This window comes from Narcine bancroftii, chromosome 8, assembly GCF_036971445.1.
Source record: "Narcine bancroftii isolate sNarBan1 chromosome 8, sNarBan1.hap1, whole genome shotgun sequence".
NCBI lineage: Eukaryota > Metazoa > Chordata > Chondrichthyes > Torpediniformes > Narcinidae > Narcine > Narcine bancroftii.
The window spans coordinates 64,581,718-64,706,953 of NC_091476.1; the positions used below are offsets into that span (position 1 = coordinate 64,581,718).

General features: G+C 47.5%; 3 protein-coding genes across 5 annotated transcripts in view; 2 read left to right on the plus strand and 1 right to left on the minus strand.

Moving 5' to 3' along the window:
• syvn1 (synovial apoptosis inhibitor 1, synoviolin) overlaps positions 1 to 11,666 on the plus strand; it is a 110,383-nt gene extending 98,717 nt beyond the window's left edge. For both annotated transcript variants that reach the window (XM_069893861.1, XM_069893862.1), the window contains 4 exons: positions 6,367 to 6,504; positions 7,109 to 7,295; positions 7,851 to 8,011; positions 8,396 to 11,666. In XM_069893861.1, coding sequence (XP_069749962.1) covers positions 6,367 to 6,504; positions 7,109 to 7,295; positions 7,851 to 8,011; positions 8,396 to 8,547 — 638 coding nt within the window. In that variant the 3' untranslated portion in view covers positions 8,548 to 11,666. The remainder of the gene's footprint in view (positions 1 to 6,366; positions 6,505 to 7,108; positions 7,296 to 7,850; positions 8,012 to 8,395) is intronic.
• A 19,423-nt stretch (positions 11,667 to 31,089) lies between these two features.
• Positions 31,090 to 97,159, plus strand: LOC138740782 (pre-mRNA-processing factor 39-like). 2 transcript variants are annotated; one of them, XM_069893863.1, is made up of 14 exons: positions 31,090 to 31,445; positions 54,367 to 55,130; positions 64,186 to 64,311; positions 71,023 to 71,141; positions 73,285 to 73,452; positions 75,965 to 76,136; positions 76,877 to 76,984; positions 78,357 to 78,521; positions 78,923 to 79,049; positions 83,114 to 83,382; positions 83,521 to 83,705; positions 93,601 to 93,675; positions 94,361 to 94,508; positions 96,383 to 97,159. In XM_069893863.1, the coding sequence occupies exons 1-14, from the start codon at positions 31,397 to 31,399 to the stop codon at positions 96,443 to 96,445; spliced, it is 2,538 nt and encodes an 845-aa protein (XP_069749964.1). In that variant the 5' UTR covers positions 31,090 to 31,396; the 3' UTR covers positions 96,446 to 97,159. The 2 variants fall into 2 exon arrangements, with proteins under 2 accessions (XP_069749964.1, XP_069749965.1); XM_069893864.1 differs by lacking the exon at positions 31,090 to 31,445 and adding an exon at positions 32,021 to 32,342.
• An 816-nt stretch (positions 97,160 to 97,975) lies between these two features.
• Positions 97,976 to 114,550, minus strand: LOC138740783 (transmembrane protein 179B-like). Its single transcript, XM_069893865.1, has 5 exons — positions 114,136 to 114,550; positions 109,047 to 109,240; positions 102,072 to 102,206; positions 101,286 to 101,364; positions 97,976 to 99,222 (listed from the first exon to the last, which is right to left on the minus strand). Exons 1-5 carry the CDS (start codon positions 114,229 to 114,231, stop codon positions 99,034 to 99,036), a joined length of 693 nt encoding a protein of 230 aa, XP_069749966.1. The 5' UTR covers positions 114,232 to 114,550; the 3' UTR covers positions 97,976 to 99,033.
• Between the last annotated feature and the right edge of the window lie 10,686 nt (positions 114,551 to 125,236).

Sequence of the window (125,236 nt, forward strand, 5' to 3'; positions counted from 1 at the left end):
GCCGGTGAGCCTGACGACAGTAGTAGGTAAATTATTGGAAGATGCTCTTAAGAGATCAGACATACAATTATTTGGATAGCCAGAAACTGATTGGGATAGTCAACATGGCTTTGTGCATGGTAGATTGTGTTTAACCAGTTTTATAGAGTTTTCCGAGGAGGTTACCAGGAAAGTTGATGAAGGAAAAGCTGTAGATGTTGCCATAATGGACCTTTGACAAGGTCCCACATGGGAGGTTAGTCATTCATGGTGAATGGCTGGTCGGAGATCACCAAATAGTGGTTGCTTCTCAGACTGGAGGCCTGTGTCTAGTGGTGTACCTCATGGATCGGTGCTGGAACCACCAATGATCTGGGTGATAATGTGGTCAATTGGATCAGCAAGTTTGCAGGTGACACTAAGATTGGTGGTGCTGTGGACAGCGACAAAGGTTTTCAAAGCTTGCGGAGGAATTTGGACCAGCTGGAAAAATGGGATGAAAAATGGGAGATGGAATTTAATGCAGACAAATGTTAGGTGTTGCATTTTGGAAGGACAAACCAAGAAAGGACGTACACAGTGAATGGTAGGGGACTGAGCAGTGGAGTAGAACAGAGGGACCTGGGAATATAGATGCATAATTCCTCAAAAGTGACATCGCAGATGGATAGGGTTGTGAAAGAGTTTTTGGCATATTGGCCTTCAGAAATCAAAGTATTGAATATAGAAGTTGTGATGTTATGGTAAAATTATACAAAACATTGGTGAGGCCAAATTATGAGTATTGTGTGCAATTTTATCACTGAACTACAGGAAACATATCAATAAGACGGAAAGAGTGCAAGAAGATTTACTAGGATGTTGCCTGGATGTTAACTTCAGGAACTGAGTTACAGGGAAAGGTTAAACAGGTTAGGGCTTTATTCCCTGGAGCGTAGAAGAATGAGGGGAGATTTGATAGAGGTATTTAAAATATGAGGGGGACAGAGAATAAATGTAGGTAGGTTTTTCCCACTGAGGGTAGGTGAATACAAATCAGAGGACATGGGTTAAGGGTGAAAGGGGAAAAGTTTAGGGGGAACATGAGGGGGAACTTCTTCACACAGAGAGTGGTGGGAGTGTGGAACGAGCTGCCAGCTGAGTTGGTGAATGTGGACTCCATTTTCACACTCAAGAAGAATTTGGACAGGCACGTGGATGGGAGAGGTACGGAGGGCTACGGACTGGGTGCAGGTCAGTGGGACCAGGCTTAAAAAAAAATGGTTTGGCACAGACTAGAAAGGCCCTGTTTCTGTGCTGTAGTGTTCTATGGTTCCGTACATAACCAACATTTCGGTCTTGAGCCCCTCATCAAGGTATGAGCAAAAAGGCAGGTCAAACAGTGTACTTTATAAATTTCCATACATTGGAGGAGTAGTGCCTAAATTTTCATCTGGGTGCCCTCCAACCAGATGGCATTAATGTTGACTTCACTGGTACCTGCTACCCACTCCCCATTTTTTTTTCTCCCCCCTTCCCCACCCCTCTGTCTCCTCTCCTCCAGCTCTCCAGAGCTATTTCCCCCTCCCACTGTTTGCTGCTGTGCCGTCCCTCCCTTATCCACCTTTTATCTCCTGCCATTGGGACTATGCTCCTCGCCTCCTCCATTTTGTTTGGGCACCTGTCCTCATTTTGCTCATGAAAGGCTCAGGCCCAAACCGTTGGTTCTGTATCTTTTTGCTACATAAAGGATGCTGTTTGACCTGCTGAGTTTTCCCCAGCGTTGGGCTTTTTACTTCAACCATGGGGTCTGCAAACATTCATGTTTCACTCCTGTCTACCACAAAACTCTGCCAAATCTATTCATGGGATGCCTACCCTGAAGAAGTTCTCCTTTGGCCTCCGAAGGGAATTCTGTGGGATTCTCTCTTGAATGTTCCCCAACTGTCATTCCTGCCAAGTCGAACCTTGATGAAGGGCTCAAGGCCGAAACATTGGTTATGTACCTTTGCTACATAAAGTACACTGACCTGCTGAGTGTTTCCAGCATTGTGTTTTTACTCCCTGGCTCATTAACACGATGCTCACATAAGCATGGGGCTGTCTTGGCTGAGAGGGGAGGTTCTCTCCTCGCTGCCACTGTCAGGAGGGTCCCAGCAGCCCTGTGATCTCACAGAGGGGCTCTCATGAGCGAGCCGGTTCACAGCCCAGGTGCGGTGTGGAACAGCACTGGCCTTGCTGCAGCCTCCTCCCTCAGTGCCCCGATGGCATCGCGAGGTGCCCGGCATTGCTGCAAATTGGGAAAGACGGTGGCAAGACAAAAGTGTGGTTCCGAATCACACACCTGTGGTGAGACAAAGCAACAGCCCAACGCAGGTCAAACAGTGGGCTTAATGTAGCAAAAGTAAAGATACATCACCAATGTTTTGGGCCTTAGCCCTTCATTGAGGCATGAGCAAGCAGGGGATAGGGCAGAGGGAGGAGCATAGGCCCACAGGAAAAAGGTAATAAGTGGATAAGGGAGGGAGGGCACACCAGAAAATGAGGAGTGGGGATGGCTCTGTGAATGGAGAGGGGTGGGGGGAGAGGAGGAATGGAGAGAGAAGGGGGTGGAGAGCTGGAGGCTGTTTGAATGGAGAGGGAAGGGGATGGAGAGAGAAGGGGGTGGAGAGCTGGAGGCTATTTGAATGGAGAGGGAAGGGGATGGAGAGCTGGAGGAAAGGAAAGAGGAATGGAGAGAGGAGCAGAGGAATCTTGGAATAACTGTTCATCATTCCTTGAAGGTGGATTCCCATGTAGATGGGGTGGAGAAGACTTTAGGTATGCTGGCCTTTATAAATCAAAGCATAGAATATAGGAGCTGGGAGGTGATGTTGAGACTGTTCAAGGCATTGGTGAGGCCAAGTTTGGAATATTGTGTGCAATTCTGGTCTCCAAATTATAGGAAGGATATCAATAAGGTAGAGAGGGTGCAGAGAAGATTTACTAAAATATTGCCTGGATTGCAGTATCTAGAATATGGAGAAAGATTGATTGGACTGAGTCTTTATTCATTGGAACATAGAAGGTTGATGGGGGATTTGATGGAGGTATTTAGGGGAATAGATGTGAATAGGCTCTTCTCCTTGAGGGTAGGTGAGATTGGAACAAGGTCATATGTTAAGGGGCAAAACTTTAGAGGTAACATGAGAGGAAGCTTCTTCACTCAGATAGTGGTTGCTGAGTGGAATGACCTTCCGGAAGAGGTGGTTTAAGCAGGGTCAATTCTGTCATTTAAGAGGAGGTTAGATGAGTGCATGGATGTGAGGGGGTTAGAGGGTTATGGGCAGGGAGCGGGTAGATGGAACTAGTGGAGTTTCACTTAAATTGGTACGGACTAGATGGGTGGAGATGGCCTGTTTCCATACTGTAATTGTTACATGGGATGGAGAGCTGGAGGCGGTGGGGAGAAAGGAGACTGAGGGATAGTGTTAATGCCATCTGGTTGTAGTGTCCAGATGAAATATTTGATGTACAGGTGGCCTTGGTTTGACTATTCATGAGGCCAAGGATAGATGCGTCGGCACAGAATTGAAATTGTTGACCGCTGGGAGATCCCTATCACTGATGCAGGCAGAGCAAAGGCACCCAGCCAAGCGATTTCGTTGTCTGCGCCCAGGCCCTCCAGTGTGGAGAAGCTGAAGCAACCAACTTCGCTTTACAGTCAGCCTGGGGTGAATGATCAGAATTGAAAAGGATCAGCAGATTATGTCAAGCAGCTGTTCTCAGCAGGGGCACTCGCCTATCCCACCCCCATGCCCAGGGTTTAGAACAGCTGGTCTGGAGGGCAGCAGCATAGTGGAGGGTGCCTGGGTCCTGTATCCAAAATTGACCAGTTCCCAGTTTATGCTCATGGAATAATACAGGAAATGTAATATTACAAAATCTGATTTTGCCTTCCATAAGGCAGACGAAGAGTTGCCATTAGTATGGCTAGGTGCCCCCTTGCAGTAAGAGAAGCAGAGATGCTGAGTGCCTGTGGATTCGCCTCCAGTGCTCTGTAGCCACGGAGACTTCAGTTTGATCCATTGGCAACCCAAGCTCCAGATCCACCTGGTCTGCTGTACAAAGAGGGCCCTCTATTGCAAATGCAACATTCTCTGCCCAAGGAAGCAGTAGAGGCCGTCTCATTATTCTGGAAGACTATTACAAGCTCAGAGGACCCATAAACCCAGTAGCAATAGATATTCACCAAGAAAAAGGGTTACTTAATCAAAAGTTGCTTTTAATTACCTTTAAACATGAAAACAGGATCAAACTTTTAACTTGTCTATTGACTTACTTAACCTAACTTAATCCCCTTCTAACTCTAAGCTCAAGTGTGTGTAAGTTCAGAAAAGTTCTTTGCTTCACAATCCAATCTCACTTCTCCTTCCTCCAAATTCATTGGTTGCAGGCAATTCTTATACTGTGCACAGCATTTAATATTTATAAAGTTTACCAGGCTTTGGTGCTTGAAAGGTAAATGGTTACCGCTCAGGAAGGTTCTTGTCGGTTTTCAGAGAGACATTTGCTGTTCCACGACATCCACAACTGATTCCTTTTTAATCAGCCACTCCAGTGTCTTGCTGATGAAACTTGCCCCCTTGGGGTTCTCAAGATGATCACCTCTTTCTTTCAGGTCATCACAGAGTGCCTTTTCTGTTTCTCTTATTCCAAGTGAAACATTAGACAGCCAGTCCTCTCCTCTTGCTTGAACCACAGGGGCTTTGACCAGGCTGTCTTCCAAAATGGAGCTTTCCAGCTTGTCCTGTTCCAGACCCAGCTACTTCTGCTGGCTGTAATACTGTACAAGTGATATGTGTGTGTGTGTGTCTCTCTCTCTCTGACACAGAGAGAGAAAAGCCTGTTTGACTCTGCCTGCAAAACCACATGACCCTCTTAAAACAGCAAGCTTTATTCCAGCTCTGACAAGATCTTTCATCTGTTGTCTTTTATAAACAACAATCCATTAGTGGTCTCTTGAGCACTCTTCAAAGCTCTTGCAAATGCTCCGAGGCCTCGATATGTCCAGCATTGGGCAGAGCTCCAGTACTTCAAATAAGATCTGTTTTAAAGTGTTTGTATGTGGCCTACATTAACAAACCTTTCCCAATTTATCTATATACTCTGTCACAAGTCTGTCATCTCGCCCTTTGATCTGCCTGAGGCCAGTTGGTCTTTCGGCCCGCAGAGATGTCGTGAGGGAATACTGCCAACTGGCACAGTCCAGGCTGCAGGAGCAAGTCCTGAGGAGCACGCACGCTGAGGCTTGGTGCGGCCAGCATGAGGGCACTGTGGGGAAGGACCACAGTTTGGAGTCCTTCTGTCACCGTGCACTGAGGGGCTGAGACTGACAGGAAGTCTGTCAAACAGAGAGGGGAGTAACAACAAGGTGCCACAGTGCAGGCAAGGCTGATAAATAGAAGAGAGTGTAACAATGTACACTGATGGAAATGTATAGATAGGGAAGCGAAAGAGGCTTTGAATGGTTTTCTCTCTGTAGATAGTTGTGAATGAAGTCTATTTTCTGTTATTAAGGGTTACTAATCCTAACCCTAACCCTAATGTGCGGGGGGCATAGCGGTTAGCCTCTTTACAAATACCACACTGTCTGTAAGGAGTTTGTACGTTCTCCCCGTGTCTCCCCCACAAAGGCTATGGTTTTCTCCCACCATTCGAAACATAGGTTAATGGGGTGTAAATTGGGTGGCACGGACCTGTGGGCCGAAATGACCTGTTATCATGCTTTATGTCTAAATTTAATTTGAAGCTTAAAACAGGAAATCACACTGTGGGGGCACAGTTAGCGTAAAACCTTCACAGCCCCTGCGATCAGGACCGGGGTTCGTGTCCCGCACTATCAGGAGTATGTAGTAACGGCAGCGGATTCAAATGCACCAGACCTGTGGGAGTTGCTGGATCACAGAACGGCTGGATAAGTGAGGCGCAGCTTGTATAAGGAAAGGAAATGGGACAGGCAAGAATTTTCTTCCCGAGAGAGAGGGGGTCTCTTCTTAGACTCATAAAAATCATGAGTGGTATAGTTTTTAACCAGAGTAAGGAAATTTAGCGGCATGGATTTAAGATGGGACAGGAGGAGGGATTTCTGAGGGGCACCTTTTTTGCACAGTGGGCAGTGGAGTGAGCTGGCAGTAATGTTTAAAAGACCTTTAGAGAGGTGCATGGGATAGGAAATATTTAGAGGGATGTGGGCCAAATGTCGGCAAATGGGATGAGTTAGGTTAGCAGAGACCAGATGGGCTGAAGAGCCTTTTAGGTTGTAGAACCACAATTGGGTCTTCTGATTGCAACACACCTGTCCTTCCTCCTCCCCCGGGCTACGTTCTCACTAACCACTGCCTCTTCTGTGTCCTTTTCGAATTCCAGTTGCCAACGGTGATGCTTTGCAGAATGACAGCTCCGGTCTGGAGCCTTCGCCGGCCAGCTCGATCCCGGGTTTTCCCTTCTCATTCCCTCCGTTCTCGTCGGCACCTTGGGTGGGATTGCCGCCACCCCCGCCTCTCGGTAAGAGCGAGTGCAACGCTCCTGCTCTGACCCAGCCGTTGGGTGGGGGGGCAAGCGTGAGGACCAGTGGCGGGAGGACCGGTGGCAACTGGGTTGGAGTGGGAGTGGGGTGGGGCAGCAGACACGGGGACCAGTGGTGAGGGGAGACAGGGGCTGTGGGGTAGGGGGGGGGGGAAGACATTGTGGTAGGAGGGGGAGGCAAGAGGACCTGAGACGAGGTGAGGGGATTCGTGGACCGGGGAGGGAGTGGTATAGGTTTAAAGGGGAACTTAGGAGCACCTTCTCTATTTTGGAGGGCAGTGGGTGGATGGAAGGGGGGGTTGCGTTGCCGGAGTGGGGACGGTTGTGAGGGGAGTGCATTGCTGGAGGGGGTACGGTTGTTGGAGGTGGGTGCGTTACCGGAGTGGGGGTCAGATGTGTTGGGGGGGACGGATTTGTGGGGGGCTATAAGCTGGACAGCGGGGACGGCACAGTTTTTTTGGGGGGGGTGGGGGTGCACTGCCAGACAAGGAGCTCTGGATGAGTTCAGGGCTAGGAAACAGGATCTGTTTCTGCGCCCTGCCGCTCCACCACACACACCAACAGTTTCCTGCTTCCCTCGCAGCAATGCCTCCAATGCCGATGCCTCCCACTGGCTTTGCCGGCCTGACAGAAGAGGAACTGCGAGCAATGGAGGGGCAGGAGCGGCAGAACCTGGAGGCGCGACTGCAGTGTCTCCAGAACATCCATACCCTCCTGGACGCGGCCATGGTCCAGATTCACCAGTACCTCTCAGTGGTAGCTACCCTCAGGTGGGCTGCTTCAACCCCTCGTATTCTGTCTGGGCATCCTCCAACCATCAGTAGGGACCCCTCCAGTTTCCGTCAGATCTCCCTTTGCCTATACCCACGTCTCCTTTCCTCCAGCTCTGGTTTCCTAGAGCTCCGTGCCCCCCTCCCAGTTGTTTCTCAGAGCTCTGTGCTCTTCCCACTCTCCCCCCCCCCCCCCCCCGGTTGTTTCCTAGTGCTCCGTCCCCACCTCCCGGTCGTTTCTCAGAGCTCTGTGCCCCTCTCCCCTCCAGTTGTTTCTCAGAGCTCTGTGCCCCTCTCCCCTCCAGTTGTTTCTCAGAGCTCTGTGCCTGTCTCACCCAGGTCGTTTCTCAGAGCTCTGTGCCCCCCTTCCCCCCACCGTTGTTTCTCAGAGCTCCGTGCTCCCCCTCCCTCCCGGCTGTTTTTCTATTTCCCGCTCCTCCTCCCCATGTGTGTGAACACCTGGCCAGTGCCCGCACAACCAGCTTCAAGAGCCTGGGTGGGACTGACCCCTGCTTCTCATTCGGGGAGAGGGTAAATCCAGCTGCCTTTCTCCAGCCCCCCCAGAACGATGACAAGTGAAGGGACGGCGCCCAGTGCAGAGACGATGGAGCCCACAACCGGAATGCAGGTGGATTCGCTAGGGGAATCGGCCCGTCCTCCCATACCAGCGGCCAGTACTACCTCGACAGAACCAACCATCACCCCCGAGGAAATAGGTAAAAGCTTATCTGGGGATAATGAATCAGAGGTTCCCCGTCCAAAGCATTTCCAGGAGTTTATCCCTCCACTTAGTAGCTGCGTTCCATATTGTATATGGGTGCCCATGGAAGGGCTTTGTCCATTTCTTTGGTGAATTCCTTTAAGGGTTTTAAATGCATGTCCATCTTGCCTGTTTTCCCACTCCATGAGATTTGCCTCAGCAATATACAGACTTCACTAGCCTTGCTATCTGGACCAGATCTGGAATTTGGTTGGGATGGAGAACTTGGGAGTGTATTAATGGTTTGGGAGAGGGGAGGGATTCATTGCCTGACCCCTGTTCCCGTGCTGTGTGGCAGCAGGAGGGTCTTCGCGCCTAACTGACCGTCTGGTGCTTGCAGGGCAGAGCGAACTGGAAGGTGCAGTGGGGTACACCATGCTGGACTCAGATAACCCCCCGGAAGACGGGGATGACCCCCTTGGAGAGCCGGACACGGCTGAGCTGCGCCGACGGAGACTACAGAAGCTCGAGAGGCCTGGCGCCCAGCACTGACTGCTCAGATCAGACTGCAGCGCCTCAAGGCTGGTCAGGGCGGGAGCAGAAGGGGAGTTGGGGTGGGGGGGTACTCGGGTATTGTGGATGCTTTGCTCCTAAGCTTTCCTCCACCCCACCCTTCTGTCACAAACACCCCACCCCCCCCCAGCCTTCGCTTCACGACTGGACGCAAGATGATCTCCGATGCGGGTGGGGAGCATCGGAAATCTCCAGTAAAAGCAGACGTGCATCAGCTTCCCACCCTCTCCTGTTGTGTTAAGTACACTCAACCCTGCGGTTCGTGCTGAGTCACCCCCGAGGCTTCGTTCTGATGCACCCAGATTAGATTGCAAGACGAGATCCTTGTGGCCATCTTCCCCATCCCACCGTATTACCAGCTGCTCCTTCCCCAGGCACAGGTCCTGTGAAAATCCAGTGGTGTTGGAAGACCTGGAACTGACTTTGTGGATTTTGATGGCAAGCACTTTTTATTCTCTTCCTCTCCTCGCACTCTGAACTACTCGAGGCGCACTGTAAAAGATGGCTGGAACCTCTTTGGCATGCTATGAGACAAGACCGCGACAAATGCCCTACTCTCTCTCGATTATTATTTCGGCCTCGCTTTACTAATGAGGTCTTTGCTGAAGTTTTGTAGTATCCTTAGAAACTGAATTTTCCAGACGGGTCCTTGCAATGAATGTCCCTGAGGGATAATGTGTCACAGACAATCCTTTTTTTATTTGAATTTGGTGGGGGTTGGGGAGGGAGGACATTATATTTTTCCCTTCCTTCCCACGCTTTCCGTCAAGGGCAGCGCAGTTCGTGCATCGCTGTTGCAGTGCCAGCCTCTGGGGTTTCAAATCCAGCACTGTTCTCTCTGTGTCTGCGTGGGTTTCCCCCGGGGGAGCTCCGGTTTCCTCCCGCCATTCGAAACGTACTGGGAGTGGAGGTTAATGGGGTGTAATTGGGCAGCACAGACTCATGGGCCGGAAGGGCGGTATGTCTACATTTTTTTTTCAGGGTTCCACAAGACTAAATTTGGAGGGTGGGGTGTTGGAGGAGATTGAGGCTGCAAACAGTTTGGAGCCCCAGGCGGTGAAGTAATCAAGGGGTAGGTAAGAAACGGGAAGTTGAGCAAGCATGACTCGACGGACCAAGGAACATTTATGGAGAGAGCCGGGGGTGTCCTCTTTTGAAAGAAGAGGGTGCCAACCCAAAATACTGACTTCCCCCTTCTACCCAGGGATGCTCTCACCCAAAGTGCCTGCAGCATCTCTCTATCCACTCGAACTGCCGCCTTGGAAGGTGAAACCAGCTCCCGGCTTTGCACCTTGCCACGCCAGTTGATTTTTTTTTTTAAAAGTTTCTTTCCTGTTTATTTTTGCTTTGACCCCTTGTTGGAAAACTTTGACATTGAAGATGGATTATTTGTGCACCTCTACATATCTTGTGTTGCTGGGGTTGGGGAGGGGGGGGGGTGGTTTGCAGGCTGACACAGCTCCTGAAGGTCCAACTCCTGCCAAGCCTGGCCCTGGCCACGAACTTGTTCATGATCTAGACTCATGCTGTGGGTCGGTGAGCGAATAGGTCCCGTGCCTGGTCACCGTGTGATCGAGCGTGTGGGTGGGGGGGGGGTGTGTTGGGGGAGGGAGGGCTTCATTATTCCTGGAAATCCGTGCCCTGGACCCGCTATGCGGCGAGATCCTGGGGGCTTGGGGAAAAGTGGGTACCTTCCCCCCTCTGCTCGGGTGCTAATTAAGCACAGTTGAATTCTTGGAATCAAAGGGCTTCCTCACTAGCTATTGAAAAGGTAATTTAATAAAAAGCATGATCTATCTTATTCAGGTCTCCCCTGGACATAGGTGCCATCTCAATCGGTGTGTTTTAAGGCTTGATTTCTCTCCCATAGTCTCAAAAGGAAGTAAAGACCCCCTGCCCTCCACCGTGGCATTGCTCAATGTTTATCCAAAGTAGAGGGACCTGAGGTGGCTCTGCACTCATCCAGGGATGGGTTCTCCCAACAAATCCTTCACCCCATTCTCCCTGACCCCCACCCCTTCTCAAATGTACACGAGGGCTGCTGTTGAGAAAGATCTTTCTAGTTTTTTTCTTAAATAGATGAACAATAGTCACGGGGGGGGGTAGGGAAATGGGTAAAAATGGCGCCAGTAATCTGTGAGGTGTTTGTGTCTGGGGGTTTTTACTCAGTTTCCTTCCACCCTTCCAAAACATGGGGGGGTGGGGTTGTAGGTTGATTGGTTGTGTTTGTGTGGTGCGTGCCCGAAAGGCCTATTACCTTGCTGTGCGTCTTAAACTTAAAAGTACACCACTAATAGCAGCGACAGGTTGCTGCAGTGCTCAAGGTCTGCGGCAACACTGGGGCTCTGAAATGTAGTCCTGCACCAATCCCGGGTCGTGCCTCCACTCCTGTAGACCTGCCACCCACAGGCCACACCTGGCCCGGCGGCTACAGAAGGGGGTTTGTTTGGTGATGCGAGGGGGTGTTTTACCTCCTCCCGTCTCCACTGCACAAAGGCACTAACCTCTTCAGCAATCCTTCCTAGTGTGTTGTTGTCCCTGAGTGCACTTGACAACCATCTACAGTTGTGATCGATTTGGCGTCAGGAGCCTATCATTCTGCCGGTGACTCCCCTCTACAAACCCCGCCCCCCCATGCTGGGGAGCTCATTGACTGGATTAGTGAGTAATGCCCGGTCATCTCCCATGGTGAACATGGTCACTTGGATCACTGTGGTATTTGCTTTATCCCACCCTGTTGTTTCATACAGAACACCAATTCCAAAGGAAAAGGCTATCCCCTTCACCTCCCACCCACACTGCCAATGACATTGAATGAAGGATGATAATTTTTGCACTAGCTGCTGTCATTAAGAGGGGGAGTTCATCACCTTGAGACCACCAGGGCTGCCGACCTCTGGGTGAGAGAAGGCAAAAATGGTTGGGTACGGGGGAAGAAATCACCTCCTCTCTGTCGCTTTCAGGGTTGGGGTTAATGTATAGATTCTGCTCATTTAAGTCAGAGGGATGAGGGTTTGTGATTATTTAATTTGTATATATTGTATAAAATTTTAATAGCTGCAATTGTACAGAGTGCACAATAAAATCTGCTGGTTCTATCTTGCCTTGATTTTTCAATCAAGACCCATCAGGTGATAAATGTTAGGAAGATTTGAATCTGTAGGGAAAGTGAATTTTTTTTCTGGTCTCGTACAAATATGATGGGTCGAATGGGGCATAAAAGTCAAAAATACCAACAGATTTCCTTAATTACACTGGTTCGAGGAGGCAGAGAGCCTCTGCCCCGTGCACTCAGTGTGCATGTGCGTGTTGACGATCCCTGCTTGTCCAGTGACAGACTGGCTCCTTTTGTCTGCCCCATCACCTTTTTGGTTGCTCTAGCTTCTTATGGCGTCCCAAAGATGTGAAGGTCAAGGGTAGCCAAGAAAATAGGCGTAGAGGTGGCCCCTGACTTGCAACCGTAATTGAGACTGACAAACTGATCATAAGCTGGGTTTACCCACCATGCACGACTAAACGAAACCATAAAAAAAAGTTTAACAAATCTATCTTTAATGAAAAATGTAAATATATGTACAGTACCTTCAAGAAAGATACTCCACAATCCACAGATTGATGTACAGTATCTTTAATAAAGATACTCCCAATCCTCATATGTATGTACAGAACCTGCAATAAAGACACTCCCCAATCACCATATGTATATACAGTACCTTCAATAAAGATACATCCAAATCCCCAGATATATGTACAGTACCTTCAATAAAGATAATCCCAATATCCAAATGTATGTACAGTACATTTAATAAAGATCTCCCCAATCCACAAATGTCTGTACAGTATCTTCGATAAAGATACTCCCCAATCCCCAAATGTATGTACAGAACCTAGAATAGATACACCCCTATCCCTATATGTATATACCAAACCAGCAATAAAGATACACGCTAATCCACATATGAATGTACAGTACTTTTAATAAAGATAGTCCCCATTCCCCAGAATTATGTACAGTACTTTCAATAAAGATACTCCCAACCACCAGATCTATGTACAGTACTTTCAATATAGTTAATCCCAAATCCACAGATATATGTACAGTACCTTCAATACTCCTCAATCCCCAGATGTATGTACAGTACATTCAATAAAGGTATTACCCAATCCCCATATGTATGTACAGAACCTTCAATAATGATATGCCCGAAACGCATATGTCAGTACAGATACTTCGATAAAGATACTGCACAATCCGCAGATGTATGTATAGTACCTTCAATAAAGATAGTCCCCAATCCCCAGATGTACATTCAGTATCTTCAATAAATATCTTCCCAATTCCCAGATAGATGTAGTGTACTTTCAAAAAAGATAATCCCAATCCCCTGATGTATGTATGTACAGTACATTTTATAAAGATCTCCCCAATCCACAGATGTCTGTAGAGTACCTTCGATAAAGATACACCCCAATCCCCATATGTATGTACCAAACCTGCAATAAAGATACTCGCTAATCCACATATGAATGTACAGTACTTTCAATAAAAATGCTCCCCATTACCCAGAATTAAGTACAGTGCCTTCAATAAAGATTCTCACCAATCCACATATGTTTGTACAGAACCTACAATAATGATAATCCCGATCCGCAGACGTATGGATAGCACCTTCAATAAAGATAGTCCCCAAACCTAATAAGAATGTACAGTAGCTGGAATAAAGAGACTCCTCATTCCCTGATGTATGTACAGTAACTTCAATAAAGATACTCCCCATTCCCCAGATTTATTCCGCAACTCTCAGATGCAGGTACAGTACTTTCAATATAGATACTCCCCAATTCCCAGATGTACGTACAGAACCTTCAATACTCCCCAATCCCAAGATGTATATACAGTACCTTCAATAAAGATACTCCCCTATCCCTAAATGTATGTACAGTTCATTCAATAATGATATTCCCCAAACCCCATATGTATGTACAGAACCTTCAAGAAAGATACTGCCCAATCCACAGATGTATGTACAGTACCTTGGTAAAGATACTCCCCAATCCCCATATGTATGTACAGAACCTACAATAAAGATACACACTGATCCCCATATGTATGTCCCAAACCTGCAATAAAGATACTCGCTAATCCACATATGAATGTACAGTACTTTCAATAAAAATGCTCCCCATTACCCAGAATTAAGTAGTGCCTTCAATAAAGATTCTCACCAATCCACATATGTTTGTACAGAACCTACAATAATGATAATCCCGATCCGCAGACGTATGGATAGCACCTTCAATAAAGATAGTCCCCAAACCTAATAAGAATGTACAGTAGCTGGAATAAAGAGACTCCTCATTCCCTGATGTATGTACAGTAACTTCAATAAAGATACTCCCCATTCCCCAGATTTATTCCGCAACTCTCAGATGCAGGTACAGTACTTTCAATATAGATACTCCCCAATTTCCAGATGTACGTACAGAACCTTCAATACTCCCCAATCCCAAGATGTATATACAGTACCTTCAATAAAGATACTCCCCTATCCCTAAATGTATGTACAGTTCATTCAATAATGATATTCCCCAAACCCCATATGTATGTACAGAACCTTCAAGAAAGATACTGCCCAATCCACAGATGTATGTACAGTACCTTGGTAAAGATACTCCCCAATCCCCATATGTATGTACAGAACCTACAATAAAGATACACACTGATCCCCATATGTATGTCCCAAACCTGCAATAAAGATACTCGCTAATCCACATATGAATATACAGTACTTTCAATAAAGATGCTCCCCATTCCCCAGAATTAAGTACAGTACCTTCAATAAAGATTCTCCCCAATCCACATATGTATGTACAGAACCTACAATAATGATATGCCCAATCCGCATACGTATGCATAGTACCTTCATTAAAGATAGTCCCCAATCCTAATAAGAATGTACAGTAGCTTGAATAAAGATACTCCCTATTCCCTGATGTATGTACAGTAACTTCAATAAAGATACACCCATTCCCCAGATTTATTCCCCAACCCCCAGATGCAGGTACAGTACTTTCAATATAGATACTCCCCAATTCCCAGATGTAAGTACAGTACCTTAAATACTCGCCAATCCCAACATGTATGTACAGTACCTTCCATAAAGATACTCCCCAATCTCCATATGTAGAGTACCTTCAATAAAGATTCTCCCCAATCCCCAAAGTATGTACAGAACCTTCTATAATGATACGCTCGATCTGCATTTGTAAGTACAGATACTTCGATAAAAATACTGCCCAATCCACAGATGTACATACAGTATATTCAATAAAGATCTTCCCAATCCCCAGATGTATGTACAGTACTTTGATTAAAGATAATCCCAATCCCCTTATGTACGTGCAGTACATTTAATAAAGATCTCCTCAATGCACTGATGTCTGTACAGTACCTTTGATAAAGATACTCCCCAATCCCCATATGTATGTACAGTACCTTCAATGAATATACTCCCCAATCACCATATGTATATAGTACCTTCAATAAAGATACATCCCAATCCCCAGATGTATGTACAGTACCTTCAATAAAGATACTCCCCAATCCCCAGATGTATATACAGTACCTTCAATAAAGATACATCACAATCTATAGATGTATGTAAAGTACCTTAGATAAAGATTCTCTGTAATCCCCATATGTATGTACAGTACCTTCAATAAAGATAGTCCCCAATCCCCAGATGTACGTACTGTATATTCAATAAAGATCTTCCCAATCCCCAGATATATCTACACTACTTTCAATAAAGATAATCCCAATTCCCTGATGTATGTACAGTACCTTTAATAATAATATCTCCCCAATCCTCAGATGTCTGTAGAGTACCTTCAATAAAGATACTCCCCAATACCCATATGTATGTACAGAACCTACAATAAAGATGAACCCCGATCCCCATATGTCTGTAGAGTACCTTCAATAAAGATACTCCCCAATACCCATATGTATGTACAGAACCTACAATTAAGATACACCCTGATCCCCATATGTATGTCCCGAACCTGCAATAAAGATACTCGCTAATCCACATATGAATATACAGTACTTTCAATAAAGATGCTCCCCATTCCCCAGAATTAAGTACAGTACCTTCAATAAAGATTCTCCCCAATCCCCAAATGTATGTACAGAACCTACAATAATGATACACCCAATCCGCAGACGCATGTATAGTATCTTCAATAAAGATAGTTCCCAATCCTAATATGAATGTACAGTAGCTTGAATTAAGATACTCCTCATTCCCTGATGTATGTTCAGTAACTTCAATAAAGATACTCCCCATTCCCCAGATTTATTCCCCAACTCCCAGATGCAGGTACAGTACTTTCAATATAGATACTCCCCAATTCCCAGATGTACGTACAGTACCTTCAATACTCCCCAATCCCAAGATGTATGTATAGTACCTTCAATAAAGATACTCCCCTATCCCTATATGTATGTACAGTTCATTCAATAATTATATTCCCCAATCCCCATATGTATGTACAGAAGCTTCAAGAAAGTTACTGCCAAATCCACAGATGTATGTACAGTACCTTGGTAAAGATACTCCCCAATCCCCATATGTATGTACAGAACCTACAATAAAGATACACCCTGATCCCCATATGTATGTCCCGAACCTGCAATAAAGATACTCGCTAATCCACATATGAATATACAGTACTTTCAATAAAGATGCTCCCCATTCCCCAGAATTAAGTACAGTACCTTCAATAAAGATTCTCCCCAATCCCCATATGTATGTACAGAACCTACAATAATGATAAGCCCGATCCACAGACATATGCATAGTATCTTCATTAAAGATAGTCCCCAATCCTAATAAGAATGTATAGTAGCTTGAATAAAGAGACTCCCCATTCCCTGATGTATATACAGTAACTTCAATAAAGATACACCCATTCCCCAGATTTATTCCCCAACCCCCAGATGCAGGTCCGGGCAGAGAGTTGGAGGCGGCGGCCCCGGTCCGGGCAGGAGCAAGGGGGAGGCGGCGGCCCCGGCCTCGGCCGAGTGAGGCAGGCGGAGGCCCCGGTCCGGGCAGAGAGTTGGAGATGGCGGCACCGGTCTGGGCACAGGGAGAGAAGCGGTGGCCCCGGACCCGTTCCGGGCAGAGGGTAGGCGGCGGCGGCCCCAATCCAGGCAATATGGACCGACCTAAGAGGGGAGGCAGACTCCTCCAGCCCGGGTAAGAAAACTGCATAGGAGAAGGCCACTCCGATATAAAACCTACGACCCAAGGACCTCGCTGCCACATCCCAGCTTGCTTGGCCACGGCACACGAACCATGGGTGTAAAGGGTGGGGCCAGTACTGCGCGCACTGCACTCCACCTAAAAGCTCCTTTGCGCAGTCCCGAGGACAGGTCTACGTCCTCCCCCTCCACATCCTCCCCCTCCACGTCCTCCCCCTCAAAAGATGCTCACAAACACAAGCTAGCATGCTGGAACATCAGAACCATGCTAGACAAGGCTGACAGCCACCGACCTGAACGTCGGTCTGCCCTCATTTCACATGAACTCCTCAGACTTGACATCGACATAGCCGCTCTCAGTGAAGTCCGCCTGGCAGATGTAGGCAGCCTACAAGAACGCGGCGCAGGCTACACACTCTACTGGTCTGGCAAGCCTTTGGATGAACGACGCCTATCTGGTGTAGGCTTCATGGTCAAGAACTCCATTGCCTCCAAACTCAAAAACCTCCCGACAGGCCACTCAGACCGGATCATGTCCATGCAACTCCCCCTTCAAAACAAGCGTCGCATCACCCTCATCAGTGTCTATGCTCCAACCCTCCAGGCAGAACCAGCAGAAAAGGACATGTTCTACACTGACCTGCGCAACCTCATTCAACGCACCCCTACAGCCGACAAGGTTGTCATCCTTGGCGACTTCAACGCTCGCGTCGGCAAAGAATCAGAAGCCTGGCCAGGAATCCTGGGCAAACATGGTGTCAGCAAGTGCAACGACAATGGGCGCCTCCTGTTGGAGCTCTGCACAGAACAGCGGCTTAACATTACAAACACCCTTTTTCAGCAGAGGGATAGCCTGAAGACTACCTGGATGCATCCCCGATCCAAACACTAGCACCTCCTGGACTACATCCTTATGCGAGAAAGAGACAAACGAGATGTGCTCCACACCAGGGTCATGCCCAGCGCGGAATGTCACACTGACCACCGGCTGGTTCGCTGCAAGCTCAACCTTCACTTCAAGCCAAAGCCCAGGAACAGTAAAGCTCCCAGAAAGAGGTTCAATGTTGGAAACCTGCAGTCAGACAAAGCGAGAGGAAACTTCCAGGCAAACCTCAAAGCAAAGCTCGACGATGCAATCCGCCTCACGGACTCATCCCCTGAAACCCTCTGGGATCAGCTGAAGACTACCATACTGCAATCCACTGAAGAGGTACTGGGCTTCTCCTCCAGGAAAAACAAGGACTGGTTCGACGATAACAGCCAGGAAGTCCAGGAGCTGCTGGCAAAGAAGCGAGCTGCCCACCAGGCTCACCTTACAAAGCCGTCCTGTCCAGAGAAGAAACAAGCCTTCCATCACGCATGCAGCCATCTTCAGCGCAAACTCCGGGAGATCCAAAATGAGTGGTGGACTAGCCTCGCCAAGCGAACCCAGCTCAGCGCGGACATTGGCAACTTCAGGGGTTTCTACGAGGCCCTAAAGGCTGTGTACGGCCCCTCACCCCAAGTCCAAAGCCCGCTGCGCAGCTCAGACGGCAAAGTCCTCCTCAGCGACAAGATCTCCATCCTCAACCGATGGTCAGAACACTTCCAATCTCTTTTCAGTGCCAACCGCTCAGTCCAAGATTCCGCCCTGCTCCAGCTCCCTCAACAGCCCCTAAGGCTAGAGCTGGATGAGGTCCTCACCCAGGATGAGACATATAAGGCAATTGAACAACTGAAAAGTGGCAAAGCAGCAGGTATGGATGGAATCCCCCCAGAGGTCTGGAAGGCTGGCGCCAAAACTCTGCATGTCAAACTGCATGAGTTTTTCAAGCTTTGTTGGGACCAAGGAAAACTGCCTCAGGTCCTTCGTGATGCCATCATCATCACCCTGTACAAAAACAAAGGCGAGAAATCAGACTGCTCAAACTACAGGGGAATCACGCTGCTCTCCATTGCAGGCAAAATCTTCGCTAGGATTCTCCTAAATAGAATAATACCTAGTGTCGCCGAGAATATTCTCCCAGAATCACGGTGCGGCTACTGACATGGTCTTTGCCCTCAGACAGCTCCGAGAAAAGTGCAGAGAACAAAACAAAGGACTCTACATCACCTTTGTTGACCTCACCAAAGCCTTCGACACCGTGAGCAGGAAAGGGCTTTGGCAAATACTAGAGTGCACTGGATGCCCCCCAAAGTTCTTCAACATGGTTATCCAACTGCACGAAAACAAACAAGGTCGGGCCAAATACAGCAATGAGCTCTCAGAACCCTTCTCCATTAACAATGGCGTGAAGCAAGGCTGTGTTCTCGCACCAACCCTCTTTTCAATCTTCTTCAGCATGATGCTGAACCAAGCCATGAAAGACCTCAACAATGAAGACGCTGTTTACATCCGGTACCGCACGGATGGCAGTCTCTTCAATCTGAGGCGCCTGCAAGCTCACACCAAGACACAAGAGAAACATGTCCGTGAACTACTCTTTGCAGACGATGCCGCTTTAGTTGCCCATTCAGAGCCAGCTCTTCAGCGCTTGATGTCCTGTTTTGCAGAAACTGCCAAAATGTTTGGCCTGGATGTCAGCCTGAAGAAAACGGAGGTCCTCCATCAGCCAGCTCCCCACCATGACTACCAGCCCCCCCCCCCCCACATCTCCATCAGGCACACAAAACTCAAAACGGTCAACCAGTTTACCTATCTCGGCTGCACCATTTCATCAGATGCAAGGAACCACAACGAGATAGACAACAGACTCGCCAGGCAAATAGCGCCTTTGGAAGACTACACAAAAGAGTCTGGAAAAACAACCAACTGAAAAACCTCACAAAGATAAGCATATACAGAGCTGTTATCATACCCACACTCCTGTTCGGCTCCGAATCATAGGTCCTCTACCGGCACCACCTACGGCTCCTAGAACGCTTCCACCAGCGTTGTCTCTGCTCCATCCTCAACATTCATTGGAGCGACTTCATCTCTAACATCGAAGTACTCAAGATGGCAGAGTCCGACAGCATCGATCCACGCTGCTGAAGATCCAACTGCGCTGGGTAGGTCACGTCTCTAGAATGGAGGACCGTGGCCTTCCCAAGATCGTGTTATATGGCGAGCTCTCCACTGGCCACCGTGACAGAGGTGCACCAAAGAAGAGGTACAAGGACTGCTTAAAGAAATCTCTTGGTGCCTGCCACATTGACCACCGCCAGTGGGCTGATATCGCCTCAAACCGTGCATCTTGGTGCCTCACAGTACTATACTTTGTAAGTACAGTACCATCAATAAATATACTCACTAAACCCCATATTAATGTATGGTACATTGAATATACTCCCCAATACCCAGATGTATGTCCAGTACCATCAATAAAGATACTCACTAATCCCCAGATGAATGTAGACTACATTCAATAAAGATACTCACCAGTTCCCAAATGTATGTACAGTACATTCTCCACGTACTCCTCAATCCTCAGATGTGTACAGTCCCTTCAATAAAAATACTTCCTAATCCCCAGATGTATGTACAGTATCTTCAATAAAGATATTCCTCAATCCCCAGATGTAAGTACAGTAACTTCAATAAAGATACTCACTAAACCTTAGATGAATGTATAGTACACTGAATAAAGATACTCCCAAATCCCGGGGTGTATGTACAGTACCTTCAATAAAGATACTCCCCAATCCCCAGATGTAAGTACAGTACCTTCAATGAAGATACTCACTAAATCCCAGATGAATGTATGGTACATTAAATAAAGATACTCCCCATTCCCCAGATGTATGTACAGTACCTTCAATGTACTAGCTCATCCCCAGATGAATGTAGAGTACATTCAATAAAGATACTCACCATTTCGCAGATGTATGTATAGTACATTCAATAGTTTCTCCACAATCCCCAAATGTATATACAGTACCTAGAATAAAGATACTCACCAATCCCCATATATATGTACAGTACTTCAATAAAGATACACCCCAATCCCCAGATGTACGTACAGTATCTTCAATAAAGATCTTCCCAATCCCCCGATGTCAGTACAAGTCCTTAAGTAAAGATACTCCTAATTCCCAGATGTATGTACAGTAACATCAATAAAGATACTCCCCAATCCCCATATGTACGTACAGAACCTTCAATAAAGATAATCCCAATATTTATGTACAGTACCTTCAAAAAAGGTATCCCCAATCCCCAACTGTATGTACAGTACCATCAATAAAGATACTCACCAATACAAATATGTATGTACAGTACCTTCATTAAGGATACTCCCCAGTCCCCAGATGTGTATATAGAACCTCCAATAAAGATACTGCTCAATTCCAGATGTACGTTAAGTACATTCAATAAAGGTTCTCCACAATCCCCCATGTATGTACAGTACCTTCAATAAAGATACTCCCCAATCCCCATATGTACGTACAGAACCTTCAATAAAGATAATCCCAATATGTATGTACAGTACCTTCAAAAAAGGTATCCCCAAATGTATGTACAGTACCATCAATAAAGATAATCACCAATACAAATATGTATGCACAGTACCTTCATTAAGGATACACCCCAGTCCCCAGATTTATTTATAGAACCTCCAATAAAGATACTCCCCAATCCCCAGATGTATGTGTAGTACATTCAAGAAAGGTTCTCCGCAATCCCATATGTATGTACAGTACCTTCAATAAAGATTCTCCCCAATCCCCAGATGTATGTGCAGAACCTTCAATAAAGATACTCGTCAATCTTAATATCTTCAATAAAGATACACTCAAACCTCAGATGTATGTACAGTACCTTCAATAAAGATACACCCCAATCCCCATATGTATATATAGTACCTTCAATAAAAATACTCCTCAATCCCCAGATGTATGTGCACAACCTTCAGGAAAGATACTCCCAATCCACTGATGTATGTACAGTACCTTCAATAAAGATACACCCCAATCCTCATATGTATGTACACAACCTTCAATAAGGATACTTCCTATCCCCATATGTATGTACAGTTCCTTCAATAAAGATATTCCCCAATCCCTAATGTATGTACAGAACCTTCAATAAACATACTACCAATCCCCAGATGTATGTACAGTACCTTCAATAAAGATCCTCCCTAATCCCCACATGTATGTACAGAACCCTCAGTAAATATAAAATCAATCCACAGATGTATGCAGAGTACCTTCAATAAAGATACATCCAATCCCCATATGCATATAATACAGTACATTTAATAAAGATACTCCCTATCTCCATATGTACATACAGAACCTTCAATAATGATAATTCCAATATGTATGTACAGAGCACATTCAATAAAGATACTCACCAATTCCCAGATGTATGTATAGTACATTCAATGAAGATTCTCCACAATCCCCAGATGTATTTAGAGTACCGTCAAAAAAGATACTCACCAATCCCAAGATGTATGTACAGTACCTTCAATAAAGATACAGCCCAATCCCCATATGTACGTAGAGTATCTTCAACAAAGATCTTCCCAATCCCCAAATGTAAGTATAAAACCTTAAGGAAAGATATCCCAATCCCCAGATGTATGTACAGTACCTTCAATTAAGATAATCCCTAATCCACAGATGTATGTATAGTACATTCAATAAAGATACTCCACAATCCCCAGATGTATGTATAGTAAATTCAATAAAGATACTCCCCAATCCCCAGATGTCTGTTCAGAACCTTCAATAACCATACTACCAATCACCAGATGTATGTACAGTACCTTCAATAAAGATATTCCCCAATCCCCATATGTATGTACAAGACCATCAATTAAGATACTCTCTATTCTCCATGTGTATGTACAGTACATTCAATAAAGATACTCCCCAATCCCCATAAGTACGTACAGAACCTTCAATAAAGATAATTCCAATATATATGTACAGTACCTTCAAAAAAGGTATCCCCAATCCCCAAACGAAAGTACAGTACCATCAATAAAGATTATCACCAATACAAATATGTATGCACAGTACCTTCATTAAGGATACTCCCCAGTCCCCAGATATATTTATAGAACCTCCAATAAAGATACTCACTAATCCCCAGATGAATGTAGACTACATTCAATAAAGATACTCACCAATTCCCAAATGTATGTATAGTAAATTCTCCACATACTCCTCAATCCTCAGATGTGTACAGTCCCTTCAATAAAAATACTTCCTAATCCCCAGATGTTTGTACAGTATCTTCAATAAAGATAATCCTCAATCCCCAGATGTAAGTACAGTAACTTCAATAAAGATACTCACTAAACCCCAGATGAATTAATGGTACATTAAATAAAGATACTCCCCATTCCCCAGATGTAGGTACAGTACCTTCAATGTACTAGCTCATCCCCAGATGAATGTAGAGTACATTCAATAAAGATACTCAGCAATTCGCAGATGTATGTATAGTACATTCAATAAAGTTTCTCCACAATCCCCAGATGTATGTACAGTACCTTCAATAAAGATACTCAACAATCCTCAGATATATGTACAGTACTTCAATAAAGATACACCCCAATCCCCAGATGTACATACAGTATCTTCAATAAAGATCTTCCCAATCCCCCGATGTCAGTACAAATCCTTAAGTAAAGATACTCCTAATCCCCAGATGTATGTACAGTAACATCAATAAAGATACTCCCCAATCCCCATATGTACGTACAGAACCTTCAATAAAGATAATCCCAATATTTATGTACAGTACCTTCAAAAAAGGTATCCCCAATCCCCAATTGTATGTACAGTTCCATCAATAAAGATACTCACCAATACAAATATGTATGTACAGTACCTTCATTAAGGATACTCCACAGTCCCCAGATGTGTATATAGAACCTCCAATAAAGATACTGCTCAATCCCAGATGTACGTTAAGTACATTCAATAAAGGTTCTCCACAATCCCCAGATGTATGTGCAGAACCTTCAATAAAGATACACCACAATCTCCATATGTAGGTACACAACCTTCAATAAAGATACTCACCAATCCCCAAATGTATGTACAGTACCTTCAATAACAATATTCCCCAATCCCCAGATGTACGTATAGTACCTTCAATAATCCCCAATCCACAGATGTATGTACAGTACGTTCAATAAAAATACTACCCAATCCCCAGATGTATGTACAGTACCTTCAAAAAAGATACTCACTAATCCCCAGATGAATGTAGACTACATTCAATAAAGATACTCACCAATTCCCAAATGTATGTACAGTACATTCTCCACAATCCCCAGATGTGTACAGTCCCTTCAATAAAGATACTTCCTAATCCCCAGATGTATGTACAGTACCTTCAATAAAGATATTCCTCAATCCCCAGATGTAAGTACAGTAACTTCAATAAAGATACTCACTAAACCCCAGATGAATGTATAGTACACTGAATAAAGATACTCCCAAATCCAGGGGTGTATGTACAGTACCTTCAATAAAGATACTCCCCAATCCCCAAATGGAAGTACAGTACCTTCAATGAAGATACTCACTAAACCCCAGATGAATGTATGGTACATTAAATAAAGATACTCCCCATTCCCCAGATGTATGTACAGTACCTTCAATGTACTAGCTCATCCCCAGATGAATGTAGAGTACATTCAATAAAGATACTCAGCAATTCGCAGATGTATGTATAGTACATTCAATAAAGTTTCTCCACAATCCCCAGATGTATATACAGTACCTTGAATAAAGATACTCACCAATCCCCATATATATGTACAGTACTTCAATAAAGATACATCCCAATCCCCAGATGTACGTACAGAACCTTCAATAAAGATAATCCCAATATTTATGTACAGTACCTTCAAAAAAGGTATCCCCAAATGTATGTACAGTACCATCATTAAAGATAATCACCAATACAAATATGTATGCACAGTACCTTCATTAAGGATACTCCCCAGTCCCCAGATTTATTTATAGAACCTCCAATAAAGATACTCTCCAATCCCCAGATGTACGTGTAGTACATTCAATAAAGATACACCACAATCCCCATATGTAGGTACACAACCTTCAATAAAGATACTCACCAATCCCCATATGTATGTACAGTACCTTCAATAACAATATTCCCCAATCCCCAGATGTACGTACAGTACCTTCAATACTCCCCAATCCCCAGATGTATGTACACTACGTTCAATAAAAATACTATCCAATCCCCAGGTGTATGTACAGTACCTTCAATAAAGATACTCACTAATCCCCAGATGAATGTAGACTACATTCAATAAAGATACTCACCAATTCCCAAATGTATGTATAGTACATTCTCCACATACTCCTCAATCCTCAGATGTGTACAGTCCCTTCAATAAAAATACTTCCTAATCCCCAGATGTTTGTACAGTATCTTCAATAAAGATATTCCTCAATCCCCAGATGTAAGTACAGTAACTTCAATAAAGATACTCATTAAACCCTAGATGAATGTATAGTACACTGAATAAAGATACTCCCAAATCCCGGGGTGTATGTACAGTACCTTCAATAAAGATACTCACCAATCCCCAGATATATGTACAGTACTTCAATAAAGATACACCCCAATCCCCAGATGTATGTACAGTATCTTCAGTAAAGATCTTCCCAATCCCCCGATGTCAGTACAAATCCTTAAGTAAAGATACTCCTAATCCCCAGATGTATGTACAGTAACATCAATAAAGATACTCCCCAATCCCCATATGTACGTACAGAACCTTCAATAAAGATAATCCCAGTATTTATGTACAGTACCTTCAAAAAAGGTATCCCCAATCCCCAATTGTATGTACAGTACCATCAATAAAGATACTCACCAATACAAATATGTATGTACAGTACCTTCATTAAGGATACTCCGCAGTCCCCAGATGTGTATATAGAACCTCCAATAAAGATACTGCTCAATCCCAGATGTACGTTAAGTACATTCAATAAAGGTTCTCCACAATCCCCCATGTATGTACAGTACCTTCAATAAAGATACTCCCCAATCCCCATATGTACGTACGGAACCTTCAATAAAGATAATCCCAATATGTACCTTCAAAAAAGGTATCCCCAAATGTATGTACAGTACCATCATTAAAGATAATCACCAATACAAATTTGCATGCACAGTACCTTCATTAAGGATACTCCCCAGTCCCCAGATTTATTTATAGAACCTCCAATAAAGATACTCCCCAATCCCCAGATGTATGTGTAGTACATTAAATAAAGGTTCTCCACAATCCCATATGTATGTACAGTACCTTCAATAAAGATTCTCCCCAATCCCCAGATGTATGTGCAGAACCTTCAATAAAGATACACCACAATCCCCATATGTAGGTACACAACCTTCAATAAAGATACTCACCAATCCCCATATGTATGTACGGTACCTTCAATAATGATATTCCCCAATCCCCAGATGTATGTACAGTACCTTCAATACTCCCCAATCCCCAGATGTATGTACAGTACATTCAATAAAAATACTACCCAATCCCCAGATGAATGTATAGTACCTTCAATAAAGATACACCACAATTCCCAGAGATATGTATAGTACATTTAATAGATACTCCCCAATCCCCAGTTATATATGCAGTACCTTCAATAAAGATACTCGCTAATCCCCAGATGAATGTATAGTACATTCAATAGAGACTGCAAATCTCCAGATGTATGTACAGTACCTTCAATAAAGATACATCCAATCACAATATGTATACAAAGTACCTTAAATAAAGATACACCCCAATCCCCATATGTATGTACACAATCTTCAATAAAGATACTTCATATCTCCATATGTATGTACAGTTCCTTCAATAAAGATACTCGTCTATCTTAATATGTATGTACAATATCTTCAATAAAGATACACTCAAACCTCAGATGTATGTACAGTACTTTCAATAAAGATACACCCCAATCCCCATATGTATATATAGTACCTTCAATAAAAATACTCCTCAATCCCCAGAAGTATGTGTACAACCTTCTGGAAAGATACTCCCAATCCTCAGATGTATGTACAGTACCTGCAATAAAGATACATCCCAATCCCCATATGTATGTACACAAGCATTTATAAAGATTCTCCCCATTCATGTATAGAACCTCCAATAAAGATACTCCGAAATGTCTATATGTATGTAGGGAACCTTCAATAAATATACTCCCCAATCCCCATATGTATATATAGTACCTTCAATAAAAAATACTCCTCAATCCCCAGAAGTATGTGTACAACCTTCTGGAAAGATACTCCCAATCCTCAGATGTATGTACAGTACCTGCAATAAAGATACATCCCAATCCCCATATGTATGTACACAAGCATTTATAAAGATTCTCCCCATTCATGTATAGAACCTCCAATAAAGATACTCCGAAATGTCTATATGTATGTAGGGAACCTTCAATAAATATACTCCCCAATCCCCATATGTATGTACACAACCTTCAATAAAGATATTCCCCAATCCCTAGATGTATCTACAGAACCTTCAATAAACATACTACCAATCCCCAAATGTATGTACAGTACCTTCAATGAAGATACATCCATTCCCAATATGTATATACAGTACCTTCAATAAAGATACTCCCTAATCTCCATGTATATGTACAGTACATTCAATAAAGATACTCCCCAATCCCCATATGTATGTACAGAACCTTTAATAAAGATAATCCCAATATGTATGTCCAGTACCTTCAAAAAAGGTATACCCAATCCCCAAATATATGTACAGTACCATCAATAAAGGTACTCACCAATACAAATATGTATGTACAGTACCTTCAGTAAGGATACTCCCCTGTCGCCAGATGTATTTATAGAACCTCCAATAGATACTCCCCAATCCCCAGATGTATGTTTAGTACATTCAATAAAGATTCTCCACAATCCCCATATGTATGTACAGTACCTTCAATAAAGGTACTTCCCAATCCCCAGATGTATGTACAGTACCTTCAACATACTCCTCAATCCCCAGATGTTTGTACAGTACCTTCAATAGATACTCCCCAATTCCCATATGTATGTACAGTACCTTAAATAAAGATACTCCCCATATGAACTTTTTCTATATAATAAACTCATTGGACTTTAGGGCTGTAGCTAGGTGTGGTTACAGTGGGATACTACACAAGGCCATGGACATTCAGTGTGGGACAGTACACAGGATAACCCGCAGATTGGAGGAACACTTTATTGTCATCTGGGCACCCTCCAGCCAGATGGCATTAATGTTGACTTTACTGCCTGCCACTAAACCAGCTTGCCTTCTCGTCCCCCTGCCTCTTTCTGGTTCTTTCATTCACCCACCCAGCCATCCCTCCTCCCCCTCATTGCTGCTGTCCCCTTCCTCTTTCCTCCACCTATCACCTGCCTTTGCCACCCCCCTTCTCTTTAGTTCGGATGCCTGCCAGCATCATCTCGTACTTTTAAGGTTCTGTATCTTTACCTTTGCTACGGAAAGGACGCTTTGACCTGCTGAGTTTCTCTAGCACAGAGTGTTTTTACTTCAACCAAGGGGTCTACAGAATTTTGATATACTTGAGATAGAACAGCAGAGTGGAGACCCTTCAGTCCTCAATGTTGTGCTAACCCATGTATTATTTTTTTAAAAACTCAACCTTTCCTACTGCATAACCTTTTATTTTTCTTCCTTCTGTGTGTCTGTCTTATAGTGTCTTAAATGCTCCTAATGTTTCAGCCTCCACCACCCCTTGCAAGACATTCCAGGCCCCAACAACTCTGTGTATAGAAAAAAAAATCTTATCAATGTCTCCCCTCCATTCATTTTGTACACCTGCTCTGGGAAACAGGTGTTGACTGTCCACCCTATCTATGCCTCTCAGAATCTTGTCAACTTCTAGCAAGTCTCCTCTTGTCCTTCTGCACTCCAAAGAGAAAAGTCCCAGCTCTGCTCACCTTGCCTCATAATTTTTTCCAATATGGACAACATCCTGGTAAATATCCTCGGCACCCTCTCCATAGCTTCCACATCTTTCCTATAATGTGATTAGTAAGGGGTTGCTTAAGGTGGGATGTGAATGGAAAGAAAAAGGTTGAAAGCCACTGTTTGAATCGTCCCTCATGGACTCATTATGTGCAGGGTTTCAGAGCTCCCAAAGGAAATCGGTCAATGACCATTTTTCTCAAGCCAAATATTTCAGTGACAATTTGGTCTAGAGCAGTGATTCTTAACCTTCCCATTCACGTCCCACCTTAAGCAACCCCTTACCAATCACAGAACACAACGGCAGAGGGATTACTTAAGGTGGGATGTGAGTGGAAAGAAAAAGGTTGAGAACCAATGGTCCAGGCCAAAATCTATAAAATTACCTCAAAGTTCAGTCTTTTAAATTTGGTGTTGAATTTGAAATTTGAAATTTGATGCCCAGAATTAATGTGGAACTGATGGGAAGTCGGGAGTTGTGGCTGGTACACACGAGCTGACGTCGCAACACTCCTGGTCCTTCTGTGAGACTCGAATCGGATGGCCACCGTAACCTTGGCACCGGTCTCTCCAAGTAACCTCATGGCTAAGCACACTTAAAATGAAGCCATCTCTCCAAGTGGCCTACACTAGTAGTCACAAAAAGGCCTTCCCGGCATAGGTCAATTCATCAAAAAGGCCCAGTCATTCACAGAGCTGGTTTTGCTCTGAATTCCACAAAAAATGGCCGAGCACAAGAGTGGTTTCCTCTCCACAAGCCAGAATGGTTCTTCCTCGCAATTGTGGGTTTTTTTTTTGTCACAAACAAGCTACAAACACTTCATAAAACAGATTGCATTTAAAATGCTCAAACCAGACACTCCGGGCCCGGGGCCTTTGTAGGGACAATAAAACCTGTTCTGCGAGATGTTTTCACAAGGAGGTGCCAATAGAAGAACCTGAGATCAAGAGACTTCCCAAGTAGGTGTTAATTGGATGTGCTGTGGAGTAAATGGACTATTGTTTTGAAAGCAACAGGTGAATGGGCTAAGAAGTTTGGGTCCAGTGCCGTAATGTGTCTGGTTGCAGTTTGCTGGTCTAAGAAGGTCAGGCAGAGAGAGAGACCAAATGGGCTTTCTCTAAGAGAGAGAACTGGTTGCTGCAGGCATGGTGAGCTGGTGGCTTGTTGATACTCCATTTTAAAGACGGTTGTGACCTGCAGAAGAGGTGGTCATTTGGAAAACCCCTCATGGGGCAAGTTTCTTCAGCAACACACTGAAGTGGCTGATCGGAAGGAAACAGTTTGTGTCCAATGAGCAATGAATCTCTCTCTGAAATCGACAAGAACCTTCCTGAGCGGTAACTATTTGAGCACCAAAGCCTGGTGAAAATTCATAAATGTTAAATTCTGTGCACAGTATAAAAATTGCCTTATACCGGTGAACTTGGAGGAGTGAGATTGGACTGTAAATCATTCTGAACTTGTACACATTACATGCATGTATGTTTAGAATTAGAAGGGGGTTAATAGGAATAAGTTAAATTTTGATTCTGTTTTTGTTTAACGAAATTAAAAATAACTTTTGTTTAAGTAACCATTTGTCTTGGTGAATTTCTATTGCTGCTGGGTTTTGGGGTCTTCTGGGCCAGTAAAGGTGTGAAATGTTCATTGTGACCATTCAGTCCCTCCTGGCTATGCTATCCCTTACAGTGATAATCCTATTTTACTAAAATGGAAGCTTGTATTAAAAAACCCTTCTGCCTCGACTCTAGCTGTGAAATCACCAACCACAGTGAAAACTAACCCATTTACTTTGTTTATTTCCTAACCATACCTTGCCTTTTTTTCAATTAGTGTATGCAGGTCCCTCAAAATTGAACACATTTTAAAATAATTTTTGAAATTCCACTTCTGCGAATCTGCTGTCGTTTCTAAAAATAAAGGCAATGGCCCAGGTTGTCCATCCAAACAAAGTCTCGGGCCCATAAAGGTGTCTCCCTTTTCTGGGTGTTTGGAATTAGCATCAGGAAGAGGCTCCCTTGCTTACAATGGGTCCGTGCTTTCAATTTCGAATTCCAATCTGTTCTCTCCCCTCCCCTTCCTCTCCCCTCCCCTTCCCCTCCCCTCCCCTTCCCCTCCCCTCCCCTTCCCCTCCCCTCCCCTTCCCCTCCCCTCCCCTTCCCCTCCCCTCCCCTTCCTCTCCCCTCCCCACCTGCTCCTTTCCCCCTCTCTAGTTCCACCCCCTCCCCCTGCTTCTCCTCTTCCTCTCCCCTGCTCCTCCTCTTACCCTGCTCCTTCCCTCCCTCCTTCTCCCTCTGCCCGGCTCTTTATTCAGGCGCCAAACTCCCTTCGGTCCAATCCTGTCGAGGGGCTCAGGCCCGAAATCCTTTGCCTCCTCTGTGACCTGCTGACTATTCGCCTACTTCTACGACGACTTGATCTGCCTGGATAGCACACAAAAAAGGCCTTTCTTCCAGCGTCGTGACGAGCGGCCCGATCCAAGTGTACAAACACTCTCCCGAAGCACTTCAACCACCACTTCCGGCTTCCGTCCGCGCGGTCACTTCCGCTTCCGGCGAGGTTGGATATGGTGACGGAGTGATGGAGGTGGCGGACGATCCGAATCTGCCGGCATCGGCCAGTCCCAGAGGTGAGTGGCGGCGGCGAGGGAGCGGGGATGGGGAGCGGCTGGGCTGCTGAGTCGCTGCGGACGGCGGTGACGGACCGAGGAGAACGGGCCACGTTTGACCCGAGGCCGAGCGGCGGAGGCACCCGCTGCGTGACGTCACCCGGGGTCTCACCGTGAGGTCTCTGAACCTGGCACAGGCAGATTTGGGTTTGCGTGTGTGTACGAGGGTGTCCGTGCGTGTGTGTACATGTGTGTGAGTGCGTACGTGTGTGAACATGTGGGTGCATGTTTGTGTGTGTGTATGGCTGTGCGCTAGCGTGCACATGCCGGCGCGTTCGGAGAGAGTGCATGAGTGTGTACGAGGGCCAGCCCCTCTGATCTTATCTCGCTGTTTATCTCACATCAGGGGGTCTCCCTGCTGGAGCTTCCGCCCCCACCATGCTGTCGGGGGCTCCTTCCCAACTGCGGCTGTTCAGGATCGTCGCTCACCACCGCCCGGGCCTGTTTATGTGGATTTCTGGGTTTTTTTAAAATGATTTCCGCACTTTTTCACCCCCAAGAGCGGGGGACCAACTTGGCAGTGATGGTGAGACCGGGGCTGGGTGGAAGGTGTCGCTGTGTCCACAGACAAACCTCAGGCACCGCGCACAAAGCAACGTGATGAGGGCTGGCGCCCTGCATTGTTATCTGTCACGGGGCTCCTGGTTTTATTCCTTGAGCGCAGAGTCTCAGGTATAAATCTCCCTACCCTGAGGCAAGGACATTCCCCCCCACCCCAGGAGCGGCCAGCTTTGGAATTGACGGCGACCCCACGGTGCTGGGTGGCGCAGGTTGTCTTGTCAAGCAGCTCGACGACGTGGCTAGTCCCGCAGAGCTCGCTCGGCCGGACTTCGGCCCATCTGGATGGGGGTGGAGAAAGTAAGCGAAAAGTTCTGATTCCGACCGAAAGGCAAATTGCGATCCTGTTATCGTAACCAATGACCGAATAATTTCACCAGAACCTATCCCATTGGAGACAATGATTGTAATTCGCCTAAATAAATACCCGATGAACATTCACACACAATCTCGCTGTTACCCTTCCCCACCACCACTCTTCCGTAAAATTCCATGTTTAACGTGCGGCTGCTGCTTTATTCCCACTGGTTATAGATTCCCCACTGTTCATTTTGTCCCGGGGGTGGGGGTGCCAGAGCGGTTCTCTGGCAGCACTGCACTCTTTGGGCAATGGGGGCAAGGTCGCTGTTTGGCTCGCTGGGTGCTAGTTGTGGGCAGGTGCTGCTTGGAGTCAGGAGATGCAGATGCTCTGGTTCGAGCATAGGTCGAGCAGGTACCGACCGCCGGGTGAGTCTGGGTTCGGCCAGTGGTGTCTGGGTATGGGCCTTGGTGTCTGTCTGGGTGAGGGTGGTGGTGTCTGTCTGGGTGAGGGTGGTGGTGTCTATCTGGATTCTGGTTGCGGGCCGTGGTGTCTTTCTGGAGACTGGGTGCGGCCGTGGTGTCTGTCTAGAGTCTGGGTGAGGGTGGTGGTATCTGTCTGGAGTCTGGGTGCGGGCGGTGGTGTCTGGAGTCTGGTTGCGGGCAGTGGTGTCTGTCTGGAGTCTGGGTGAGGTTGGTGGTGTCTGTCTGGATTCTAGTTTTGGGCGGTGGTGTCTCTCTGGAGTCTGGTTGCGGGCGGTGGTGTCTCTCTGGAGTCTGGTTGCGGGCGGTGGTGTCTCTGGAGTCTTGATTGCGGGCGGTGGTGTCTGGAGTCTGATTGCGGGCGGTGGTGTCTTTCTGGAGACTGGGTGCGGGCCGTGGTGTCAGTCTGGAGTCTGGGTGCGGGCCGTGGTGTCTGTCTGGAGTCTGGGTGAGGGCGGTGGTGTCTGTCTGGAGTCTGGTTGTGGGCGGTGGTGTCTGTCTGGAGTCTGGGTGTGTTTGGTGGTGTCTGTCTGGAGTCTGGTTGCGGGCGGTGGTGTCTGTCTGGAGTCTGGTTGCGGGCGGTGGTGTCTGTCTGGAGTCTGGTTGCGGGCGGTGGTGTCTGTCTGGAGTCTGGTTGCGGGCGGTGGTGTCTGTCTGGAGTCTGGTTGCGGGCGGTGGTGTCTGTCTGGAGTCTGGTTGTGGGCGGTGGTGTCTGTCTGGGTGAGGGCAGTGGTGTCTGTCTGGAGTCTGGGTGAGGTTGGTGTTTGTCTGGAGTCTGGTTGCGGGCAGTGATGTCTGAAGTCTGGGTGAGGACGGTGGTGTCTTTTTTTTTAAATTTTTTATTTTTCACACCATAAATCACAATAGCCATGATATACACTTTTTCTTTTCCACACATTTACAGTGACTTTTTCTCCCCCCCCCCTCCCTCCTCCCAAGCCACCCCCCCACCCCCCCCCCCTCATCCATTTTAGGTATACAATCTAGGTTGCATTAATTCAGTCAGACAATGTTGTCATTCAACAAAAATACACCAGAAATTCTACTGAGTCCATTCTTTTCTTTTCTTCTCCTTCCATCAACTTAGGTAATGTTTGTTCCCGGTAGGTTTTCGCTATTGTATTTAATGTAAGGCTCCCATACTTGTTCGAATATTTCAATATTATTTCTTAAACTATATGTTATTTTTTCTAATGGAATACATTTATTCATTTCTATATACCATTGTTGTATTTTCAAATTATCTTCCAATTTCCAGGTTGACATAATACATTTTTTTGCTACGGCTAGGGCTATCTTGACAAATCTTTTTTGTGCATCTTCCAAGTCAATTCCAAATTCTTTATTTTTTATGTTACTTAGGAGAAAGATCTCTGGATTCTTTGGAATATAGTTTTCTGTTATTTTATTTAATATCTGATTGAGATCATCCCAAAATTTTTCTACTCTCTCACATGTCCAGATTGCATGAATTGTTGTTCCCCTTTCTTTTTTACATCGAAAACATCTATCAGATACTGTTGGGTCCCATTTATTTAACTTTTGCGGTGTAATGTATAGTCTGTGTAACCAATTATATTGTATCATACGCATCCTCGTATTTATTGTATTTCTCATCGTTCCAGAACATAATTTCTCCCATGTTTCCTTTTTTATCTTTATATTTAAATCTTGTTCCCATTTTTGTTTAGTTTTACCATTTGTTTCCTCATTCTCCTTTTCTTGCAGTTTGATATACATATTTGTTCTAAATCTTTTGATTAACATTGTATCTGTAATCACATATTCAAGGTTACTTCCCTCTGGTAAACTCAGATTGCTTCCTAATTTATCTTTCAAGTAGGATCTCAGTTGGTAATATGCCAGCGCTGTATCTCCAGTTATGCTGAAGAAGATTGAAAAGAGGGTTGGTGCGAGAACACAGCCTTGCTTCACGCCATTGTTAATGGAGAAGGGTTCAGAGAGCTCATTGCTGTATCTGACCCGACCTTGTTGGTTTTCGTGCAGTTGGATAATCATGTTGAGGAACTTTGGGGGACATCCGATGCGCTCTAGTATTTGCCAAAGCCCTTTCCTGCTCACGGTGTCGAAGGCTTTGGTGAGGTCAACAAAGGTGATGTAGAGTCCTTTGTTTTGTTCTCTGCACTTTTCTTGGAGCTGTCTGAGGGCAAAGACCATGTCAGTGGTTCCTCTGTTTGCGCGAAAGCCGCACTGTGATTCTGGGAGAATATTCTCAGCGACACTAGGTATTATTCTATTTAGTAGAATCCTAGCGAAGATTTTGCCTGCAATGGAGAGCAACGTGATTCCCCTGTAGTTTGAGCAGTCTGATTTCTCGCCTTTGTTTTTGTACAGGGTGATGATGGTGGCATCACGAAGATCCTGAGGCAGTTTACCTTGGTCCCAACAAAGCTTGAAAAACTCATGCAGTTTGGCATGCAGAGTTTTGCCGCCAGCCTTCCAGACTTCTGGGGGAATTCCATCCATACCTGCTGCTTTGCCACTTTTCAGTTGTTCGATTGCCTTATATGTCTCATCCAGGGTGGGTACCTCATCCAGCTCTAGCCTTAGGGGCTGTTGAGGGAGCTGGAGCAGGGCGGAATCTTGGACTGAGCGGTTGGTACTGAAAAGAGATTGTCGCTGAGGAGGACTTTGCCGTCTGAGCTGCGCAGCGGGCTTTGGACTTGGGGTGAGGGGCCGTACACAGCCTTTAGAGCCTCGTAGAAACCCCTGAAGTCGCCAATGTCCGCGCTGAGCTGTGTTCGTTTGGCGAGGCTAGTCCACCACTCATTGGTGAACCAAGCCATGAAAGACCCCAACAATGAAGACGCTGTTTACATCCGGTACCGCACGGATGGCAGTCTCTTCAATCTGAGGCGCCTGCAAGCTCACACCAAGACACAAGAAAAACTTGTCCGTGAACTACTCTTTGCAGATGATGCCGCTTTAGTTGCCCATTCAGAGCCAGCTCTTCAGCGCTTGACGTCCTGCTTTGCGGAAACTGCCAAAATGTTTGGCCTAGAAGTCAGCCTGAAGAAAACTGAGGTCCTCCATCAGCCAGCTCCCCACCATGACTACCAGCCCCCCCAAATCTCCATCGGGCACACAAAACTCAAAACGGTCAACCAGTTTACCTATCTCGGCTGCACCATTTCATCAGATGCAAGGATCGACAATGAGATAGACAACAGACTCGCCAAGGCAAATAGCGCCTTTGAAAGACTACACAAAAGAGTCTGGAAAAACAACCAACTGAAAAACATCACAAAGATAAGCGTATACAGAGCCGTTGTCATACCCACACTCCTGTTCGGCTCCGAATCATGGGTCCTCTACCGGCACCACCTACGGCTCCTAGAACGCTTCCACCAGCGTTGTCTCCGCTCCATCCTCAACATCCATTGGAGCGCTCACACCCCTAACGTCGAGGTACTCGAGATGGCAGAGGTCGACAGCATCGAGTCCACGTTGCTGAAGATCCAGCTGCGCTGGATGGGTCACGTCTCCAGAATGGAGGACCATCGCCTTCCCAAGATCGTATTATATGGCGAGCTCTCCACTGGCCACCGTGACAGAGGTGCACCAAAGAAAAGGTACAAGGACTGCCTAAAGAAATCTCTTGGTGCCTGCCACATTGACCACCGCCAGTGGGCTGATAACGCCTCAAACCGTGCATCTTGGCGCCTCACAGTTTGGCGGGCAGCAGCCTCCTTTGAAGAAGACCGCAGCGCCCACCTCACTGACAAAAGGCAAAGGAGGAAAAACCCAACACCCAACCCCAACCAACCAATTTTCCCTTGCAACCGCTGCAATCGTGTCTGCCTGTCCCGCATCGGACTGGTCAGCCACAAACGAGCCTGCAGCTGACGTGGACTTTTTACCCCCTCCATAAATCTTCGTCCGCGAAGCCAAGCCAAAGAAAAAAAAAATCTCCAGTTATATTGTACTTCTCTCTCATTTGTTCAAAGGATAAGAATCTACTTCCTGAAAAACAATTTTCTATTCTTTTAATCCCTTTTTTTTCCCTTTTTCTAAAGGAAAGGTTGTCTATTGTAAAAGGGAGTAGCTTATTTTGCGTCAATATTAGTTTTGGTATTTTTTTTTATTTTTTTTTAAATTTTTTTATTTTTCACACCATAAATCACATTAGCCATGATATACACTATTTCTTTTTCACACATATACAGTGAGTTTTTCTCCCCCCCCCCCCTTTCCTCCCAAACCACCCCCCCACCCCCCCTCTCATCCATTTTAGGTATACAATCTAGGTTGCATTAAGCCAGTCAGACAATGTTGTCATTCAACAAAATTACACCAGAAATTCTACTGAGTCCATTCTTTTCTTTCCTTCTCCTTCCATCAACTTAGGTAATGTTTGTCCCCGGTAGGTTTTTGCTATTGTATTTAATGTAAGGCTCCTATACTTGTTCGAATATTTCAATATTATTTCTTAACCAATATGTTATTTTTTCTAATGGAATACATTTATTCATTTAAATTTGGTAGTTTCTTCCTTTTAATTTGGTTATGTATTCCATTAATATTTAAAGTCATATAGTTCAGCGTAGCCCTTTTACATTTTGTTTATCTTCTCTTTCCGTTTTTCCATCATTACCTTTCCTCCTTTTCCATTTCTGTTTTCTTATTTTCAACTCTTTATAAGACAACATTCCTACAACATCCAACATTTTCCTTATTCTCCTATTTCTATCTTATTTATCCCCAATCTCCCCTTCACCTCCTGAGTTGTCCTTTAACCCTTGTCGGACAACCACATCTCCCCTCTCCATTTGGATTTGCGAATCCACTCGCAAGCATCAACTGATTTTGCAGTGACCGCTATTTCCCCCCACCCCGCCTCCCCCAGAAAAGATTTCACTTTTCATATGTCACAAAGGTCACTCTTTTAATTCCGTCCTTATTCTCTCTATTCTATTACCTTCCCTTATTAATTCTTGTCTATACTATCTATATTTTCCTCTAAGTACAGATACATTCATGTATGCTCATTGTCTCTTTTCACTCTTATACCTCTTTACCCGCATACGTATCAATCGTGATCATTTTTACTCTCATTACCCGTCTTCATCCCTCAGTCTATTTTTGTCTTTACCCACATACATATCAATCGTGATCATTTTAACTCTCATTACCCGTCTTCCTCCCTCAGTCTATTTTTGTAATTGTTCTGCAAATTTTCGTGCTTCTTCTGGATCCGAGAATAGACTGTTTTGTTGTCCTGGAATAAATATTTTCAATACCGCTGGATGCTTTAGTATAAATTTATACCCTTTCTTCCATAAAATCGCCTTTGCTGTATTGAACTCTTTTCTCTTCTTTAGGAGTTCAAAACTTATATCTGGATAAATGAAGATTTTTTGCCCTTTATACTCCAGTGGTTTGTTGCCCTCTCTTACTTTTTCCATTGTCTTCTCCAGTACCTTTTCTCTTGTAGTATATCTTAGGAATTTTACTACAATAGATCTTGGTTTTTGTTGTGGTTGTGGTTTAGAGGCCAATACTCTATGTGCCCTTTCTATTTCCAATTCTTGCTGTAGTTCTGGACATCCTAGGGTCTTAGGGATCCACTCTTTTATAAACTCCCTCATATTCTTGCCTTCTTCATCTTCCTTAAGGCCCACTATCTTTATGTTATTTCTTCTGTTATGGTTTTCCATTGTATCTATTTTTTGAGCTAGTAGTTCTTGTGTCTCTTTAGTTTTTTTATTAGATTTCTCCAATTTCTTTTTTAAGTCTTCTACCTCCATTTCTGCTGCTACTGCCCGCTCTTCCATCTTGTCCATTTTCTTTCCCATTTCTGTTAAGGTCATCTCCATTTTATTTATTTTCTCTTCTGTGTTGTTTATTCTTTTTCTTAAATCCTTAAATTCCTGTGTTTGCCATTCTTTAAATGACTCCATGTATCCTTTAATAAGAGCAAGTATATCCTTTACCTTGCCTTTCTTTTCTTCTTCTATTTCACCATACTCTTCCTCTTCTTCTTCCTCTGGGTTGGCCATCTGTTGTTTCTTTGTTGCCCTTTCCTCCTCTTCTTTCTTGTTTCTATTGTCTTCTGTGGTCTCTTCTTGCTGCAGGTGTTCAGCAGCTGTCGTTGCCGGCTGTGGAGATCGACTCCCCAGCTGGTCCCCCCTCCCGTCGGTGTGTTTTTTTTCATTCGCATCGCGCACGCGCGAAGTATCGCGCATGCGCGGTTGCGCACTTTTACTCGGCTCTGCGAGCCATTTTTGTAGTCCATTATTTACCGACCTGAGGGAGCGGGTTTCTCTCTCCGCAGCGGGCCTCTTCGGACAGGTAAGGCCTTCACCTTTTTCCTCCTTTGTCTTCTCTTCCTCTCTTCTTACCGTTGCTTTCGACTTTTCTTTTTTTGTTGCCATCTTCTTTCCACCTTTATACTCACTTTTCTGTAACTTTTATTTCTGTGCCTTTGTGTTTTCTCTTGTTTTTCCCGACTTTTCTGGAGAGGGCTGGAGTTCACCGTCCAGCCACTACTCCATCACGTGACTCCTCTTTTAGTTTTGGTATTTGATAATTTATTTTATTTCTTTCTACATGAATCTTCTTCCATATATTGAGGAGATGGTGTAATACTGGAGAAGTTCTATGTTGTACCAATTTTTCGTCCCATTTATATAATATATGTTCAGGTATCTTTTCCCCTATTTTATCTAATTCTAGTCTCGTCCAGTCTGGTTTTTCCCTTGTTTGATAAAAATCTGATAGGTACCTTAATTGTGCGGCTCTATAATAATTTTTGAAGTTTGGCAATTGTAAGCCTCCTTGTTTATACCATTCTGTTAATTTATATAGTGCTATTCTCGGTTTCCCCCCTCTCCATAAAAATCTCATTATTTTCTTTAACTCTTTGAAGAATTTTTCTGTCAGTTGTATTGGCAATGCCTGAAATAAGTATAGTATCCTTGGAAAAATGTTCATTTTAATACAGTTTATCCTTCCTATCAGTGTTAGTGGTAGCTCTTTCCAATGCTCTAAATCGTCCTGTAATTTTTTCATTAGTGGATTGTAATTGAGTTTATATAATTGGCCTAGATTTTTGTTTATTTGCACACCTAGGTATCTTATTGCCTGCATTTGCCATCTGAATGGGGATTCCTCCTTAAATTTTGAGAAATCCGCGTTATTCATAGGCATTGTTTCACTTTTATTTACGTTTATCTTGTATCCCGACACTTCTCCATATTCCTTCAATTTCTTATATAGTTCTTTTATTGATAGTTCTGGTTCTGTTAAGTACACTATCACATCATCCGCAAATAGACTGATTTTATTTTTATTCCTTTTATATTATTATCTATTCTTATCGATTCTGCTAGTGGTTCTATAGCTAGCGCAAACAATAATGGTGATAGTGGGCATCCCTGCCGCGTTGACCTGCTTAAGTTAAATTGCTTTGATACATGTCCATTTACTGTCACTTTCGCTAACGGTCCCTCATATAATGCTTTAATCCAATTAATATACTTCTCCGGTAAACTGAATTTTTGCAATACTTTGAACAAGTAATTCCATTCTACTCTGTCGAAGGCCTTCTCTGCGTCTAAAGCAACTGCTACTGCCGGTGCTTTATTTCCTTCTACTGCATGAATTAAGTTAATAAATTTACAAATATTGTCTGTTGTGCGTCTTTTTTTGATAAATCCAGTTTGGTCTAAATTTATCATTTTCGGTACCTGTTCTGCTAATCTGTTTGCTAATAGTTTAGCTATTATCTTATAATCTGTGTTTAGCAGAGATATTGGTCTATATGACGCTGGTGAGAGTGGATCTTTCCCTTGTTTTAGTATCACTGTAATTATTGCTGTTTTACATGAATCTGGTAAGTTTTGTGTCTCATCAATCTGGTTGATTACATCCAGGAGGGGCGGAATTAATAAGTCTTTAAATGTTTTATAGAATTCTATTGGGAATCCATCCTCTCCTGGTAATTATTTGGTAATTTTTTTATTATCTCTTGTATTTATACTGTTCCAAATGGTTCTGTTAATTTATTTTGTTCCTCTATTTGTAGTTTTGGTAGTTCAATTTTAGTCAAAAATTCATCTATTTTCCCTTCTTTCCCTTCGTTTTCAGTTTGGTATAATTGTTCATAGAATTCTCTGAAGTTTTCCTTTATTTCTTTTGGATTATATGTAATTTGTTTGTCTTTTTTCCTTGTTGCCAATACTATTTTTTTTAGTTTGCTCTGTCTTAAGCTGCCATGCTAAGATTTTGTGTGTTTTTTCACCTAGTTCATAATATTTCTGTTTTGTCTTCATTATATTCTTCTCCACCTTATATGTTTGTAATGTTTCATATTTTATTTTTTTATCCGCCAATTCTCTTCTTTTGGTTGTATCTTCCTTTATTGCTAATTTTTTTTCTATGTTTATTATTTCCCTTTCCAACTGCTCTGTTTCCTGATTATAGTCCTTCTTCATCTTGGTTGCATAACTTATTATTTGTCCTCTAATGAATGCTTTCATTGCGTCCCATAGTATAAACTTATCTTCCACTGATTCCGTATTTACTTCAAAGTACATTTTTAATTGTTTTTCAATAAATTCTCTAAAATCCTGTCTTTTAAGTAGCATGGGGTTTAATCTCCATCTATACATTCTTGGAGGGATGTCCTCTAGCTCTATTGCCAATAACAGGGGTGATGATACTCTAGCTTTATATTCCGTTTTCCTAACTCTCCCTTGAATGTGGGCTGATAACAGGAATAGGTCTATCATTGAGTATGTTTTATGTCTAGTCGAGTAGTATGAGTATTCCTTTTCTTTTGGGTTTTGTTTCCTCCATATGTCCACAAGTTTCATTTCTTGCATTGATTTAATTATAAATTTGGTTACTTTGTTCTTCCTGTTAATTTTTTTCCCCGTTTTATCCATATTTGGATCCAAATTCAGATTGAAATCCCCTCCTATTAGTATGTTCCCTTGCGTATTAGCTACCTTCAAAAAGATATCTTGCATAAACTTTTGATCTTCTTCGTTAGGTGAATATATATTAAGTAGATTCCAAAGCTCCGAATATATCTGACATTTTATCATAACATATCTCCCTGCTGGATCTATTATTTCCTCTTCTATTTTAAATGGCACATTTTTGCTAATTAATATAGCCACTCCTCTTGCTTTTGAATTATACGATGCTGCTGTTACATGTCCTACCCAATCTCTCTTTAATTTCTTGTGCTCCAATTCAGTTAAGTGTGTTTCTTGGACAAATGCTATATCTATTTTTTCCTTTTTCAGTAAATTTAGTAGTTTCTTCCTTTTAATTTGGTTATGTATTCCATTAATATTTAGAGTCATATAGTTCAGCGTAGCCATTTTATATTTTGTTTATCTTCTCTTTCCGTTTTTCCATCATTACCTTTCCTCCTTTTCCATTTCTGTTTTCTTATTTTCAACTCTTTACCAGACAACATTCCTACAACATCCAACATTTTCCTTATTCTCCTATTTCTATCTTCTTTATCCCCAATCTCCCCTTCCCCTCCTGAGTTGTCCTTTATCCCTTGTCGGACAACCACATCTCCCCTCTCCATTTGGATTTGCGAATCCACTCGCAAGCGTCAACTGATTTTGCAGTGACCGCTCTTTTCCCCCACCCAGCCCCCCCCAGAAAAGATTTCACTTTTTATATGTCACAAAGGTCACTCTTTTAATTCCCTCCTTATTCTCTCTATTCCATTACCTTCCCTTATTAATTCTTGTCTATACTATCTATGTTTTCCTCTAATTACAGATACTTTCACGTATGCCCATTGTCTCTATTCACTCTTATACCTCTTTACCCGCATACATATCAATCGTGGTCATTTTTACCCTCATTACCCGTCTTCATCCCTCAGTCTATTTTTGACTTTACCCACATACATATCAATCGTGATCATTTTTGCTCTCATTACCCGTCTTCATCCCTCAGTCTATTTTTGTAATTGTTCTGCAAATTTTCGTGCTTCTTCTGGATCCGAGAACAGTCTGTTTTGTTGTCCTGGAATAAATATTTTCAATACCGCAGGATGCTTCAGTGTAAATTTATATCCTTTCTTCCATAAAATCGCTTTTGCTGTATTGAACTCTTTTCTCTTCTTTAGGAGTTCAAAGCTTATATCTGGATAAATGAAGATTTTTTGCCCTTTATACTCCAGTGGTTTGTGGCCCTCTCTTACTTTTTCCATTGTCTTCTCCAGTACCTTTTCTCTTGTAGTATATCTTAGGAATTTTACTACAATAGATCTTGGTTTTTGTTGTGGTTGTGGTTTACGGGCCAATGCTCTATGTGCCCTTTCTATTTCCATTTCTTGCTGTAGTTCTGGACATCCTAGGGCCTTAGGGATCCATTCTTTTATAAACTCCCTCATATTCTTGCCTTCTTCATCTTCCTTAAGGCCCACTATCTTTATGTTATTTCTTCTGTTATAATTTTCCATTATATCTATTTTTTGGGCTAGTAATTCTTGTGTCTCTTTAGTTTTTTTATTAGATTCCTCCAATTTCTTTTTTAAGTCTTCTACCTCCATTTCTGCTGCTATTGCCCGTTCTTCCATCTTGTCCATTTTTTTCCCCATTTCTGTTAAGGTCATATCAATTTTATTTATTTTCTTTTCTGTGTTGTTTATTCTTCTTCTTAAATCATTGAATTCCTGTGTTTGCCATTCTTTAAATGACTCCATGTATCCTCTAACAAGAGCAAGTATATCCTTTACCTTGCCTTTCCCTTTATCTATTTCACTGTATTCTTCCTCTTCTTCTTCCTCTGGGTTGGCCATCTGTTGTTTCTTTGATGCCCTTTCCTCCTCTTCTTTCTTGTTTCCATTGTGTTCTGTGGTCTCTTCTTGCTGCAGGTGTTCTGCAGCTGTCGTTGCCGGCTGTGGAGATCGACTCCCCAGCTGGTCCCCCCTCCCGTCGGTGTGTTTTTTTTCATGCGCGGTTGCGCACTTTTACTCGGCTCTGTGAGCCATTGTTGTAGTTCTTTTTCTACCGACCTGAGGTAGTGGGGTCCTCTCTCCACAGCGGGCCTCTTCGGACAGGTAAGGCCTTCACCTTTTTCCTCCGTTATCTTCTCTTCCTCTCTTCTTTCCGTTGAATTTGATTTTTCTCCTTTTGTCTCCATCTTCTTTCCACCTTTATACTCACTTTTCTTTAACTTGTATTTCTGTGCCTTTGTATTTTCTCTTGTTTTTCCCGACTTTTCTGGAGAGGGCTGGAGTTCACCGTCCGGCCACTACTCCATCACGTGACTCCTCTCCAGGACGGTGGTGTCTGTCTAGAGTCTGGTTGCGGGCGGTGTTGTCTGTCTGATAAATTGTGCTTACCGACATCCCAGTACATCACCCGCCACAGTCAACGACAGCCCAATACATCACCCCCCACCCCTGTTTCAGTACATCACCAGAAGAATCTCTCCCCTCCATTGTCCACCCTCTGAGGGCAGCTGCGATCATCAAGGATCCACACCACCTGGAAATCAGACATATCAAATCAATGTTTCAGATGTGATGAAGAAACTGCAGCTTCTACTTGGTCTTGTTCAAAAGTTGAACCTTTTTGGGTTTCTGTTAGTACATTTTCACAAGGAACAGGTTGTTCTTTTACCGCTGAACCCTGAGTGGTTTTCAATGGGGAACTTTGAGAATATAATTTGTAAATTAGACATCAGATTCCCAGTTGAAATTTCTTTAAATCAATCCTGGCGATAGCGAGGAAGTTACTTAGATGTCAGATGTTTCTTTAACATTAGGAAGACGGCAAAACAGAGATTCAAAGCTGTATTCCGTTAGAGAAAAAAAATTACATATCATCTGAGAGGCAAATACTTGATTTGGAGCCTGTACGCTCAAGTATTGGGATTGAAATTATGATATGATGATGAACACTTTGATTCCTCCAGTTCCATGAAGTCTTTCTCCAATAAACTGTTTTTTGTGATCTTCCGAGTGTTTCCAAGAGCAATCCAATTTAATATATTGATTCAATTTCTCTCTCTCTCTCTCTCTCTCTCTCTCTCTCTCTCTCACTCATTCCTTAGTTTTTCTGTAGTTTAGTTTTCTTTGGGTTGGGAAGGGGGGGTGGGAGGGTGTTAGATGGTTTTTATTTCCTTTTATATTAAATCAACGTTTATAGGCTTAATTTTTGCGGCATTGGGATGGATGAGAGCGTGTTATTATAAGCAAAATATTTTTTAAAATGGACCCGCACCACCTTGCACGTGCTCGGTTCTCGATGTGGCCATCAGGAAATAGGTCCTGTGCCACATGGCTCACACCACCAGGCTCAAAGCATGGTTGCTCCCACACCCCCCCCCCCCGACCCCCCCCACCGTCATAAGACGGTGAGCAGTTTTGGGCTATTCGTTGAAGAAAGGTCGCGCTGACATTGGAGAGGATCATTCCGGGAATGAAAGACTAACAACTATTCATCTAAGGATTCTCACTTTGGAGATTATCTATGATTGAATATTTTCTTTTCTTAATTGCAGTTTGTTTACATTTTCTTCTATCGTTTGCTTTTCTCAATGTTGTACGTGGATGTAGTGGGCACACAGCGCGGTATTGCAAACTGCCACCATCAGTTCACAGTCTTACCTGACACATCGCGGGCTGGCAGTGCTGGGCGCCAAAGTACAGTGAGTGGATCAGATGAAGCCCCTGCCTAAAGGCGCGGGACGCTAATGGCTCATAGCTTTAACCTACTGGTCCTGTAGACCAACAGCTGTTTACTAACAAGCTCATTAACAGGCAGGGAATAAAAGGTCTGTGTATGTCTGCAATAAACCAGTCTTGAGTTGACGACCTTTGTGTGTGTTTGCCTTTATTTAGTAGCATCTGCCGTTGTAGCCGCTACAAATTGGTGACCCCGAAGTTAAGATGCAACGAATTTGAATCATTATGGAAAAGAAGGACATTTCAACAGCAACAACAACTCCCACCTCCACAACAGTTAATGCAGTTGGGCTTCATTTGCCTCCTTTCTGGACACATCAGCCTCGAATTTGGTTTCTTCAAGCTGAAACCCAGTTTCGTCTTTGGAGTATAACGGCAGAAAACACAAAATTTTGGCATGTCATAAGTGCATTGGATGTGGCCACTGCATCGCGAGCAAGCAAATTTATTGCTCATCCTCCGGCAGAAGACCAGTACACCAGGTTTCGGCAGTTTCTTCTTGACACATTGGAACTTACTCGGCATGAGTGTGGCATTCGTCTTTTGAACATGGAAGGCCTAGGTGACAAGAATCCATCAGACCTGATGAATGAGATGCTGGTATTGTCAGATGGTCATTCCCATTGTCTGCTTTTCAAAACCTTATTTCTGTCAAAACTTCCAGCTCACGTTGCCATACCCATTGGTAACATGGATTTCCACCGTCCCCATGATGTGGCTCGAGAGGCTGACAGGCTCTATCGTCTATCGTATCCTACACAAGTGCCTGCCCAAATACATCCAGTTTTTGCAGCAGAAGCATCTCCCGCATCCCACCAGCCTCCTGTATCTGCAGTCCAATCCAAGAAAGAGGAACACGCTGATGTACATTGAGAGTGGTGTTTTTACCATCGCCGCTGGGGAAAAAATGCCTATAAGTGCATCCAACCATGTACCTACCACAAAAATAAGTCAGGAAACCAGAGAGCCGGCTGCCAGTAGTGGCCTAGGCAGGTGGCGTACATACAGGCCTATTGTATTTTCAGGGCGCTGTGGGTAAGCGCAAATTCCTTGTAGACACAGGTGCTGAACTTGGTTTGCTCCTGCCAACCTATTTTGAAAGGACGCATAAAAAACGCCACTTGACCCTGTGAGTGGCGAATGGAACTGCCATTCCAAGTTTCGGCATGAGACTAGTCGTAATCAGAATAGATGCAACCACATTCCATTGAAATTGTGTCCTTGCTTCTGTCGCTCAACCCATTTTGGGTGCAGATTTTTTTTAACATTCCTACAACTTATTGATAGACGTAAAACACAGAAAATTAGTTCACACCACCGTCTTTCAGACCTGCACTGGCATGCATCAAGGGGAGAGTTTCACAGCTCAGAATACATTCGTTACACAAGGACACATATGCTGCTCTACTCACCGAATTTCCCCATAGTCTCACCCCTAACTTCAATGCCTCAAGAACATACCATGGTATGTCTTGTTACATAGACACATCAGGCCCACTGGTCCATGCCAGGGCTTATCATCTGGTGCCTGATAAATTGCGGCAAGCAAGGGCAGAATTTAAAGCAATAGAAGAATTGGGTGTCACCTGACGCTCAAACAGCCCTTGGGCCTCACCTTTGCATATGGTACCCAAGAAGACAGCCGGATGGAGACCCTGCAGCGACTACCGTAGGCTTAATAATGTCACTACACCTGACATACCCAATTCCACACATACAGGATTTCACCGCCCATCTGCATCATTGCCGCATATTTTCAAAGATTGATTTTGTTAAGAGATATCATCAGATACCGATTCATGAGAATGATATTCCCAAGACAGCAATTATTACGCTGTTTGGTCTTTATGAATTCCTCAGAATGCCATTTGGCTTAAAGAATGCCGCGCAAACTTTTCAGCGGCTTATGGACGCTCTAGGCAGAGATTTAGACTTTGCGTATATTTACTTGGACAACATCCTTGTAGCAAGTCAAAATGAGCAAGATCACCGCTTGCATTTGCGCCTCCTTTTCCAACGGCTCCAAGACTTTGGTCTGACAATTAACCTTGACAAGTGTCAATTTGGCAAGTTAACCATAGAATTCTTAGGGTATAAAATTACAGCAGATGGCATATCTCCGTTATCAGGCAAGATAGATGACATCCGTACATTCTCCAGATCTGTCACCGTCAAAGGGCTACAGAAGTTTTTGGGAATGATAAATTTTTACCCCAGATTTATTCCTGGGATTGCTGATATCCTATGACCCCTGTTTGACATAATCTCTGCTCCAAACAAAAACATTACCTGGACCACAGAGGCAGAGGCCGCATTTATGTCCGCCAAAGAGGCATTAGCCAAAGCAGCAATGCTTGCGCATCCAAATCCTGAAGCTGCTTTGACGCTGAGCACAGATGCCTCGGGAACAGCTGTGGATGCAGTTCTGGAACAATACGTCAGTGGCCATTATCAGCTTCTTGCCTTCTTTAGTCGTCATCTAACACCAGCGGAAATGAAGTACAGCGCCTTTGATCGAGAACTATTGGTACTTTATCTGGCTATAAGGCACTTTTCTTTATATCTTGGAAGATCGACATTTCACCATATTCACAGACCATGGTATGTCTTGCCTTTAGCAAAGTCACAGATCCTTGGTCAGCAAGACAACAATGATATTTGTCCGACATTTCAGAGTTTACTATGGACATGCGTCATATTTCGGGAAAGGACAATCTGGTCGCAGATGTGCTCTCTAGATCAAATGTGTGCCATATTCGAGGTGGAGTCAACATTGCTGAACTGGCTGCAGCACAATCCCCGGATCCGGATATACAGGCATACAGTACAGCTATTACTGGACTCAACATTCAACAGGTGGCACCACAACAAGGTCATCCAGAACTCCTGTGTGATGTATCGTCGGGTTATCCTTGACCATTTGGTCCCATTATCTTGGAGACACCGTCTTTTTGGTGACATTCACAATCTATCACACCCATTCATCAGGACTTCAGTCAAAATAATGTCAAACAAGTACATGTGGCATGGCTGAAAAAAGATGTCGCGAATGTGTATATCCTGCCAATCTGCGAAAATTCAACACCACACCAAGGCACCCCTGCAGCCTTTCCTGACAATACGCAGAAGATTTGAGCATGTGCACGTGGATCTGGTTGGACCATTACCAGTATCACAGGACATGAGATATAATCTCACGGTAGTAGACCGCTTCACACGCTGGCCAGAGGCCATTCCATTACCAGTCAGTGATACTGAGGCATGTGTTAGAGTGTTCATCTTAAATTGGATTGCTAGATTTGGAGTGCCTATACATATAACTTTGGACCGTGGACCACAGTTCACTTTGGCGTTATGGGCTTCCTTGGCTCATTTTTGTGGTACACATTTGCACCACACTACTGTGTACCATCTGCAGTCCAACAGCCTGCTGGAACATTTCCATTGACAACTAAAATCTCCATGAAGGCCAGACTCACTGGCCCCAACTGGGTCGATGAACTACCTTGGGTTCTACTAGGAGTACAAATCTCTCCACACACAACCAGACTGAGACCACCTGCAAATTGGAGGAACAATGCCTTCCAGCGGATAGCATTAACATCGACTTCTCCAGTTTCTGTTTAAAACACTCCCCTTCCCCCTGTCGCCTTTCCCCCAGCTCTGTGTGTGTGTCTCTCTCTCTCTCTCTGTCTTGTCTCTAGCTCTCTTGCTTGTGTCCCTTTTCCCCTCTGACTCCTTTCACGGAGCCAGATTCAATTCTCACCTTTCCTCGTATCATATCCAATTAAAACCTTTTGTTGGCCTGGACCACCCCCACCCCCCCAGGTCTTCCTTCTGACACCTTCCTGTTCTCTGCTCATTCCTTGAAGAAGGGGCTCAGGCCTGAGATGTTGGTAACACACCTTTACCTCCTTTGGACGCTCATGACCGGCTGAATTCCTCCAGTGTTTCTGAGATCGGGGGGGATGGGGGAAACTGAATACATGCAGGAGGAGTCTGACCGTTTTGCAGGCTCGCTTACTGGAGGGCCAGCTGTGTGGTGACAGCGCACTCTCGGTTAGTGGAGTCCATTTGCAAAGCAAGTAACGTACTTTTTAAACAAGATTGTGGTCCTGAAATTTGTTCTAACTTTGGGACCTCATTTGCAACTTTTGATTTGATTATTGCAGTAAGACCCCTTGGGTCCGAAACCTTGGGATAGTGCAGCACAAGAACAGACCCTTTGACTTACTGAGTCTGAATCACAATTTATAGTGCAAAAAAGTGAGATAGTGTCTCTGGAAATCCAATGGCAGGGGGAAGAAGACATTATGTACTCGTCTGTGCCTCCTTCCTGATGGTAGCAGCGAGAAGAGGGCCTGGCCTGGGCGGGTGAGGGTCCATGAGGATTGAGGCCGCTTTCTTGAGGTGCCGCCTCTCGTGTATGACCTCGATGGAGTGAAGGCTGGTGCCCGTGATGGCACATGGCCGAGTTCACAATCCCCTGTAGCCTCTTCCTGTCCTGTGCTTTGGCCCCTCCACACCACACAGTGATGTAGTCAGTCAGAACGCTCTCCGAGCGTACGGCTGTAGAAATTTGCAGGAGTCTTCAGTAACGTCAAACTCCGTGCCGAACTATTATTCTGTCCAGTCCCACTGACCTGCACCCAAACCATATTATTCCAGCCAGTCCCACTGACCTGCACCCAGACCATCTCCCTCCACACGCCTCCCTTCCATATACCTGTCCAAATTTTACTTCAATGTGTTAAGAGCCCAGAGGACCCCAAAACCCAACAGCAATATTCACCAAAACAAATGGTTACTTAAACAAAAGTTGCTTTTAATTATCTTTAAGCATGAAAACAGAATCGCACTTTAACTTATCAGCATTGATTTAACTAATCTAACTTAATCCCCTTCTAATTCTAAGTGCACGTAATGTGTGTGTAAGTTCAGAAAAGTTCTTTGCTTCACAGTCCAATCTCACTTCTCATTCCTTCAAGTTAGCTGGTTGCCGACAATTCTTATACTGTGCACAGAATTTAACATTTATAAAGTTCATCAGGCTTTGGTGCTTGAAAGGTAAATGGTTACCGCTCAGGAAGGTTCTTGTCGGTTGTCAGAGAGAGATTTGTTGTTCCTCTTTAATCAGCCACTCCAGTGTCTTGCTGATGAAACTTGCCCCCTCAGGGTTCTACAGATGATCACCCCTTTCTTTCAGGTCACCACAGAGTTCCTTTTTGTTTCCCTTATTCCAAGTGAAACATTAGCCAGCCCGTCCTCTCCTCTGGCATGAACCACAAGGGCTTTGAGCAGGCCATCTTCCAAAATGGGGCTTTCCACAAGCTTGCCAGATTGTCCTGTTCCAGTCCCAGCTGCTGTCAGCTGGCTGTTTCACTGAACAAGTGATCTCTCTCTCTCTCTCTCTCTCTCTCTCTCTCTCTCTCTCTCTCTCTCTCAAACCATTTGACCCTCTTAGAACAGCAAGTTCTCTTCCAGACAGCAGCGGCGTCAGCCTGCATTTTCATCTGTTGCCTTTTGTAAACCATTAGTGAAGTCTCTTGAGCATTCTTCAAAAGCTCTGGAGCCGATACGTCTACCATGGGGCAGAACTCCAGTATTTTAAATAAGATCTGTTTAAGGTGTTTGTATGTGACCGACTCTAACAAACCTTTCTCAATTTATCTCCCAAAAACATATCTATATACCCTGTCACAAATGTCAAAATTGAGCCCACATTCACCACGTCAGCTAGCAGCTCTCTCCTGGATCTCGTGTGAAGTGTCCCGTCTCCCATCCCCCCCTGCTAAATGTTCCCTTTAAACGTCTCACCTTTCACCGTTAGCCCATGTCCTCTGGTTTTTGTCTCACCTAACCTCATTGGGAAAAGCCTTCCTGCGTTTACTTGTTCCATAACCCCTTATAATTTTTTTTAATCGGCATACACCCATGTGAAAACACAAAGCTGGAGAAGCTCAGTAGGTCAAACAGTGTCCTTTACATAGCAAAGATTTCAGGCTTGATCCCTTTGTTAACCCAGAAACGTTGGTGATGAATCTTTCTCTTTGCTACATAAAGGACGCTGTTTGACCTGCTGAGTTTCTGCAGCGTTGTGTTTTTACGTCAACCACAGGATCTGCAGACTTCGGTGTTTTACTGCATGCGCCCATGTTCTGGGGGAAATGTCTAACAGGGCTCAGCGATTCTGTATTACATGGAGTCGAACTTACGATGAATTAAGACTCTTGCACACTACAAAGGCTGGTGCCACAGTTTAAAGTAACTCGTGGCCTTCTGTGGATAGAGCTCAATGTTTTCCATGCCCCTCATTATTTGCTGACCTCTTCTGCGCGACTGATCTAGATGCAAATATAAAAACCGACTGCAAAAGCTTTTATAAATATGTCAAGAGGAAAAGATTGGTGAAATCCAGAGTAGGTCCCTTGAAGAGCTCCAGTGGCGCAATCGGTTAGCGCGCGGTACTTATACAGAGTAGGTCCCTTGCAGTCGGAATCAGGGGAATATATAATGGGGAATAAGGAAATGGCAGACCAATTAAATTCTTACTTTAGTTCTGTTTTTACAAGAGAGGATACAAATAACCTCCCAAGGATGTTGGGAAACATAGAGACTAATGCAAGGGAGGAACTGAAAGAAATCAGTATCTCTAAGGACATGGTCTTGGGGAAATTGATGGGATTGAAGGCAGATAAATCCCAAGGGCCTGATAATCTACATCCTAGGGTACTTAAGGAAGTGGCCATTCAGATAGCAGATGCTTTAAGAATTATTTTCCAGAACTCGATAGACTCAGGCTCAGTACCCATGGATTGGAGGGTAGCTAATGTTACCCCACTATTTAAAAAGGGGGGGTAGAGAAAAAGCGAGGAATTATAGGCCGGTGAGCCTTACATCAGTAGTGGGCAAAATGATGGAATCCATTATTAAGGATGTAATAGCGGAGCATATGACTAGCAGAGAAGGGATCGGACGGAGTCAACATGGATTTACAAAAGGTAAATCGTGCTTGACAAATCTATTGGAATTCTTTGAGATGGTGACAGGTAAAATAGATGGGGGAGAGCCAGTGGATGTGGTGTACCTGTACTTCCAAAAGGCCTTCGATAAGTTCCCGCATAAACGACTGGCTTCCAAAATCAAGGCTCATGGGATTGGAGGCAAAGTATTGATGTGGATTGAGAACTGGCTGGCAGGTAGAAGACAGAGAGTTGGGATAAATGGCTCGTTTTCTGAGTGGCAGGCGGTGACCAGTGGGGTCCCACAGGGATCTGTACTGGGACCCCAGCTGTTCACAATTTACATTAATGATCTGGATGAGGGGATTGGATGTAATATCTCCAAATTTGCAGATGACACTAAGCTAGGAGGGGTTGTGTGCACGGAAGAGGGGGTCAGGAAGCTCCAGTGTGATTTGGATAAATTGAGGGACTGGGCAGATACATGGCAAATGCACTACAATGTGGATAAATATGAGGTTATCCACTTTGGTAATACAAACCGGAGGGCAGATTACTATTTGAATGGCAATAGATTAAGAGATGGGGAAGTGCAGAGAGACCTAGGGGTTCTTGTACACCAGTCTCTGAAGACGAGCATGCAGGTACAGCAGGCGGTTAAAAAGGCAAATGGTATGTTGGCCTTCATATCAAGAGGGTTTGAGTCTAGGAACAAGGATACCTTACTGCAGCTGTACAAGGCCTTGGTGAGACCACACCTGGAGTATTGTTTGCAGTTTTGGTCACCTTATCTAAGGAAGGATGTTCTTGCAATGGAGGGAGTGCAGAGGCGATTCACCAGGCTGATACCTGGAATGGCAGGAATGACTTATGCGGAAAGATTGCGCAAATTGGGATTATACTCGCTGGAGTTTAGAAGATTGAGAGGGGACCTCATAGAGACATAAAATTCTGGCAGGACTGGACGGAATGGATGCAGATGGGATGTTTCTAATGATGGGAAAATCCAGAACCCGGGGCCATGGTTTGAGGATAATAGGCAAACCATTTAGGACTGAGATGAGGAGGAAATTCTTTACCCAGAGGGTGGTGAGTCTGTGGAATTCATTGCCATAGAGGGCAGTAGAGGCAGGTTCATTAAATATATTTAAGAGGGAATTAGATATATTTCTTCAGTATAAGGGTATTAAAGGTTACGGAGAGAATGTGGGGACGGGGTACTGAACTTTAAGATCAGCCATGATCTCGTTGAATGGCGGAGCAGGCTCGAAGGGTCGAATGACCTACTCCTGCTCCTATCTTCTATTTTCTATGCCCGTGAGTTAATTAGTCGGCCTGAATCCGTGATGTAATCCACAGAAGTGCAGGAGAAACTCAGCAGGTCGTGCAGCGTACATTTTGGCCAGGATACACAGCCAACGCTTCGGGCCTGAGCTTTTAGGCATACAGTGCGGTAGCAGGCCCTTCCAGCCCATGAGCCTGTGCCGCCCAAATGAACCTAAAGCCCCCCACCGTACCTGAGGTCACGGGGGGGTGGGGGGGGGGGGAGAGAAGAATGTCCAAACTCCTCGCAGGCAGTGCCAGATTCAAGCCCGGGTCGCTGATGCTGTAACGAGTGTCCCGCCAATTGCTGAGGTAACACTGCCGCCCCACTTGCTAGTGTATGGGCAGAAGGCAGGCGGCTGCCTCAATAATACGGGGGGGGGGGGGAACAGAAGAGGGAGGAAGGGGCGTGGAGGCGGAGCACAGGCCCGCAGGTAGGGGGTCAGGTCAATGTGGGTAGGAGAGCAGTGAAAAAGAAGCTGGGGGAGAGGGGGGTAGTTCTGCAAATGGAGAAGGCAAATGGGGAGCTGATAGAATGAATGAACCAGCCTCTTCCTCCTCTTCACAGATGCTGAGCGTGGATTACTGATCGGGGGAAGTGTGAACGGGAGCGATCTGTTCACCCTGCCGGCTCTGCCCACAGACTCTGTTGTCGATTCGAGCAGCACCGCAGCCCAGCTCGACTATCGTGGAGGAGAGGGAGAGGCAGTGGGCTCTGGAAGCCCAAGAGGGGAGAACCCCGGGGAGCAGACAGCCGGCGAAGCCAGGGAAGGCTTGGCGGACAGTAGCCTGGGCTCATTCACGAGAGAGGGCACGGCTGCCGGCGGCAGAAGCGGGGAAGAGACGGCGCCCAGTGTAGCAGCTGGTGGGAGCTGGTTGCCGGTGGCCGGCGATCCCAGCCAATCGGACTCTGGGAACGAGAGGTTGGCGGCAGAGGCTCCTGGCCCATGGGGGCCGGGGGCGAATGGTCTGGAACTCTACGGTGCTGAGGTCCTGGCGGGGGAGAGTTGTGCCCCATGCAACGGTGGGGATTTCAGCGGCACGGCGCAGGGACTGGAAGGTGAGGAGATGGACGTGCCTGGCCTCAGCGCACCCCACTCCAGCTCCCCTGGAACGTGGGGTGCCGACGAGATCCTGACGGCCCATCCTTCTGGGCTGGAGGCAGCTAGCCCTGGCGGCGTGGCAGACCCAGCTGACGAACTGGGGCCGTACACAGCGACGGAGTCAGAGAGTGGCTACCCGACGGACTTTGAGAAATACTGGAAGATCGTGGAGGACAACCCATATGATTTCACCGGGTGGACGTACGTGCTCCAATACGTGGAGCAGGAGGTAAGTCCCTTTGCCCCCATTCCGCTGAAGGTGGGTAAAGTGTGCTGACCGGCTGCATCACGATCTGGTACAGAGACACCAATACCCCCTGAGCATAAAGCCAGCAAAAGGTAGTGGACACAGCCCAAGACATCATAGGTAAAAACCCTCCCCACCATCGAGAACTTCAACAGGGAACACTACTATTGAAGAGCAGCCACAATCATCAAGGATCCACCCCACCCAGCACACACCCTGTTCTCGCTGCCATCGTCAGGAAAGACTTGCACTACCAGGTTCAGGAACAGCTGCTCCCCCTCCACCATCAGACTCCTCGGTGACAAACTCATTTAAGGACTCAGACTTGTGCACTTTATTGATTTTCTTTGTTCTCTCTATCGCACAGTCAATTTGTTTACATTCATTATCTGGTTACAGTTCTTTATTTGTTTACATGTTTACGCTGTGTGCACTTTATGCTTTTGCACTACCAATAAGTGGTAGTTCTGCCGCGTCTGCAGGGAAATGGAATGTCAGGGTTGTATCTAACAATAAATCTGAAAATTTGGACAGATTTGTGGGTTGTATAAGCTGAGCGAGATATGGATCAAATGCAGGCAAGCAGGTCAAGCCCAGAATGCCAGCGGGGTCAGCGCGGATGGGTTGGGCCGAAGGGCCTTTCCCCGTGCTGTATGATTCTGCCCCTTTCCTAAATCTTCATCCGCGAGGCCAAGTCATGAATGATTCTGCCAGTTGGGTAGCATCCACAGGAGTTGAAAGGTCTGCTGTCTGACTCGGGGCGGGGTCATTGCAAGGGAGGGAGGGGCTTGCCATCACCCTTCACCCACCCCTTCCTGCTTCTCCGATTTCCCTGACTGATCCCTCCCTCTCCCGTCCTTGTTATACCTTCCCGCCTCCCCTTGGCCACGACGAGGAGCTGCAGCCCGCCGGGTAACCCCCAGCAGAGTGGGGTTTTTTTTTCGAAATTTATTTATAGTATCTCCATACATTCATTTCAAATTGACTTAGTATAATATTACATAATAGATACGAAATAATTTTCAAATTTTCACCCCCCCCCCCCCCCCCCACCTCCCCTAACCCCTTAGGAAACCCAAATAGGTGTGGTATAAACCACAAGTGGCATATGACTTTCGGGAGCAGAAGTACCACTCCCTCCCCCCCCCGGCAGACAAAATACATGTATAAACCGAAAAATCATCATTTCTTATATCCATAAAACCCCGGTCCATCAATTTAACCAATCTTATTCATAAACTCTTTTTTTTTAATCCAAACTCTTTTTTTTTTATTATTATTCAATATTTATTTTCTGTATCGTACAGTCTGTTTATTTGCACCTCCTTCTTTGTTTCCCTTTTTCTTTTGTTTTTTTTTTAAATTTTTTATTTTTCACACCATAAATCACAATAGCCATGATATACACTTTTTCTTTTCCACACATTTACAGTGACTTTTTCTCCCTCCCCCCTCCCTTAATCCAAACTTGATGTTAAATTTTGCACCCTTTCCACCCTCCCAACACTGAGTTAAACATTGTTTGCAATCAATAAAAGTTTTTTTTTTAAATTTTTTTCAAGTCTTCCTGAATTTCATCCACTGAATTAAAACACCTCTGAACATCCCAGTTCAACACCGAATCTTCCATTCTTCTCAGTCTCAAGTTGAATTTGTAGCTTACTTTCAAAAAAAGTTTTTTTCAAATCTTTTAAAATTTTCTTAAACATAATTCCTTCGGTCTTGATCTTCTAAAGCATCAATGTTATTCATAAGTTCTTCTGTGTTTCCCAATTTAATACCAAATTTTCCACTTTGTCAATCTTCTCAATGTTAAGTTGAAATTATTGTTTATTTTCAAGAAAAACTTATTCAAAATTTTTAACTCTTCTTGGACATTGCTCCTTCGACTTTAATTTTATAAATCATCAATCTTGTTCATAGTTTCTTTCTACTGAATTTCCAAATTTAATAATAGTTTCCATTTTTTCCAATATTCTCAATATTAAACTGATCTTGTTGTTTAGTTTAAAAAAAAACCTTTTCAAAACTATTAAAATCTGTTTGCAATGTATGCATACTCTCAGATAATAAATTCACTCTTCCAATATTCCATCCAAAAAAAAAAAATCACTGATAAACCTTATTGCAGGTCAAGGAGTTCCATATATATGTTTATCTTCAGAAAATATTTCAAATCAACATTCGTCGCCATCTTTCAAAAAGGAGTCCGAAATCAACTTTAATAAGTTCTGTTCTTGGGGGGAGTCACGTGATGGAGTAGTGGCCGGACGGTGAACTCCAGCCCTCTCCAGAAAAGTCGGGAAAAACAAGAGAAAATACAAAGGCACAGAAATACAAGTTAAAGAAAAGTGAGTATAAAGGTGGAAAGAAGATGGAGACAAAAGGAGAAAAATCAAAATCAACGGAAAGAAGAGAGGAAGAGAAGACAACGGAGGAAAAAGGTGAAGGCCTTACCTGTCCGAAGAGGCCTGCTGTGGAGAGAAGACCCCACTACCTCAGGTCGGTAGAAAGAGAACTACAACAATGGCTCACAGAGCCGAGTAAAAGTGCGCAACCGCGCATGCGCGAGGCGCATGAAAAAAAACACACCGACGGGAGGGGGGACCAGCTGGGGAGTCGATCTCCACAGCCGGCAACGACAGCTGCAGAACACCTGCAGCAAGAAGAGACCACAGAAGACAATGGAAACAAGAAAGAAGAGGAGGAAAGGGCAGCAAAGAACCAACAGATGGTCAACCTAGAGGAAGAAGAAGAGGAAGAATACAGTGAAATAGATAAAGGGAAAGGCAAGGTAAAGGATATACTTGCTCTTGTTAGAGGATACATGGAGTCATTTAAAGAATGGCAAACACAGGAATTCAATGATTTAAGAAGAAGAATAAACAACACAGAAAAGAAAATAAATAAAATGGATATGACCTTAACAGAAATGGGGAAAAAAATGGACAAGATGGAAGAACGGGCAATAGCAGCAGAAATGGAGGTAGAAGACTTAAAAAAGAAATTGGAGGAATCTAATAAAAAAACTAAAGAGACACAAGAATTACTAGCCCAAAAAATAGATATAATGGAAAATTATAACAGAAGAAATAACATAAAGATAGTGGGCCTTAAGGAAGATGTAGAAGGCAAGAATATGAGGGAGTTTATAAAAGAATGGATCCCTAAGGCCCTAGGATGTCCAGAACTACAGCAAGAAATGGAAATAGAAAGGGCACATAGAGCATTGGCCCCTAAACCACAACCACAACAAAAACCAAGATCTATTGTAGTAAAATTCCTAAGATATACTACAAGAGAAAAGGTACTGGAGAAGACAATGGAAAAAGTAAGAGAGGGCAACAAACCACTGGAGTATAAAGGGCAAAAAATCTTCATTTATCCAGATATAAGCTTTGAACTCCTAAAGAAGAGAAAAGAGTTCAATGCAGCAAAAGCGATTTTATGGAAGAAAGGATATAAATTTACACTGAAGCATCCTGCGGTATTGAAAATATTTATTCCAGGACAACAAAACAGACTATTCTCGGATCCAGAAGAAGCACGAAAATTTGCAGAACAATTACAAAAATAGACTGAGGGATGAAGACGGGTAATGAGAGCAAAAATCATCACGATTGATATGTATGTGGGTAAAGACAAAAATAGACTGAGGGATGAAAACGGGTAAGGAGGGTAAAAATGACCACGATTGATATGTAGGCGGGTAAAGAGGTATAAGAGTGAATAGAGACAATGGGCATATGTGAAAGTATCTGTAATTAGAGGAAAACATAGAGAGTATAGACAAGAATTAATAAGGGAAGGTAATGGAATAGAGAGAATAAAGAGGGAATTAAAAGAGTGACCTTTGTGACATATAAAAAGTGAAATCTTTTCTGGGGGGGGCTGGGTGGGGGAAAAGAGCGGTCACTGCAAAATCAGTTGACGCTTGCGAGTGGATTCGCAAATCCAAATGGAGAGGGGAGATGTGGTTGTCTGACAAGGGATAAAGGGCAACTCAGGAGGGGAAGGGGAGATTGGGGATAAAGAAGATAGAAATAGGAGAATAAGGAAAATGTTGGATGTTGTAGGAATGTTGTCTGGTAAAGAGTTGAAAATAAGAAAACAGAAATGGAAAAGGAGGAAAGGTAATGATGGAAAAACGGAAAGAGAAGATAAACAAAATATAAAATGGCTACGCTGAACTATATGACTCTAAATATTAATGGAATACATAACCAAATTAAAAGGAAGAAACTACTAAATTTACTGAAAAAGGAAAAAATAGATATAGCATTTGTCCAAGAAACACACTTAACTGAATTGGAGCACAAGAAATTAAAGAGAGATTGGGTAGGACATGTAACAGCAGCATCGTATAATTCAAAAGCAAGAGGAGTGGCTATATTAATTAGCAAAAATGTGCCATTTAAAATAGAAGAGGAAATAATAGATCCAGCAGGGAGATATGTTATGATAAAATGTCAGATATATTCGGAGCTTTGGAATCTACTTAATATATATTCACCTAACGAAGAAGATCAAAAGTTTATGCAAGATATCTTTTTGAAGGTAGCTAATACGCAAGGGAACATACTAATAGGAGGGGATTTCAATCTGAATTTGGATCCAAATATGGATAAAACGGGGAAAAAAATTAACAGGAAGAACAAAGTAACCAAATTTATAATTAAATCAATGCAAGAAATGAAACTTGTGGACATATGGAGGAAACAAAACCCAAAAGAAAAGGAATACTCATACTACTCGACTAGACATAAAACATACTCAAGGATAGACCTATTCCTGTTATCAGCCCACATTCAAGGGAGAGTTAGGAAAACGGAATATAAAGCTAGAGTATTATCGGACCACTCACCCCTGTTATTGGCAATAGAGCTAGAGGACATCCCTCCAAGAATGTATAGATGGAGATTAAACCCAATGCTACTTAAAAGACAGGATTTTAGAGAATTTATTGAAAAACAATTAAAAATGTACTTTGAAGTAAATACGGAATCAGTGGAAGATAAGTTTATACTATGGGACGCAATGAAAGCATTCATTAGAGGGCAAATAATAAGTTATGCAACCAAGATGAAGAAGGACTATAATCAGGAAACAGAGCAGTTGGAAAGGGAAATAATAAACATAGAAAAAAAATTAGCAATAAAGGAAGATACAACCAAAAGAAGAGAATTGGCGGATAAAAAAATAAAATATGAAACATTACAAACATATAAGGTGGAGAAGAATATAATGAAGACAAAACAGAAATATTATGAACTAGGGGAAAAAACACACAAAATCCTAGCATGGCAGCTTAAGACAGAGCAAACTAAGAAAATGGTATTAGCAACAAGGAAAAAAGACAAACAAATTACATATAATCCAAAAGAAATTAAGGAAAACTTCAGAGAATTCTATGAACAATTATACCGAACCGAAAACGAAGGGAAAGAAGGGAAAATAGATGAATTTTAGACTAAAATTGAACTACCAAAACTACAAATAGAGGAACAAAATAAATTAACAGAACCATTTGGAACAGTAGAAATACAAGAGATAATAAAAAATTTACCAAATAATAAGACACCAGGAGAGGATGGACTCCCAATAGAATTCTACAAAACATTTAAAGACCTAATAATACCGCCCCTCCTGGATGTAATCAACCAGATTGATGAGACACAAAACTTACCAGATTCATGTAAAACAGCAATAATTACAGTGATACTAAAACAAGGGAAAGATCCACTCTCACCAGCGTCATACAGACCAATATCTCTGCTAAACACAGATTATAAGATAATAGCTAAACTATTAGCGAACAGATTAGCAGAACAGGTACCGAAAATGGTAAATTTAGACCAAACTGGATTTATCAAAAAAAGACGCACAACAGACAATATTTGTAAATTTATTAACTTAATTCATGCAGTAGAAGGAAATAAAGCACCGGCAGTAGCAGTTGCTTTAGACGCAGAGAAGGCCTTCGACAGAGTAGAATGGAATTACTTGTTCAAAGTATTGCAAAAATTCAGTTTACCGGAGAAGTATATTAATTGGATTAAAGCATTATATAAGGGACCGTTAGCGAAAGTGACAGTAAATGGACATGTATCAAAGCAATTTAACTTAAGCAGGTCAACGCGGCAGGGATGTCCACTATCACCATTATTGTTTGCGCTAGCTATAGAACCACTAGCAGAATCGATAAGAAGAGATAATAATATAAAAGGAATAAAAATAAAAGACAGGGAATATAAAATCAGTCTGTTTGCGGATGATGTGATAGTGTACTTAACAGAACCAGAACTATCAATAAAAGAACTATATAAGAAATTGAAGGAATATGGAGAAGTGTCGGGATACAAGATAAACGTAAATAAAAGTGAAGCAATGCCTATGAATAACGCGGATTTCTCAAAATTTAAGGAGGAATCCCCATTCAGATGGCAAACGCAGGCAATAAGATACCTAGGTGTGCAAATAAACAAAAATCTAGGCCAATTATATAAACTCAATTACAATCCACTAATGAAAAAATTACAGGACGATTTAGAGCATTGGAAAGAGCTACCACTAACACTGATAGGAAGGATAAACTGTATTAAAATGAACATTTTTCCAAGGATACTATACTTATTTCAGGCATTGCCAATACAACTGACAGAAAAATTCTTCAAAGAGTTAAAGAAAATAATAAGGAGATTTTTATGGAGAGGGGGGAAACCGAGGATAGCACTAGATAAATTAACAGAATGGTATAAACAAGGAGGCTTACAATTGCCAAACTTCAAAAATTATTATAGAGCCGCACAATTAAGGTACCTATCAGATTTTTATCAAACAAGGGAAAAACCAGACTGGACGAGACTAGAATTAGATAAAATAGGGGAAAAGATACCTGAACACATATTATATAAATGGGACGAAAAATTGGTACAACATAGAACTTCTCCAGTATTACACCATCTCCTCAATATATGGAAGAAGATTCATGTAGAAAGAAATAAAATAAATTACCAAATACCAAAACTAATATTGACACAAAATAAGCTACTCCCTTTTACAATAGACAACCTTGCCTTTAGAAAATGGGAAAAAAAAGGGATTAAAAGAATAGAAAATTGTTTTTCAGGAAGTAGATTCTTATCCTTTGAACAAATGAGAGATAAGTACAATATAACTGGAGATACAGCGCTGGCATATTACCAACTGAGATCCTACTTGAAAGATAAATTAGGAAGCAACTTGAGTTTACCAGAGGGAAGTAACCTTGAATATGTGATTACAGACACAATGTTAATCAAAAGATTTATAAAAAATATGTATATTAAACTGCAAGAAAAGGAAAATGAGGAAACAAATGGTAAAACTAAACAAAAATGGGAACAAGATTTAAATATAAAGATAAAAAAGGAAACATGGGAGAAATTATGCTCTGGAACGATGAGAAATACAATAAATACGAGGCTGCGTATGATACAATATAATTGGTTACACAGACTATACATTACACCGCAAAAGTTAAATAAATGGGACCCAACAGTATCTGATAGATGTTTTCGATGTAAAAAAGAAAGGGGAACAACAATTCATGCAATCTGGACATGTGAGAGAGTAGAAAAATTTTGGGAAGATCTCAATCAGATATTAAATAAAATAACAGAAAACAATATACCAAAGAATCCAGAGATTTTTCTCCTAAGTAACATAAAAAATAAAGAATTTGGAATTGACTTGGAAGATGCACAAAAAAGATTTGTCAAGATAGCCCTAGCCGTAGCAAAAAAATGTATTATGTCAACCTGGAAATTGGAAGATAATTTGAAAATACAACAATGGTATATAGAAATGAATAAATGTATTCCATTAGAAAAAATAACATATAGTTTAAGAAATAATATTGAAATATTCGAACAAGTATGGGAGCCTTACATTAAATACAATAGCGAAAACCTACCGGGAACAAACATTACCTAAGTTGATGGAAGGAGAAGAAAAGAAAAGAATGGACTCAGTAGAATTTCTGGTGTATTTTTGTTGAATGACAACATTGTCTAACTGAATTAATGCAACCTAGATTGTATACCTAAAATGGATGAGAGGTGGGGGGGTGGCTTGGGAGGAGGGAGGGGGGAGGGAGACAAAGTCACTGTAAATGTGTGGAAAAGAAAAAGTGTATATCATGGCTATTGTGATTTATGGTGTGAAAAATAAAAAATTTAAAAAAAAAAAAAAATAAGTTCTGTTCTTGAGAAAATTCCAGCACCAACTCCGGCTCTGTCTGGGCAAATAGGTCAAATTCCTTCCAAAGTCAAAGAATGTAATTTTGTTCTGTATTTATGGATAATAAATTCATCCTTCCGATATTCCATCCAAAAAAAATCACTAATAAACTTTAATGTTATCTGGATTTTTAAAACTCACGGGCAACCAATGCCAATTACTGCAATTTATCTTCATAAAACATTTCAAATCAATATTCATCACCATCTTTCAGAGGGGTGTCCAAGGCCAGCTTATCCGACAGTCCAATTAAGCTCCGTTCTTAAGAAAATTCCAGCCTTGACTCCGTGGTTCTGTGTGGGCAAGTAGGCCGAGTTTCTTCCAAAGTCGGAGAGTGTAGTTTTGTTCTGTATTTGAACTCTATTTTCCTTTATCTTTGTTGCCATTTTAAACATCTTTCAGAGGGGTGTCCAAGACCAGCTTATCCGACAGTCCAATTAATGAGCTCCGTTCTTAAGAAAATTCCAGCCTTGACTCCGTGGTTCTGTCTTGGCAAGTAGGTTGAGTTTCTTCCAAAGTCGGAGAGTGTAGTTTTGTTCTGTATTTGAACTCTATTTTCCTTAATCTTTGTTGCCATTTTAAACTAAAAACAATTGATAAACAAAACAAAGACTTTTAACAGAAAAGAAATATTCTTAAAACGGGTATTTATATAACTGCCTGGGGGAGACCGGGAATGCACGTCCGCTCCCTACGCCATCTTGCCATGCCCCAGCAGAGTGGGTTTTAATAACACTCAGATCGCACTTCCTTTCAGAACCACATTTGGGCCGTCCGGAGGGCATTTGACTCATTCTTCATTCATTACCCCTACTGTTATGGCTACTGGAAGAAGTATGCTGACATCGAGAAGAGGTTTGGATTTACCAAAGAGGCAGAAGAGGTGAGTGCAAATCTGGCAGCTGTATGCTTCTCTGTCAGGCAAGCAGATGATCAGAGACAATGGCTGTGGCCATTGGCACGATCAGGTTTGCCAGAATTTGCACAGGAAAATTATTTATTATGTGATGCCCCCCCCCCCCTTCGAGCTCCACAGAACACCAACAGGCCCTTTCTGCTCATCTTATTCACGCCGAACTGCTTATTCTGCCTCATCCCGTCGACCTGCACCTGGACTGTAGCCCGTCGTGCCCCTCCCAACAATGTACCTGTCCGATCTCGGAACCTTTACAGCCTTCGGCATGCAAGGTTTGTGCCAACTTGCTCCACCGCCATCCAATTTTTCCCGACCTCGCACCATTGACACTCCCAAAACATCTTGTCCGGGCGCCTGCTGATGTTTTATTTCCATACCTTGCTGAAGGGCTCACACTCGAAACATATCAATAGACCAAAGACACTGCCTGACTTTTTATGCACAATTTTTGTAAGGTTGTTTGCACTGTGATGCTGCCACAAAACAAATTTCGTGGCTTGTACATGACAATAAATTCTGAGTCTCTATGATGTATAAAGTACGTTGTTTGACCTGCTGAGTTCAGGCATGTGAAATTTCCATGTTTTTAAAATCCACCTTCGCGTTTTATCAGTGCCCTCCCGGCCCGATCTGACTCCCTCGACTCGTCCCGTGCAGTGCTAGGATCACGCCATGTTTCCTGCCTTGTAACAGCGGCAGCGCATCCCCGTGCATTCCCCCTCGGTTGCAAAGCGTTTCCGATGTATTGCAATGCTATGCCGTTTATGCTTCCTTGTGTTTTTACCCGTATCTCGAAAACCATGTGTGGAGAAACGATTGGGAAAGATTCATTGCTTTTAACAATATAACAACGGAAACAGGCCATATCGGTCCTTCTAGTTCGCACCAATTTACGTGAAACACCTACCCACTCCCTGTCCATAACCCTCCAACCCTCTCACATCCATACACTCATCCAACCTCCTCTTAAATGACAAAATTGACCCTGCTGCAAACACCTCTTCCAGAAGGTCATTCCACTCAGCCACCACTCTCTGAGTGAAGAAACTCCCCCTCATGTTACTTCTACAGTTTTGCCCCCTAACCCTTAACTTATGACCCCTCATTCCAATCTCCCCTATCCTCAGGGGAAAGAGCCTATTTACATCTACTCTATCTATTCCCCTCATAATTTTAAATACCTCTATCAAATCCCCCCTCAACCTTCTACGCTCCAATGAATAAAATCCCAATCTACTCAATCTTTCTCCGTAAACCTTCTCTGCACCATCTCTATCTTATTGATATCCTTCCTATAACGGGATGATTTATAAAGGCCAGCATACCAAAAGCCTTCTTCACCACCCTATCTTCATGGAAATCCATCTTCAAGGAATTCTGAACTGTTATTCCCTCTGTTCCTCTGCATTCCTTAATGCCCTCCCCTTCACTGCATACGTCCTATTTTGATTATTCTTCCCAAAATGAAGCACCTCACACTTATCTACATTAAACTCTACATCTGCCACCTTTCAGCCCACTCTTCCAAACAGTCCAAATCCTTCTGTAGTACAGTCCAAATATTAGGCACACCTCTGTAATATTTTCCCTGTCAAGCAATGCCACACCACCGCCCCCCCCCCCCCCCCCCCCCCTTACCCCTCCAATTGTACCACACCTAAAGCAGCGAAATCTTGGAATATTTAACTGCCAGTCACATCCCTCCTGCAACCATATCTCACTAATCATCAACCACATCATACTGCCAAGTGTCTATCCACACCTTCAGCTCATCCACCTTCCTTACAATACTCCTAGCATTGAAGTAAATGCACTTCAGGGACCTCCCGCATCTTACCTTCTGCCTATCCCCTTCTTTACTGTCCACACGATTATTTGTTACCATCATCCCATCCCCGTCATAGCACCAATCCCTTTGCTCCTCGATCAACTGCCCTTCCACCCCCAAATTTTGTCTACAAGACTTATTCTGCCATTCTCCCTCACATAGACCCCTTCCCCCAATTGCATTAGTTTAAAGCCCCCTTAGTAGCCCAAGCAAACGCCCCCGTCAGGATCCTGGTCCCTCTGGGATTCAGATGCAACCCATTCATTCGGTACAGGTTCCACCTCCCCCAGAATAGGTCCCAGTGATCCAAGAACTTGAATCCATGCCCCCTACTCCACCCCTTTGGCCACGCATTCAACCTCCACCTGATTCTATTCCTGCCCTCACTATCACATGGCACAGGAACTAATCCAGAGATCACTCCCTTTGCAGTCCTTCTCAGCTCCCTACCTAAATCCCTGTATTCATTATTTAGGACTACTTCCTCCTTCTTTCCTCTGTCATTGGTAGCAATATGTACCACGACCTCTGATTCATCACCCTCCCCTTTTAGGGTGTCTTGGACACGCATAGTTACATCCCGGACCCTGGCACCAGGGAGACAAACCACCATCCGGTTTCCTTTGTCGTATCTGCAGAATCCTCTTATCAGTCCTCCTGACTATCGAATCCCCTATAACTATCACCCTCCTCTTCCTCTCCCTAACCTTCTGGGCCACAGAGGCCGACCCCGTGCCAGAGGTACAGCCACCGCTGCCTTTCCCAGCCTGACTGTCCACCCTGCCCCCCCCCCCCCAACAGTACTCGAGGAGTACCGATTGTCAAGGACTACAGGCTCAGGGGCTCTTTCCTGAACCTGACCTGTCCCTTTCCCCCTCTTAACAGTAACCCACTGACTCTCCTCCTGTGGCCCTAGTGAGACCACCTGACTGTAACTCCTACCTATGATGGCCTCACTCTCCCTGACCAGAGCGAGGCCATCGAACTGCAGCTCCAGTTCCCTGACTCGGTCCCTGAAATGCTGCAGCTCGGCACACGCTAGAGGGCATGTGTTACAGGTTGGGGAGATGGATGGTGTGTGGGATGCATGTTTTTTTTAAGGTGGATGCCTGGGTGGGCTGCTGGAAATCGAGGTGGAGACTGGCGCAGCAATAATGCACAGTGCGGACTCGCCAAACCACCGTGTCCGTAAAGGAGTTTGCATGTTTGTTAACTTTAAACCGGTAATACAAGTACCACACAACTTTATTAGCTTTGCAAAGCGGGTGCTCTGTTACACGAAAAGACCTACAACAGGGTCTTTCTGCAGAGGGGCACAGGCCTATTCGCAACGATTCGCGTGACCTGTAATCTGAAAAACATCCAGCACGCATTTCGAGGACAGCGTGGCCTCTTGGTTGTCAATGTCTCGTGGCTCCGCCACTGAAAGAAAACAGTTTCTTTAACAGACTTGTGGCCCCTGGAATCGCGATGAAATAACCACGCAAGGCATTTCTTCAGTGAATCAAATGGATTTATTGGTCAGAACGCGTGCAACCTTTTAAAAGCCAGAAACACGCATTGATGTCATCACGCACTGACGTCACGTGGCCGGGTTGATGCCTTCTGGAAGTTGCAGTGCTGCCGTAGCCCCCCTTTCTCCCCCCCCCCCCGAACCGGCAGAAAGGTTTGTGTCTTTTAGGTGATCGACCTGTTGGCTGCTGCAGTGGGGACGACTTGTCCACGTGCTGGTTTAAGCCTGTCAATAGTGAAGGACTGTGGCTTCCCTCCAAAAATGCAGGTTTACCAACTGTTCCCCTACGGACGAAGCTGTACTCGCAATTTTTTCGGTCCTCGGGCACGAAGGAAGAGGGTTCCCCGTGTGAAGATGGTGGTATAGAGGTCAATTTCCTATGGTTTCCCCTAGCCTGGTCAACTGCTCCTTAAGATCATCGTTGGAGTTGGAACGGTAGGGGGTGAACTCCCCTGGGACCACCGACAGTGTGCCGTACACGAGCTCGGCAGATGAAGCTTGGAGGTCCTCGGGCTGTCTAACCGAGCCAACAAGGCCGACTGAAATTGTTCCACCATTCCATTTGCCTGGGGGTGACAGGCATTCGTATGATGAATTGTTGTACCGAGTAAGCGAGACAAGGCCGTCCACAGTAAATTGCGCTTCAGCCTATTGGAACCACAGTTCAGGCTCACCTGCAGAGTCCGTGTTTGCCCAAAAATACGCTCTTGGACGCGTCAGGGGCCACCAATTGTGGCCCTTGGAATCGCAGTGGACACGACAAAATAACCACACCACGCGTTTCTTCAGTGAATCAAAGGGATTTACTGGTCAGAACGCATGCAACCTTTCAAAAGCCAGAAACACGCGTTGACGTCAGGCAACCGACTCAATGCCTTCTGTGAGTTGTTGTGCCGCACTCTGGTATCTGCCCATAAAAATTATTCTTTTTGATGTCTTATTTGCTGCTAAAATTTGTAGAAAGGAAAGCAAATCTATACTGTAATCTCCCACCTTCTCCCCGAGTCTACATGGGCTTCCTCCAGGTGCTGTGGTCTCCTCCCATCCTTCAAACGGTTACAGCAGCAGACTCTTCGGCCCATCTGGTCTGTGATGAAAAATGATTCTGCCCCGATCATAGCCCTCCATACCCGGCCCATCCATGTACCATTCTGAATTTTTCTTGGACCAAGCGCATATTTGTCCCCTTCAGCTCCTTCCAAACTCTCATCGCTTTCTGCATGAAGTTGTTCACCCACAACCCATATGCAAGTAGACCCCAGCTTAGGATGATCCGACTTGCGATATTTGAAAGTTACACTGATCAAGTTGGGGTCCACCTATATCAACGTGGTTGCTTTCCCTTCTCTGAAGCTTCCATCCAATCTGTGCACGCAGATCACTTCCCAATCGTGGTTTGTCGGACACAGTGCCATTTTTTTTAAAGGTGATTTAGGACGTAGGTGGAGACTGCCGTCGCTGGGGAAAGAGAGATTGATTGAAGAGGGAGGGAGACCAACTGCAATCTGTGCATGCGTTCCAAATCACAACGAAGGTTGCGAGGTGACGCCACTGTCCCCGGTAACCAGGCACCATCTTGGGCTCCCGGCAGGAGTTGGGGGGGGGGGGTCGGGTTGGGGTCCCAGCAGGAGCAGCTCAGGTAACAACCACTACAGGTAGATCCCGATATACGATCGTTTCACCTTACGATGCGAGTCGTGGAACCAAACCCCATTGTAAGTAGTGATTTACCTGTACTCTGTAGGACCATAAGACATGGGAGCAGAAATAGATCATTCAGCCCATCGAGTCTGCCCCACCTTTTAATCACAAACTCATCCACTCGGCCCCATAACCTTTGATGCCCGGGCTAATCAAGAACCTGTCAATCTCTGCCTTAAATACACCAGCCTCCACAACTGCCCGTGGCAACACATTCCACATATTCCCCACCCTCTGGCTGAAGATTCCCTCTACTCTAAGCGGACCCCCTTCAGCCCTCTTGTCCTAGACTCTCCCGCCGTGGGAAGCAACTTTTCTACACCTCCTGTCCACGGCTTTCAAGATTGAAAACATTTCAATGTGATTCTACCCCCGCCCCCACCATCATTCTCCTAATTTCCAGTGAGTATAGGCCAAGAGCTGTCAAATGTTCCAACGGTTCTTGTCTCACCCAATCTCAATGGAAAAAGCCTGCTTCTATTCTCTCTATCTACCACATACACTAGTATCGGACAACCCTGAAACTTAAAAAATTCACCTTAAAATCGGGTCGTCCTTTACAGAGGGTCTAAAACTCCTTACCTTGCTGATGAAGTCTCAACACCGACGCAATCTCGCGCAAGCTGCGTTAGCTACCCGCCAAGTCTCAGCGCTCCCCTGCTGGGTCTATCCGCCCGGTCCGATGGCTGGTGTTTCTGTGCAAGCTTTAACCGGCCCTGTTGCAGATGCCAGCAGTGGTTTATTTTAAAATGGCCAAATAAAATTGAATCCTCCTAATCATCAACCCCTTTTTAGACCATCGACCCCTTTCGTGGAATACATGACCTCTTCCATAGAATATGTGATCCTTTACCAGGCATGGAATCCCGACACTGTGCAGGGGGAGGTGGTGGTGGTGGCAGTGCTGGACGGGGGTGAGAGAGGGGTAACAAGAACACACACGTCTATGGTCAGTCCGTCCTCCTGTTCACTCTCAGCTTATTCAGAGGCCAAATGCTGGATGCAGCATGGCGGCCACCAAGGCCCGCTCTCGCGAGAGCTTGGCCAACCCTGCCGTAGGCGCTGTATTCTGTTGACCTGCCCCACCACTGTCATTACCGACCCTTCCCCCCTCCCACTGTCGTTACCAACCGCCTGGGATTTATCGACTCCTTGGATAATCCCATCGACCGCCAAGGGGTTGTTGTTGACCACTTTGGAGACCTCCTGCTTTAAATGTTACTGAAATATTGTGATCTGCTGTTAACAGCATCCTCTGGTCAGCGGTAAGTGCCAGATTTGGGGGTGGGGTCGGCTTTTCCAAAGGGGATCACTCAAAACCAACATTTTGGGTCAAATTTCCAGGGTCATCCCAACCACTGAAATTTGCATATATTATTCGTACACCCCACCCCCAGGTTCTGCCCCCAGCAGGCAATTGACCCACCGATCTTCTTAACAGCCCGAGTGGGTGGAGGTACCCCACGCAGTGGCAGGGAAGAGCTTGCAAACTATGCGCGGACAGTGGCGAAGGCAGGGGTCGAACCCGGGTCTCCTGGCGCCTGCGAGGCAGCGCGGTCCCGCTAGCGTGCCTCCGTCCCAGCTTTCCCCATCCAACCATCCTTGACGGTGACTCTCTGCTGTGTGCCCGGCACAGGTCTACCAGAGAGGGCTGCAGTCCATCCCACTCAGCGTGGATCTGTGGGTCCATTACATTGCTTTCCTACAGGAAATCCTTGATCTCAGCAGCCCAGACACGTCGGCCAAGCTCCGGAGGTAAGCCAGCGAGAGTCAGGTGCGGATCGGGAAGGCATGCCTCCCCTCCTAGTGCAAGCCATCATCCAGCGGGGTGGGGGGAGGTGGGGCTCCCTCATCTCAGCACCCATGTCTCCCATGACGGTTGATTCACTCCTGCTCCATGGCTTGGACTGGGAGCAGGAGACACTAACTAGGCAGATGTATAATTTTTTCGAGAGGCACGTTAACAGTCCCTTCCTGACCCTGAGCCCAAATATACCTGTGTGACCCCAATGAATCCTGACACCCATCCGTCTTTGGAATGCAGAATTCAGGCCCTTTGGCCCACAGTGTTCTGCCAAACCCATAGCCACTGCATAACCCTCCATTTTTCCCAGTTCCATGTACCAATCTAATCTTTTTAAAGATCCCATTGTCTCTGCCTCCCCCGCCATTGCTGCCATACACCCACCACTTTCTGTGTAAAGAACTTGCCTCTCCCCCAACCCCCCATACTGGTGTGAGTAACCCAAACAGACACAGGGGAGAACTTGCAAACTCCTCGCAGACAGTGGCAGATTCAAGCCCAGGGATTTTTTTTAATTAGACACACAGGCCCTTTCGGCCCACAGCCCAATTCCACCCCTATGACCCACAACCCCTGAACGGCGGGATGAAACCGGAGCACCCAGAGGTGCCCTAAGCGGACACGGGGAGAAAGTACAGACTCCTTGCAGACAGCGCGGATTTGAACCCCAGTCACCGGCGCTGAAAGAGCATTGTGCTAACCGCAACGCTGAAGTGCTCCGCCCAGTTAACCCCTGTCCATTTTCGGGGGGGGGGGGGGGCGGTGGACGAAAACTGGGGCACCCTGCTGCAAACCCCGAGCGGGTTACAGGACCGCCGGGGATGCTCCACTTGCGCCTGCACCTCCTCTCTCACCACATCCTTGCTACTGTGTCTAAAACTCCCACTTTATTTGCAGCTTCACGTCAGGTGATTTGTCAGATTAAGGGAAAGATTTATCCTCCTGTCAGTGTTCACGTCATCCTCTCATCCCCGGGACGGTATCCACCCTTGGGACGCCCTCAGTATTAAACTGACCCATACAAAGCAATTCCACAACCGGCTAACCCTTCCTGGCCTCGCCACCCACAAGCCCCGTCTCCTTGCGTCCATGTCGTTGGAATGTCCCTATTGTACCAGCCTCCTCCATCTCCCCTGGCGATGCATTCCAGGCACCCACTACTCTCCGTGTTTTTTTAAAAGAATACTTACCTCTGACATCACCCCTAAACCAGGAGTGGCCAACTTTTTAATTTGGACATACGGCACGGTGACAGGCCATTTTGGCCCATGGGCCCGTGCCGCTGAATTAACCTGCACCTCCCTGGTATGTATTCGTGGGCTGAAATGGCCTGTATATCTAAATTAAAAGGTTGACTACCCCTGCCCTAAACTTTCTTCCCCCTCATCTTGAACAAATGTCCTCTTATAACCATATAACAATTACAGAGAGGAAACAGGTCATATCAGCCCTTCTAGTCTGCACCGATTTACATGAAACTCCACTAGTCCCACCTACCCACTCACTTGCCCATAACCCTCCAAACCCCCTCACAGCCAACCTCCTCTTAAATTACAGAATTGACCCTGCTGCAACTACCTCTTCCGGAAGGTCATTCCACTCAGCCACCCTTCTCTGAGTGAAGAAGCTTTGTCTTATATTACACCTAAAGTCTTGCCCCCTAACCCTTAACTTATGACCCCTCGTTCCAATCTCCCTTACCCTCAGGGGAAAGAGCCACCTCTCATCCTTCATTGCTCCAAAGAGAAAAGCCCTTGCTTCTTATGGCGTGTACTCCCATCCAGGCAACGTCCTGGCAAATCTTTGCACCCTCTCCAAAGTGACTGTAAAGAGGACGCTAGTAAAAGCCAGACATCTCGATGCTTGTGTTGATCCGGGAAGTGAGCACCTCTGAAGGCGCTCCTCTCCCGTGCCGAGGAACAGTCCTTTGAGGTGAGCGTCCCGTCCAGCTTGTCGTCGCTGTGGGGAGCAGGTTGGCCTCTGGTCTTGCTTGGCTTGTTGTTCCCCGGGTCGAGATTCCACCAGACCCACCCCTCCCTCACCCCCCCCCCCCCTTTGTCCATCGCTCCTGACGAGCTGCTCTTGCCTTCACAGCGTGTTCGAGATGGCGCTGGCTGCAGCGGGCACTGATTTCCGCTCCGACCGCCTGTGGGACTCATACGTGAGCTGGGAGAAGGAGCAGGGGCAGCTGAAGGCCGTGACCGCCATTTACGACCGCTTGCTGACGATCCCCACCCAACTGTACAGCCACCACTTTGAGAAGTGAGTGAGAAGGGGGCTTGTGCCTGCGATCAGCAGGAGAGATATCAGTCCCGCTGCGACAAGGGAGAGGTGGTACCGGGGAAACCACTCTAAGCAGGTTCATGTACCAAAATACCATGATTGACGTTATTTTGCAATCAGTCCAGTTCAACATCTCATATAATCCAAGTAACCACAGTGATTCTCAACCTTTCTTTCCACTCACATCCCACATTAAGTAATCCCTCTGCCATCAGTGCTCTGTGATTAGTAAGGGGTTGCTGAAGGTGGGAAGAAAAAGTTTGAAAACCACTTTTTTAATCGTCCCTCATGGACTCGTTATGTGCAGGGTTTCAGATCTCCAAAGGAAATGGGCCAATGACAATTTTTCTCAAGCCAAATAATCGCGTCTAGAAGCAGTGATTCTCCTCCTTCCCAAGCAACCCCTTACTGATCACAGAGCACCGATGGCAGAGGTATTACTTAAAGTGGGAAGTGAGTGGAAAGAGACAGTTTGAGAACCACTGATTAGTAACAGGACAGACATTGGCAAATTAATCTCAATATAGTCAGGTAATAAGAAGCTTTAAAAATTGTATGTTCTGCTGGGAGCACGCAAAGAAATTGCAAGGTTGTGAGAGGTCAACAAAACTGAAACAAATCCTGGCCCGGAGAATTGAAAAGTAAGATGCTAAATTCATAATGATCCTTGATTTGAGCTTAGCATAGCAGTTAGCTGGATACTGGGTTTGAATCCAGCGCTGTCTGTAAGGATCCTGTACGTTCTCCCCATGTCCGTATGAGTTTCTTCCCAGCCTTCAGAATCCAGATAGGGGTTGTAGGTTTACCAAGGAGTTTGGGTGCCACGGGCCCGCGGGCTGCAATGGCCTGTTACCATGCCACAGATCTAAGCTGAAACAGAAACGAGGAAGGATGGGGGTGAGGAGTCCAGGCCAAGAGACAAAAGGTGTTAACTGAATGTAATAAAAGGAGGGGTGGGAATTGGTCTCTGTGAGAGAGACAGAGGTAGAGTAAAGAAGGCAGGGGGTGAGGGAAGAAGCTGGGGGGGTGGGGGAAGAAGCTGGGGGGGGTGGGGGAAGAAGCTTGGGGGGGGGTGGGGGAAGAAGCTGGGGGGGTGGGGGAAGATGGGGGGGGTTGAGTTTATAACAAAAACTAGTTTCTGTCAAGTTCCTCCAACACTTCTGTGTTTTGACTATAATCAGAGCCACCTGCAGACTTTTGAGTTCGAGGACAAACACAGTTGGGACTCTGAGGAGCGCAGTGGAATGAACAAAGGGATCTGGGAACTAGTGGCGTCACAGGGTAATTCTGCGGGCTTTTGACAGGTTGGCCTTCGTAAATAAAAGAGGTAGACAATCCTTTATCCGGAACCTTTGGGGGACAGCGTGTTATGAATTTTCTGGATTTCTGAACAAAAGCCAGCTGTGTGTGTGTGTGTGTCTGTCTGTCTGTCTGTCTGTCTGTCTGTGTCTCTCTCTCTCTCTCTCTCTCTCTCTCTCTCTCTCTCTCTCTCTCTCTCTCTCCCCTCTCTCTCCCCCCCTCCTCTCTCTCTCCACCCCCTCTCTTGCTCTCTCTCCACCCCCCCCTCCCTTCCCCCTCTCTCTCTTTCCACCCCCCTCTCTCCCTTCCCCCCTCTCTCCCTTCCCTCTCTCCCTCCCTCCCCCACTCTCTCTCTCCCTCCCTCCCCCCCCCCCCCACCCCTGGTTTTTGGAGCTTTCTGCATTTTACATATCCGGATAAAGGGTTGTGTATCTGTACTCAGTTTCAAAGTTGTTGGTCAGGCCATATTTGGAGTTTGTCTACATCAAACGACAGAAAAGATTATCAATAAGAATACACAGACGATTGACTAGGACATGGCCGGGGCTTGGGGAGTGGAGTTACAGGGAGAGGTTAATTAGGTTAGGGCTTTATTCCCCAGAGCGTAGAAGAAGCGTCCAACATTATGAGGGGTACAGACAGATACATCCAAGCAGGCTTCTTCCACTGAGGTTAGGAGACTGGATGACGTGGCTTCGGGGTCAAAGTAGAAAAGACCCATTCGGGCGGCCCTTCTCCGCGGGGAGAGCAGTGGGCGTGTGGAACGAGCTGCCACCTGAAGGGAATGTGGGCTCAGTTTTAACATTGAAGAAAAACTTGGGCAGGTGGGAGGGGTCTGGTCTGGGTGCAGGTCAGTGGGGTGAGGCCGAATAGTAGTTTGGCACAGAGTAGAGGGGCCTCTCGTTACAGAGTGTGAAGTGAAAAGAGGGGTCAGTCAGCCTCTGAGGAGTGAAAAACCGTCAGCCATGCCTTCCTCTGGAATGCTCGGAGAGCCACAAGGAGCCCAGGATAGGGAAGGGTGTGGGACAGCGGGGGTGGGGAAGGGTGTGGGACAGCGAGGGCGGGGAAGGGTGTGGGACAGCGGGGGCAGGGAAGGGTGTGGGGTAGAGTGCCCGGGCATCGGAGGGAAATCCAAAACTTGCTCTCATCCGGCAACTGCAACCCTCATCTGGAGCTCTCGTCACTCCCACAGGTTCAAGGAGCACGTGCAGAGTTTCTCGCCGAAGGACATCCTCTCCACAGACGAGTTCCTCCGGCTGAGGTCGGAGGTCGTGAGCAGCCTGTCAGCGGCGGAAGCCGATTCGGATGACGGTCCCCCTGGTGATGACCCCCCACCAGGGGTGGGGAGCACCGATCAGGAGAAGGTGATTCAGCAGGCGCCACCTGCGGGCACACAACCTGCCGGGATGAGCAAATCAGTAATGGATGGGGTGGGGGACTGTGGTCAGTCTCTGAGGTATTGGGGCTCCAGTGGCATGTGAGGGCGGGGCTTGCAGACACAGAGCCTGCTGGTTCTGGTCCTGGGCCATGGCACTGGGAGTTCACTGACCCACAGAGTGCAAGGCTGCGGCCTGATTCAGGAGTAGGGTGGGTGAGTGTCAGAGTGGGCCTTCCGCATACTCCCAGGGTCGGGATCCCACCGCACACTCTGGGGTTGGAGTCCCACCAGGCACACCCCAGGGTCAGCCACAGAGTGAAGCTCCCTTCATACCGTTCCATCACACACTTCTGAGGTCAGACACAGAGTGAAGCTTCCTCCGCACCGTCACATAACACATTCCCGGGGTCAGACCCAGAATGAAGCTCCCTCTGCACCATCGCGTCACACACTCCCGAGGTCAGACCCAGAATGAAATTCCTCCATATCACCCCGTCACACAGGGCAAAGTCTGCATGAGTTGGATACAGAATGGTGAGTGCTCGCCACGCTTCACCGCAATGTTGTCTGTGCATTGTGTCTGGAGTGACCCTGCTCCGCGAGAATATTTTTTTGTTTGTTTTGGGAAAACAAGCTGCGATACTGTTCACTTCCTCTTCAGTGACCTCTGACCCTCCCCTTCCCTCCCCCCCCCCCCCCCCCCCGCACCACCAATCATCTGTCCAGGCCGATACGGAGCTGGAGAAGATCAGAGCCCACCTGGAGGCCACCCGCCATGAGATGTACCTGCTGAACGAGGAGGAGGTCAGCAAGAGGTGGCATTTCGAGGAGGCGGTAAGGGTGGTGTAATGCTATCCCTCCCCCGTCCATTTGAACCCAGGTCTGGTCCCCATCACTGGCTCTGTATAGTCATATGTCCACCATGATGCGTTGATAGAGGTTGTTTTACAAGTAGTCTAGTTCACTATCTCATAATACAAGTAAGACAAGTATAGAGGTGCGACGTAACAGAGAGGTCAGATGTTACATAGCAAGGCTCTACTTGGGTGAGGTTTATTCAGGAGACTGATCACAGCAGAAAATAAATCTGGTGGTGCATGATCTCACCCTCTGTTTCCTGATAGGATAGTGGGGGGGGTGGGGGGGGGGGGGGAGCAGGGGCTGAAGAGAGTGTGGCCGGACATGGGATTCATTGTTTAATGCATTGGCTGCTTTTCTGGGACAGTGGCAAGGGAGGGGGTGTGGTGTGTGTGTGATGCCCTGAGCCACATCCCCAGCTCCCATTTGCAATTTTGGTGGGGGGTGGTAGGGCCGATCCCATCACTCGCGGTGAAGCTCCTCGACGGGAATGCCTGTAGGCGCGGTTAAAGGATTCCTCTGGCGTCCATAAATCATGGGAGCAGAAATAGGCTATTTCAGCCCATCGGGTCACGTCTCTGTTCTAAGTGGACGCCCTCCAATCCTGACGTTGTGCCCTCTTGTCCTGGACTCTCCCACTGTGGGGGAACAACCTTTCGACATCTACATGCAAAATGTTTCATTGAGAACCTGCCTCACCAATTCACCTAAGATTCCAACCAGTACAACAGACTCCTCCTGTGATAACCCTTTCCCAAAATCATCCCAGTGAACCTCCTTTAACCCCTTTAACGTTGGTACATTCTTCCTTCAATGAGGAGCCCAAAACTGCTGAAATGAACGCCAGTATCTGGCACCTTCACCGCCGACTCAGCCTGCATGTTGACCTTCAGGCCATCCCGCATGAGGACTCCCAGGTCCCTTTGCATCTGCGTATTTTCAATTTTTTTTTAAAGTCCACCTTTTTTTTTACACTCCAGAGTCCCTGACCGTACACTTTCCGACATTGTATTTCATTTGCTGCTTCTCTGCGTCTCCTCATCTGTCCAAGTCCTTTTGCAGCCTCCGTGTTTCCTCTGTACTACCTGCTCCCCCCCACCCCGCCTTCCGTTGTATCGTCTGCAGGGCTTGGCCGCGGAGCCATTCACTCCATAATCCAGAAAACCTCCTGGGGAAGTCAAGCCGCTGGTACCTGGTGTGAGCAGTCCAGCAGAGGTGGCTGGAGGGGAGAGCGGGGTGGGGAGGGACAGCTGCGGGTATCCGTTAACTATGCCGCCTTGGCCCTCTGCAATCGTTGCCGCCTTCCTGTCACCCTTATCTCTCCCCCCCCCCCCCCCCCCCCACCTAGATCAAGCGCCCCTACTTCCACGTCAAGCCCCTGGAGAGGGTGCAGCTGAAGAACTGGAAGGACTACCTGGATTTTGAGATCGCCAGCGGCACCAACGAGCGGGTTCTGGTACTCTTTGAGCGCTGCGTGATCGCCTGTGCTCTGTACGAGGACTTCTGGATCAAGGTGAACCCCCTTTTCTCGGAAGCTTGCTGCCCGGGACACAGGCTCCGGTCTCTCCCGATCGGCGGCTTCTTGAGCTTTTATTTTTTAAAAAAAATTACTTTTGTGTTTGTTGTTTTCTTTTGCAAGAGTTCCAAAGAATTGCACGTTTTACTTTGATGATCTGACTTCTAACATAATCTTTTAATTCCATTGCTGTTTTATCTGCACGTGTTGCTTCAAACTAAAGAAGTTAAGGAATTGCAGAAGAAATATGTAAGCATATTAATCACTGTGAGTGCCCCCTCCAGTTCTCAATAAGCTGTACCGTGATGCCTTTTTATTTTTTAACACGGCACCGTAGTGCCGTACATGGTTCGGGACCTGTCCTGCCTCACCTCTCTCTGACATGCTCCTCTCCACAGTACGCCAAGTACCTGGAGAACCACAGCGTGGAAGCTGTCCGCAATGTGTTCCAGCGGGCCTGCATGGTGCACCTGCCCAAGAAGCCCACCTTGCATCTCCTGTGGGCTGCCTTCGAAGAGCAGCAAGGTAGGGAAGCTGCCGGGCCCTAAGGGTAAGGTGGGGGGACGGTTGGTCACTGGCCTTTTGTCGGGGCACTGACCACAAAGACCTCGGGTCGCATTAGCAGAGGGCGCCAAGACCGCAGGCGTGAGGGGGTGGGGGCAGTGCACAAGGCTCTCCAAGCCCATGGCTCGAGATCAGGGACCCGCTGGAGAAATGGTCGACAAAAGTGTAGGGCATTGCGCTTGGGAGAACGAATCAAGGTGGGACATTCACGGTAAACGGTAGGGCACGGAGGAGTGCAGAGGGACCGCGGAATCTGGGAATGCACCCACACAAAAAGTCGAGAGTGTAAGTTCTTGGGTGGTCCGGATTTTGGACATTTAGTGTACATAATTCCCCGAAAGTGGCGTTACAGATAGATGGGGTCATAAAGAAAGCTTGGTCTTCATAAATCAAAGTATTGAGTACAGGGGTTGGGATGTTACGGTGAAGTTGTATAAGGCAATCGTGGGGCTACGTTTGGAGTATTTGGTCACCTAACTAACTGCAGGAAGGATTTTGAAAGAAGACAGAGAAGATTTACAAGGATGTTGCCAGGACCTGAGTTACATTGGAAAAGGTTAGAACTTAACACCTTGGAGCACAGAAGAATGAGGAGAGACTTGATAAAGATATACAAAATTATGAGGTGCATAGATAGGATTGTGGGGAGAGAGCGGGATAGTGGGATTAGTGAGGGGACCTACACAGGGCTGTGGGGGGACAGCGGGGCAGTGGAATCGGTGTGGGGACTGATACGGGGCAGTGGGATCAGTTTGGGGACTGACGAGGCTATGGGGAGAGAGCGGGGCAGTGGGATCAGTGTGGGGACTAATACAGGGCTGTGGAGAGAGCAGGGCAGTGGGATCAGTGTGGGGACTGATACAGGGCTGTGTGGAGAGAGTGGGGCAGTGGGATCAGTGTGGGGACTAATACAGGGCTATGGAGAGAGCAGGGCAGTGGGATCAGTGTGGGGACTGATACAGGGCTGTGTGGAGAGAGTGGGGCAGTGGGATCAGTGTGAGGACCAGACACAGGGCTGTGGGGAGAGAGGGGGGCAGTGGGATCAATGTGGGGACTGACATGGGACTGGGGAGAGAGCGGGACAGTGTGGGTGTACAGTCTACAATTTCCTTTATCCATCGATCGCTTTTTCTGAATTGCTGCGGACTTGCGGGAATTGAATAATTATGAGACTACAGACGTATATGTGGTTGGACGTTGAATGAACGTTAAGCGGCGCTTACCTGTATATCAAAATATTGAGTACAGGAGTTGGGATGCTATGTTATGTTATATATATTACAAAATTATAATGGGCTGCATCTGTTGGAGCAAGACGAATTGTCCACATCTTGGATCAAGAACTTATCTGGACTGAGAGTGGAGGGATGGGACGGGGGCCGATCTGTGGTGAGGAGACTGTGGACGGATGGGGTGAGGTTGGGAAACAGGGAGGGAGTAGATCCCAAGAAGGGCAGGTGGGGAGACGGGAGAATGAGGCCAAGTCAGCTGTTGAGGGGGAGGGAAATAAGTGGGGGCGCAGAGCTGGAATCCGAGGGGAAATGGCATGGGCCGAGACTAGTTGTGTGGGGGGTGGGGTAGTTCTGCTGAGTGAAATGTTTAGGTAGTCGGTTAACAGGTCCAGGAGGGGAGTTGTGGGGGTTATGGGAAAGAATAAAGGTCACTTATTTGGCCTTCATACCCGAGGCTGTGGACTTGTCCAGGTGAAACCTGAGATATTTCTGTTGGTTTTAAGGTCCGTTTATAATGTCAGGCGCATCATACGCAAAATGGATGAACTTTTGGTAACTTACAATGAGGTGCCACGAGCTTGGCAACCCCACCTACAAGGGAAGAATGGCTCATCAGAGTCACCGAGTGTCTGTGGGTTCGTGTTCCTCTGCAACCCCGCGGCCTTCTGTCTGTTCCGGCAGCGAGCCTGGGCTCCCAGATCCCCCCTCCCCATTACCACCCAATACCATCATGGAGCTGTTGGTGCTCCAAGGCCCATCTTGCCGTCGACGAATCCAACGCCTGATTTCCGGTCAAGCAGTCTGGTGCGAGCCACTCGCTGCTGAGGTCCCCTTCCTCACGGGGTCTTGCCTTTGAGCCGACACGCCCAGCTGCCCTTCAAGTAAATTTAACGGCTTCTGGAAGGTTGCAGCTGGGCGACGTAGAGCGAGTTATGTGTGTGTGGGGAGCAATGGGGGTAGGGGGAAACTGGGTGAGATTTGGAAGGGGGAGGGCAGATCCTTTTTGGAGTAAAACATGAAAGGAACAACATACAAGAGCAGTGAGACTCCATAAACCACTGGTGAGACCTCGCTAGGAACGCTGTGGGCAGTTTTGGGCGCTTTATTTAGGAAAAAACGTGCTGGAATTGGATTTACTAGAATGATACCAGAAATGAAAGGGCTAGTATATGAGGAATGATTGTCAGCTCTCGTTGGAGCACAGAAGGATGAGGGGGACCTCAGAGACATTTCGAAGGCTTGGACGGAGTAGATGTGGTAAAGTTGTTTCCCATAGCAGGGGAAGTCTAGGACAAGAGGGCCCAACTTAACCATATAACAATTACAGTATGGAAACAGGCCATCTCGGCCCTTCTGGTCCACTAGTCTCACCTACCCACTCCCTGACCATAACCCTCCAACCGCCTCACATTCATGTACTCATCCAACCTCCTCTTAAATGACAGAATTGACCTTGCTGCAACCACCTCTTCCAGAAGGTCATTCCACTCAGCCACCACTCTCTAAGTGAAGAAGCTTCCTCTTACGTTACTTCTAGAATTTTGCCCCCTAACCCTTAACTTATGGCCCCTTGTTCCAATCTCCCCTACCCTTAAGGGGAAGAGCCTATTCACATCCCCTCATAATTTTAAATACCTCTATCAAATCCCCCCACCTAACCTTTTATGCTCCAACGAATAAAGTCCCAATCTACTCAATCTTTCACCGTATTCTAGATCCTGCAACCCAGGCAACAATTTCAGGAGAAAAGGGCATCGATTTAAAACCGAGAGGTAGCCAGAGGGTCGTGAGTCGCCGTGGAACTTGTCGCTGTGGAAGCAAGGGTGTTGGGAGTGTTTAAGGCAGAACTTGGCAGGTGTTTGATTAGTCAGGGCATCAAGGGTGACGGGGGAGAAGGCCAGGGAGTGGGGCTAAGTGGGAGGATGGATCAACTCACAGTTAGAACAGCGGAGCGGACTCTCGGGGCCGACTCCTGCTCCGATATCTTGGGAAGGCACCATGGTTGGAAGTAAGAACCCAGTGCTGGTCAAACAGTGTCCTTCATATTAACAGAGATACGGATCCATAACCAACGTTTCGGGCCTGCGCCCGGGTCAAGGCCTGAGCAAAGTGTAGGTAGGCAGGGGTGGGGGGGGGGGGGGAAGACGAGCACGTTCCACAGGCGGGAGGCAATTGTTGGATATGGTCGAGAGGGCACAGCAGCCAACGGTGGGGGAGGGGGGGTGGCTCTGAGAGTGGAGAGGGAAGAAGACAGAGGCTTGGGAAAAAATGGGAAGTGGGCGAGCAGAACCAGAGAAGTCGACGTTATTGGTGCCTGTGAAGCAACCCCCCTCCCGCTGGTGGTCTGCTTGATCAACAACCACCCTCAAGGCCGGCCTTGGTCCTTCTCCGGCCCCCTGAGTCCCTGTTTGGAGTGTTTTGTAAGCTTTTGGTTGTGCCTTGTTTTGGAAAGACTGTACTTCCTGGTGGCAGTATCTGTGATCTTGCAATATTCCTTCAGTCTTCACAGGATAACCCCAGTTTAGATGTATGGAATCCTTGCTAAAACACTAGGCACAACTCGGTAAGTTGCTGCAGAAGGGGCACTTGAACGCGTCCCCAATAAAACACAGACACCCTGAGCTTTGCACGGTCAGCTTGCTGCGTATGTCCTGTCCTGCCCGCGTAACCTCCTCTCTCTCTCTCTCTCTCTCTCTCTCTCTCTCTCTCTCTCTCTCTCTCTCTCTCTCTCTCTCTCTCTCCCCCCCCCCTTCCCCCCCCCCCCCCCCCCCCCCCCCACCCCCCCCATGCCAGGCGACCTCAAGGAATCCCGGCGGATCCTCAAGTCCTTCCAGATGGTCATGCCCGGGCTGGCCATGGTCCTGCTCAGAAGGGTGAGCCTGGAGCGGCGCTGCGGGGACCTGGAGCAGGCGGAGACACTGCTGAGGGAGGCCATCGAGCAGCACCAGGGCACCCCCCTCGCCTCCTTCTTCGCCATCAAGCTCTCCAGGCAGCTCCTGAAGGTGCAGAAGAACCTGACAAAAGCCAGGAAGGTGCTCCAGGAAGCCATCGACGGGGACAAGGTGAGTGATGATAGGGGGGGAGCACGTGCTGCAAGTCCTGAGGGAGGGAGGGGGTTGTTCGCTATCCTGCAATGCCAGCTGTCCTTTGAGGGAGGAGCTGAGGCGCCTGGCCCAACCTGGCATCGTTACCCTCCACAGGACAACGTCAAGCTGTACCTGAACCTGTTGGAGCTGGAGTTCAGCTGTGACGTCCGGACCAACGAGAGCAACATTCTGGGCTGCTTCGAGCAAGTGCTTTCCAGTTCCCTGCCACTTGAAATCAAGATCGTCTTCTCCCAGCGCAGAGTGGAGTTCCTTGAGGATTTTGGCTGCAGTATTCGCAGGTGAGCCTTCCCTCGCGGTCCGGAGTTTACTGCCACAGGTAACGAGAAATGACAGAGGATGTTTTGAACTGTGCGCACCTCTGGCCTTACTCGAAGAAGGATGTCATGGCTTTGGAGGCTGTACACCAGGTGGGTTCCAGAGGTGAAGGGGTCAGCCTATGAGGAGAGATTGAATCTACCCTGCTGGAATTAAGAATCCAAGGGGATCTTACAGAAACTTATAAAATTAGGAAAGTCAGTTGTTCCCATTGGTGGGGGGGAGACCAGAACAAGGGGACACTTTCTCAAGATTCAGGGCTGTAAATGAAAAAGTCAGTTCTCCTGTTAGGGAATAACACCACCAAACAACTGAAACAAGTCGAGTTGCCTTTAATCGACTTGAGATCATGATTGGAGTGGCCAGGTTAACAGGCTGAGCATGAGCATGAGCACATGCTCTGCGCTCTGGGGCACCCACTCGAAGTAGGAACAGCGTTGCCTGCTTTTATCAGCCCGTCCAGACATTCTTCTGCTGTCTTGTTGGAACTTTGCTTCCAGACAAGGTGGAGTTTTTCTGGTTCCGCGCTAGCCCACTTTCACAGAATTGGCAATTACAGCCACGTCTTGCTGGTTCCGCGCTAGCCCACTTTCACAGAATCGTCAATTACAGCCACATCTTGCTGGTTCCGTGCCAGACTCCATCAATTACAGCTCCATCTTGTTATTTACCATGAGTAGCTTTTACTTTCCTTGGAGCAGTCTTATACAGTGGGTCCCATAAATCAACCTGGCAGTTCAGCCCACCATTTACAAGTCATCTTTAAACATTCATGCCCCTTGTTTCCTTTACATCTGAGGAACCTTTTTTAAGTCTGTGTGTGCATCCTTTCCCAGTGTCGCAATGGTAGCACTACCATAAATGAAGTTATTTTCATTCTTGAAATGCCAAGCCTTCTGTTGAAACAGAGCACCAGGGTTCTCCTATTCAGCAGTTTCAGCTACTGAGCCACACAATAGTTGGTCACATTTCTGTCAAGTGTCCATTATTCACAAAGTACAGAGTTCAAGCTTACGGAGTTTTAAACACACAATTTATAATGAGCCCCTTTCACACACTTCCCACTAAATCGGCTGTTCAGTGTCCCGGGATAGGAATGGGGTGGGGGGGGTTTGGCTTTTCATCCTCAACGATTCCTAACTGGGACAATGAACGCTTGCAAGGAGCCATCCCCAGGGTTAGGACTGTTCTACCTTCTACTGGTGACGTCATGGCACATCGAGCGGTGGTGAAACCTGCCCTAAATCCTGATCAATGTCTTCTGATCTTATATTTGAACAAAATTAATCGTGCCTAATTATAATGTAATTAAGTTTTATGTACAGCACAGTATGAGCCCTTCAGCCCCTGTTGATGCGCTGACCTATATAAACCTTTACAAGGGGCAGTGGAAAAGGGCTGGCAATAAGTAGCAATAGTGGACAATTTTTAAACAGGGTGGGAAAGTTGGTAATGCTTTAGAGCACAATTTATACAGCGTGGGAATGTTGGTAGCACTATTGTGTATAATTTATACAGCGTGGGAAAGTTAGTACCTCTATCACGTCTAATTTATACAACATGGGAAAGTCGGTAATGCTATCGCATACAGTGTGGGAAGGTTGGTAGCGCTGTAATTTATAAATACCGTGGGAAAAAGCGGTGGCGGAACTGCCCTCCCAGAATTCCATGCGGCAGAGAAAGAGCTGTTTGTCTGGCTGCATGCATGGGGCATTCATAGAAGGGTTTCTCTGCCGCATGTCATTCTGGGAACTGAAGTCCACTATTGCTTCCCACCCCCCCACCCCACCCCCCCCCCCCCCCCACCTTTATAAATTTTGCACTATAGTGCTGCCAATTTTCCCAGGCTGTTTAAAAACTGTCCACTATTGCTAGTTATTGCTATTTATTTCCTCTCTCTCTCCCCTGTGGCTTTCCCACGGAAAGGTTTGTACATTGATTTTAATCGTCCTGCACTCACGCAAAATTCCACAATGCAATTACCCATTTCACATTCTCCTGATTGCAATGCTGACATCTGCAAATGCCGGGGATTGTACGAGGGGTCAAGGCCATCAATCCCCAGTGTGAGATGATGCCATCTGATGCCGGCATTGAGCTTATTTTGCATTCAAACCAGGCACATTAAAGGCTGATTAGCAATTAATTCCTGAGATTACTTGCAAGTGTGAAAGGGGCTATAGATTTAGGACGGAGATGGGGAGGAACTGCTTTTCCCGGGTGGGGGAGGGGGTGAATCTGCAGAATTCGCTGCCTGTTGAAGCAGTGGAGGTGATCTCAGTCAACATATTTAAGACCAGGTTGGATAGATTTTTACATAGACGGGGAATTAAGGGACATGGGGAGAAGGCAGGTGGAGATGAGCCGATCATCAGATCAGCCACGATCTCATTGAATGGTAGAGCAGGCTTGATGGGCCGAAAGGTCAGCTCCTGCTCCAAATTCTTGTGTTTTGCAGGCAGGCAGATGATGAACCCCCTCCCACCCCCCCCCCCAGAGTACAAATTAGACCAGCCATTCTGAACCTTTTTTTGGCTATGGACTTCCCCGGGCGGGGCTCTGCTTAAAGCTTAAGAAGTCAAGTTCTGGCTCCCTCTACTTCTCCAACAGACTCCATTAAAAAAACATTATGTGAGGTGAAAGCAAAAAAGAAGCTTTTACTTCAATGTGCGGTGGATGGCTGAATTAGACAGTTCAGAAGTGCATATGTGTTTATTTAAATTGAAAATTTAGGCATGCAGCCCTTCCAGCCCATGAGCCAATGTCACACAATTAAACGACAACCCCCATACGCTTTGAAAAGTCAGAGGAATCTCTCTAACTCTCTCTCTCTCTAAATCTCTCTCTCTCTCTCTCCAACTGCCACTCCCCCTTAGTCTCTCCCCCCGAGTCTCTCCCCCCGAGTCTCTCCCCCCGAGTCTCTCCCCCCGAGTCTCTCCCCCCGAGTCTCTCCCCCCGAGTCTCTCCCCCCGAGTCTCTCCCCCCGAGTCTCTCCCCCCGAGTCTCTCCCCCCGAGTCTCTCCCCCCGAGTCTCTCCCCCCGAGTCTCTCCCCCCGAGTCTCTCCCCCCGAGTCTCTCCCCCCGAGGCTCTCCCCCCGAGGCTCTCCCCCCGAGGCTCTCCCCCCGAGGCTCTCCCCCCGAGGCTCTCCCGAACACCCGAGGCTCTCCCCCCGAGGCTCTCCCGAACACCCGAGGCTCTCCCGAACACCCGAGGCTCTCCCGAACACCCGAGGCTCTCCCGAACACCCGAGGCTCTCCCGAACACCCGAGGCTCTCCCGAACACCCGAGGCTCTCCCGAACACCCGAGGCTCTCCCGAACACCCGAGGCTCTCCCGAACACCCGAGGCTCTCCCGAACACCCGAGGCTCTCCCGAACACCCGAGGCTCTCCCGAACACCCGAGGCTCTCCCGAACACCCGAGGCTCTCCCGAACACCCGAGGCTCTCCCGAACACCCGAGGCTCTCCCGAACACCCGAGGCTCTCCCGAACACCCGAGGCTCTCCCGAACACCCGAGGCTCTCCCGAACACCCGAGGCTCTCCCGAACACCCGAGGCTCTCCCGAACACCCGAGGCTCTCCCGAACACCCGAGGCTCTCCCGAACACCCGAGGCTCTCCCGAACACCCGAGGCTCTCCCGAACACCCGAGGCTCTCCCGAACACCCGAGGCTCTCCCGAACACCCGAGGCTCTCCCGAACACCCGAGGCTCTCCCGAACACCCGAGGCTCTCCCGAACACCCGAGGCTCTCCCGAACACCCGAGGCTCTCCCGAACACCCGAGGCTCTCCCGAACACCCGAGGCTCTCCCGAACACCCGAGGCTCTCCCGAACACCCGAGGCTCTCCCGAACACCCGAGGCTCTCCCGAACACCCGAGGCTCTCCCGAACACCCGAGGCTCTCCCGAACACCCGAGGCTCTCCCGAACACCCGAGGCTCTCCCGAACACCCGAGGCTCTCCCGAACACCCGAGGCTCTCCCGAACACCCGAGGCTCTCCCGAACACCCGAGGCTCTCCCGAACACCCGAGGCTCTCCCGAACACCCGAGGCTCTCCCGAACACCCGAGGCTCTCCCGAACACCCGAGGCTCTCCCGAACACCCGAGGCTCTCCCGAACACCCGAGGCTCTCCCGAACACCCGAGGCTCTCCCGAACACCCGAGGCTCTCCCGAACACCCGAGGCTCTCCCGAACACCCGAGGCTCTCCCGAACACCCGAGGCTCTCCCGAACACCCGAGGCTCTCCCGAACACCCGAGGCTCTCCCGAACACCCGAGGCTCTCCCGAACACCCGAGGCTCTCCCGAACACCCCCTCTCTCGCCCGAACTCCCCCTCTCTCGCCCGAACTCCCCCTCTCTCGCCCGAACTCCCCCTCTCTCGCCCGAACTCCCCCTCTCTCGCCCGAACTCCCCCTCTCTCGCCCGAACTCCCCCTCTCTCGCCCGAACTCCCCCTCTCTCGCCCGAACTCCCCCTCTCTCGCCCGAACTCCCCCTCTCTCGCCCGAACTCCCCCTCTCTCGCCCGAACTCCCCCTCTCTCGCCCGAACTCCCCCTCTCTCGCCCGAACTCCCCCTCTCTCGCCCGAACTCCCCCTCTCTCGCCCGAACTCCCCCTCTCTCGCCCGAACTCCCCCTCTCTCGCCCGAACTCCCCCTCTCTCGCCCGAACTCCCCCTCTCTCGCCCGAACTCCCCCTCTCTCGCCCGAACTCCCCCTCTCTCGCCCGAACTCCCCCTCTCTCGCCCGAACTCCCCCTCTCTCGCCCGAACTCCCCCTCTCTCGCCCGAACTCCCCCTCTCTCGCCCGAACTCCCCCTCTCTCGCCCGAACTCCCCCTCTCTCGCCCGAACTCCCCCTCTCTCGCCCGAACTCCCCCTCTCTCGCCCGAACTCCCCCTCTCTCGCCCGAACTCCCCCTCTCTCGCCCGAACTCCCCCTCTCTCGCCCGAACTCCCCCTCTCTCGCCCGAACTCCCCCTCTCTCGCCCGAACTCCCCCTCTCTCGCCCGAACTCCCCCTCTCTCGCCCGAACTCCCCCTCTCTCGCCCGAACTCCCCCTCTCTCGCCCGAACTCCCCCTCTCTCGCCCGAACTCCCCCTCTCTCGCCCGAACTCCCCCTCTCTCGCCCGAACTCCCCCTCTCTCGCCCGAACTCCCCCTCTCTCGCCCGAACTCCCCCTCTCTCGCCCGAACTCCCCCTCTCTCGCCCGAACTCCCCCTCTCTCGCCCGAACTCCCCCTCTCTCGCCCGAACTCCCCCTCTCTCGCCCGAACTCCCCCTCTCTCGCCCGAACTCCCCCTCTCTCGCCCGAACTCCCCCTCTCTCGCCCGAACTCTTTTTAAAAACTCTATTTAAAAGATTTTTGAACAGCAAACAATCAAATAATTTTAAATAGTCAATTTTTATATATAAAAAAAATCCCTCCCACCTCTTCAGCCAGCTCCCTTAAGGGGAGCCAAATGGAACAAAATCTATACAGTACTTCAAAGTATTTCCAAATTCATATACTTCAAATAAAAAGACTACATTTTAACAAAAAAGGAATAATGATCATGCAAATTACATGTTTTTTTTCCCAAAATAATACAAGCTCTGAATTAATTATCCCAACGAGCTATATTAATCTCTTCATTATCTTTCCAGGTACTAGCTACACATTTTCATGCTACAGCCAACACTAAACGTTCAAATGCAATCTGAAATTAATCCAACCCCAATCCTTTCAAAGAGACCATATAACCCAACAAAAAAAAATCAATGGGTCTAATGGTAATTTAGTTTTGAATAATTTTTCCAGAACCAACCTAATTCCTTCCCAGTTCCAGTATATCGTCCTCATCACAAACAAAGTCCAAATTACTAATTACTCCAAGTTTCTCTGGAGTCAAATATAACTGATGTAAAAAATTGTAATTAACCATTCCATATCTTACATTCATCAATTTAGTTACACTTTCATGACACATAACTTCCCAATTCTCTTGAGGGATAATATAAATTAAATCACTTTCCCATTTAGCCCTAGATTTCTCCCATTCCGATTTATCCATACTTTCCTGTAACAAATGATACATATCAGAAACGTAGCCTTTCTTTGGTATAGAGGAAATCAAATATTCAAATTTCATCAACATGGGTAAATTCATCTCTTTACCATAATTATCTTTTATCAGTGCTCTCAGCTGATAATACACAAATAAAGAATTTACAGATATATCAAATTTCTCCCTCAATTGATTAAACGAAAGAAACTGGCCTTCTTCAAAACAATCCTGGACGATCTTAATACCCTTAAAATTCCATCTCCTTAAATGATTATTAAACATTGAAAAAGGAATAAGTTTATTATGGTATCTTCTTTGGCTTGGCTTCGCGGACGAAGATTTATGGAGGGGGTAAATGTCCACGTCAGCTGCAGGCTCGTTTGTGGCTGAATGGTCCGATGCGGGACAGGCAGACACGGTTGCAGCGGTTGCAGGGGAAAATTGGTTGGTTGGGTGTTGGGTTTTTCCTTCTTTGTCTTTTGTCAGTGAGGTGGGCTCTGCGGTCTTCTTCAAAAGAGGTTGCTGCCCGCCGAACTGTGAGGCGCCAAGATGCACGGTTTGAGGCGATATCAGCCCACTGGCGGTGGTCAATGTGGCAGACACCAAGAGATTTCTTTAGGCAGTCCTTGTACCTCTTCTTTGGTGCACCTCTGTCACGGTGGCCAGTGGAGAGCTCACCATATAACATGATCTTGGGAAGGCGATGGTCCTCCATTCTGGATACGTGACCTACCCAGCGCAGTTGGATCTTCAGCAGCGTGGATTCGATGCTGTCGGACTCTGCCATCTTCAGTACTTCGATGTTAGGGATGAAGTCGCTCTAATTAATGTTGAGGATGGAGCAGAGACAACGCTGGTGGAAGCGTTCTAGGAGCCGTAGGTGATGCCGGTAGAGGACCCATGATTCGGAGCCGAACAGGAGTGTGGGTATGACAACGGCTCTGTATACACTTATCTTTGTGAGGTTTTTCAGTTGGTTGTTTTTCCAGACTCTTTTGTGTAGTCTTCCAAAGGCGCTATTTGCCTTGGCGAGTCTGTTGTCTATCTCGTTGTCGATCCTTGCATCTGATGAAATGGTGCAGCCGAGATAGGTAAACTGGTTGACCGTTTTGAGTTTTGTGTGCCCGATGGAGATGTGGGGGGGGCTGGTAGTCATGGTGGAGAGCTGGCTGATGGAGGACCTCAGTTTTCTTCAGGCTGACTTCCAGGCCAAACATTTTGGCAGTTTCCGCAATACAGGAAGTCAAGCGCTGAAGAGCTGGCTCTGAATGGGCAACTAAAGCAGCATCGTCTGCAAAGAGTAGTTCACGGACAAGTTTCTCTTGTGTCTTGGTGTGAGCTTGCAGGCGCCTCAGATTGAAGAGACTGCCATCCGTGCGGTACCGGATGTAAACAGCGTCTTCATTGTTGAGGTCTTTCATGGCTTGGTTCAGCATCATGCTGAAGAAGATTGAAAAGAGGGTTGGTACGAGAACGCCTGAGCAAGCATGGTGTCGGCAAGTGCAACGACAATGGGTGCCTCCTGTTGGAGCTGTGCGCAGAACAGCAGCTTGTCATTACAAACACCCTTTTTCAGCAGAGGGACAGCCTGAAGACTACCTGGATGCATCCCCGATCCAAACACTGGCACCTCCTGGACTACGTCCTGGTGCGAGAAAGACAAACGAGATGTGCTCCACACCAGGGTCATGCCCAGCGCGAAATGCCACACTGACCACCGGCTGGTTCGCTGCAAGCTCAACCTTCACTTCCAGCCAAAGCCCAGGAACAGTAAAGCCCCCAGAAAGAGGTTCAATGTTGGAAACCTGCAGTCAGACGAAGTGAGAGGAAACTTCCAGGCAAAGCTCGACGATGCAATCCGCCTCACGGACTCGTCCCCTGAAACCCTCTGGGATCAGCTGAAGACTACCATACTGCAATCCACTGAAGAGGTACTGGGCTTCTCCTCCAGGAAAAACGAGGACTGGTTCGATGAAAACAGCCAGGAAATCCAGGAGCTGCTGGCGAAGAAGTGAGCTGCCCACCAGGCTCACCTTACAAAGCCACCTTGGCCAGAGAAGAAACAAGCCTTCCGTCGCGCATGCAGCCATCTTCAGCGCAAACTCTGGGAGATCCAAAATGAGTGGTGGACTAGCCTCGCCAAGCGAACCCAGCTCAGCGCGGACATTGGCGACTTCACGGGTTTTTACGAAGCTCTAAAGGCTGTGTACGGCCCCTCGCCCCAAGTCCAAAGCCCGCTGCGCAGCTCAGACGGCAAAGTCCTCCTCAGCGACAAGATCTCCATCCTCAACCGATGGTCAGAACACTTCCAATCTCTTTTCAGTGCCAACCGCTCAGTCCAAGATTTCGCCCTGCTCCAGCTCCCTCAACAGCCCCTAAGGCTAGAGCTGGATGAGATCCTCACCCGGGAAGAGACATATAAGGCAATTGAACAACTGAAAAGTGGCAAAGCAGCAGGTATGGATGGAATCCCCCCCCCCAGAGGTCTGGAAGGCTGGTGGCAAAACACTGCATGTCAAACTGCATTAGTTTTTCAAGCTTTGTTGGGACCAAGGAAAACTGCCTCAGGACCTTCGTGATGCCATTATCATCACCCTGTACAAAAACAAAGGCGAGAAATCAGACTGCTCAAACTACAGGGGAATCACGTTGCTCTCCATTGCAGGCAAAATCTTCGCTAGGATTCTCCTAAATAGAATAATACCTAGTGTCGCCGAGAATATTCTCCCAGAATCACAGTGCGGCTTTCGCGCAAACAGAGGAACTTCTGACATGGTCTTTGCCCTCAGACAGCTCCAAGAAAAGTGCAGAGAACAAAACAAAGGACTCTACATCACATTTGTTGACCTCACCAAAGCCTTCGACACCGTGAGCAGGAAAGTGCTTTGGCAAATTCTAGAGCGCATCGGATGCCCCCCAAAGTATTATGGTATAACGTAGTTTGAATTGATAAGTTTACCCTTCGACCCTAAAACCATATTTCTTTTAACCCATACCTTTAACAAATGTTTTAATACCGGCATATTACATTCCTGCAATAAATATAAACTGGTGTACCTCAACTTCAGAAATACAAGCCATTTCCACCTTGGCCCAACTCGGGGGTTGGTCCATATCCATCAATCTACTCACAAATTTCAACTAAGCTGCTTCATAATAATTTTGAAAATGAGGTAACTGAAGTCCACCTAATGTATATTTCCATGAAAGTTTGTGCAGAGCTACTCGTATTAATTTTCCCATCCATAAAAATTCCCGTACTGCTCTATTCAAATCCTGAAAAAAACCCTTTGAAAGTAAACATGGTATGGACTGAAATCCATTTAATCAAATGGATTTAATCAAATCCATTTTAATCCTTTTAAATAAAGGAACATAATTTAATTTATATAAAGATTGATAATCTGCATTTACTATTACTCTTAGAGATTTAATTCTATCTGACCATTTTAATTATATAATATTTTTATATTCTGAATAATCTCCTTCCCCGACTGGTAATATTTCACTCTTATCCCAGTTAACCTTATATCCAGATAACTCTTCTCTCTCTCTCTCACACACACTGTTTTGTGTATTCATGACTGCTGCACTATGCATGGGTTAACTCGCTGGACTGCTTGCCAGACAGACTTTCAGACTGTGCCTCGGTACATGTGACAATGAATGTGGGGTGGGGCCTGGCTGTGTTTAGTACCAGGCCGTGTTACCCGAGGCTCCCTCCTCGGGTGGACTGGGTGCTTTTTTCCACCCCCACTGCTCTCTGTCTCTGCGAGTCGAGCAGGGTGCCTGACCCTGTCCCTGCCTCTTGCCACACAGCTTGCTCCAGGCCTACGACGAGCACCAGCGGCTCCTGAAGCAGAACTCCAGCAAGAAGCGGGCAGCCGAAAACGGGTGAGTTTACCCATCCCCAGCAGAGCGTGCCACCTCCTGGCAGCAGCATTTGTGCCCTTCAGGGGCACCAAAAGTGTGGAGTGCCAGTGACCTTCCAGAGCCATCTGTAACTGCCCCCACCCCAAGATGGGTGACTGCAGCAGCCGCCCCTCTGTCGCGTGTATCCACAAGAGGCCGTGGATCGCCGGGAAGACCTGCCCCACGCTCCAGCACATCTCTACATCCCGCGTCCTCAAGAGAGACAAAGCAGGCCCCACCACCGACACCCTATAACAGCTCTCTCGCCTGGAAAAGACCCATCCCATCCATCCTCCCGCCAGCGAGAGTGGGTCACAAGTATTTGATCACACACACACACACCAGATTAGTTCCTTTCCTGATGTTTTTCGGGTTAAAATGTTGCTTTTCCTCTGTTTCTCCGGATCTCTGCTCAGTGTATTTACTGCTGGACTACGCATGGGTCGACCAGTTTGACCTTCACCAAGCGAGGATCCTCAGTGCACCATTTTCGTGTGTCCTGCCGGTCCAGGGATTGCTTGTCAGTTCCCGGGAGCCCCACCCCCCCTTACAGTGCAGAGGGAGGGAAGCCTCGCCAGTGGAGGGGGAGGTCACTGGCTCAGCTCTGACCCCAGCGCTCCCTCGTCATGCGTCAGATTTTGATCTGCTTTGCACCCCGGCCTTGCAGGATGGAGGAGCCAGAGGAGAAGAAAGCCCGGGCGGAGGACAGTGCGGCGGTTAGTGTGGCCTCCGCCACTGCCACCAGCCCGGCCACCCTCACCAGCAGTGACACCAGCACCAGTCAGGCGGCTTACAACTACAGCGCGTGGTATCAGGTACGGTACGGCGCTAGCACCCAGCTGTAGGAGTGGCATCAGCAGGCTGGAGAGGACGCGGATAAGATTCACCGGGGCGGGGGCTTGACACCAGGGTAACAGGCCCTTGTGTGCGTGGGGGGTACTGGTACATGCAAACTCCTCCCCGACAGCTCCAGATTCAAACCTGAATTCTAAGGAGAGGCCAAATTTCAATCATGTTCACTTCTGGTCACCTGATGACAGGAAGGATGTGGGTTTTGGAGAGGGGGGCAGAGGAGATTCACCAGGATGTTGCCTGAATTGGAGAACGTGTCTTATGGGGCAAGGTTAGCAGAGCTGGGGCTTTTCTATTTGGAGCGAAGAATGACAAGGAGACTTAATAGAGGTCGACAAGATTACACTGGACATTTGGACATCAATTCTCTCCACCCACCACCCCCCCCCCCAGCAATTTGCTTCCTGAAAACAAATTTGGGATTATGACAGCCAACTTCAGACTGAACCACAAGATCATTTCAGATTTGCTGTTTCATGCAGGAAGTTGGAAAAACACTAAATTAACCATTAGTGAATGAAGCGCATTTAATCGCATCGTGACGCTGACACGTTGCGTCTGTTCGGCCGACCCTAAAATGTTCTGCCGCCGATTTTCATTGGTACTCAGCATTTGATGCTTCTTGTTGGTGCCTGAACTGTAGTCGGCCGGTGTCAACAGATTCTAGGGGCCCTGACGCCGCTTTCCCGCGGCCACAATGTCCCAGTGAAACCTTCCACCATGTTTGGCACTGACCGCGCCAGGAGCGGCCAGGATGATTGCAGGAAATGAATTGTCAATTACACGTTGCCCTGTGGTTTTGTCTTCTTATGAAATGGACTTCAAATATGACAGTAAATCACAAAAAGAGATTATAGCTTTTTAAAAAAAGAGGTACGTGATGGGAAGATTTTAATGGTAATTTTCACAATCAGCACCCCAAAATTCAGGAAGTGAAATAATGTCCAGTTATGAGAGACATAGATAAGGTAAAAGGCCAGCAACTTTTTTCCCAGGGCGAGAGTGGCGATAAGGGGATGAAGGTTGATGGGAAACATCGGGGGTAATTTTTTTTACACACACCGAGAGTGCCTGGAATGCGTTGCCAGGAGGTGGTAGTGGAGGGGGGTAAAATAGGGACATTTAAAGGACTCTTAGGTTGCAGGCTTACGAGAGTGAGGTAGGGAAGGTTTAGTTTGTCGAGTGGGTTGCTATTGGTTGGTGCACATCGTGGGACGAAGGGCCTGCCCTGTGCTGTGTGGGGCTTAGATAAGGGCAAACAGTCTTGTCAGTGTGGGGAGGGGGGATGGAAAGTTGAGAAGGGAAAAAAGGCTTGAAAGGGATCCAAGGGGCAGGTTTTCCACACGCAGTGGTGGGTGAGCGGGGACACGGGTAAGACAGGGTTATGGGCCCAAGGGTCAACAGGGACCAAGGGTCAACAGGGACCAAGGGTCAACAGGGACCAGTTGGGGCAAAAGGCTTGTTGCCCCTGCCATGGGCCTTGAACCAGAAGCTGCCACGTTGCCGCATCACAGAGATGAGGTGACCGTGATTTAGTTTGGACGCAAAGCCCAGTGGCAGCCCACCACCCAACTATCCACCACTGATTTGCCTGCCTACCCACCCCCCCACACCCGTCTTTGGACCATGGGAGGAGGCCAGGGCATGCAGGCAAAACTCACGCAGGTCACGGGGAGAAAGTATGGACAGCGGCAGATTCAAACCCGGGTTGCTGGTGCTGTGATCCCGTGGCGCTGCCACAGACCTCACGTTGGGCCCCTTTATAGTTGGGATGGGGTAGGGAATTGGTGGAGGTGGGTTCTTGCTTATTCCTGTCCGTTTCTTTCCGATCTTCCAGCCCTATGGATCGTATGGATATCAGAGCCCTTGGAACTACAGTCAGTATTACCCGCACAGCTGAGTGACGTGTTCTGTGCCTGAAAGAATGGGAACTGTGTACTTACTGAAACCGGTGGGGGGAGGTGTGGGGCCCATTTGTGCCCTCCTTCCCCCTCCATCTTCTCCCGTCACCCTTTTTTCTAAACACGTCAACTGAACATCCTCTCTCTGCTCCGCCCGGAAATGGAGTCCCACCCAGTCGGTGGCGCCCAGCGACTTGGCCGCAAGGACGGACCATGAAATGGCCGGGGCAAGGTGAGTTCCTGGCACGTGGTCTTGCCTGTGGTTCCCTGCTATCCCCCCTTGATGAAGACAGGGCCGGCTGGTGCGTGCGGTGTTTGGCCTCTGGCCACGGGTGGGGATTTCTCCGGGTTGAGGTTTCCAGCCAGATTTTTTTTGTGGGGGGCGGGGGGGGAAATTGGCCAGAGCCACCCTGCGCTCCTGGCAGCAGATTCTTATAGCTGGTAAAGCACAGTTCAACTGCCCTGGCCAGGAGGCAGGAATCCCCCCCCCCCCCATCCTCTCCTCCCAAGCAGAGGGAGAGGCAGGCTCCACGTCTACTCAGCAACTACACCGGCTGTTGGAATGGTTGCCAAACCACATGACGTTCAAACTTTTGTTTTCTGTACAAATTCTCATTAGAGCAAAACATTCTACATGCCAATATTTTTTATGGATGTAATGTTCCTTTCTGTTTTTGAAGAGATGGTATAAATAAAAGGAACCTTGGAAAATCCCGATCGATTTCTGTGCGTGTAATCACCACGTTCCCTTGGCGGGGCGGGGTGGGGCTGTTGAATGAGGCGCAAAGGTCTCTGCACCCTGCTTTTGCAGACGTCACCGGTGGTGTTGGCGGGGGTGACATTTTGGCCTTGGGCACGCTGTCCCAATCTAGCCAGGTCAGAGGAGGGGTGTTCCTCGCAGACTGGTAATGATTGTCGACAGGTTCGCAAGCAGTAGAGGTCGGGTTGGGCCCTCATTCTGACTGCTGTTCCATTACCCGCGGCTGGGTAATGATATCCTTGGATATCCTTGGATCTGGAAGTCCGAGTTGCAGCTCCTGTCGGGGAATTTACAGTGATTGGCCGCACTTGAGGTGGTCAGTTCTGGACCCAGCCGTCTCTTGTAAAATGGCTGTCACTCTGTGCCCTTCCTTCCCCCTCTCTCACCTCCCCTGGATGTTAAACTTCTCAGTTACACCCAGCTGAGATTTTCCCCACTACCCCCGCTTGACCCCAGCACCCACTCATCTCATACACCTGAGTGAACATCCTTAACCCCCCTCCCCCTTGAGCCAACGACTAAGCCTCATCTCTTCACACTGACCATACTGGTCACATCCTGATTCCGAGTCTTGACCTGAAGTGCAACAAAATCCCTAAATATCCGGCACCTACGGAGATCGCGGATGCCAGATATGCCAATTTTCCGGTTGTTTGAGACACCCCCCCCCCCCCTACAGTGCCCAACTAATGCCTGCATTAAGAGCACAGTTTAAAAGACCACATAAAATGTGAAATAGTTGAAAAAAAATCAGTATTGTAGTCCTTAATTATGTAAAGTTCACTTTAATCAGGCAATTCATGCAACTTAGAAAATTTACATTCGAGGCCCGGAAGCTGGTGCTGTAACAGCGTGGCACTAACCATATCGCCATCATAATTAACCACCACCCATCCCCCCCCCCCCCCCCCCCACCAAGTTTATAGATAAAGCCTTACTAATAAATCTAATGGTAAAGACTCTTAACTCGAGCAGGGATTCGGAGACACTTTGGGAGAGTGTCCCCAGTGGCATCAACCAGCTCTTCATCCCGGGTGCCACCATTTTTTTCAAACTGCTGTGGGCGGGACACAACCAGGGAGGGGTGGGGGGGGCTCCGCTCCCATCTTCACCAAGGGGTTTGTGTTGCTTCAAAGAACATTTACAATTTTAAACAAGTATTTAAATGTTTGTTCATTAGTATTATATTTAAATTTCTTATATTTATTTCCTCCCATTTTTTTCTCCGGTTTGAATTCCACATGCCGAGGACTTTACTATCTTGATATTTCCCACCCCATGGGTGCTGCCTTGCCTGTGAAGTTCCCCCAGCGGTGGATTCCAGGTTCCCACCCCGCGATTGTCTCCAGTCACACACCCACAGACACCGCATATGCATACTCACACACACACACACTTGTACACATGCAGGCACACTTATACAGATGCAAACACACTTGTACAGACACATACATGTACACATACAGACACTTGTGTACACACACAAAACACTTGTATAGAGACTCGACATGCAAACATACTTGTACACAGACACACACACACACGCTTGTACACACACGTAACACTTAGTGCTACACTCATTCTCTCACACACTGCTTGACAGACACAGTTAACGTGCAGAGTCTCACACATCCATTCCCTGACAGCCAAGATGTACATTTAACACACGAACTCTCACAACTATTTGCTTGACACAAGACTTATGGTTAAGCCATGAGATCAGACATGTGAACACCCACGGTCAATGTGACCCAGGTCCAAGTCCCCCACCCTCCCACCTGTCGTTAGTTCAGAGGCAAGAGAGACCCAAGCTCGCTGAGCGCCCCCTCATCTAGAGTTGGGGCCCGAGGGGATCAGGTGGTCTGTCTCGGACACCCTCCCTGCACCCCCTGACACGGCGGTGCTCCACTCGGGGTCTTCTGCAGAGAACAGCCGGACGCGGGCACCTCTGCTCCGTTGGATGACCAGGAGAGGCAGGACGAGGGCCCAGAGGAAGAAGTTCACCCAGGTCGAGGTCTGCAGGAGGAAAGAGCACACATCATGGGAGAACATTGCAACATCAGCCCCCTTGGCTGCCAGGGAGGGAGGAGACCCTCCGCCCACAATGCCTGCACTCGAGGGGATCTGACCTGGTGAACCAGGTGCCCACTCACCAAGGTCATGGGTGTCCATCCTCTGGGATGAGGTGTATCCTAGGATGTGAGAATCCAGGGAGGACATGGAATTCAGGGAAGAAATGGCCGGAACGTCGTGGGAATCTAGCGCACAAAATAGGAACAGGCCATGCGGCCCGTCAAGCCTGCTCTGCCCATGGCCAATCTGATGATAATCCGATCTGCCTTTCCCCCAATTCCCCTTTGTAAAAATCTATCCAACCTGCTCCTACTGAGGTCGCCTCCACTGCTTCAACGGGCAGCGAACTCCACAGATTCGCCCCCCCCCCCTCCCCCACCCCCGGGGAAAGCAGTTCCTTCTCATCTCCATCCCTAAATCTATTGCCCTGAATATCGAGGCTCTGTCCCCAACAGAAACATCTTACCCACCTCTTATCTTATCGAAGCCTTTCATAACACTACACGTTTCGATAAGATCTCCTGCCTTTGCCACTTGCTGTTTGACCTGCTCAGTCTTTGCAGTTTTAGTTTTACCTTGTACGATCCCCTCAAATTCTTCTGAATCCCAGCGAGGGCAGTCCCAGATCTCAACCCCAGAATCCACCTGGTGAACCCCCTCCACACCGCCCCCAAAGCCAGTCCATCCTTCCTCGAAACGGGACCAGAACTGCCTGCAATCCTCCAGGTGCAGCCTCGCCAGGACCTTATCCAGAACCTCCCTGCTCCTAACTCCATCCCCTAAGGCAGTGACAGCCATTTCTCCTCTTCGACTCGTGCACAAGCCCTTCTGCATGGCAGCCGTCTGCAATTGCGGATTTGAACTCTGTCTGCCAGACCCTTGTCCACTCACTTAGCCTATCCATATCTCTCTCTGCAGATGCGCCGCACAATTTGCTCATCAGCTCGATTTAATGTCATCAGCCAACTTAGATCAGTCGCGGGCCCAGCACCGATCACCCCTGCCCTCGGCACCCCGCTCCCTACCTTTCCAGGGAGGAAATAGCCAGGCTGTGGCCCCCACGGCGAGTGAGTGGCTGAAGGGGAAACAAAAGTGGGGTTCACAGGTGGGGAGGGGGGGGGTGGAGCAGGAGCTTGGCGAAGTTGCCATTGCCATTCAGGGGCCACGGGGGAGGGGGGAGCCATTACAACTGAACAAGACAGGCGAGATTGCCCTTGGGGTGCCGTGCTCAGTCCTGGTTGCTTGGATTCGCGAGTGCCTCTCAGGGACTGGGACAGCTGGAGTTACAGGGTAGGGTCTTGGACTTTTCTCCTTGGAGCAGAGAAGTCCATTTTTAAAATCACGAGAAGCCAGGGGTGAGACTAAGCACATCCCGTCTTTTGGGAAACACGAAACTGCAGATGCAGAAAAACTCTATAGAGATTTTAAGTTTAGGCGTCCAGTGCGTTAACGAGTGTGGACCCGTGGGCCGAAATGGCTGCTGGCCATCTAAATTAGAAGGGTGCCACCCCTGGTTTCGAGGGGCGAGGGCCAACGCGGGAGAATGGGTCGAGCTCTGGTAGACAGCCTGGGTCAGCAGAGCTCAGCGAGTTCGAACGGTCTGCTCCATGCGCACGAAGGGTGTCCTCCTACAGATGTTTCTTCAGCTGGGATTTTTTCCGGAGGCTGGGTCACTGAGTTCATTTATGGCAGTGCCTGGGCATCAATGGTTATGGGGAGATGGTCAGGCAGTGGGGCTGAGTGGGGAAATGGTGGGGCAGGCTCAATGGGCCAAATTGCCTATTTCTGCAGCTGTCTTTATTCATTACAGGGAGAGAACCAAGTCAGAAGGAGCTTTGGAAAGACAAATGGATGGGCCATGGAGGGAGTCAAGGTAGAAGCGAGCTGATGGGGAGGCAAGGGTTAGCATCAACCCAATGGCACAAATGGCCTCCTTGGATGGCAAGGCTATTCAGCAGTAGCAGGGGGAGGGGTCAGGGAGGAGGTAAGAGCTGGTGAAGTCTCACCTCAGCACTACTGAAGTTTCGACTGAAGGTGGAGCCATCGAACGGCGAGGTCCAGTTCAATTTCTCTGCTTCGGAGCAGCTGGGGACGGGAATAATCTCCTCAATCCAGGAACATCAGATTCCCAATCCTGGATCCATGATCCCAAATCCTGGAGTTCCGGCTCCCAGTCCCGGCCTTGCTTCCAGTCCTAAAGTCCCTGCTCCCAATCCCAGAGTCCCCGCCCCCAATCCAAGAGTCCCTGCTCCCATTCCTAGCCTTGCTCCCATTCCTAGCCTTGCTCCCAATCCTGGATTCCCTGCTCCCAATTCCAACCTTGCTCCCAATCCAAGATGACCTCTCAATCCCTGCCTCCCCCACCATTCTGGCCTCTCTCCCCCTCCCACCCTGCCATCCCGGCCTCTCCCCCTCCCACCCTGCCATCCTGGCCTCTCTCCCACACCCCCCCCAATCCTGGCCTCTCTCCCACCCCCTCCCCCATCCCGGCCTCTCTCCCACACCCCCACCATGGGCTCTAACCTCCCCATCCCAGCCTCTCCCACACCCCAATCCTGGCCTCTCTCCACCCCCTCCCCCATCCCAGCCTCTCTCCCACACTCCACCCCCATCATGGGCTCTACCCCCCATCCTGGTCTCTACCCCCCCATCCTGGCCTCCCTCTCCCCTCCCAGCCTCACAAGCCCCCTTCTGCTCCCCACCCTCAAACCCATCTTTTGCCCCCATCAACTCCCTGCCGGGGCTTCCTGGATGTGTCTTCCTCCGCCCCAGTGGGGTAGACAGAGCCTCACCTCTTGATCTTGGTCTCATGGATGACGGACTGGCAGAAGGTACTGAAGCCCACTCGGATGAGGCAGCCGCAGGTCAAGAGGAGGATCAGGTTAGCGCCGGACACCACCAGGCTCGCAGTCAGGCATTGCACATTCCTGCACCCAACCAGAACACACGGTCGAGTTAGCAAGGAACATTCCAGCACGTTTCAGGCCAACTGTCATGTCTGGGACAAAGACACTCTTGTTCCTTTACCTCTAGTTTTAAATTTGTAATCAAACAATTCTCATATGATTAAAGGGTACGTTTTGGTTCAACCACATAGAAACGTCTGCTACTCACTGATATCAACACGGGTGTGAGCTTACCCACTGCTTTACTCGTCTGCCCATGACTGTGGCCGGGCACAATTCCAATGCCATCCACAAGTTTGCTGATGACACCACAGTTGTCGGCAAAATCACAGATGGCAAAGAGGAAGCATACAGGAGGGAGATCGATCAGCTCGTTAAACTACAACGACCTTGCGCTCAGCGACAGCAAAACTAAGGAGATAATCGTGGACTTCAGGAGGAAGTCGGGGGAACATGACCCAGTCCTTGTCGAGGGCTCCAAAGGGAAGAGGGGCAAGAACCTCAAATTCCTGAGGGTCAACATTTCCGAGGATCTGTCCTGGAGCCTCCACGTCGATACCATCACGAAGAAAGCTCGCCAGTGGCTAGACTTTGTGAGGTGTCTGAGGAGATTCGAGATGTCACCGAAAACTCCCGTAAACGTCTACAAGTAGGGAGCATTCTGGTTGGTCGCATCACAGCCTGGGATGGAGCCGCCAACTCTCAGGACAAGAATAAACTCCAGAGGGTTGTTAACTCAGCCTGCGATATCACAGGCACCAAACTTCACTGCATCGAGGACATTTACATGAGGCAGCGTCTTAAAAAAAAAAGCAGCCTCTATTCTCAAAGACCCCCACCCACCACCCAGGCCAGGCCCTCTTCACTCTGCTCCCACCAGCGGAAAAGGTCCAGGAGCCTGAAAGACTGTTTCTTCCCCCGCTGCCCTCAGATTCCTGAACGATCAATGAACCACGGATGCTGCCTGACTCTTCGTGCGCGATTACTTTTACAGTAATGTCGTGAGGTGATTATGATATGAAAGTTTACGCAATGACGCCTCCGCAAAACGCCAAATTTCGTGACTTGTTTGTGACAATAAAGTCTGATACGTGGTGCCATTTCAGGCACCATAATATTTGGGGCATCGCAATGGTGCGTATAGGAGTCCAGTTTAAAACTTTGTAGCAGATGGTAACTGGCCGGTTTCAAAGCTCGGCCGCATGCACTTCCTCCGAGGACGTGAATTCCTTGGAGGAAGTGCACCGGTCCTCACAACAGGGGTCATTGTAACATGGTCAGAGGTGGGATGGGGCAAAAGGTTCTTAAACATGGAGAGGAGGGAGAAGCCGTCTCTCTCTCCTACCTCCTCTGCACCCACTGGGCGATTAGACTCGTTTGCTCGAGAAACCTGTGCATTGACCAATCTAGTTTCTGCAGCAACCGTGCCCGCACTGTGACGCAGCCGGGCATAGCTCCCGTAGACAGTGCACACTCCAGTCTTCTCAGGAAGTATCACGCCACCCTGATCAGTGAGGAAATGTTGAGCGTCCATGATAGGTCATGAGTTCAGTGATTTCCTGGGAACCTGATGTCTCCGCTCTCTCCACTAGAGTTACTGATGAGTAGCAGAGGGTGGTCGCTCCTGGTCCCCCTGACGTCCACAATCATCTCCTTCATCTCGTCCATGCTGAGTCTCAGCTTGTTACCCTCGCACCACATCATAAGGTATGGTGGTCCAAAACCCCCCTCGCTGGAGTGAGACTCATTCACAGCCCGACCAGGGCAGGAAAGACACAGTCCGTGAATCTGGGGATGCGAGCCTTCAAAGTCAAGCTTGATGGGACCCTTTTGAAACCCCCCCCCCTTCAATTTGCCAAAGGACTCGATGAGATTTCCCCTCATCTCTCTAAACTCCAGCCATTCCTGGCCCAGAGCCCCTCATATTGTAAACCCTCTCATCCTGGGGGCGGGGGACACGAAGGGACATCCTCGCAAAACCTCCTCCGGACCCCCTCCAAAGCCAGGACACTCTCCATCTATGTTCCACCTTTCCCTCTACATTGACGGAGCCATTCATCCACCCCACCGCCCAATTTGCTGTTGTTCCCTCCCCTCCCTCCCTCCCTTATCTTCCTGCCTGTGGGACCGCGCTCCTCCCCACCATTTAGTTCGGGCGCCTGCCGACATTTTGTTCACACCTTGACTAAGGGCTCAGGCCTGAAGCCAACGCATGACACTGGAGAAACTCAGCAGGTCCCTTACGTAGCGAAGATAAAGATACAGAACCGACGTTTCGGGCTTGAGTCCTTCGCCACGGTGCGGACAAGATGTCGGCGGGGGCCCGGACAAAATGCATCTTCATCTTTGCTGAAGATCTCCGGTTGAAACCTACAGGGGTTGGAGCAGACGTAGGCTCATTGGACAGCACAGGTTCGTGGGCCAAAGCGTCTGTTACTGTGCTGTATGTCTAAATTTAAAAATACTGTAGTTCAGCTTGGGTCTCCCTCACGATAGGAAGGATGGGGAGGCTGCAGAGAGGGTGCAGAGGAGATTCACAAGGTTGCTGCCTGGATTGGAGAGCCTGCCTTGTGAGAGGGCTTGAGGGAACTCTGACTTTTCTCCTTGGAGTCTGCGGGCTGCTGTGTTTGGCAACTTCCACCCTTGGCTTCCTGCAGCACCACGGTTAATGTGGCGGTTAGCACATGACGGTTACAGCGAATCTGGCGCTGTGTGCGAGGAGTTTGTACCTTCTCCCCCGTGGCTGGATGGGTTGGGGTGGGGGCTCCGGTTTCTTCCCGCCCTTCAGAACCGTTCCCGGGGGTTTGTCAGTTAATCAGTTGTCAATGGGTCAGCAGGGGGCTCGTGGGGCAGAAGGGCCTGTTACATCTAAATCTAAAATAGCAGTCAGCAAATCCAGTGGAGATGATTCAGATGGGAGCCAGGCCAAAGGTCTGTTCTTGTAAATCACAATGTAAACAGAACAAAGCTCGCACTCAAAACAGCGGGAAAGGACAGGGCAGGGCACCGGGGAACAGGACACCGGGGAATGTCACGGGAACCAGGGAACAGGACAGGACAGGGCAGCGGGGGAACGTCACGGGCTCCAGGGAACAGGACAGGAGATGGCATCAGGGGAACAGGGCACCAGGGAAACGTCACTGGTCCTGGGGAAAACATGGCGCAATCTGAAAATGCGATTAGTGCGGTGCCAGCAACCCAGGGCTTTGAATCCACCCATCAGGAGTTTCTACGTTCCCTCCCCCACCCCACCGTGTCTGAGCGAGTTCCCTCCCGCGTCCCAAGGGTGGACAGGGCTTCTTCGGTGGTTAATGGGTCGGGGGTGGGGGGAGGAGGGAACATAGAAACTCTTCCTCCCCCCGTAACCCTCTAAATTTCTTCCCCGTCTAAGAGTCTCTTAAATGCCCCCAAAGTTCCAGCCTCCATCACTACCCCAGCAAGGCATTCCGGGCCCCCACAGTTCTCTGTGTAACAGAAACTTCCCCCTCCCCCCCTCCATCATCAGCGGCGGCCGGCAGGTAAGCAGGTGGATTGACCATTAGGGCTGAGTTCAGCTGACGCCTGGGGGCCCCGAGAGCGAACACAAAATGGTTCAATTGAGTGAGGATTTTGGATTTCACACTTTCTTTTTCCATATCCAGATGATTTTGTTTCCTAAATGAGGCTCCGAATGTTTGGAAGGAAAAGGCTTTCAGGGCTTCGTACTGCAACCATGGGATTGTGTACCGTTATGGCGTCACAAGCTGGTGCTAACATGCACTCTGGTTAAAGACAGGGAGCGCAGCCCGTTGGAACACGGATATTGTGGAATCTATAAACCATGACAGTAAATGGAGACTTCAGTATGTCTGTATTTTACCGCTCCCTTACAAAGGGCGAGAAGACCAGGGGATATTCTCCAAGCAGGGGTAGGATGCTCTGTTTCAACTGCAAACTGTTTGCGAGTGAAGATTACTCGACGATACCCATCAGAATGCGAAAGCCCTTCCGGAAAGGGCTGTCACTGCAATTAAATCCCTTGCTTCTATATGTTGTACGTAACATGAGAGGAGTTATTCAATGTAACTTAACATCACTTTATTCAACAAAGACTGGAATGTGGGGAGGCAAGCTCAGCCTCGGGGCCCTGGAGGTTGGTAGGTCATTCGCCAGACATGACCACCCCTCACACCTGCTCAGGTCTCGGAGTAGACCAGCCATCGCTCAAACCCCACCACCGCCCCTCCCCAGCCTCCATCCATTTGCCCCTCCCTGCCTCAGGAAAAGCACCGACAGAAAGGACTGTCCTTCCCCCACCCACCCAATCCCGGTCACACTCTTTTCTCTCCCCCCCCCCCCCTCACCAGGTCAGGCAGAAGATGCTCGATCTTGAAAACTCCTAGATTCGAGGACCTTCTGCTATCAGGCTCTTGAATGGACCCCACCCCCCTCTCCCACCCACTAGTAAGACGACGACACCCTTGCACGGTCAAACAGCCCTTTAAATTTAGACCTACAGCACGGCGGCAGTCCATTTTGGCCCATGAGCCCATGCAGCCCAATTTACGCCCCATTAACTTACCCACCCCTGTACGTTTCAAACGGTGGACGGAAAACAGAGGATCCCCACCCCAGGGAGGACCTGCATGGACATGGGGTGAATGAACAAACACCTTACGGACAGCACGGGATTTGAACCCCTGTCCCAATCGCTGCCGCTCCAAAGGCCAAGCGCCCTGCTCCCCCGTTTTGCCTCACAGCAGTGCTTGGAGTACAGTATTCATTTCTGTTCAACTTGTTACAAGGGAGGAGGCAGGGACGGCGCAGAGGAGGGTCACCAGCCGCCTGCCTGCCTGTCCCTTGAGGAAGGGCTCAGGGCCGAAACGCCGATTATAAATCTTTACCTCCTAAGGACGCTACGAGACCGGCCGAGTTCCTCCAGCATTTACTGTGCGCTCTTTACAACAATCGCAGTGCCTGCAGACGTTTGTGTTTGGCGAACATGTCAAATGAAGCAAACCAGAGCGCGGAGAAGGTGGAGAGGTGGCTTAGTAGAGGTCTACGAGATTCTAAGAGGCCTAGACAGCGCGGACAGCCAGCTCCTTCATCCCAGGACAGGATCAGCAAACACCAGAGGACGCGTGTACCCAGTGGAGGGAGGGAAGTGGTGGGGGCCTTGCCAGGGAAGGTGTTGGAGGTTAGTACATGGATTTCCTTTGGGGGCTCCGGTTTCCTCCCACCGTTTGAAACCTACAGGGGTTGGAGGAGACGTAGGCTCATTGGACAGCACGGGTATGTGGGCCAAAGGGTCTGTTACTGTGCTGTATGTCTAAATTTAAAAATACTGTAGTTCAGCTTGGGTCTCCCTCACGACAGGAAGGATGGGGAGGCTGCAGAGAGGATGCAGAGGAGAGATTCACAAGGATGCTGCCTGGATTGGAGAGCCCACCTTGTGAGAAGGACTTGAGGGAACTCTGACTTTTCTCCTTGGAGCCACGGAGGATGATGGGGTGACCTGATACAAAGTGATGAAAGGCTTCGATCATGTGGACGGCCGGAGGCTTTTTCCCCGGGGCTGAAATGGCCAACACGGGAGGGGGGCATGCAGTTTTAAGGTGCTGGGGAGTAAGTGCAGGGGGAGGAGTCATCAGACATGCGTTCTTCATACAGAGAGTGGTGGGTGCATGGAACGCGGCCTCTCCCCTGCCCATCCAGGCTCCTGACACCCCGACCGCAGTAATGTGTACTTTTGGATTATTGAAACTAATATAAATTGGCAGTTTAAAAACTACATTCATGAATAAATATTATGTGCATATATTTGTTAACATTTACACAACTTTTTTTGTAACAAACTGTGCACGCAAAACTAAAAATGTGTGTGTCACAATTTTTCACGTCCTACGGTTTTCAAGAGGGGCTCCTACACTCACAGGTTCGCCCAGCCCTGATTTAGGTCATTGTGGAGTTAAACAGGAACACCTGCAGACGCCGCGACCGTACTGTAACACACAGCACTGGTGAATCTCAGCAGGTTTCCACAGGTCAGCACAACACTGTGGGCCGAAGTGCCTGGCCTCCCCTGGAATGTACATTGTTCTGCTGCACAGGGGGCTCCCCTACGTACGACGGTCCAACTGACAATTTTTCAAGGTTATGGTGGTAAAATAACGTGGCTGTCTTTATTTACTTTAATGTAATACGTTAAAGTAAGGTCATCACAAGCATTTTACCAATAAACCATGATATTTCCACTCAAGTGAAGTCTTTGTAGCTTCCTTGGTCAATCACTTCTTTTAGTTCAGTTAGAAAGCTCGCAGGGACTAATACAGGGCTGTGGGGAGAGAGCGGGGCAGTGGGATCAGTGTGTGGACTGATACAGGGCTGTGGGGAGAGAGTGGGGCAGTGGAATCAGTGTGGGGACCGACACCGGGCTGTGGGGAGAGAATGGGGCAGTGCGATCAGTGTGGGGACTGATACAGGGCTGTAGGGAGAGAGCGGGGCAGTGAAATTAGGGTGGGGACCAAGATGGGCTGTGGGGAGAGAGCAGGGCAGTGGGATCAGTGTGGGGACCGAGACAGGGCTGTGGGGAGAGAATGGGGCAGTGCGATCAGTGTGGGGACTGATACAGGGCTGTAGGGAGAGAGCGGGGCAGTGAAATTAGGGTGGGGACCAAGATGGGCTGTGGGGAGAGAGCAGGGCAGTGGGATCAGTGTTATACAAGGTAAACCTGTATTCTTTTTCAACATACATTTTTTTTTCAACTTACGATGTGCTTGTTGGAACGTAACCCCATCATAAGTTGAGGAGCACCTGTAATTCTACTGTTCCCACAATACACTGAGGTTGACTAGCTTGTATAGCACATTAAATAAAGCTCACCGGGTCGTCTCATCCATGAAGTAGGTGTAGATGTAATAGAAGGTGGTGCAGAAACAGTAGATGGAGATCAGGACAGACAGGATATCCACGAAGGCGCAGTGGGAGCTGCTGCCAAACGCGGCCACGTCCAGCGACTGGGCATCGGCGTTCCACCGGGCCTCCCCATACAGGATGCAGCTCCCGCCGAAATCCCCCTGGAGGCACAGCAACGCACCGTCAGGGACTGACTGACACGCTAGGTGGCCGACAGGTTTGAGGTGAGGGAACAGCATCCTTAGGTTGGGGTGCAGGCGGGGTGTGAGGGAGGCGGGAGTGGGTGTGACAGAGGGGAGATGGAGGGAGCAAAGGAGGGTGGAGTGAGAGGGAGGGAAGGAGAGAGCAAGGGGGGAGTGAAGGAGGGGAAGTGAGGGAGGAACGAGGGAGGGGGATTAATGGGGAGGTGGGGAATGAGTGGGAGGGAGAGAGCGAGGGAGGGGATGGGGGAGCGAGGGAGGGGGAGAGTGAGCGAGGGAGGGGGAGAGTGAGCGAGGGAGGGGGAGAGTGAGCGAGGGAGGGGGAGAGTGAGCGAGGGAGGGGGAGAGAGTGAGCGAGGGAGGGGGAGAGTGAGCGAGGGAGGGGGAGAGAGTGAGCGAGGGAGGGGGAGAGTGAGCGAGGGAGGGGGAGAGTGAGCGAGGGAGGGGGAGAGTGAGCGAGGGAGGGGGAGAGTGAGCGAGGGAGGGGGAGAGTGAGCGAGGGAGGGGGAGAGTGAGCGAGGGAGGGGGAGAGTGAGCGAGGGAGGGGGAGAGTGAGCGAGGGAGGGGGAGAGTGAGCGAGGGAGGGGGGAGAGTGAGCGAGGGAGGGGGAGAGTGAGCGAGGGAGGGGGAGAGTGAGCGAGGGAGGGGGAGAGTGAGCGAGGGAGGGGGAGAGTGAGCGAGGGAGGGGAGAGTGAGCGAGGGAGGGGGAGAGTGAGCGAGGGAGGGGGAGAGTGAGCGAGGGAGGGGGAGAGTGAGCGAGGGAGGGGGAGAGTGAGCGAGGGAGGGGGAGAGTGAGCGAGGGAGGGGGAGAGTGAGCGAGGGAGGGGGAGAGTGAGCGAGGGAGGGGGAGAGTGAGCGAGGGAGGGGACAGTGAGCGAGGGAGGGGGAGAGTGAGCGAGGGAGGGGGAGAGTGAGCGAGGGAGGGGGAGAGTGAGCGAGGGAGGGGGAGAGTGAGCGAGGGAGGGGGAGAGTGAGCGAGGGAGGGGAGAGTGAGCGAGGGAGGGGGAGAGTGTGCGAGGGAGGGGGAGAGTGAGCGAGGGAGGGGGAGAGTGAGCGAGGGAGGGGGAGAGTGAGCGAGGGAGGGGGAGAGTGAGCGAGGGTGGGGGAGAGTGAGCGAGGGAGGGGGAGAGTGAGCGAGGGAGGGGGGAGTGCGGGAGGGGGGGGAGTGCGGGAGGGGGGGAGTGCGGGAGGGGGGGAGTGCGGGAGGGGGGGAGTGCGGGAGGGGGGGGAGTGCGGGAGGGGGGGAGTGCGGGAGGGGGGAGTGCGGGAGGGGGGAGTGCGGGAGGGGGGAGTGCGGGAGGGGGGAGTGCGGGAGGGGGGGAGTGCGGGAGGGGGGGAGTGCGGGAGGGGGGAGTGCGGGGGGGGAGTGCGGGAGAGGGGAGTGCGGGAGAGGGGAGTGCGGGAGAGGGGAGTGCGGGAGAGGGGAGTGCGGGAGAGGGGAGTGCGGGAGAGGGGAGTGCGGGAGAGGGGAGTGCGGGAGAGGGGAGTGCGGTAGAGGGGAGTGCGGGAGAGGGGAGTGCGGGAGAGGGGAGTGCGGGAGAGGGGAGTGCGGGAGAGGGGAGTGCGGGAGAGGGGAGTGCGGGAGAGGGGAGTGCGGGAGAGGGGAGTGCGGGAGAGGGGAGTGCGGGAGAGGGGAGTGCGGGAGAGGGGAGTGCGGGAGAGGGGAGTGCGGGAGAGGGGAGTGCGGGAGAGGGGAGTGCGGGAGAGGGGAGTGCGGGAGAGGGGAGTGCGGGAGAGGGGAGTGCGGGAGAGGGGAGTGCGGGAGAGGGGAGTGCGGGAGAGGGGAGTGCGGGAGAGGGGAGTGCGGGAGAGGGGAGTGCGGGAGAGGGGAGTGCGGGGGGGGGGAGTGCGGGGGGGGGAGTGCGGGGGGGGAGTGCGGGAGGGGGAGTGCGGGGGGGGGAGTGCAGGAGGGGGAGAGTGCAGGAGGGGGAGAGTGAGGGAGGGGCCATGGTGATGGAGGGCGGGGCCGATGGATCTGAAAGGACTCCCCTCCACGATCACACAGCCACCAGACACGGTTAGCGTAAGCCAACGCTGCTCGACACCAACCCTCAGACTCACCGTTATTTCACCATCGCGTATAAAGCAGAACGCTTGTGGGGTCTTTATCCCACGTTTTGGGTGGGGGGGTGAGGGGTGGGAATCTTGGCTTGGCCATGCTGAGAGGCGGCACAATGGGCATCGCGGTCAGCGCAATGAATCCTGTGCTGTTTGCAAGGAGTTTGGACTTTCTCCCCATGTCTGCCTGGGGAATGGGGGGTGGGCCTCCAGTTGTTTCCTCCCACCATTGGAATCATGGTTCGTGGGCCCGTTCCTGCGCCGTAGGCCTAAATTTAAATCACTCCCTATTATTTTAGTAAAACCTTGGCATCGAAAATGGATGTGGGAGAGGGTGGGAAGACAATGGGAGAAACCCAAACACGGGGAGAGCGGACCAACTCCTCACAACTGAAGGCATACAGGGCAGAACCAGGCCCTTCATCAGCCATCCCACCCCCAGGCACCCCTGAGGGTAGGTGCAGAGACCGTGGGTTCAGGGGGAAAGGTTTAGCTGGAGCGTCCTTGTGCAGAGAAGTAGCGCGTGGGCCTTCAGGAGAAACAGGGGAAAGATTAAGCAGGTCAGGGCTTTATTCCTTGGTAGAATAAGGGGAGACGTGATCAAGGTTCACAAGATTATGAGAGGGACGGACAGACTAGGAGAGATAAATAGAGGGCGTGAAAGGGGAAAGGTTTCTTCGCTCAAGAGAGTGGTGGGTGAGTGTGGAATGAGCTGCCATCTGACGTGCTCAATGCGGGCCCACCTTTCAAGAAATAAGTTGGATAGATACATGGATGGGAGAGGTATGGAGGGTTAAGGACTGGGTACAGGTCAGTGAGACTAGCAGCAAGACTAGAAGGGCCAAGTAGCCTATTTTCTGAGCTGCAGTGTTCTACGGTTCCAAGAATAAAAATAACAGGTAAAACAATACTCAAGTCTAAACTTGTAGAGTGTCCCCTGGAGTAACATATAAACTTTTTGGCGCAGATGGGCCTTGGTCGCAGTAGCTGTTTGTGTGAAGCATCAATGGCATTGGCCAGGGATGAAGAGCTGGTCCAGCAGGATTCCATGCCGCTCGCCGACGGGGTTTTAAAGCGCGCAAGAGAGATAAGAGTTGTCCTGGGCAATACCTTTGTTGTTTCACACAACTTTACTGAGACAGCAAAGTCTGCCCAAGGGTTAGAAAGAGTCTCCCCGGTCAGAGGCTTTATCTGTAAACTTGGTGGGGTGAGAGGTTAATTATCTTCCGGGCAGCTCCGTGGAAGGAGAGGAACCTGCAGGTGTGGGTGGCAGGAGTTCCGGTGGGCGGGCAGCCGGGGCAGAAGATCCGCGATTGGAGCATCAGGAGCTTGGTTAGCCAGGGGTGAGGATCTGTCATTGGGACATTGGGAGCGCCAGAGGGTAGGCGTCCGGGGTGTCGGAAGCTCCAATGGGTGGGCAGCCAGACAAGGATCTGTGGTCGGGGTGCCAGGAGCTCAGATGGTCAGATGGACCTCCCAGGTTCTGTCCTAGATGGTCTGACTGTTGAAGGCCAAGATCCACAAACTGACCCCAACTCCTCCTAACTCGACCTATCAGTCAGTGCTGGCCCCAACCTCCGTGGGGGGGGGGAGAGGGCGCGCCTGCATGTTGGCGACGTGGAGCAATCCTGGCTACAAGCCAACGCAGGCCAGGCCCCTCCGCTGCATGGGTGACGACCTTGGTGCTGCCTCGTGTGCCTGCCATCAGCTCGGCGACCTCATCCACCCCGCTGCCAACTTCCACCCCCATCTCAAATCCACTTGGTCCATCTCCAGCCACACTCTCCCCTTCTCGATCTCGGGAGGCTCCCTCGCCAGCTCCCTCAACGACGCACCCTGTCCCCTTGGAAGGATTCCATCACCTGCTCAGGATGAGGGCATCCATTCCCCCCCCCCCCCCACCACATCTTCCATTACCCGCACTGGTCCCCACCTTGAAGGACAGGATACCTCTGGCCCTCGCCTACCCCCCACCCCGGACGCACCTCCGCCCCTGTGACCACAGGAGATGCTGCTCCCACATGAATCTTGCAAGAGCGTTGCCTGCATCGGGGCTTCCTCCATGTCGGGGAGACAGGAAGTCGCCTTGTTGAAAGGTCTTCTCAGCATCCAACTCGAGCGAGACGTTTCGAGGGCTCGGGGATCTATCTTTCCCTCCTGCGAGACCGGCCGAGCTCCTGCAGCGTCTTTCGCTCAGATCGCTTCGTCGGCCCATTCCCTTCCTGCCGTGTCTGTCCACAGCCAGACTGAGACTTGGAAGGACAACCTTCCAACCCGACGACGTTAACATTCCCTCTCTCCTTTCACACAGACAAACATCAATGCTCATCAGAGCCAATTAACACCTTTTGTTCGTCTGTCTGCACCTTTCCCCCATCTTTATCTCCGACTGAAAGTCCGGACGAGTGCCTCCGGCAGTTTCGTCACTTTTTACTACAATCAATGCGTCTGCAGACTCCAGTGCTTCGCCCCTTTATCCTCCCTCCCCACCATTTCTCTCTCCCCCTCCCCCCGTCTCCCTCCCTTCCTCCAGGATAGAAATGTAACCGGGGCCGACACAAAAACATGGAGGCGAATCATTTGACCAAGTTTCACAAACTTCACTCCAGAAAGTTCCGCTCTTCCCCCCCTAAAAAAAGTTGATTTTTTTTAATCACGTGTGAAACCTCCACCCCCCCCCCCGAACAATTCCAACTCCGAGGAGAGGGAAGTGCCCCGGCCGACCCCCCAGTCCCCGACCCTGCCCCCCGCTCCTCCCAGCTCCCGGCCCCCAGCCCCCCGGCCCCCAGCCCCCCGACCTGAGTGCCGGTGACCAGCGCCGCGGTGACGATGCCGCAGACGAAGGCGGCTCCGAGCAGCAGCAGCTCCAGCAGAAGCAACAGGGAGTTCGCCATGAGCCCCGCACCGAGGGGGCCGGCCCGGGGCGGGCGGAAGGAGGGAGGAGCGAGGAGGGAGGAAAGGAGAGAGAGATGAGAGGAAGGAGAGGAGAGAGGGAGGAGAGGAGGAAAGAAAGGAGAGAGGGAGAAGGAGGGAGGGAGAGGAGACGGAAGGAGAGAGGGAGGAAGAAGAGGAGAGGGAGGGAGATGTGGATTGTGGAACCAAGCGCACCCTGGACCCTGGATGTGGTGGGGAGATCCCTCGCCGCCGCCTGCCCCACATTGGGATGACCCCTCCCGCAGTGGGGATGGTCCTTCCTGCTGCCTTCCCCACGGTGGGGAGCTCTCTCCCTGCTAACTTCCCTGAAGGACAATTTTCCCTATGATACTCTGACCGGGGCCCTTTGTGCGATTTCTCCCCTCCACCGCCAGAGAATCTTGTGCCCCGAGGGCCAGAATGAGTCAGCTCCCTGATGGTCTCGAGGCTAATACTTCTTTCTGAGCTGAGCTGCCATCTGTGGAAACTTCCCCTGCTCGTTTTGCACTCCAGGTGGGTGCAATTCCCCACAGTTTTGCAGTCACGTTACCAAAATCCTCAACTGGTCGCGGGGGGGTTCTGAACGGGCTGATTCATGAAAGTCTGCAGATGCCGTGGTTGCAGTTAAAAACATACAGAAATGCTGGGCGGACTCGGCTGGTCTAACAGCGCCCACAGGAGGTAAAGATACATGATCCCAAGCAAGTGTCAGAATAAAGACTGGCCAGCGGTGGGAGGTGTTCAGGCCAGCAGCCAAAAGGTGTTAATGGGGTACAAGAGGAAAGGCGAGAATCGGTTTTGGCTCAGTGAAAAGGGGCAGAGGGGTGCAGGGGCGGCAACGGGGGGTGGGGGTGGAAACAGGGGGGGCAGATGGGAAATGGGGAGAGAAGCGAGAGCTGGAGGAAAGGCAATGGGGAGAGGCAGGTCTAATGGAAATCTGAGAAGTCGGGGTTAATACCATCCGGTTGGAGGGTTCCAAGATGGAAGGTGACGATTGGTCCTCTGATTTGTGGGCGGTCTCAGTCTGGCAGCGCGCGAGACCGTGGACAGACAAGTCAGTGAGGGAATGGGGCGAGAATTGAAATGGGCAGCCACTGGGAGACTCCCCCCATTCCCACACTATTGGAGCTGAGGTGCCCGGCAGAATTACCTCCCAGTCTCTCCGACGGACGGTTTGGAAGCCCTGAACGACGGCGAGGGAGGAGGCGTGGGCGCATCTCCTGCGGTCCCAGGAATCCTAAAGCGGCAAAAGGGTTTTGGCAAAATTCTGGTGACTTTTTTTCCTCCTCATTGTGAGAAGCAGAGGTGCCTTCACAGATTTCACTCGAGACAAAAATTGAGAACAAAGAACATTTATTTTACAACAGTGCAAAGTTGGGTGCTTCCCCTTACCCTGGGAATAATTATTATGAGGGCTAAAATAAAAAGCCGAGCTGCTATAAGGGCCGTGTGTATCCAACTCCAGTCGCCAGTAAAAAGTTTAATTCACCACGTACCGGACCAAGGATGCCAAGTCTGGACCGGGACATGGGAAAGTTTTTGAATACCTGAAGAAATATTTTTTTACCGCCTGGCCATTGTCATCAATCTTCAAGCAACAATTGGTAAGGTTCAATTTTCCACAAACGCCGCCCTCAACAGCCAACAAGTAATCGAGGGCCAAGCGATTTTGATAAACTGTAGCACGTATCTGTCGTTGTTCTTCAGCCAATAAATCTAAGGTTGTCGCTGTCTGATTGGTGATAATTTCCAAAACTGCCTGGAGTCTGATCAAACGATTTAGTATATAAATGGGGGTTCGATATCCCCATGATCCATCCTGAGCCTAAGTAGCAGAGCCATAATATGAAATAATACGTTCAGGGGGCCAGTCTTCACCCCAAGTTCCAATTTTAAGTTCTCTCTTTGGACGAGTATCCTGAGGAGATTGTGGGATTAGGCGGATATACAACTTGGTGGAAAGGTGATGGTCGGCCTGCAAAGGCAGTAAGACAAATTGAGGTTGAATGATTCCAATACAACAAGTGCCGCTCCAATCAGGTTCTAAAAAGGTATAAGCCATATTCCCACAAATCCAATATAAACCCTCTGGTGCATATCCATGTGGGATAGTCTCGTTCCAGATCTGCCGAAGCTAGGGGATGCCCCAGTAAGGAGTTTCACCTGAACAGTTCCATATGTCACTGGTGTCATTGATACTCTCATAAAGCACACAATCCGAATCTTTTTCCATAGAGAAATACCAGGTAGGGGTTGCGGGATGCCAAACAGCTGTAGTATTCTTGAGCAGCTTAAGCCGTTTACAACTGGAATCCTCCTTATAGTGACAGCCTTCAGCCTTCCGAATACATTCGTCACCCAATGGATGATTAACAAGATGCCAAGTTTGGGGGGAATGATCAATTTTATTCGTTGTACCATTAAAGCGTAGAAGTTCCCATATATCCAAAGGCTCACCTTGCCAGGGCCAGGTACCATCTTTAGTTGGTCCTCTGCAAATCCAACAATTCTTCAACCCCAGCAAGTCAGCTGTTCGTTGACTTAAATCTACCCACTTATTGTCACCTAACCGGTGAGTAGCAGCCTGTCTGCGAGCATTAGCATATATATCCCCTTTATTCCTACTGCAGTTATAGCCCTGACTAATATTTTGCTTATAATTCTCCCACCATCTTCTTTGTACCATATTTTTGGCACTTATCTTTTTAATACCCGTAGAGGCCGGGGCGCAAACCCATTCCACTCCCCTAGATCAGTTCTGCTTCCCTGGACCATGTTGGGATCCTAAATTAGACCATAATAAATAAGGTACTCCACTTTATACCTGTGCCTCGTTTGCATTCTAATGGTAAACTTGTCCATTCTTCAAAGTAACTATCCCCTATGCTGCCCCTATTCCAGGAGGACTTTATACATTGTGTACAATTGGGTAATTTCCCAAAAATTGGGAACCAGCAGGAAAACAATACCGCAAATAATAAAAATAACATTACAACAATTTTTTTCGGCGGAGCATAACTTTCAGACCAGAAGGATGCGAAACTGCATGCCAGATGGAGGGGATATTATCAACGTCCTTAGTCTGTGGATTAGCACGCTTAACGCGTTGTACTTGAGTCCATCCCTTTTTGTTTGTACTGCAGTGTCTGTAATCAAAAGTACACAATAAGGGCCGTCCCATATAGGTTCTAGTTTATGATCTTGCCACGCTTTTACATATACCCAATCACCAGCTTTAATGGAATGAATGGGATAGTCCAAGGGTGGGTTTTGAGCTAATAAACCCTTCTGTTTTAAGTCATATAAAGAAGTGGAAAGTCCCTGTAAATATTTAGATATATATTGGTCATCAGCCTCAGGGGTAGGGGAATCGGTGTGGAATCCCATATATGGAAGACCGAACATCATCTCATGAGGGTTGGGGAGTAACAGCTGCATCTCTATTATTTTTGTTAGTGCAGCCTGTTTGGCAGCTTCATCTGCCCATCTGTTACCCTGGGCTTCAGGACTGTCAATAATTTGATGGCCTTGAACATGAACTACAGCTATCTCCTCAGATAACATAAGAGCATCTAAGGATTGAACAATTAAGTTCTCATGGATCAACTTTTGTCCTTTCCCGGTTATCATTCCCCCCTCTTTCCAAATTTTTCCGAAGGTGTGTACTACACCAAAAACATACTTGGAGTCAGTATAGATTGTGCCCACCTTTCCCTCTAGACCCCGGAGAGCTCTACAGATGGCATACAATTCACAGGATTGGGCCAACCAATGACCAGGAAGACGACCGGCCTCAATCACAGCTCCTTCATTCCCGTCCACTATACTATACCCGCTGTAACGAATACCATCAATGCAGCGGGAAGATCCATCAATAAACCATCTTTCACCCTCTCGTAAAGGTTCATCGCTTAAATCATCTCTAAATCTATCACTTCTAAACATACATGCTCTAAATCATTGGGGACAGTATCAGAATCTGGAGAAACCAAGAAGGCGGCTGGATTCTGTTCTTTGTTTATAATCAGTGTCAAATCATCCCTATCCATGAGAATCGCTTCATACTTTAAAATTCTGGAATCGGTAAGCCATCTTCCGGCACGTTGTAAAAGAATGGTGCGGACTGTGTGAGGGGTGTGAACTGTCATTGGGGTACCAAATGTAATTTTGCATCCTTCCTCTACTAGAATGGCAGTGGCCACAATTTCTTGCACATATTCTGGCCAACCACGACAAACAGGATCTAAAATCTTTGATAGAAAGGCAACTGGTTGTCTAAAGCCTGCTCGCTCTTGTGTTAATACTCCCATGGCCACACCGTCTTTCATATTGGTATATAGGTCAAATGGCTTATTTAACATTTAGGTCGGGTAAGGCCAAAACTGGGGCATTAGTAAGACGCTGTTTCACCATATCAAAATCTTTAATCTCCCCCTCCGCCCAGACAACAGTTTCACCCCCTCGAGTCGCAAGTTTATCATAAAGAAATTTGACCAGGCTAGAATAATTCTCAATCCAAATCCTACAGTATCCCACCAAACCAAGGAATTTCCCAAGTTCTTGAGCATTCTTTGGAAGTGGGATCTGCAAAATACCGCGTATTCGCTCTGGACTTATCTTCCTAATTCCTTGACTAACCAAATGACCTCAGTATTTAACCTCAGATTGAACAATTTGCAACTTCGATTCACTCACTCTAAGACCCTTATTCCCTCGAAAATTCAAAAAATCAACAGTGTATTGTTTAACTCTCTCAAATCCTGTACTAACCGGTATGTGCCGTCTGATTTTTGGACAGGTTAAATTGGAGTATTAAAAGGTGACATGCAGGGTTCGAGTATACCGTCTTTCACCAATTGGTCAATTACTGGCTGCAGCTCCTTTCGGCCAGCCATAGGAATCGGATACTGTTTTCGTCGAACTACCTGGTCGGGGTCTTTTAGAGTAACTTGCAGGGGAGGAACATCTAATTCTCCTCTATTGCCTCTTTTCACCCATACCCTAGGATTTATTAGTCCCCGATCCTCCTCCGTCAGCACATAAAATTGAACCCTAATACCCGATTCCTGTGGTCTGGTACCGATAGCCAATTGGTCCTGTAAATCACGTCCCAACAAGCAAACCCCAGCTTGGGGAACTAGTAAAAGATCCTCTGTAACTATCTTTCCTCCCATTTATATCTTTACATTCTTTAATTTAGGGACCGCAAAATCTCTCCCCCCCCCCATCCCTGAAATCATCACCGCCCCTTCTGTTTTAACACCCTCGGGCCATCGTAAAATACTGCCCCGGAATCTACTAGAAAAGTCATTTTGTCACCATGGGGTCCTACGCTTAAATTTACAATGGTTCTCCGTGCAGACCCACGGTATGCATTAGCTGAGAACCGTGACCCCCCATTCATAATCTGCTTCCATCAATGCGTAAGATCGCGTCTCCCTGGCCCTCATCGGGCATTCCCTCTTAAAGTGTCCCTCCTTTTTACAATAATAGCATACCAATGCTCCTGTTTCCCAATTTCTGCCAGGATCTCCGCGGGGTCCCGGGAACAGTCACCATCCCCGGAATCCTCCTCTACCCCTACCTCTGTCCTGGTCTCTACTTCCCCCCTCCCAGCGCTCCTCCCAACATCCAGGATCCGACACACGGTTCCTAACACTTCCTTGCTTTCCATCCACAACTTCCTTTACTGCCTGCATCAAAATCTTAGCCTTTCCTTTCTGTTTTTCTTCATACCTCTGGACGTATGCCCTTTGTGCGATCTGCAAAAGCTGTGATAGTCCCTGTTCATGCCAATTCTCTGTCTTTTGTAATTTCTTCCTGATATCTAAATCTGAATTAGTAACAAAACCTGTCAATACCAACTGTTCACCTGCTGGGGATTCTATATCCAACCCCCCATATTGCTGGATGGCCGCACGTAATCTAGTAAGAAATGCAGAGGGGGTCTCCTCGGGACCTTGGGGAACCTCAAATGCCTTCTTAAAGTTCTGTCCTTTTGGAACAGACTCCTTCATGCCTTTTACTAGATTAACCCAGTACTCATCCATTCGCGTGCGACCAATATTAGTAGTCTTATCCCAATTTGGGTTTACCAGGGGAAATTTAGCTTCTCCAGGTATCGCCTCTGGCCCCCCCCCCCCCCCCCCACCCCCGGTGTTCCCTATCATATACTCTGATCCCTGCCTGGCAGATCATTCCACGCTCATCCAAAGTAAATAGAGTCTTAAAGATAGACATTAATTCATCGCAGGTGTGTGTATATATATATATATATATATATATATTAGGTCCCAAAAATTGATCTAATTGTTCTGCACGTCCCTGAGGGTCTTCTATCAGAGAGGTAATTTCCTTCTTAAAATTGCGCACCTCAGTACTAGTCAAAGGCACATTCACAAATCTGAGACCCCCTGCATCCCCTCCCAAGGGAACCTCTCGTAAAGGTCTCATCCAGTTAGTTTCTGGCTTATCTCCTCCTCTATAATGGTTAAGTTCCTGCCCTCTGGGAGACAAATCAAAGAGTCCTGCCCCTTCCTCCCGAAGGGCCTCACACTGTTCTTCTGAATGACCTTCACAATCAAAGTCTCCTTGTCAATTGAGGCAGTAATCTTGCACTCTGTGAGTGAGTCCTCATACCACTCCTACTTTCTCCTTTCTTTAACTGTGGGGGAGGAGGGGAAGGTGAAGAAGGGTAAAGTGTAGGGGAGAGGGAGGGAATGGGAGCTGGCACAGGGGAAACATAAGGTGGAGGAAGGGAATGTAACACATCCCATCCCTTTATTTCGGGGGCAGAAGGTTCCTCATCCTTCTTATTTGTAAATTTCTTCTCATCCAATATCATCTGATTAAACGATTCACTAAGCCAACAGGCTGCATATTCCCTACTCCCGGTATTGTCTCCTTGATTTTGGTAGAGCCAGATGTTCAATGCCTGACACATCCAGTCCTCGTCGGATCCGAACTTTGGCCAATATACTGAACTCCCTTTTATCGGATTCTTAACCCATTCCTGACAACAATACCTGACCATGGTCTGCTTATCCTTCCCATGGGTTTTCCCCGCACTCCAATTGGATAACATTAGTCCTTACGGACTATGTTTTGGTATTTTATCCTCCCGTCCTTCTTAAGGACTTTTTCCCTTGCTACTTCCTCCTCCCATATTGGCAGGAAAATGAAATTCCTCTTACCGGAATCCAGTAGCTATTCCTAGAGCACTTCCTTAACATCCTCCTGTCGTTTGTTCTCAATGCCTCTTCTCGGATATCACTCGCTTCGTCCACTGACCAGCTACCCGTCATCTGGGAGTCCAGCTGAATCAGCCAGGGTGGGTGCACCTACCCCCGTCGTCAGGTGCTCTGTCAGTGGAGGGAGTGCAATCCCAGACGAGCCCCCAAGTTGTGAGAAGCAGAGGTGCCTTCACAGATTTCACTCGAGACAAAAATTGAGAACAAAGAACATTTATTTTACAACAGTGCAAAGTTGAGTGCTTCCCCTTACCCTGGGAATACACACACATACTGGGGCTTACCCAACTTTTTATACATTCTATTTCAGTACAGAGGTACCTCCCACCCTTAACATTCTACTGCCTCCTGGATTGGTTTGGCATTAGATAATTCTGCCTAAGTGCAGTTTGTGTGCCTTTCTGTGTGTATACTTGTTTACCAGGAAGGGTCATGTCTTTGTTCTTATTCATAAATCTCAACCCCCAGGACTTGCTAAATCGAGCTACTTGCTATAAGATCCCTATTCTATTATACTTGCTTAACCCTTCCTCACACTCCATTCTTACTCCACCCTTATTCAACCCATCATAATTCATTCCTATTTAGCACTTACTTGACTTCCCTTATTCCATTATCCCTTCACCCCATCCTAATTCATTCCTATTTAGCAATTGCTTAACTTCCCATATTCCATTATCTCTCACATCCCCCAAGTCATCGGCTGACAGTCAGGAAGGGCAGTTTGGTGAGCCTAATGAAATCGTCCCAACCCATAACCTTGACCGACCATTTCTACCCGTGAGTTCTTCCCCTTCTCGGGGTTAACTCTTGGAAGAGCTTCTTTAAAAGGGGTCAGGCAGAACAACTGGGATTGTGGCTTAGGTCGGGTCCTCACTGATTATCAACACAGGCGTACCCCAAGGGTATGTGTTTATCCCACTGCTCTACTTGTTATACATCCACGACTATGTGGCCAGGCACAATTTCCAACGCCATCTACAAGTTTGCCAAGGACACCACGGTTGTAAACAGAATCTCAAACGGCAATGATGGAGCATACAGGGGGGAGATCGATCAGCTTGTGAAACAATGATGACCTTGTGCTCAGCGTCAGCAAAACCAAAGAGATGATCATGGTCTTTTTTTTTTATTTTTTATTTTTCACACCATAAATCACATTAACCATGGTACACACTTTTTCCTTTTCACACATATACAGTGCCATTTTCTCTCTCCTCCCATCCCATCCTCCCTACCTCCCCCCTCCCGTCCATTTAAGGTATACAATCTAGGATACATTAAACCAGTCAGACAATGTTGTCATTCAATAAAAATACACCAGAAATTCTACTGAGTCCATTCTTTTCATTTCCTTTTCCTTCCGTTAACTTAGGTAATGATTGTCCCCGGTAGGTTTTCGCTATTGTATTTAATGTAAGGCTCCCATATTTGTTCGAATATTTCAATATTATTTCTTAAACTATATGTTATTTTTTCTAATGGAATACATTTATTCATTTCTATATACCATTGCTGTATTTTCAAATTATCTTCCAATTTCCAGGTTCACATAATACATTTTTTTTGCTACGGCTATAGCTATCTTAACAAATCTTTTTTGTGCATCCTCCAAATCAATTCCAAATTCTTTGTTTTTTATGTTACTTAGGAGGAAGATCTCTGGATTCTTTGGTATGTTGTTTTCTGTTATTTTATTTAATATCTGATTGAGATCATCCCAAAATTTTTCTACTCTCTCACATGTCCAGATTGCATGAATTGTTGTTCCCCTTTCTTTTTTACATCGAAAACATCTATCAGATACTGTTGGGTCCCATTTATTTAACTTTTGAGGTGTAATGTATAGCCTGTGTATCCAGTTATAATGTATCATACGTAACCTCGTATTTATTGTATTTCTCATCGTTCCGGAGCATAACTTCTCCCATGTTTCCTTTTTTATCTTTATATTTAAATCTTGTTCCCATTTTTGTTTAGTTTTACCATTTGTTTCCTCATTCTCCTTTTCTTGCAGTTTAATATACATATTAGTTATAAATCTTTTGATTATCATTGTATCTGTAATCACATATTCAAGGTTACTTCCCTCTGGCAAACTCAAGCTGCTTGCTAATTTATCCTTCAAGTAGGATCTCAATTGGTAATATGCCAGCACTGTATCTTGAGTTATATTGTACTTATCTTTCATTTGTTCAAAGGATAAGAATCTATTTCCTGAAAAACAATTTTCTATTCTTTTAATCCCTTTTTTTACCCATTCTCTAAAGGAAAGGTTATCTATCGTAAAAGGGAGTAACTTGTTTTGCGTCAATATTAGTTTTGGTAATTGATAATTTGTTTTATTTCTTTCTACATGAATCTTCTTCCAAATATTGAGGAGTTGATGTAATACTGGAGAACTTCTATGTTGCACCAATTTTTCATCCCATTTATATAATATGTGTTCAGGTATCTTTTCCCCTATTTTATCTAATTCTAATCTCGTCCAATCTGGCTTTTCCCTTGTTTGATAAAAATCTGATAGGTATCTTAATTGTGTGGCTCTATAATAATTTTTAAAGTTTGGCAGTTGTAAGCCTCCTTGTTTATACCATTCTGTTAATTTATCTAGTGCTATCCTCAGTTTCCCTCCTCTCCATAAAAATTTCCTTATTATTTTCTTTAACTCCTTGAAGAATTTCTCTGTCAGTTGTATTGGCAATGCCTGAAATAAGTATAATATCCTTGCAAAAATGTTCATTTTAATACAGTTTATCCTTCCTATTAGTGTTAGTGGTAAATCTTTCCAATGCTCTAAATCGTCCTGTAATTTTTTCATTAGTGGATAATAATTGAGTTTATATAGTTGGCCGAGATTTTTGTTTATTTGTACACCTAGGTATCTTATTGCTTGCATTTGCCATCTGAATGGTGATTCCTTCTTAAATTTTGAGAAATCCGCATTATTCATAGGCATTGCTTCACTTTTATTTACGTTGATCTTGTAACCCGACACTTCTCCATATTCCTTCAATTTCTTATATAATTCTTTTATTGATAGTTCTGGTTCTGTTAAGTACACTATAACATCATCCGTAAATAAACTGATTTTATATTCCTTGTCTTTTATTTTTATTCCTTTTATATTATTATCTGTTCTTATCAATTCTGCTAGTGGTTCTATAGCTAACGCAAACAATAAAGGTGATAGTGGGCATCCCTGCCGTGTTGACCTGCTTAAGTTAAATTGCTTTGATACGTCCATTTACTTTCACTTTCGCTAACGGTCCCTTATATAATGCTTTAATCCAATTAATATACTTCTCCGGTAAACTGAATTTTTGCAATACTTTGAACAAATAATTCCATTCTACTTTGTCAAAGGCCTTCTCTGAGTCTAAAGCAACTTTTACTGTAGGTGCTTTATTCCCTTCTACTGCATGAATTAAGTTAATAAATTTACAAATATTGTCTGTTGTGCGTCTTTTTTTGATAAATCCAGTTTGGTCTAAATTTACCATTTTCGGTACATACTCTGCTAATCTGTTTGCTAATAGTTTAGCTATTATCTTATAATCTGTGTGAAGTAAAGATATTGGTCTATATGACGTGGGTGTGAGTGGATCTTTCTCTTGCTTTAGTATTACTGTAATTATTGCTGTTTTACATGAATCTGGTAAGCTTTGTGTTTTATCAATCTGGTTGATTACTTCCAGGAGGGGCCGAATTAATAAGTCTTTAAATGTTTTATAGA

Coding starts and splice junctions, on each gene's coding strand:
- LOC138740782 (XM_069893863.1), top strand. CDS start 31,397: ATGGAGGTGGCGGACGATCCGAATCTGCCGGCATCGGCCAGTCCCAGA. Junction 76,985..78,356: donor GGTGGCATTTCGAGGAGGCG/GTAAGGGTGGTG, acceptor CCCCCCACCTAG/ATCAAGCGCCCCTACTTCCA. Junction 93,676..94,360: donor AAGCGGGCAGCCGAAAACGG/GTGAGTTTACCC, acceptor CCGGCCTTGCAG/GATGGAGGAGCCAGAGGAGA.
- LOC138740783 (XM_069893865.1), bottom strand. CDS start 114,231: ATGGCGAACTCCCTGTTGCTTCTGCTGGAGCTGCTGCTGCTCGGAGCC. Junction 102,207..109,046: donor TTCATGGATGAGACGACCCG/GTGAGCTTTATT, acceptor GGTTGGGTGCAG/GAATGTGCAATGCCTGACTG. Junction 99,223..101,285: donor GAAACTTCAGTAGTGCTGAG/GTGAGACTTCAC, acceptor TTCCTCCTGCAG/ACCTCGACCTGGGTGAACTT.